This window comes from Protomyctophum bolini, assembly GCF_963924005.1.
Source record: "Protomyctophum bolini genome assembly, chromosome: 11".
NCBI lineage: Eukaryota > Metazoa > Chordata > Actinopteri > Myctophiformes > Myctophidae > Protomyctophum > Protomyctophum bolini.
Genome location: NC_137872.1, coordinates 34,696,742 through 34,840,920, shown reverse-complemented (window position 1 = coordinate 34,840,920; position 144,179 = coordinate 34,696,742). Strand labels below are relative to the sequence as shown.

Here is a 144,179-nt window from a genome sequence, read left to right as displayed (position 1 = left end):
TCGGTATATAACTGAAAAGGTGCTTTCTTTCTTCGCCGTTGTTGCTTTCACGAAATCTCATCTCTCTCTCTCTCTCGTTATCCCGGGTTCTAATTCTGGTTGCCGCAGCAACCCTGCAGCTCTCTCTCTCCCCTATCGGCGTTTCCAACCTCTCTGTCTCTCTATACTCGACTGCCTGTTATGTGTGTGGCTGAGTGGGTTAATGATTAGATTGATTGATTGAAATGTATGTATTAACAGTTTGCAGAGTTACAGTACATTTCAAGCACACAAACTCAATACAAAGACTGTTAACTGTGAGTGGACGTCACCCAATTAAGCGTTACACTTGTTTCCAAGAGGGTCCACCGTGTTCAATTCATCAAGACATTTAGAGACGTATACAAATAGACACTTCTATATAGTTAAAGAACAGAACAGGAATTCATCATAAAGGAAGCAAAAAGGGAAAAGAAACATATACAGTGAGGGGAAAAGGGGGAGGCGGTGGGGGGGGATTCAGATTTTACGGGTGCCAGCATTTTATTTACACTATCACTCTGCTCTGGTAGCGTTTTACGTTTGATCGTTTCACTGCTTTCTCTCTTCCTTTCTTTCTTTCTTTCTTTCCTTCTTCTCTGCCCACTTTCACTTTCTGTCTGTTTCTGTTCATGTGTGCCTGTGTCCTTCTCCCTCCCTCCATCATTCATTGGCTGTCGTCAACCACCATCTTCTTGGCATCAGTATACTGAAACAGAGGCAGTCTCTCCGGTGCTTTTGATTGGCCGGGCAGAGATTGGAATGTGCCTGATTCTAATGACTCCATTAGAGAGCGTTATTCGCATGGGTCTCTCCCAAACGCAGGGTGATGTGATTCATTTGTCGAATAATAGGAGAACGTGTGTGTGTGTGTGTGGGTGGGGGTGGGGTGGGGGATGGGGTAACTTTATACCGTTATATGGGCAAAGAAATTTATCTAGGTTAGGATAGGAATGGAAGTTTTATATTTACAGCTTAAAGGAGGGGCATGATTGAAAATTGGCAACAGACTAAGCATTGGTTGTGCTCCCAGATTCCAAGATGTGGACCTATAAAATGTCACCACACACTGTACTGTGTGCGTGCGAGTGTGCATGTGCGTGCGTGCGTGTGGTGGGGTGGGGGACAGCTTGTTGCAGTCCAGCAAGTTTTATCTGTCTGGCATTTCCTGGTTTCAGTACAGGCCACCTGTGCACTGCCACCCTTATACTAACGCTGGCAGCAGCTTTATTCTGAGGGCCTTATCTTAATAGTGTTGTGGCCTTATGGATTTAACACACTATATAAGGTTGGCTTTCTGTAGAGCGCTGTGCCCAGATAATGAACTGATCCCAGATCAGGCCTCTGGATGATAACCAGCTATAGAGACATTTGGAGTCGTCTGTGTTATTCAGCCTATTGCAGTATAAGCTGCATTAAGGTGGTGAGACTGGCCACTGTGTTTCCATTTACTAGTTCAGGGGTTCTCAACCCGTGGGTCGCGACCCCTAGGGGGGGGGTCGCCAAGGGTCCCCAAATTATTATTATTATTTTTTGCAACTGAATGGCTGGAAAATGGAAATGAAGAGTTTACATATAGTACACATAGTACATGAATATACTTTCCTTATTATTATATCTGGTATCAGTATTCATTTAGGACATATCTTCTCTAATATTAAGGTTATTTTTGCAGTCAGTTTGTATTGGGGGTGGGGAGGAGGGGCGGATATGTCACGAGACATGGCCAAAGCATTTCCAGGGGTCCCCCAGCCCCTGTAACTAGTCAGTACTTGGTAGCATCTCAAATTTGAGGGCCAATTAAGTAAAGGCCAGTTTCAAATGTCAACGTATGTATGAAAATTACGTGAATTTACGTGAACGGTCCGATTTCTTAACGGTTCCCTTTTAACAATTCCTAACAGGTCTGTTACTCAAGAGTGTAGAAATGGAACCAAAATGGACCCAACACAGGTCCATTTGGTTCCATTTGTACACTCTCAGAGTGATGGTGGTCCTTGAAATATTTTAGTTTGAGAACCACCGGTATTGTAATTGTATAGCAGACATAAAAAAGTCCACATTGTATAGTTCCAAATGTGATGTAACCGATTTCCGGTTTCAGCTCCATTTTGGATCAGGTTCCTCCCGATGATTCCGGATCCCAACGCTATAGGTGGGGACCTGGTGGTGGTATTATCTGGCTGGGGCTGAATGACAGTTTAGGTGAGTGTGGCGCCCGCTCTATTGCCTGATTTGAAGTGGCGTCAATTACCTGGAGCAGCAGAGCATGAGCGACTGGATGGAGAATAGACAGGCCCAACTGACAAGTATATGAAGAAGGGGTCAAGATCAGTGGAACCCTACTACGACAGGTCCTCACCGATATCAACCCCCAGCTAATTACCGTTGTGTCCGCATGGAGACACTTGTCACTGTGATAACAGCAAACTGGCCCTATATAACCGAGCGGTCAGCAGTGACCGTTTCTCGCTGATCGTGCTACAGTGATACAGTATAGGTTACACGCATTTAGTCGCACGAATAAGAAAACAAACGGACATAATCACACGCACGCATAATTATACAGTAAGACACAAATCAAACTGTCATACCATTTCATTATTTTACGTTATTTTGAGCATCCTGACAGAACAGAGCGAGATTGTTTATTATTCAACAGCGTCACAGACACTGACTTAACTGCTGCTCAGCTGCAAAGCTAGATCCTTAATGTGATTCTTGCAAGATGATCCATCTGCATGATAATGTAGAAAGAAGATAAAAAAAAACGGCCTGGCATTTCTCAACACGAGCTAGATTTCGATTTAAATCCCCAAACATGCATGCAACACTAGTGCCGCCGACGATAAAGGATGCATTGCCACAAAAAGGCACAGGTTTATTACCTTTGTAGATGTATGCGCTATATACTTTGGCAAGGTGTGCCGTTTCCCTTGTAGTTAAGCCACATACTGTATTATTCAAATACAAATTGATATGACACATTGACGTAATTATTATGTCAGAGGAATTTGTATCAGTTTCATGAGGCTGTGGATCTAGATATGTTTGCATGAGGCCTACGGGTGACAATGGATATCATTGATGTGATGATGTTGCAGCAACAGTGAAGCCTTTACTTTAATGTAGGGGTGGGCAACATGTGGCCCTCTCCCGTGGCTCCCAGTTGCTACGGCAAAGAGGTATGAAAAGGAATAAGAGGTTTTATTTTTCTTTCTTTTCTTTTTTTTACATTTTTTTTACATTTAATCATAATTTATTATTGAATTTGTAGTAGGCGTAAAGTTATTCATTCATTTTGATATTGCAAAATAATGTTGCCTAGTATACACCAGATAAAAATAAGGAAAATAGAAGAATAGAATAATGTATTCATGATAAGACATTTTGACATTTAGACGTTTGTTTTCACCACCAATGCTGCTGGCTTACTGGTATACAGTATACTTGACATGCTTTGAGAAATTAGCAAAGAATAAAATGTAATATTAAAAGACCAGACAAAATCACAAATAATGAAAGTTTGCTTAATTAAAGGCTCCAGACAGAATTGCAATAGGTTCTTGGGCCAGAAATGGCTCTTCTGATAATAAAGGTTGCCTACCCCTGCTTTAACGCATACCCCCGTCCCTCCACTAGTATATAGGCTAATAATCCTGTGTCAATCTTTCATTAGTTGGTTGACTCTCCACAAAAACACAAATACATGCAGTATCTCACATCCTCTAGTCTGACTGAACTGAGTGGGCTTTTTGTACTTTATCTGTTTTGTCCTGGACGGGTCCAATTTTGACAACCCGCGACCACCCTGCCCGTCAATAAATCAGGATCACTGACCGACCCGCTAACCCGCGATTATATCAAAATGCAAACCAGACCCGTCAAATAAATGGACCCGTTGTCCGCCATGTTCCCCTTTCTTATCACCACTGCCTTTAACCCATTTTGGGGCGGGAACCCCTTTTGGTGTTTCAAGCATTCTGTTATACTTTAGCTATTGAAAAATAGCAGATCTACAAGCTCATAGCGCACCACTGAACTTGTAGGTCTGCTATTTTTGTAAAATTGTAAAAATGCGGCACAAATCTTTGAATATGTATATATTATTTCAGAGCGAACGTCAGGCCTAAATGGGTTATTTCATCCGCATGTGATGTGGTGGTGGTGGACGGTGGTGCGTCGCACAGAAGACAGTTGACTGGCATACTGTGGCATAGTCTAGTCAGTACAGTAGGTTACAGCCGATATGTTCATTATCACAACATGAAGCATCAACCGTCTTGTTCCAAGGCTACATGTATACGTATGTCTGTATCAGAAATGACTTTAGAACTTTAGTCAAACCTGCAGAGTGCTGCATTACTATACCTGGATTACATTTTGCACTCGAATGTTGACATTATAATGTTTCAACAGCGCGAGCGTGACAAAAACAGGCTACAGCTCGTATAGTGATAAACACCACACTTGAAATGCTACGATAAGGATGCAAGAATTCGGCCGTGATATACAGTAACACTACTATATGCAACACGGAAGCAGCACAGCAGCGGAAAGAACGCTGTTATGAAGGATTCGTCAGTGATGTGACGTCATCGGCGATTCCTTGGGCGCCATGTGACAGAGTGACAGACCGCTGTAGAGAAGCACCTAGCCCTGGTCCAGTGCTTACAGCGAGTCTCTCTCTGACGCCCTGTGGAAGTGCCTTCCGCAGCCCTCTGGTGATATTCTCACTCCCGTGCGAGTGTTTACAATTCCCAGCAAATAAACAAAAACTACTCACCAGACACAAAGCCTGCAGCTAGAACTTGGTAAAAGTCTATTCTCGAAGCTGGGAAGCATCTCAGGTCCCCAGCTTCTCTCTAAAATGCACACCATGTACCCTGAATTTACCGGGCAGAGTCATTTTTTCTATCACGGCATTTCCGGGTTTTGCCTGCGCCGATCTGGTTGGATTCATTTTATTGAATGATTAAAATTGTGCATTTCAGAGAGAAGCTGGGGACCTGAGACGCTTCCCAGCTCCAAGAATAGACTTTTACCAAGGTCTATAGCAGGCTTTGTTTCGGTGAGAGTAGTTACGTCGTTTTTGTTTATTTGCTGGGATTTGAAAACCCTCGCACGGGAGTGAGAATATCACCAGAGGGCTGCAGGAAGGGACTTCCACAGGGCGTCAGAGAGAGACTCGCTGTAAGCACTGGACCAGGGCTATAAGAAGCACCCAGCTGCGCTCTATTGCTGCTGTTTATAACATCCTGCAGTGTTACCCGCCCACGTTTAGTTCAGTACCCGTACCCATGAACATATAAGAGTATATCTTTCACCCGTTTTCACCCGTCAAACTCGGGTACACGCGGAAACCCGGCCCGTCGCAGGACTCTGCTTGGAGTTAACATTACTCTAATTAGATCAACCAGGTGTGGTTATAATAGTCAATTTCAAATATATGTCTTCCCTGTGTGAAACAGTGTGAAATCTTTCACACTGTTAAGTATTGTATTATAGAGTTTGGTGTTATTTCACTATTGTAAATTATGACTCCCACCTCCCCTGCAACCTCTTGGTTGTCATTGTCATTCCCCCCCCCCCCCCCCCCCCCTGCAGCTATACTTGGTATTCTCCAAGGAGTACTTTACTCATTCTTTCATCAATGCCGTTTTGGAATGGCTGTGCTTCCTATTCAAAACACATAGGGGTAACTGCTGCTCATTCTGTGCCATCATCAGTATCCTCTGATCACTATATGGGGTTCAACTCACTACAAAAGACTAGAGCACGTGTTTGTATTGCAACATTTGTGAGGACAGCAAAATGTTTGAGGGCAATTTTACATTCCGTGGTCTTTGTTGTGCTTCTTACCCCCCTTTCTCCCTGATTTAGGGAGAAACACATTCCTCCAAACACACGTTTCACACAAATGTCGTGTGGTCAATGTCGGTGTCACTGCTGAGCTGTTGTATCCTATACCGACTCGCCTGCCTTCGTCCTATTTTCCCCCGCCCAACACTCGCTGCTGACAGGTGACACCCAGCCCGTATATATATGTTCAAAGATAAGGCCCTCGCCAGCCCGGCTTCCTCGACACTCGACAAAGCCAGACGCGCCACAGTGGATTCAAACCACAACCTCCTCCGATGTAGCCATAAAGTCTCAGTTACACTTAGTTGCGCATCAGTGTGTGTGCACTGGAAATTTTGCAGATCTACAAACTCACGTGTCACACAGCGACGCATTGTTAGACTGTAGATGATACGGTGCTATGTTCAGTGCACGTCTCGATAAATCAGACACACGCACACGCACACGCACGCACACACACACACAGACACTTTCCCAATATTGGTACAGACCAACCTCCCCTCCAGATCTCCCCCTATTTGGTACTCACCTAGATCAAAGTCCCTGAGACATCTGTGCTGCTGCCTGCTGGCACGGCCAGGCCAGCTGGACCATGTCCGTCAGGGATGTCTAAGCGCTGCTCTCTGTCTGTCTGTAGGTCGGACCGTCTCGTCAGTTTGTCCGCTCTCACTGTGTCTGGAGGACTTCCTAGTGGGCAGCAGCAAGACAAAGAAAAGCAGAGATAAGATCAGCATTATGTGAAGAAGAGACCGTACGCAGTGGGAATGGGGGGGGGGGGGGGGGGGGTGAACTGAACTTTATCATATTCTTACAACGAGATGACTCCGTGTCGAGTGGAATGTTCAAGTTGAACGCACATAACATTTACACTGTGTGTGCCTGACTTGAATGCACACACACACAGTGCCGTTACTAGTATAACGTATTCTTAAGGAATGTGTGTGTTTTTGTGTTAGTGAGCCTTAGTGCATGTGGCACGTCTCTGTAAGAGTGTGTGTTTTAGTAAAACTGCTGTGGGGTTTGCACGGCGAGACTGAACAAAGTGAAACAGAGGCCGGTGGCCCTATACTGATTTAATTCAACCAGCATTAAAATACTATTCCAAACACGAACTATGCCTGGGCTCCTCTCCAAATGGGGCCACAAAGCCAACAAATGTAAACAAAGCCTTGAGGGACTCACTATACAGTCTAATCTAACCAAATCACAAATGGACGCGCTTGGGGGCAATTCGATTCAAAGCAGACATGACGCGTCTCAAATACGCCTGTAAATGTGAATAAGACGGGTGTGGAACTGTGTGGATGCAGACCAGATGTGCTGTGCTGTGCTGATGAATAATTGATCATTTAACCCATTCTGACCGGGAACCCATTTTGGTGTTATAGCATCATGTTATGATTTAGCTATTGAAAAATAGCAGATCTTATATTTTTGAAAAATCAAAGAGCGACTGACATTTTTAGAATCTGATCTCAGGTCAGAATGGGTTTAATCAGACCAGTGTGTGTCCAGTGGAAACATCTTATGAATCTGATCTCAGGTCAGAATGGGTTAAGACAGGCCGGATGGGCAACTTTGATGGAGAGGGCCACTACATTTCCACTCTCACTCCAGAGTGCCGCATTGCATGTTACTGTCGTAGCAAAACAAAAAAGCCGATCTACAAGCTGAAAACGCTGCGACGCGTTCTGAGCTTGTAGATCATCTATTTTTGCTAATATTTGAATTGAAATCCTGAAAGTTTTTTTTTTTTTGCTATTTTTGAATTGGAATCCTGAAAAGTTACCTTTTTATTTAATTTCAAAATTATTTAGTTATAGTTATGTTAACTTTATGAACTACATACAAATACATTGGACATAAAAAAAAGACAACATTTGAATACTACTCATTAAGCTACTCATTTAGAGTAATTAAGTAATTAAAGGCGGGTCATGTTTGCATGTTTGGACAACAGCTGAAATCAATAATATATCAGTATTCCAAAATTAACCTGAGGGCCACATTAAGTGACGGTGTGGGCCAGGTGTTGCCCATGTATTATAAGATTAGAACCACAGTATACAGCTATCTGGTTATATAGGAGAGACCCATGATGGCACTCTGTGGTACAACCTTTCTCCTACGAATGGGCCACAAAGCAAACAAATGTAAACAAAGCCTTGAGGGACTACAGTCCAATTTAACCAAATCACAAATGGACCTTCTTCTCCAGTGTTGGGCAAGGTTTTATTTCATTTTTTAAGGGTTAAAGAACCTTTTCACCCAGACCACCCCTGAATGACATTATTACTGTTCTAGCACCCTTACATTTATGTCATATCATAGTACGTAAAGGTAAATCGTTCCCCATAAGATACAAGGTCAAGGTCAAGTTTATTTGCATGTCCCAAATTGGGCTATTCAGTTTACAGCAGTTAGAAAAGCTCTAAAAGGCACAGTAAACAAAAGACAAGGACAGACAAATACATACATGGTCACGAGTTCCAGAAAACAACCAAGCGATAGAGGACACTTTCTTAAGTACCTGCTCGTGATGAGGTGAACTGTACCCCCACAGTCTTGCAGTATGTCAGAATGAAAAACCTGACCGAATATCCATTTCTATTATAGAACAGATTGAAAATTTACTTTATACTTGACGTGTCATGCTAATAAAGTGAACATACACTGTAAGTACGCATCGTTTAAGTGGTTAAATTGAAGTGAAATTGATGAATTTAAAAAATATATTTTTTTTTTAAATACTGCCTGGTGTTATCATGTTCTCCGTGCACACGACTCACTCAACTGAATCATCACTCATCAACCCTCGTTAGATTGAGACTTTTTGTTTGTTTGTTTTTGGGTTTTTTTGCAGCTTTCGCCTTTTTTATTTTATTTCATAGAGGGACAGACAGTAGGCTGACAGGAAATGGGGGCGAGAGACGGGGGAGTGCCATGCCGTAAAGGCCGTCGGGGTCGGGAGTCGAACCCGCGGCACACTGCCAGACTCGGACTATACCGGCCAAGGTGCCTGGACCGCTGAGCCACGGGCCCAGGCTATAGATTGGACAACTCGGTTGCACCGGTCAATAGAAATCACAACGGTGATGTGCTTTTGTTTAGGTGCCTTCAGGAGATTAGCATTGCTTTTACTATAGATGTGGGGACAACGTTTTCTTCATTTGATTTGACCGGGATCGTTTATCTCGACAAAGTAGGCTATTTGGTTGCATTTCCTAAGGTGCATAGCTTATGCCGCGTCGCTGAGACCGATATTCATCACCGTGTGTGTTGGTGCTGGGTCTGTTCGGGAGTTTGTGTGATTATTTTCCCCCGTAGACAAGACCCCGAAATCGTATTCTACGTTAACCAATCATCACACGTTATCATTATTGTCACAGTTATTATTGCAAATGTGTAATAAATACAAGTATTTTGTTTGTTTTTATTTGCTATCAGTGCTCTTGTGCCAACACATTTCCCAATACAGAGGTAAATACTATACCCTAAAATTATATATGAATTAACCACCTATCAGCAGATCTATTCACAATGTGTTGCATTGTGAGCTTGTACAGCTTCTATTTTCTTCATGAATAAAGGAGGTGTATACTGTGATATTGTGACTTGCACATTGCTGTGGCTTGGGCACAACAATTTCAAAAAATATATACTATACTACTAACCTAAGTATACTAATGTGCATTATGAAATGTGGAAGATGAAAACCCCAAAATGAATGAATGAGCCGGAGACTAGTTTAGAAATTTTGTACAGCTATTCTCTTTGTATTCAAGACCATCCTCTATATCGCCTATGGACTTAAATCTGAGAGAGAGAAAGAGAAAAGGAAAGTGCCCAAATGAATGGAACAGAATAATCTTAAAGACCTGCTGCAGGTTTACGCATACACATAGCAAAGAAGAAATGTCAATCAGATGCAAAATACAGACGGTAGAGTGCTCATGAGGAATGCCAAAGAGCCAGCTGCTCTCTCAGGCGTGTGAGTGTGACAAAGCACAAAGGCTGATCGATAGCTCACCTCAAATGAATATGTGACCCCCCCCCCTTATTGACAGAACAAGCAGATGTGAACTCAAAACTTAGCAACAGAAAGAGACGAGTGAAATCGATATGGCCCACTTCAAATGCCTGTTTAATACCAACCTGCATTGATGCAATATATTTAAACAGGTAGACTGGGGATTGTAGAGGAGGGACGAAGGGCTAAAACATGAAAAGCAAAGTGTGTGTGTGTGTGTGTGTGTGTGTGTGTGTGTGTGTGTGTGTGTGTGTGTGTGTGTGTGAAAGCTAAATTGATAGTATCTGTTGTATTTCTTCTCTACGTAGACTGACCCCGGCTGCTTCTGTTCTCACTCTGCCTTCAAAACATTACACTTTAACACACAAAATAATCTTGTCTAATCTACGGTCTTTTGTTGGCTGCTCCCTCAAGATAGAACCCTTATACCCACACTCTTTCCATTCTCTTCTCCATCTCCATTCATCAATACACCTCACAGTTCTCCATATCCCTCCCTCTCTCTGGGTTAATAATGCTCCCCTCCTCCCCACCGTAGCTGCACTTGATGTTTCGTCCCGTGCTCCAAACAGCGGTCAGTGTCTAACCGTATGTCTAACCGATGACCTGGAATGGGTCACCCCCAGTGGGTTCGATGTCCGGTGTCACACCCACAGGCCACAGTTAGGCTAAAGTATGTTAAAATAAAGATGCCATTCTCTATCCTATATACCTCCTGCCCTCGCAGACTATCTCACTTCACAAACCGGTTACCAGTGGTTCTTATTTCACTCACAATGTCTCGCTTATGGGAGAGCGCCCAATGGCGTGATCACAGAAGCATATGTATTATGCACATTGTCTGGAAGTGTATAATACAGTATATGCTTCTGCGATAACGTCACGGGGCGCTCTCCCATAAGCGAGACATCTCGCTCGCAATACTCAAAGAACAACCTGGGTTATGTTCGTGTATCTATATAGTTTCATCCACCTATCCATCTAAATGGGAAATGGTGCATTCATATAGCGACTTTAACATTCAACCGTTTGCACATGCTCACACCGATGGCGGAGAGGCAACCGCATGCAATGAAGGCACTATAACCTTCTCACCCCGGGAGCAGCGAGGGGTTAAGTGTCTTGTTCACCATGGACACTTCAACACCCAGTCAGGATCAGCCCGGGGATCGAACCGGGAACCCCCTGTACGTGCCACTCTAAACACTCATCCCTCTGTTCATACTCAATTATAATTATCCAATATCCACCCCACTCTAACTTATTTGCCACACGCCTGAATTCATTTAGCTCTCCATCCATCACCCGTCCATCTACAGTGAGCTACACACGTTCTCCCATGCAGCAACGCTGTCAGAAGCCACAGATGTGGCTGAGCCTCCTGAGGTATTAGCGTCTACGGGAGGGGGGATCAACCTGCCAGGCGGCGATGTGGGAAGCTAAGATATAGAGAGAAAATGAAGCATATATAGTCAACATATAAATGGATAGAGTGGTTAAAATGAAGGAGGGGGAAAAAAATGAAAAAAGCAAAGTGCAGGTAAGGCAAGCAGAAGGGACTATAGAGAGCTAGGATGAAAGATAAGTCGTTGGTCGTTCGTACAATACACTGATGAAAAGAAGGGCGCGGGAGAGAGAGAGAGAGAGAGAGAGAGAGAGAGAGAGAGAGAGAGAGAGAGAGAGAGAGAGAGAGAGAGAGAGACGGAGAGCAGCAGCCAAACAATTTGGGAAATACAAAGACAGGAAAAGGAACACACACACACACACACACACACACACAGAGAGAACGGATGGAAGACAAATTAGGTAGAGGCGCAGAAAGAAGGAAGGAGGGATGGGGGATATGGGAAAAAGTGTCAGACTTGATTCACAAAATTGGAGGGAATCAAATGGAGACAAAAAAATGTCCATTTTCTTCCAGCACCATGGGACCTGTTGTGTGACCCTTTTAAACGAATATGTAGAATAGGAACAAAACACCGGGGATTTACATCAAGCACTAGCCTTCACTTAAACAAGAGTGACAAAGGAAAGAATGACACAAATGAAGAGCATAGCTGTCATCACGGCCAGCCAGCCAGCCAGTCAGCCCGAGAGCTGGGCCTGACGTAATGCACAGTGACAGACTACTAATTCCCTCCAGTGCCACACACACACGTGCACTAGACAGTATAGACAGTACTACTGATGGCCATTACAACTGCACACACACACAAAAGGCTGTGTCCTAATTTAATTAATAACTCCGTCACTACACATTACCGGCCAATTTGCATCCCGACGAGAATATAATCCCGCTTGACATTCAAACAAAGCTGCGTGTGTGTGCGTGTGCGCGCGTGTGTGTGTGTGTGTGTGTGACAGAAAACCTGAAAAGGACAAACTCCGCCAGGGTAGGTTGTCTGACCATGGGGCTGGGAAATTGTGCTTTTGCAGTTTTGCTTAAAGCCAAAAATCCCAAGACTGAAAATGTTTTTTTACAAATCTGCAAAACTGAAATCCATCTGAGAACTTTAAGCCAATTAAAGCTTGAATTACGATGATCACACATCACTTTGAAATGTTAAAAATGAGCAAGATTTGAGCGAGTTGTGAAATGAAAAGACGAGTGTTCTTTGCTCAAATGAAAATGGAACCGGGATATGGAACCATATCTCATGGAGGGATGGGTGGGCAGGGATATTGCAAACACACAGAAAACAAAATAACATATTGGTCTTCCATGGTCTGCTAGAGTGTGCACAAAAAGTTTGGCACCGCCTAGTCCAACATTTTGCAAGATTAGCCACAAACAAACAAACAAACAAACAAACGGGGACAAAAACAATGGCTCTCGCCCACGTAAACGATGGCTCTCGCCCGCCTTCAGCACTGGTCGCCGACGTGCCAATCCAAAACCGGTGGCAACTGTATATACTGTACGCAACACTGATCTAATAAAATACTACATAAAATGATCCCACCAAAGCGATCATCACCACACAAAAAACACATTGTTCGGGCCAACCGCCCTATATCGCAGCATTCCCACCTTTATTTCTCACAGTACAACTTCCAACTAACATAGTCCATACACCCTCCTACCCCCTGGCTCTCACCTGCAGTAGAAGCTCTCTCTCCCTCAGTGTTTTACTCTGAATCCACCACACCTGCCCCCCTCCCCCCCCTCTCCCCCTTCCATCTTCTTCTCTCTCCATCCAAAACAACAGCCAGTCCTTAAGGAGGGGCCATCAATCTTCTTCAATAACACCGAGAGCGCTGGAGAGTGCCAAGGCTACGGAAGATTACTATCTCCCCTTACTGCCACTCAGTGGACAACACATGAGGAAGTGTGTGTGTGTGTGTGTGTGTGTGTGTGTGTGTGCACGCCAGAACAAGAGTGCACTATGTGTGTGTGCTAGGCATGTGGAAAATAATCGATACGTATCGATACATCGATTATGACGTGCGCGATGCGAGTGAATCGGTTCATTCACTGTGTGTCGGTAAAATTGACGGGTGAAATCTCGATGGATCGTTCGCGGAGTGCTTGCACCGGTAAAATCCGTGGTTGCACTGTTTTTTCATGGTAAATTTCACCTTATCCTGTGTTTCCGAGGCGCATTGAACGTACCATCAGAAAAGGAAGGAAAAAAAAGGTCTCTCGCAGCCAGCTCCGCACAGTGTGCGGCTGTGCGCTGCGAGCACGCAGCTACTCTGTGCAGAGTATACACGTTGAGACAACAGACTATAAAGAGCACCCGCGACGAACAGAAGTGAACCCCACGCACAAAGGAAGCACAACCTTTAGCTTTATAAAATAGCTGTCCGTCGATCAGTTGACTTTTCACTGTAGCGCTGCGTGCTGCAAATGATCCACACCCCACAGCTGTTCTAGCTGATTCTCCGACGCGAATCTGCGTCGCGACTCGCGATCATCAATTTGTAATTAAAGAAAGCTTCTGCTTCTGCTTCTGCACACGTGTACAACAACAACAACGCCACAGCTGGGTCAGTGTACTGCTTGCGTTTAAAGTCGTTTACAACCGTTCCACAACTTTCCACTGTCCAGCTTTCCCCTGCTATTCTCTGGGATAGAAGCCTTATTTATATTCTGCAGCAAGACGGTGTCGCACGCCTAAAATTGCAGATCCACAAGCTCACAGCGGGGCGTGGATGAGACGCGTTGTGAGCTTGTACATCTGCTATGTATTTATAACGTTAATAATACATGCAGGCCAGGGTCTTCAATGTTTTTTAGGTCAAGCCAAGGACCACTTAGCTGAGAGTGAGAGATCAAGCAGGGACCCCCACTATACATAGGCAATTATATTATTAAACTGTGTTGCAGATTAAACTACTTGTTTGACAGCACTACGAGTGTGACCTGTCATTTTTGTTTTGTTTATTTGTTTATTTTCTATTTATATGTTGGTAACATTAATTGAGCTATTACATAGGATATTACATTTTAATCTCTTGAACCCTCTATACTCAAAACCTCAAATTGACCTTTGAGATATAATTATTATACTATAGCCTATGATTATTAGTAATCTAACAATTCCACAATAACCAGCAGAGAGCAGACCCTTTGTTTACTTACATAATTCTATAATTTGGGTTGTTTGAGATGCAGAGCTATAATACTAACCTACAGTAAAACAATAAATTGCTTTGAATTTAAATGTAATGCATTTTTACATGTTTTGGGAAATTAATAGAGCTTTAATATAAATCCTTTCTATTGTGATGAATCTCCATCAAATCGCATCGTATCGGTAGAGGGGTGAATCGCATCGTATCGCATTGATTTGAACTAAATGGTTATCGCATCGCATCGCATCGGGAAGAGGGAGAATCGTATCGCATCGTATCGCCAGGGGATTCCATGTATCTCTAATGTATCGTATCGCTGGCAGTGCATCGAGATGCGTATCGAATCGTGAGATGAGACGAGATTCACATGCCTAGTGTGTGCGCGTGCGTGCGTACAAGTATGCATGCATGCATGTGTGCATGTGTGGGGGGCATGCAAGGTGGGGTTAGAGAGGGGGTGGGAGAGGTTTAGTAGGACACTACTACTGTATTTAAAACACATTTAAAAACCTCCTCCAGTCGCCAGCAGAGCCTGATCAAGGATAATCACTGGCAACCTCCCGGCCAGCATACATTTCACATCCCAATTAATTCTAATCCAGACTGGTCCCTAAAAAACAAAAAAAAGTCCCATGATGCACTCCAAAGTCCTGAGCGAAGTTCAGAGGCAGTACGGAGGACTTCAATCCTGTGAACTGACACAGTTAACCATGATGAGGGAATGGCAGGTTGGACAGGTTGGGGGACAGAGGGAAAAAAAATGTGAAAGCCACAAAAAATATATAAATATATAAAAAAAAGAAGAGAATGGACTCACTTGAAACTCAGTGAGGCAATGAGAACTGCCGAGGACAGAGAGCCCGAGGGGGATGGAGAGAGCTGGTAAACAGATCGTCCGGGCTGACCCAATGAACCTCCGGGGTTATGGGATAGGTGAAGGTGAAGAAGGCCGTGTGCAGATTGTACACAAAGGCATGATATCGTGGCAGAGAGGGGGTTTGTTCTTTTAACAAGCCCTCATGCACCACTCGGTGTGTTGCAGCATTAATCCACATGCTCACAACGGGCCGATCCAAGGCCAGCCGTCTCTCTCCGAGTGAGAGATGAGAGAAGACGGAAGAAAAGAGGAGGTAGACAGGAATGACATGCGTATCATTAACTGCTAGGTGAAACGCCCCTCCTAGCGCTCTCCGTTGTGCATCTGTCCCCCCTTTTTTTATCCCCATATTATTATTATTGTTTTTAACGTGTACTGTATGTCACAATCTCGTGGCCGCTGTTTGTGTTTGTTTCCGACGTTCTGTTCGTGGTTCAATCGCTGTGTTTTGTTGTGCCTTTGTGCCTGCCGTCTCGTTTTCTCATCAAACTATAAATGCACCAAGTCTCTGTGTGTGTGTGTCTGTAACCATTCGCCCCACCGACTTCAAATTCGACACACGTGTAGGAAGTGCAGTGCCCGGTGTCGAGCCGGTCAGACACACGGTTGTCCAAAACCGTCCCAAAAGGCCTCTGCCCGGTCTCTGGACAGGGCCCCTGCCCAATGTCCATATATGGAGCTGGCCTGTTCTGACATCATTCCTGACGTCTCAATTTGTTAAGAATGTCCTGACTCCTGATTTGATCTGAAGATAATTAAAAACATATTTTAAGTGAAGAGGATCAGCTTCGTATTTTAATCCTGATCCTATACTTATTTGTATATTTTAACCCACCTGCCCTCATTTTCCTACATTACCAACCATAGTGGTCATCTCTGACCAAACTGTATTCAAATGTTTCAGTTGAGAGAACTCAAAACCACGGTATATTAAAAATAACCCTAACCCTAACCAACGTCATTTTCGGTATCATGCAATTCCAGGTGGCAGATTAGTCGCACCATTTGGCTGGTGTTGGCGGAGGCATACACACATCAAACACAAAGTAAAGTTAACTGCGCTTGCACTACTTTTATATAAAAGTCCACAATGCCACCTTAATTAGAATGACCCATTTAGATTGAATGAGACTGAATCAACCGTTCTTCTATTGTCACAACGTTTGAGGAAGACGACAAAAAGGAAATCAACCAGGTGCTCGTTGGAGATGCAAAAAAGAATAATGTAAAGTAGGTTCTGGTGCTTCAAAGATCAATGGGACTGGAATACTAAAGACAAGGCGGCGATCCGAGCACTCAAAAAGTAAAAAATGAGGAGGGTGGACACAAATGTTCGACTTATTTTATAAAAGTTAAAAGATGTTTCGACTCTGACAGAGTCTTCATCAGGGCAAGTATGAAGCAAAGCAAAGGAAACGCAGGTCCTTTATACCGAGGAAGACGGTTTAACTTGTAGCCGTCTGCCAAAGCTATATCCCTGTGCGGCAGACCCTCCTCTGGCGGCAGGCGGGGGAGCGAGGTAGTAGCACGGCTGACTATCGCACAGCGAAGAGGACTGGAGGTGTGAGACGCGCTCAGCCCAGCGCTAAAGACTTTGACACCAATATAATCACATATAATTGATTCAGCTGGTGGAGGAAGGTGAAACATTAAAGGATTAAAAAAAAGGAGAGGGCCATGGATGGGTGGCAGCTGGGCTTAATGTGAGCTGATGGGACTGACTCTGGCTGTCACAAGCAGTCTAATCACACAGGGGGAAGGCCTCTTTTAAGACACCCATCGTCAGATTGCTATCAGCTCACATGCACTGAGTCCACCTCAAAGGGGGCTTTGATCAGGGCTGAGCTTGAGGAACAAGATTGGCGCACCAGGTGGCAAGGAAGGAGCCCTCTTTGAGAATGGTGCAGGAGAAGACGGACAGAGGAGACTTAAGTGTCCTTCCCCGTCAGGAGGACAGCCCTGAGCTACCAGGTGATGGGTCAGCCGTATAGCACCATTCAGGGGTGGGCAATTATTTTTCCCAAGGGGCCAAATGAGAAACAGAAAATATTGTGGAGGGCTGGGCCAAACAGGCAAAAGAAAATTAAAAGCAATGCAGTTTTAGTCCACGCATAAGTACCATTCATGGGCCGGTCAGAGTCAGCCAAAGGGCAGCAATTGCCCCCCTGGGCCGTGTAATGGGAAAAGGTTGTAACGCTTTCCCAGTCCAGTGGACATGGTGGTGTATATTACTTAGGTCAGCCATTTTCTAATTTCTCAAAGCGAATAAATAACCTATTTCACTTTTCCTTCCAGAAGACTACTCCTACTTAAAAAATAATTTAAATGGCTCTACAGTATGAGCACCTCCTCTAGCCACCTTCACATCTTTGTAACTAATGGAGACACTTACGGTGAGTCAGTCTGTTGGCAGTGACTTGGCTTGTCAATCTGCTGAGTGAAATGATAAAGATGGAGATATGGAGGGGTTCCTCTAGGCTGTAGCCCCATTAGAACTACCATCCATTCCCCGTCGAGCATGAGAATGAGCATATAGCAAAGCACCTTCACAGATTGGGGTTCATGATATCCAAATCATTTTTTGACATTGAAAAGATTTAAGAGACAAAGCCCTGATGCTTTAAATTCCTCCTTGCTCAACTAAACTTGAGGGGCCTAAATGTCTGGCTGTGTAACTTTACCAACCGTAGACCGGGGAAGAACTGGCGCCGAGCTGCAGACAGGCCTGGCTTTTGTAGGCTCATCAGGTAATTGCAGACGACATCCAGGTGGGGCGAGTGTAACAGGTGCTGTGGAGTGCTAATGGAGTCCTCTGGTGGCGCTGAAGTGCCCAGAACACCCACAGCACATGGATGTAGAGCTGATGGAGAGAACACACACAGCACATGGATGTAGAGGTGATGGAGAGCGAACCGTAACACAAAGTCCAAACCAATGGCATGTTGTTGTTGTTGCTGCTGCTGTGTGTGTACACCATCGCTCTGCATATCTATGCTGTCGTGAAGAAACCACCAAACTCCAAAATTAAAATAAAAAAAGGAAATGGAAAAGAAGAAATGAATAAGAAAACCTTATATTTTTCTTAAAACCAAAGCAATACTGCCCCATCAAAGTTAGTAATGTGACTTTATATATTGTCAATTTACTTGCATGAAAGGCAGAGAGGTGGTGTAGTTGGCTGCTTTAGCAGACAGTTCGAGGACAGAACAGTCATTAAATGGTTACATTTATATGGCAAAATCGGTAACATTTTTGTGATTAGGGGCGAAGAGGTGCAGGCTCTGAGATTTGTATACGGTTTAGATTGGTCGTTTGGAATGCATTGTCCTCTAGTTGCACACTCTGACCCCTTTTCCCACTCTGAACCGGTTCAGTTCTTTTTGGTTCTAAGTCCATGAGCCAGAGTTCCAAGATTGGAACGTTAATTATGAATCGAGTGTTCATGTGGTCAACAAGCCATGGGAGTCTTACAGATAGATAGGGGAGGGAGTGCAAAAGACCATTCAGAGGAAAAGAGAGGGAGGAAAAGTAAATCAGCGGAGAAGGAGAAGGGGGGGAACAGGCTAAAGACAGACGAGTGAAGAGGAGGCAGACGGGGGATGACAAGTGAGAGAGAGAGAGAGAGAGAGAGAGAGAGAGAGAGAGAGAGAGAGAGAGAATGCAAATGAGAAGCTGCCAAGCAAAAGAGAGCAATGGGAAAACATTGACTATGGAACTTGAGGGAGGAAACTGAGGAGCAGAACAAAGCTGACAACTAAAGAAGTGGCGCGTGTGTGTGTGTGTGTGTGTGTGTGTGTGTGTGTGTGTGTGTGTGTGCGTGCGTGTGTGTGTGTGCGTGCGCGTGTGCGTGCTGGGACTTCGCATGGGGACACACAGGCACACATCACACAGCCTATAGGCCTGTCTTTTACTGCTACAATGGGCTGCACTGTTCCTTTACGCGTCCTCTGAACAGCAGCGCCAGAGGCTGCAGACATCACAGCGCAATCTGTTCGGAGAAGAAGGAAAAATACCCGGGCCACACCAAAAAAAATAAAGATAATAAGAGGTATAGCAAGAGAGACAGAAAGATAGAGAGAGAGAGAGAGAAGAGAGATTCCCTGGAGAGACAGTCCATTGTGCCTCTTTGTCACACAACCAAGACCGGGAGAAAAGAGGCGTTTGGTAAGTGAGGGGCCCGGCCAGGCGGTTCATCTCCCCAAGCAGCTAGATTTCTGGAGTCTCTCTCCTCAACCTCAGCTTGCAGCCACCAGAGACAGCAGGGGTTCACCCACATCCACCCTGAAGCAGGCTATAAGACATGCAGCGTCTCAGACTCAGCTCAAGACTCACAGTGGGCGTCATTAGGAGCTGCACAGACACGGCCAAATGCAATTTCAGACATAATGTAGTGTCGAGACACACAGAAAAACAACTCACTTAACCACACGCTATATAGATGCACCATCTGGAATCACTATACACAATCTCAATTACGTGCACAAACCGAGGCACGCACAAACACTAAATTGGACTTGCGCAAAAAAAAATTCACTTACTGCAACGCACACAAATCTGGATCATTAGCGGAGGAGTCTATACACACTCACAAGATAAATTCAGTAGAAATGTGGCCACCACGGTATGCACACACAGTCCCTGTACACACAAAACATCCTGCCCACAATCGCCACACGGCGATGTCAGCCTCATCCTCATGAATATGCATACGCCTCATTAACACTCAAGTGGGGAAAAACCACATATTGCTGCATGAGGCGACTACTCTGAGAGAGAGAGAGGAGACGGTCGGGGAGCTCCCGGGTGGAGAGGAGAGTTTTATTTATTTATTGAAAGTTGTATTCATTCTCAAAATGATTGTTGTGTTACTAAAACATATAGAAAACCCCTATAAAATACACACGACAAAAACATAACACAGATGAAGATATGCTATATGCTTAGTGATATTCGCGATGAAATTATTAAATTTGCTAGTATTGATTTTTGTTTAGTGTGAGTTGTGAAAGGGATAGACTGTCTATCTCAGGGTTAAACTGACACCGAGGGTTTTATTGTGTAGTAGCAGACAAAACCAAAGGAAGTCATAGAGCGAGCAAGGGGTGCAAAGTGTCGTTTTGTATCGCCAACACACTTTGTCGAATCTCAGGAGCGAGGGGTGAGGTTGTTCTGGGTTGTTCCAAAGAGCCAGAATCCTCCCCCTTGCCTTCGTTTACAGAGACAGACTACTGGGGCAGTGTGAAAGCAGCACGTAGGCCGGCACAGGGGAGAGCGCAGCCTGGGAATTTCAGCCTCCAAATCCTAGCAGCAACAATACGGCTTTCAAACGGCTGCAATTTCTCTGTAATGCCTGGTTAAAAGCTGTGTTGTGAGTGAGGGAATCCACCTCAGCACAAACTGCAGCCATCCAGACTGTCTGGCATCCAAATGTTTTACATGGGGCCTATATCAGAGCTTTATACGTTAGGCCGGTAATAGACGTTTTAGGTCGTTTTTTTCATGACAAAGACAGACTGAAAGATATAATTAATTCTCTCAGTCTCCGGTCACCGTATCAGATACATGATAAATAACTACTGATATCATCTTTAAGGAAAGTATATAATGTACTGTATATACTACATAGACCTATGTAAACTCTTAACACAAACAATCTTTGTCAAGAACGCAGTCTCATTTTTTGCCCGTTCTGTGGTTTTGAGTGGTGCAGGCAGCCACCAAGTGTCACTGTTGCGCAGCCTAACACACACACACACACAGGTCAGGGAGGAGGGCTTGTACAGTACAGTACAGTACAGTACAGTACAGTACAGTACAGTACAGTACAGTACAGTACAGTACAGTACAGTACAGTACAGTACAGTCCGGTCTGATTTGATTTTTTCTTTTACAGATTCAGAAAATAATCTGGCGACGTCCCCCTAAGGTTGAGAACCCCTGTACTAGAGGGTAGCCAGGGTCAAACAATATTGACCCAGTCCAAAACGGACCCGAGGACAATTGGACCCGATCCGAACAGACCTGAGACAATCAACTAACTTCCCGGTGATTGCTCCACTGCACCCCCCCATGGTGTTCAGCAGGCAGTGCTGCTCACTGCTGCACTGCACTCCAGATTGGCTTCTTTCAATCTGCCGTTACGTTAAAGGTGGCTCATTCAAAATGCGAGAACAGACTATATGGATTTTAGAACGTAATTACAGCCCTGGGCCGTGGCTCAGTGGTCCAGGCACCTTGGCTGGTAATCCAGTCTGGCAGTGTGTGCCGCGGGTTCAACTCCCGATCCCGACGGCCTTTACTGCATGTCTTCCCCCCCCCCCCATCTCTCTCCCCATTTCCTGTCAGCCTATACTGTCTGTCCCTCCATAAAAAATATAAAATAAAGGCGAAAGCCACAAAAAAAAAAAACGTAATTACATAAGAAACGCATATGTCTCATTCTAAACCCTGAGGTTAAAGAGTTTAACCTTAATGGGCCATCCATTTCAGACCCGTTGCAATTGTAATGGCAATTGTCCTACCACAAATAAACAAGAAAAGCACACACGCATTTGGAAAAAAAGATGGATACAAGGAATGCATGGTCCCGACTCCCAACATGTAAAATGTAACCACCTGGAACCGAATATCTCTAAGAAGTACAAGATCACCACAAAAAGCTTATTCAACTTTCCCAAAGCTTGCCTCTATAACCACAGACGCATGGACGCACGCACCCGGGACATAATTATGTCACCAAGCCTCTATTGTGATTTATTACTGGCCAGACTAATCAATCAAAGTTACGAAGGATTATAATGAAGGGCCCGTTTCTGTGCAAAACCCTTTGATTGCTTGTGTATTCTATTAAACCGATGATGCAATATTTCTTATTGAGGAATAATGCCATACCGCAGCCACGGACACAGAATGTAGCTAATTTATTCCCTTATATAGGCTGAAGCTCATCAAATCACTTTCAGTCCCAAATGTAGCGCTGTAACTGTTCATTCTGTAATCATCGGCCACATTTATGCACCTGCTTGTCGTTCATGGGCTAGAAATGGCCATTATTTTTCATCAGATGTCCGGTAAACCATAATCATGCCGGACCAGCAGTTAAGAATTCTAGTGTAGCTTCTGATATAGTACCACACGCACGCACGCATGCACGCACGCACGCAAATACAGTCCCAGTCAGACACGTAATTTTCTGAGCCTCCAGCCAACAGACACAGACACAGAGAGAGAGGATCATTTTCTCTTCATGTTGTAATGCTAGTGAATCTTAAGAAGGACTAGTAAGGAGAGGCGGGACAACGGAACTAGGGTTGAGGAATGGGAACCTTTAGGATTTGAACGATTCCGGTTCTGTAACGATCCACTCTAAAACGGTCCGATTCCTTAACGGTTCCCTTTAATGATTCCTATAGCGGGTTCCAAATGGACCCTTACTTACAGCAGGCGTTCTAAACGTTTTTTGGCCAGGGACCCTCGCGGAAATGCTTTGGCCATGTCTCTGGGCCCCCGCCCCGCACCCTCCCGACCCCCAATATAAATTGACTTGCTACAATAACCTTAATAATAGAGACAATAAATACACCATAAATAAATACTGAAACCAGATTAGGGAAGGTGTATGCATGCACTATGTATTATGTAAACTCTCCATTTCCATTTTCCAGCCATTCAGTTGCAAAATAATAATCTTTTTAATATATATTTTTTAATATATATATATAATTTGGGTACCACCCAAAATAATTTGGCGGCCCACGGTTTGAGAACACCTGCCTTACAGGACTGTAACTCTGAGAGTGTACAAATGGAACCAAATGGAACCGTAAACCATTTATAATCTCTGGTATAGTAATTGTATAGCAGACAACTACCAGCTCTGTTAGTGTGATTCCGGAAACGGTTCCAACTACGACGGAGGAACCAATTCCGGTTCTTCAATCTCAGAACCGGATCTGAAAAAGTTTCAGGTCTCAACCCTAGATGGAACCTCTCATTCTGTATAGTCCTCAGTGAGTCTGTGGAATATATGTCAAACAGCATACCTCTCTCTGGGACGAACGTCAGCAGCACCCTGAAGAACTTTGCCCCCTCCTCAGAGTCCAGGTTCTTTAACGGCTGGTCGAGCGGCTCAGACACCAACACCAAGCTGTAATTGGACAAAAGCAACGGTAAATCAATAAAGCTGTATACCTGAGCGGAGTTTCATATTCTACTCTCTTTGCCTGGTTTCGTGACCAAAACAAATTCAAAGAGAGAATGGTATGAGCTATCGATTTCACGACTCTCTCTCGGTGCACACACTGGTCAGTCGACATCGCACGCCTCTCGTTCTGAGGAGGCAAGGTCCCTTTAATTCAATGGTTATACTTACAGAAGAAGATTAATTTAAAAAAAATGTTACAACTCCGAGTCCCCCCCCCCTCTCTCTCATTAGCAGGCAACAGTGCAGCACTCTCTCTCTCTGTTTCTGGCACAACAGCGCCCCTACTGGTACAAGTCATACTTGTGCTCATTAACGTCACACGGACACATACTGTAGGTGAACAACACATTATCATAGATAGGCGGACACGGACATTGCTGTTCCTTGGAGTGGTTGCACCACTCAAAAATGTGGAGAGAACTGGTGAAGTGATTAACTTGCAACGTAGTGACGCCCAGGAGCAATTAGGGATTTTACGTGCTTTGCCCACGGGCACCTATGCAGTATGCAGTGCCCAGGAGGTGAACTGGCACATCTCCAGCTACCAGTCCACACACTCCATATATGCCCACACCTGCCCACACCACACAGTATACTGTGTGGTGTGGGCAGGACTTGACTTGAGCCAGGCACCCTATACGCTTCTCGAATCAAGTCCCTACAGACAGAGCAACTGCCACCCCCCAGGTACTATAGCCCTGTACCAACAACAGCCTCCTAAATCAGCCCAAACTATATACCGGTAAATGAAATGGACCTGTAACGCAACTCAAGAACAGCTCAGCAGTCAGTCAGCAGTGTTATTTGAGGTTGTGTGAAATCTAAGTGACCTCACTTAAAAACTTAAAGGCGCTGGCAGTTATAAAGGGTTATTTGGCTGAAAAGAACAAACCGCAGAGTTAAATGAACACAGGATTTTGCCGTCTCTAGACGCCGCAACTGTTGCCCTGAAATGTATTTATGGACTGAGATGGACAGGGTTTAAAACATGGGAGATTTTATGCCATATTTAAAAACTGAATGGCTTCGCATTCGCAGAGGAAGAAAATGGGACTTTGAATTGCAACCCACAGTTGCACCTGAAGTCCTGAACACAGTCTACATGCAGCAGAGAAATTAAGAACCAATAATAAAAAAGTATTCTCAAAACTTTGAGGCTTTCTTCAGCTGAATCTCTTCTCCTCCCTCCTTCAGTCCACTCACTCCAAAACAAATTAGTTAGATTGATCCATTTTTTAATGCTTTCTATTCCCTCTCACTATACCGAAAGCACAGTTTTTTATTCTTCACTAAATCAGGCTACAGCTGAGCATTAAGGCCCCATTATAGTTGACTTTGATTATCAATATTCGGAAACAGGTCACCACTGTCCAGACTTAAATGCCAGAAATGTTCTTCAACGCCTGTGACTGACTGTGACACTTCTAACTTGCTGTGTTGGTAATTCATTCACATTCAGGCCAGGTTTCCCCTGCAGGTCAGGAGTCGGGCTGCAAAGCCTGAGAGAGAACAGGGACATGACCGGTTGAACCACAGGTCCACAGCCTGCCCCACGCTTAGCATGCATGATTTAAATTAAGGATGCACCGAAAGGGAAGTTCTTGGCCCAAAACCGAATACCGAATAATACGAATATGATTAATATTATACATCTTTTCTCCTACCACTGTTGTCATGGCCGTACCTGATTTATGGCAAAAGTTAAACTTAAATAATAATCACACTACATAAAAGATTTATTCAGCTCTTTTGAATGCATTCATTGGTGATATATTTTCTGCCTATTCGGGGCCGAAACCGAATAGGCCGAAAATGAATTTTTTTTTAGCCATTTTCTGCCGAATATTTTCTGCGGACGAATATTCGGTGCATCACTAATTTAAATACATCTAAAAGGCAGATGGTGAGAGAGAGAACTGGCTTGTGTCTGACTCCAAGATGGAAGCAGTGGTGGTGGTGGAGGAGGAGGAGGAGGGGGGGGGGGAGTGGAGGAGAGCATAAAGGAAGTTGGGTATTAGAGTGAGGAATGGCCTGGCTTTCCTTTAAGATTACTTTTCCTCTTAAAACATCCACTTCATCTGTGTCACTCCCGCTCCCAACTTGTTATTGGAAAATAGCTCTGTGCGGGAGTGGTGGAAAGCCATTCGATACCGGCACTGTCTGCATCAGTCACACACTGACACACACACACGCACGCGCGCACACACACACACACACACACACACACACACACACAGAAAATACATCTCATCCTCCACATCACAAACAGCCAATAGCACTGGCAGGCATTTGCGACCCCAATCCATATTTCAATTTCCCTCCTCTCATGCAAACTAATTCAATACCTGTTGCCTTCCCTCACAACAAGCCATCAGTAAAGTGAGAAATTAGCTTCTGCTCAAGCTGTATATCTTTAAAGTCCCAATCCAAGATTTTTTTGTAGTAGGCCCCCCCCCCAATAATTGGCATCCCTACATCAGACTTAACCCATTCTGACCTGAGATCAGATTCTAAAACATGTCTTCTACATCCTGACAGTTTTCTGAAAAAGCTATGTTTCTACAGTATGTCAGTGGTTCTTCGATTTTTCAAAAATAGCAGACCTACAAGCTCGTAGCGCGCCACTCGGTGGCGCGCTACGAGCTTGTAGATCTGCTATTTTTCAATAGCTAAAGCATAACATAATGCTAACACCAAAACGGGTTAATGTCTGTTATTATACAATCCATGTGATACTCATCTTCTATACTTTTGCTCCAGCAGTTAAAATTAAAAGCTCATAATCATATTTAGCATATATATGCCAGTGCCTAGAAGATGCACACCTATACCCACTCTGCCACATACAAACAATTACAAGAGGAGAAAGATCCAGTTTGTATACAGTAAGACAGGCCACGAGAAATGATCAGCGCTACTACCATCAATTCCAAGTTTCCAACGTAGGAATACGAGGAGGGAGAGGTATAGGTAGGTAATAGCGACAAATTTAGGGGGCTTAAAACGACGACAGCTTTACGACGCCTGAGTGGCCTCTATGACTCCATTCCTGTCAGATTCTATTAGCTTGGCCTCTACCCTGTATTTTGATTGGCTGTTAGCCTATTCCCCAGCGGTAACGGAAGCACCTCCCGTAAATAAGCCAAATGGCTCTGTCCTACAGTGTATGAAGAGGGAGTCTGTTGGGTGGATTGCCGGCTGTGTGTGTGTATATAGCGAACATCTCATTGAGTGGTTGAGTGGTTTAACATGTCACCGCGAGCTGAATGAAACAAAGTCCACAGTACCCACAACACCAGAGGGAGTGCAACAAACCATGTACAACCCAGATTCGGCACAAACAAGGGACTAAATTAATTTCGCTCCTATGCCACCAAAATGTGGAACGCCCTACCAACAGTCATTAGGACATGTGAATCCCTTGACTCCTTCAAAACCGCTCTCAAAGGGCACCTACGGCTGCAATTCGAAACTGGCCCCTGTAAAATCTGATGAATTGAACAAGGTGGACCCTGTTGTAAACAAGTGTAATGCTTAATTGGGTCGTCCACTCACAGTTAACAGTCTTTGTATTGAGTTTGTGCTTGAAATGTACTGTAATTCTGCAAACTGTTAATAAATATTCCAATCAATCAATCAATGAACAGTCGACTAGAGGGCAAACCACGATGCATATTAGCATCTTAAAATGAACACTCCTAAGGAAAATACGGTAAGGCCAGCACTTAATCTGACAAGTAGTCTCACTCTGGTTCCATTTTTCCACCTACAGTATATAAAAAAAATAACACGAGCTGCATTGTCTGTATCTGCCAGCTGCCAGCTGGATATCTCAGGACTGGCCACCTGTCTAATGATAGTTTCCATCAATGTGCACAGCTCAGCATTCAGCAATATAACCTCATCTGTCTTGCCCCCCCCCCCCCCCTGCAAAATAATCTTGTTAACATGAACATAATGTGTAATTTTGGACTGAAGCCGCCCTGCAGTGCAACTTGTTCTAATTGGACAACAGGGGATGCAAGTAGGAAATATTTAATTTATACCCGGGTTTTCCATAAAGATGTATTGGTAAAAAAAAAAAAGGTGGTGCCATTCTTAAGGGCCTTTCAAGCGTTTTTGCACGGAGCAAGCAAGCGTATTTACGTGAGCGCGGTCCTGTGAATTTGTTGCGCGCGTGCTCGTTAAGAGTCGTTATGTGCACACACCCGCGACTCACCAGAACCTGGATTCTGTTTAGCTTTTTTTTTTACGCTTGCGTTGTTGCGCCCCTCTGGAGAAGACCTTGAGGAGACCTGTTGTCCTGTTGAACCAGGCAACACCGCCTGCGTTCCTCGCTTCCCGTTCAAAAGGCCCTTTATGCTAATAACAAGTGGGTTACCGTGTCTAAAGTTGCAAATAATTCTTAGTTTGAACACGCCAGCGAAAGGTGGTGGTGCGGTAAACTCCAGGGCGCTGTTGTTTACCTCGCCATGAGGGGCAAGTCAGAGAATGTCAAATAGGTTGTCAGTCAAGAGAAAGTATAAGAAACTGACTTCCACACGGGTTTAAAATACTTTTCGGTTAACTTTCTATAAACTTGCTGGAAGTCATTGAGTTGTTCTAGTCCTACAGTATGTGTCAGACTCCAGCCATCAGTCACCTGAAAGCTGAAACACGCTATTTAAAGAATGTGCCAATACTATTTCCACAAAGAGGACACAGGCACCCACACACTGTAGTGTACACACACACACACACACACACACACACACACACACACACACACACACACACACACACAGAGTATCCAGGATACATGCAGAAGCTACAATGGAATATTATACACAAAGGAAGTTCCAACTTGGTGCAGTAGCCTAGCCTGCTGTGTTCCAAATCAAACCACTTGTTATGGTCAAAATACTGTACACCGTGTACAGTGTGTACTAGTGCAGTTAGGCATGTGTCACTCCCAAGCACGTAGTTTACATTTATTAGAGGTGCGCTGCAGCCGATCGGTCGGCAACACCTCTCTAACGGTTTATACCATTTAAGTGGTATAAAAGTCAATCAGCTATTATGGTATAATATCGTTTGTGTCGCCGATCGTGAGAAAAACAATTGGTGATCTCATCTGGATCGGTCCCAAAAAAACTGATCAGAGCACCTCTAAAATGTATGAATAAGGTATGCCACAGAGGTAAAGATTTATTTTTGGGCCGGGACCACTGTTGTGGAGGTCCGGGCAATGCTAACCTGACAGCATGTCGCAGGTTTGAATCCCGTTCCTGGCGTCCTTTGCTGCGTGCCACTAACCATCTCTATCCCCATTTCCTGTTAGTCTACTGACAAAAGAAAATGATCGATTTTTTCTAATCCTTATATTGTGTATTACTTTTTAAATGCTTTTTATTCCTTTGAACGTCCTTGTATGCTGCAAAAAAACTTGCACTACATTGCCCTGGTGTGTAGCCTGTTTTGTATTTAGCTACAGTGTGTGCTGTATACCAAAAATAGAAAACAGGTAGAGGGTGTGTTTGAGGGGTCAGGAGAAAGATAGATGAATAATAAAGTGCACACGGAAGAAACTGCAAACCATAATGAAATCAGACGTTTGAATCTCAAAACTATAAATGAGCATCGCGCCTGTCACAGACATGCGCAGAACAAGTTCAGTCAGGAAACCTCAGTGCAGTCACTGCCGGCCGTTAATTGGGCCTCAGCATCACGCTCTCATCCACCATGATTCACTCAGCCAATCACACACTCACTCCATCCTCATACCGGCTACATAAACTGGAAGGTTTGCACGCTTCCTCCTGCTTGCTTGCTTGCTTGCCTGCTGCTGTATACAAACCTTGCTGCTCACCCTCCTCCACCCCAGCTACCACCTGTCGGATCTACCGTTTAGGTACGGGGGATTCGGAGTCCCTATGGTCGGGACTGATGCGCTTGATCATCCGAGTACCTAAAAAGCAGATCCAATTCATTGCCAAACCATAATAAACATATTGCTCATTTATATTCACTAAATATCTATTCCATTCTTGAGTTGTCCGACTCCTGACTGAAATGTAATCGGTGCCAGTGGACGACAATGTCAGTAGTAGTTAAGTAGTAAAGTACCTCTTGAACGCAATACAAGTTACAACCCTTTCTTTGCCTTTGTTAGTAATAACTAACAATGTTTATTGTTGTGATTTAAAACCAATAGCCACATTAATATCCACAAAAACAAATCAACCCTGTTTCATTTGTGTGTGTGTGTGTGTGTGTGTGTGTGTGTGTGTGTGTGTGTGTGTGTGTGTGTGTGTGTGCGCGTGTGCGTGTGTGTGTGTGTGTGTGTGTGTGGGGGGCAACTGTAGAGTTCCAATTTTTGCAACATGCAGCGTTGTCCACTCAACTGTCCTACTCTGGTGCATGGAAATGTTGCCTTGTTTATTAATAGTGGGTTAATTCATTATGTAGCATGTCCCTCTGCACTTACCACTTATACTCGAGATGAATGAATTTCGTGGTTACATTCAAAGCAACGTGTAGAAACAGCAACATGAAGCACAACGAGCTCACCAGCCCAGACTCAGAGCCCAACACAACAGCAGTGACCAGCTGGGGCTACCGTTAGCCTAGCTATAATATTATACAGACTACAGTTAGCTTTGGAAAGTGTTTATCGCGTTTAGTCTAATATGAAATACAAACACACACTACGAAATGAAAACATGCAACTCATGAGTAAACCATGCACTGACTTCCATTGCTTTAAAACTCACCTTTCTTTCGTTGTTCGCCGAAAGGCTAAGTATTTTTTGAAAGAAGCTGTCACTCCACATCCGTGTTACGACTGTGACGAAAGGAGATGCGCCCAATGAAAACATTGCCATGCTGTTACTGTTTTGTTTGTTTTTTTGGTTTGAGTGTTGTGCCATGTGCATTTAGCCTTGCGGCTTTCATGTGTGCATGTGGGCAGTTTGCCAATTAAATAATTGTGGTTTATTGGTTTTCCATAGTATTCCTACTTAAATCGTTTTCGAAGTGAATTAAGCAGTTCACACCTAATTGATTATAATGATTTATTTTTCTTTCCTTCTTTTTTCGTTCTTCTTTTTTTTTCTTCTTATTTTGTCCTGAAGTGTTTGTTCAATATAACTCCACTCAAGTCCAGTAACATTTTCAGGTCGGGATAATTGGAAACTCAGTAGGTAGCCTACTCTCTGCTGATTGCTGATTGGACTAAATTGGTGACACACGTGCCTCAAAATGTATTTTTCGGTTTATTAAAGAACTGCATTTATAGGACACTGTTCAGCTTTTACTGAACAGTGAACACACGCTACTAATGATTTCCATTACAAGATAGACAGAGCTTTAATTTTTTTTAAATGTTTTTACAAAAAAAATTGATTTAACCAAAACTATCACTTACACCTAGGGTCTGGGCCTGGGGACCCCCAGGGGTTCCAGGGGGTCCCCAGCTAAAATGAGTTAATATTGGGCCGTGGCTCAGCGGTCCAGGCACCTTGGCCGGTAGTCAGGGTCTGGCAGTGTGCCGCAGGTTCGACTCCAGATCCCGACGGCCTTTACTGCCACTGTCACTCCCCCATCTTTCTCCCCCATTTCCTGTCAGCCCATACTGTCTGTCCCTCTATAAAAAAGAAATAGAATAAAGGTGAAAGCCGCGGGGGAAAAAAGGAGAAGACTGGATCATCAACTATAGATCTGCATATATGGGGACGGCCAGCAACTCTTACATCTGATCTTAAACCTCAAACCCTTTATATCTCCATATATGGAGCTGACCTGTTCTGACATAATCATCTGACCTCATCAAACCCTATACACTCAAGACACGCTCCATTTATGGCCAGTACAGAATTCTTTCCATATGTTGATCTGACCCGCCCTATGCCAAAGCGCCAGTGCTCGCTCAGCAGTCGGGGCGAGCCCATGCAGTCTGGACCTCGTCCTTTAGGGCGAGGTCGCTTCTCGCCCTCAGGGCGTCGGAGTGACACACAGCAAAGGTCGTCTGGATTGTGAGTCGAACACGCGACAGGCTGTCAGGCGGCATTATAGCAGCCTAGGTGCCCTATAGCCGTCTGGGCATACCTGTGTCTGAAATGAAAATGTTTTTTGAACTGACCTACACCACCTTTAATTTAACGGGTGTTGAATAAAATAATGTAATGTGGGCCAGCTGGGCCTATACAAACTTTTGGTTTATTAGTGCAGGCAGTGTTGTTGCAACCTAGAATATACCCTATGTGGGCAGGGCTATTGGGTAACTTGGAAATTAATATTATAAGAAGGTTGAAATGTAATGATGGATTTTCTCTTTTGAAATGTTGAAGAAACAAGGGACCTACTTTGACTTTGCTGTGTGTGTGAAGTTCTTCCAATACCTTAAACAACAGATGAAAACAGATCTGGCAAATGTAAAAAGGGAAGCGCGAGACGGCACCTGGATTATTTTCTTTTGTTTGATCTCTTGATGAAAACAACAGCTACAGTCACTGCATTTATTATGTTGTCCGTTTGTTTGCACCTGGGAACTGCGGGAACCGTATTCCCACAGTGCAGGACTGTATAGATTTGTTTTGACATTTTGCTACAGAAAGAATTCGCAGTATAAGCCAAACTATTCTACTTCTTCTTACTTTTTAATGAACACCCATACATATTCATAATGTAGCATTTTCCCAGCCATATGGAATGCATTCAGTAGGCTACATGAAATTGTATTACTCTCTCAATCCCAATTTATGCCACAGGTCTGTCGTTGGGTTCAGCGGTGGCTCAGCTCTGGAGTTTAATGCAATTATACATAAATAAGCACGTGCTGGTTGAGAAGAAGTCAGGGCCCTTTGGGGCGATGCCGAGAGAGAAAATAGAGGAAGTTTTAATTAAAGCTGCAAAACTGCACTCCCACACGTGGAGTAATATAAGCAAACCAATACATGAGGGGAGACATTTGCGTGAGCATATAGTGTGCATGCGGGCAGGTGTGCAGTGTGTGTTAATGTTGTATAGCTCTCCTGCATACAGTAGATGCTGACATGTGCTTTGAAGTAGTGACCAGTCAGAAGAATGTCAATCACCAAATAATTCATTTGGTGAATGACATCATTTATGATCGATTTGGTTACATTATTTTTCTTTTATTATTGTGTATAACTTAAAATTGATGCTCTCATCCTGCGTGATTTTATATCCGTATTGTTTTCATTTTAGTTGTCTCGAATATCAAAATGTGATATTATAATAGTTTTGCCAAGCACTTCATGACATTGTTTTGAAAAGGGCTACTCTCTGTCCTCACACACCTTTTTTTTTTTTTTAAGATTCGTTTTTTGGCTTTTCTGCTTTTATTGATAGTATATAGAAGATAGACAGGAAAGAGGGAGAGAGAGACGGGGAGAGACATGCAGCAAAGGTCATCATGAACGGGACTCGAGCTGCACGACACGCTGTCAGGCCAGAGCCTATAGCCTATGTGGCATGCGCCTGGACCACTTGGCCAGTGGGCGCCCCACTCATTTTAAAGTGACTGACAACACATTGTTCTGGTGTTGTGTGTGTGTGTGTAGCCATTATTGTAGCCATACATTATTTTCTGTGAAATGTTTGAACTGACGGTCTCCTCGTAATTACCTAGTTGTGGGCAAACACACAAGCCAGTGCAAAGGTTGATGAGGGAGTATTGAATCTACACTTCAATTGGAGTATAAAGTGTAGATTACATTTCGCTGCTCTCACTCAATTACTCCAGCATATACCGGGTGGAGGAACATCAGGGGTGGCTGCTGTGTGTGTGGAGGGTTAGGGTAAAGATGGTGAAAATATAGTGGGGAAGAAATTCTTAAGAAATGTTGAATATGGGTGGGGAAGGAATTAAGGAGACAATGCTTATACCGTGGAGGGTGTTTAGTGCAGTAAGTTGCTGGATGCTAGACAGAAAAGATGGTGAGCCAATTATTAAATCAGGACAAGGTCAGGGATAGAAGAATGTGCTTCTGTACAATATTATGAAAGGCAAAGAAAATATAGACTGAAGGTGTCTCAGTTCTTTCAACTTGGAGGTCTCAGACTCCACATGAAAAGCTGGATTTAATGACCTTCCAAAAAGTATTCCACCAGCCAGCCACCAGCATAGTGCTTTGTACATTTCAAGTGCTTCTCATTTACGTTTTTGTGTTGTATAATAATAATACTACTACTTTAACTAAGTTAAAGAGGGTATACAGAGCAAAATCAGTTTAAAAAAGAGCCAGAAAATAAATCAGCAATGTGTCCTTGTCGTCCCCGAGTAAATTCTCAAATGGATTATTGAGCCAATGAGTTAAAATCAGTGGCCATTTAGCGTGGATTTGTCTGCTAGGCAGTGATAAACTGCAATTTGCCTTTCTTCAGCTTAGCTCATCGATTCTAAAAAGGAGACGCTTGAAGGACATTTTGGCGTAAACGGGGCAATGGCAGAGAACAGAAGGGAAATAATTTGATTGCTTGGCTGTACTTAAAAAGACAATGTGAGATAATTGTGAATATGAATAATTAATTGTTACAGACCCTTAAGACGGATTGTTGATGCTTAATTACTGATTCTGATGTTTGAACAAGGCACACACTATAGAGTCGAATATTTCAGAAGGGAAAACATGAGTGGCAACTCAGACACCAAAGAGAAAAAATGTGAACTTGAGGCAAATTTGAAAGCAATTATTTAGCAGTGTTTTAAGATACACAATGATGTTGGAAAATAATAGAACAGTGTTATAAGACGCATACAGTACCATAATGTTATGAATGTCCCATGTTCATTGAATTTGTAATTGTATAGATATATATAGAATCAAACCTAATAGCTGACAATAAAATGTAGACCTATATCTAGACCTATTTCTTTATCTATAAGTCTACCACTTATAGCCTACTCTCCAGATAATCTTTTTACAAACAACTCTCTCTCTCTCTCTCTCTCTCTCTCTGTCTCTCTGTCTGTCTGTCTGTCCGTCCGTCCCCCCCCCTTTCATTGCTACTGTCAACATAGGCTGTGTAGACTTCCCACAGGCCCTAAAGGAATCTCTCACACTGCACTCACATAATCACTTCAGACCCGGCTGTTTAGGCCGACATCTCCACAGGGAATCACCAGCCGCTCGCTGCAGGCCAAATCAGACTGCTGAGTGGAGAAAGACGAAGGGGAAAAAAATCAACCGCAAGAGAGAAACAAAGAACTACAAGTCAGATGGAGGACTGTATAGCTATAGTCTGGAGAAACATCATAGACTCGTCTGTTGTCGTACACAGTAATGGGATGATTTGGTGAACTCCTGTAGGAAAATTATAGCATGCATTATAGAGGCAGCGAGGCTCACAGAGAGCACACAGACACGGTACACTCAGCAGTATGTCTGTGTGTGGCCTTCCCTATATTCTAGTGGGAATTACAGCAGAAAAGCCCACAACATCATTTCTACAGATCGAAATCCAGAATTCATCCAGTTATATCAGAAGACCATGCAGGGCTGTAATGACATGTTTAATGACTCCTTACGCTGGCAAATGGACTTTTTTCCAGAGCTTCTGGAAAGGAACCCTTTTGTGTCCAATTAGATGCATCCTTTGGAAGACAGCCCCCCCCTATTCTAAATGGAGATCATTTCCAAAAGAAGGAGAACAATGAGGTGTTTATGCTGGGTACTGCTCCCTAATGTCAGGCTTGAACAAGCTTGAAATGCATATTCAATTCAGTCACATAGCCTACAACTACCATTCAGGGGGGGGGGACAATTTGAAACATAAGCAGAGACTGTAGTTGATAGCATAAAAACAATCATCATATAGATTCAGAATCTGTGTGTGTGCGTGCGTGCATTTTTTTACCTTACTTAAAATATTAAAATATTAACTGACTCACTGTACCATTTTGCATTTACAAATAAGGACCTCCTGCTATACCAGCCAGAACATTATTTCCGAAATCAAGGCTGCCCATAGATGAATGGGTTGAGAGAGGCCTTCTGGGAATCAGAAGGTCCCCCCCCCCCCCCCATTTTTCAAAAATAGCAGACCTACAAGCTCGTAGCGCGCCACTCGGTGGCGCGCTATGAGCTTGTAGATCTGCTATTTTTCAATGGCTAAAGTATGACATAATGCTTAACAAGGGGTTCCCGCCCCAAAATGGGTTAATAGCACCCACTGCTCTATAACGTGCAGTAAATGTAGAGGACGAATTCCATGTATGTGCAAATGTAAAGACAGGACCGCAAATACCAGAAAGTATAACTAAATAATATTTCATTTAGTATTACTTTAGTTCAATTGTATAATTTGCAAAAACAAACCTCTCAGTTGAGCATGGGTTAAATGTGTTTCTAATTTCTATCTATATCAGTGACAAGTAAAGTAATGTTTGATGTGTTGTCCCTAATTGATAGCTGTTAGTGTCAATAGCACTTACGTGTTAGCACTGCAGTGTAATTTGAATGTCAATCAAATTATGAATATCTTATGAATATCTTAATTACAACATAAATAGCAGGATACATAAGGCTACAGTTAGTTAGTTACTTAGCTAGATTAGTTATAGATAGATTTGAAGATTCCTTCGATGGAGCTGATAATTGCTATATATAAAACTGGAAACTATTCCTTTCCAAGGAGTATAGTGCTTTGTGTAATAGTGGTAGTGGAGTGGATTTACAGTTGTTAAAACATATCGAGTCTCAATAGAAATGTGCTTTGTTGTGCCTCTCACATCTTAACACCATAAAGTAAAACAAAACAGACACAACAACATGTAAAACAGCATGCATGTACCGGTATGCCAAATCCATCTGTGTTTCAATTCACTAATAATTCAATCACTTTAAATCTGTTCCTGTTTTTTGGCATTAAAGGTGGGAAAACTGTTCAAAAATGTGTGAAGATTTTGGTTATGCCTGCTATGGAGACTTCAAAGAAACACATTTAAAGTTTCAGTGACTACATAATGACATGACCTTAATTGAAGTGACAATTCATTACAAATTTGGAATTATAGGCCTAGGTGTCTATGTCAAGTAAGTTACATTAACCACACTTTTATTAGGTTTTTCGAGGTTAGGTTGTTCTCTATTCAATTTAGTCTACATTTGTGCTTCATTTGAGAGTGTGTTGTGAAAGTAATGCAAAAGTTCTATAGCACTACTTGACACAGTATAAAGTCACAAGTTATGTAGTGTATTACTTAATATACCAGTAATATAATGATAGCTGTAATGTACATTTGCTGGTTCGTTTTGAAACAAACCTGAGCAAGTGAGTCACGGTGCATTTACCCAACACAAAGCCTTATCTGTATTTGTGACACAGACAGGTCATAATGACCTCCCGCTGCCAGCCAGAACATTATTCTCTCCTCAATTCCTAAATCAGACTGCCTCTGGTCATTAGCGCCCCAATGTTTTAAAAAACACAGAAAAACAACTACTGCTGTGGCTATTAAAGATGGCATCGACTTTTTAATTAAGTCTCATTAGGGGCCTATCAATGTGAGGGAGGTAATGTGAGGCAGCGTAAACCCAATCCTACCCCATTTCTGTGTTCTGTGAAGCTTTAACAGATCCGTTCTCATTTCACAGCATTAGGGACTGGGTCTGAAGCTGAAACACTTCAGGTTGTGGCTGCCTGCATGGGTCCTATAATTCCTCATCGTGTTCCATAATCCAATCCCATCATTTGATATTGCCTTTCCTTTTGAACATCAACTATCAGTCATTCATTATAATTGGTTTAACAATATGCCACTATAGTGGTTCTATTATTTCTTTTTTAACGATGTGCGTCTGTATGGGAATGGGTTCCCAGCAGGGCCGTGCAGAGAGAGCACTGAGGGGGCAGGTGCTCAAACCCAAGAAAAGGGCACATGTGTGCACGCACGATTTCTGGGGGTGGTCTTTTTGTGAGGTCCCGTCCCTTTCACACCAGAAATGGTAGATTTATATAGTGCCTTTACATAGATTGTGCATTACATTCACCCATTCACACACACATTGACACACTGATGGCAGAGGAAACCATGCAAGGCACCAACCTGCACATCGGCAGCAATTAGGGGTTCAGAGTCTTCTCTGGCTGTTTCCCAGATTGGTGAATGAGTGCGTGCGTACGTGCATGAATGCATGTGTGTGTGTACACGTGTGCGTGTTTGTAGAATGAGAGATGTAATAGAGAGAAAGGAGATCAGGTAAGGTCAGAAATATATGACCTGGATAGTCTATATCTGCAGGCAGTATAGGCACTGACTCGCTTGCGGCTTGCCACAAAATGGACTTTGAATCCAGAGAGTGATATTGGAAAACGTTTATACACCTTCCATTACATTACATTACATTGGGCAGGTCGTATAATATAGCGGCCAGGCCAGAAGGACAACAGGACCATCCTCTTTTGCACCATCCATAAGTGAATGGGATGCGAGTGTGCATGGTGAATGTTTTTTAATAATATCCATGGAGCAGAGTGTGCTACTGTTTCACTCCTAAACACAGAACACAATTAACTAGTGCACGGCAGCAATCAGATGGGCTTTATCAAATTCCAGGCTGGCCTCGGACAATGTGAGGACTGAGGAGTATGTGTTACATAAAATCTGATTTCTCCAAGACCTTCACTTACATGTGAATGAAGGAACTTGACCGCCGGCCTACAATGGCCCTTTTATGGTCAGTGGTTGGAGGAAAGGGCTTGTGTGCGACCATTTTATTGATATGACTATAGGGTGTCATATAATAATCCAACAGCTGCATGCTCACAGGCAAGAATTGCTATCCCCCCCTTTTCCATCTCAAGACCTTCAAGGTAGGATTGTCCCCCAAATCATTACTGGTTGCACCTTCTATTGAATCACTGGCCATACGCCTGTATAATCCATACACCTATATATATTGTCCCCAATTGCTGTGAATGGAACGTATCATCATTATATTCAGACATTGTGTTACTTATTTTGACAGAAGCTGTCCAATTTATCAAACAAATACTAATTATATTCAATTCATTAATGCACCCATCACTTTCTCTAGTCTAGTCATTAACAAATGGACTTACAATTAACATTTCCCCTTTGATTCAAACAATAGTTACAGTTGAAGTCATTTTGGTAACACACTTGACAAAAATAATCTGATACAGTGTAGAAGTGTCGTTGCTGCCAAATTATCTGCAGATGAGTTTCAATCATTAAGATGAACATTTTACCCAGAGTTAATGTCTCCATGCTACCACGTCCTCCAGCAAACCAGTATTGCATAAGCTACAGACAGCTGTTCATATAGAGAGCGGTATAAGCCACACATCAAGGTCTCTACAATGCACCAGGTGCAGATAGGCTGGTGATTTGTCTCTTCAAAGTGTTAAACACTGCCTTAGAGCCTTATTGACCTGCCTCCCACATCAGTGTCATGGGCAGGCTCTAGAAGAATGTCTGGTGTGTCCTTACTCCCTTCAAGAACTTCTGTATTATAATCTTCCCCATAACTCAGTGTCATCTTAAGTTTAATGACACCTTTATGGAGAGCCGGTATTCTGGACCTGGATATTGAAACAAAATGTGGTCCAAGGTATATTGCTGGCCTCCAGAACAATTCATTATAATTTTTTACGCCCAGTGTAATTGTTGCCCAGGAAACTATGTTCAGTGAAAATGATGGCTGGCACTAATTGCACTGTCTTCTATGAAGGTCCAAGTCTGCCTTTTGTGCTCAGACATTTTGACTGGGGAAGAGGAAGGGGCTTCTTTTCACTGTGGCGTTGCCTCGATATCAAAGACCTTTGGCTGGCTCCGAGATATAATCTTCAACCAACTGAGAAATGCAACAGAAAGAAGGTAATAGGATTGGCCACTTAAATCAGCACACAAGAAACTCTATTATTGGTGAAGTAATGGAGACTGACGCTGTTTGTAAGCTTCAGCTGTTTGCTTAATTGCAGATCTATGAACAACATTGGCTTTCATTTACATATGTAAATTTGAAGCGGAGCTGGTCTTGGCAATGGTTGTATTTGCCTGCGATGGGAAAAGGGGCAATGCATAGAGAGAACGAGAGAGAGAAAGCAAACAGATGGCAGCTAAAATAGAAGCCAGACGCAAAGGATCGCTTAAGAAAGACACAGTGTGGGGAAATAAGACACGGAAGAGATACGGAAGTGAGATGAAGTGTCTAACTTGCGGAGGAGGTGTTGATTGATGGTAAGGAGGCCTATGTCAACCTGGACCTCACACACACACACACACACACACACACACACACACACACACACAGTCACTTTAGGATAGCTTCATCTGAACGTAAAGCAACAACCTCTACCTCACGCATAGTGCGTGCAGTTAGCGTTTCTCTCATTGTTTCTGAGGTGCAGCGTCGGCTCCTGCAGACGACGGTCTCTCCCACAGGTGTCTGACAGTTATACAAGTGTCCTCAGGGTGACTTACCCCGTGTTCAAGTTCAAGGGCGCTCAGAGTCACACTGACACGCTCAGATGTGCACAGATGCTGCTGCATGCGCATGACTCTGTGATCCGGTAGCATTAGTGGCACTGTGTGTTACTAATTCATTTAGACAGCAGGGGACAGTAGGAGTAGGTCCCCGGTGATTTACCTGCTTCCAGATGTACGCCATCATCAACTAATGGGGGAGTGGGGAGGGGGGGGGGGTGGGGGGTGCAGTGTGCATCCGTGCGTGTGTGCGTGCTTGAGTGCGCGAGTGGAAAGGGATGGGGTTCGACGTATAAGAGGCTGTTATAATTCAAGCAGTGCTCGTCGCACCGTTGAGGCGTGAATAAATAGTGGGAACCACCCCACGTCGAGGAGGGCTTTGCTGAAAACTATAATACCATTGCAATACCCCCTTCTCTCTCACACACACACACACACACACACACAAACTCTTCCGTTGTCTGTTACACACAGCCGGAATGAACTGTAATATCAATAAAAGTCTTGTCCCGCACGTCGATATATCATCCGTCCTGCTGACAGAGTCCTCCTCTCGACTTCCCCCTGCCGGTCTCCTCTTCAGACTGTCCTAATTCACTGGGTCTCCGGAGGAGGCATCAAAGTAGCCATTGTCCTCCTCTGTGCCTGTTCTCCATATAGCTCCACCCTCTCTTGTTCTGCCCACATACACACACACACGCCCACGCCCATGTGTTCTCTTCCTCTCTAATACACACACACACACACACACAAGAAACATACACACAATATTTGGAGCAATAACTATAACTATGGACGCTGGTGCTTGAAAAGCTGTCCAGTGATAAATCCCGGCCCTGTGCGTGCATGCATGCGTGAGTGAGTGCGTGCGTGCATTTACACCTGCTTTTATAGTTCCCCCCCCCCCCCCAGCTCTTTCACATGGATTAAGCTCTGTTCTGCATTGGGCCTCGATCTGTGTCCACCTGGGGGAAATCACCCAGGAGCCAGCAACATGAGGCAGAGATTAAAATAGGGTGCATTTTGCATCTCAAAACGCAGTTTATAGTTAAGGGACGCAATAGTAGAACAACGACCTCTGCATCCACGGGATGCACTACTGTACTACTGTACAGTAGTTTATACATGATTTATGTTAGTGTTTGTCAAATCCATGGACCCCCATAATACTATATGCATTTGCCCACAGACCACCATGTGAAAATATTTTGTGCCAGGGACCCCCCAATAGAGGATTTGCTTTGTCAATGTTTCAAAGAATATAGTCAAAATCTTTCACAGTTTTCACGATTTAATTTGCAGATCTACAAGCCTGTAGATCTGCTATTTTCAAATAGCCAATCAGGGTTAAAGAAAGTGATTAAACTACTTTTGAGGCTGTATTAATTAATTGTGCTGGGGACCCTGGAGCCCCGTCATGAAGGACACCTGGGGGTTTCTGTCCCCGTCACCACTGGTTATATGTCTAAAAATCACACCCGTGTGAAGTGAGGGGCGCTCTTATCATCACCCATTCATTGTCAATGGGAATTTAATTTAATGTTTGTGTAAGACGAAAATCTACACTATAGCTGAATATAGCCCATAAAAAATGGCATGGTGTGGAACACATTAAAAATATATATACATTCTGCCACTTTGGTTTTCAATAGGAAATGTTACGTTTCAGCACCAAGGACAGTTCCATTGGTAAAGGAGCTGGCTATACAGTATGATCAAAAGGAACTCAGATCACAGAATGAAAGGACGAACCTTCTATCTTTTTTATCAAGCATTGCAGTGGGTCACTGTTAGGCTACAGTGAGCATGTTAGGCTCCTACACAGAAGCCTGTCTGCCTTAGTGCACTCACACAAAAGCACATTCTCACCCTCAATCAATAATCCAATATGTTCAGTCAAGAGATAACAGATGATCAGAAGATAGCTGCAGCCTGGCCCCCAAGAGCCACCTCCATCACAGCTTGGATTGCACATTTCAAGTTGGGAGTCAAAGGTTAGGCCGCCAAAAAGCATCTCGCGGGAGTGTCAATCACCTCTCGTAATGGCAACGCTGGAGACAAATGAAGGCAATAACAAGCAATGGGATTAGACCCCTTATAAAAGGCACGGAAGAGGGAGATTTGGGACATTCGTCTCCCACACTATTGTGCAAATATGGCAGCACGCAGCGGTGTGCACTTGCAGTCTCATAGCCGGTGAGACTGGTTTCAATGGACTATATAGGCAAGGAACTAAACAGATTCAGTTAACAACATAGTCTAAACGCTGCTGCAAACTCATTATAATTATGTTAAATGCTGTACAGAAATCGTGTTAATAGCAGTACAGGCGTAGCTGAATACCCTTGAAAAACAATAATTGGCCTGCAGTTCTCAAATAAAAGGCGTATGGTACAATATAAAGGACGGACTATAGCCTCGGAAACCCAGGCGTTCAAGAACAGACAGGAAACAAGCTCTTCCATTTCATTGCTGTATTCATGCTTGTATTCGTGCACAGGTTTGTATTCATGTCAATAAAAGCTCTGCTCATAGATGGTGCTTCAGCAGTCAGTTTAACTGTCCATTGAAGTAGTTATTAAATGACCTTTTAGAGCTGGACCTTAGTCATGAACATCTATGCTGTTAATGAACACAGACACCTACAGTACACCACAACCGTGTAGAAGAGCACCAAAAACGGTTCTCTATATGATAGTAGGAGCTATATAGCATCATCTGTTTTTAGAGTGCAGCAGCTTAATATATTTGATAAACAAGCTTTTTCAAACACCCTGAGTCATCGAATAGAAGCCAACTGCATATCTATTAAGCCTAATCATGCTGAATGAATGTACATTGATGTGATGTCCACAGGGAGATGTGATTAAACCCAGCAGGCAGTGGGAGACAAACAATAATGTGACAACTGAGGTGATATGCAGACTGAAACAAATAAGAGACAATAAATGTTTTTGTACATGCGTGTGTGTCACCTTCCGTGACTGGAGATGTTTTCCAATGATGAGATTACAGTTCTCGTAACAAGCTTTTTTTTTTACACAGGCTGCACTGTTATGAATAGAAAATGAATTCTCGGTCTTAAATGAATGGTTAAGTGTGTGTTATTGGTTCATTTGTATGGATTGACAAGTTTCTAGGTTACATTTACCGTTATATGGAGCTACATTTGCATGTCCTATATTTTTGTGTCCAACTGTGGTTCCTATTACCGAAATTCACTCACACTAAATGTAGAGCATGCTTGTAAAATGTCCTCCTCAAGGAATGAAGGACAGCGGTTTCACTTAGTGATGCACCGAATATTCGGCCGCAGAAAATATTCCGCAGAAAATGGCAAAAAATGCATTTTCGGCATATTCGGTTTCGGCCCGAATAGGCAGAAAATATATCACCGAATAGTGTATGCAATTAATGCATTCAAAAGAGCTGAATAAATGTTTTATGGACCCATAATAGTGGCTTTAAGGTACGGCCATGACAGTGGTAGGAAAAATGATATATAATGTTAATCATATTCGGATATTCGGTATTCGGTTTTCGGCCAACTGTTTCCTATATTCAGTATTCGGTTTCGGCCAAGAATTTCCCTTTCGGTGCATCCTTAAAGATTGGGAATACGTATGGGCTAATTGAGTTGAGCAACACAATCACTTGTTTTCTTTTCAGAAAAGTCTAGAGCAGCAGCACCAGTATGAGTGTTGCCACAGAATGTCTACACTTCTGTTGATTACACATTCTGTTCAAAGACAATCATTGTGAATTTTTGCACCTTAGTCAAGTTAAGTCAAACCTATTTATAACACATTTTACACATTTCACATGCCAGGCGTCTACTCAGTGAATTAGACTGTGGTTACATTAACAATACTATACTTTAACCCATTCTGAACGGGAACCCATTTTGGTGTTGGCATCATGTTATGCTTTAGCTATTGAAAAATAGCAGATCTACAAGCTCATAGCGCGCCACCGAGTGGCGCGCTATGAGCTTGTAGGTCTGCTATTTTTTGAAAAATCGAAGAACGACTGACATTTTTAGAATCTGATCTCAGGTCAGAATGGGTTCATCAGACCAGTGTGTGTCCAGTGGAAACCTCGTATGAATCTGATCTCAGGTCAGAATGGGTTAAAGGCCTTGGCTGTCAATTCTCTTCTAGAGCAATGTAGAACAAATGTTAGAATGCTAGTATGAAAATATATTCCTAGTTTACAAACATAACAAGAATACACTAGTAAGGAGTGAAAGTTTCAATGCCACCCTGCCTTTCTAATAGAGAATAAACATGTTTCCCACCCTCCTTGGTTATGTACCCTTTCTTTTTTTATACTCTTTGGTTGCATCACCTTTGAAAGAAACATGAAATCTGACAGTTCTCTGATACATTAAAATCAAATAGCCTACTGTAGGCACTGTGGTATCGTAATGAGTCTGCGGTTTGCTATACCTGCATGGTGGACATTACTTGAGAGCCAGTATTGGCCTAATTGGCTATATACAACCTAATAAAACTGACTGGGTCGTCTGATTCAACACTTTATTCTCATCCTCGCATCAATTTGCGGCTCATTTAAACTGGTCCGCGAGAGTTGAGGCGGCAAGAGTTACTTATAAGTGTATCCTGATTGGCAGGAAGCAAAGATGGCGTCATTGTCTCTCAACACAACACTCAGACGTGTGAAAACCACTGAAACCACTGTCTATATACCACGTGTGATTCAAAAGCCCAGAGGCTTTAATTAATACAGGATAACAAACCTTTCTCACATCTTTCAAGAGTATACACTGTGATCCCCAGATAGTTTTGCAGTAGCTGAAGAATTCAAGAAGATATTATAGTGCACCCTAGAGTAGACAATGATTCATCTGGGCCATGCATAGACATTTTGGGGGACAGGGGGCTCAGCACACTTTTCTTTATCACACACTTTTCTTTTACATTCCATTATTAGGAATACTAAGATTCTAGATCAGCAGTCCTACTCTGACATGCTTGATACACTATATAGTCCCCTGAACGTGGGTTTTTGGGGGGGGGTTTCAAAACATCCTATTTTCATGTTCTGTATAATTTTGTTCCACTGCATTGATTTTATAACCGAGACATAAGGTACAACTTCTGCATACAGTTTGATTTTAGTAACATGTTTTTGAGCATCACCGGAGTTATTTGTTACATCCGACTGCGTATGAGTGAAAATGTATCCAAGATGTGTTTTGCCTTTCATTGGAGACATGGGTGAATTTGCTTCTTCTAGCAGAGTTGAATGTGACTTATTCTTTTTCCCAATCAAAGTTGATTGGAAAACAGCTTGTAAAAAGTTAAACTAATTACTAGGCCTAAAACAACCAATGCAAAACTTAAAAGCCCACATAGCAACAACATACCTGCTATTATATTTGCATATTTTGTAAGTTGTCCTGCATGGATTTTAGGTCTGAACAGGATACATATTGAGCCATTGACACTATTGAGCCATTTTACACAGCCTATTTCTGAGACCCATAAAATACATAATTTCTTACTAATTCTGATGTGTGTGCAAAGTTGCATAACATTTTTGATGCCATTTAGTCAGGAATAATACACAGATGATTAGAATAATATTAAATCATTCCTTTTTTCCATTTCAATAGTGCTTCGCAATGGTAAGGGCACGTTTTTATTCTGAGGGCATGAGACGGGTTAGGGTTAGGCCCTATAACCATGCAGGTGCCTAACACACGTTCACATCCTTGTAAGTAACTGAAGGAACCTGGATTGGCAATAAAGGAGGGGGTGAAGGAGGGAAAATGATAAGATGGAGTATGCTATGTGACTGTGTGGCTGAGTTGATGTGATGAATAGAAAGTTCCCTTGGCTGTGGACAGATGCTGGTCTCAGAGACAGCTGGTGGGGGTGGGGACACCTGTCTCTGTCTCTCTCCGTCTCCTTCTCCTCTGGTGTTGAGAAAGCAACAGATGGAGTCCGAAGGTTTTTCCTCCAGTCCCAATGCAGCTCCTCCAGTCTGTCCATCTCTGGCTGCCCAAAGTGAGGGCCACGAGCCAGGGGAACATGAGGACACTGCCCGCCCCCGGCCCTCCCCACCACCAGGGTCAAGTGCTTTACAGAGTGGGGTTTGCCCTGTCACCCTTTCTCTCTGACTAGCACTCTGCTGCCTCCCTATGGACAAAGGGAGTTCTACACTGTCACTGTCATCCCTGACTGAAGATGCTGCTATATAATAATTCCTGGGAGAGAGAGAGAGAGAGAGAGAGGGGGGGGGGGGGTTTCAAGTAAACTTACATTCTTCAGTTGGAGGCTACGTGGGCCTGTTATTTGTTAATGTTCCAGACTCGGTCCTTTGAAATTCAATAAGGAGTGAGAGCAGAGTGAGAGACAAACGGTGATGTATTGTTACACCATTATCCTCCCCCAGTGCTTTATATATATATATATATATATATATATATATATATATATGGCATGTATAATTATAAACCTAATCTGTCACGGAACCTGTGATCCACAGACTTCAATGACCTCCTCTGTCTCCATAACAAGCAAGCAAAACCTTGGGGGACCGAGCCTTCAGTGTTCCAGCCTCCGAACCTTTACAGTTTTTCATGATTGTTAACACACAAAAAAATTGCACAACCTTCACTTCATGTACCTAATCGCTCGACACAATTTGCACTACATCACACTCCCTTTTCTGCATTAGAACTCTGACTTTCCTTTTTTACACTCTGATATCAATTACACATCACCTTGTTGTCCAAACACTACACACAATGTTCAGTTGTTGCACACACTTCTCACATGAAATCTCAAAGCAACAACCTACAAGACACAATTAGTCAAATCTCTAAACATTCAGTTCTGGTGAGCAATTTGCATTCAGCACACTGCAGCATAAAAGGGACTTGAGGGCCTCTGTTTTGTTGGGTGAACAATGGAGAACCTTGAAGAAATCGACAACCAGAGAAGGAGAGGGGAGGACGAGGAGGAGGTAGAGGAGGAGAAAGAAGATGGAGAACAGTCATATCTAATGAGATTCGGGCAACATGTGGTTGACCATGTGCTCAATCATGGTTTGACCATGAGCCAGAGGGTCCAACCCAATCTCAGCCACAGTTGCTGGCATCATTAGAACATGTTTCTGTTCTATTCCTTCCACCTTATTCTCCTTTCCTGAATCCTATTGAGGAGTTCTTTTCAGCTTGGAGGTAGAAGGTATATGAACGGAACCCACAGAGCCGGCTTAGAGCAGGCTGTTTTACAATAACTCAAATAAAATAAAAAATAAATAAATAAAACATTCTTTCGGCTGCATATGTGTGTGCTGTTTTATGTTTGACTATGAAAACGTAGGCCTATACACAGAGTCATTTTTACAAAAGGAGAAATAGCTCATTCTCCAGAGTCATCGTCATTCATGTGTGTTCCATTTCTATGATTGTGTTTTACTTACGTTTTTCACTTCATTGTGCTGTAAATGCTTGGTAGTGTGTATAGCCAATGCTTAGTTGTGTGTACTCGAATGAATGGTATGTGCGTGTCATTTGAAAATATGGCTGTGTGTACCAAATGAAAACACGAGTTCCGTTTTGGGAACAGTTAAGTGATTTGATGGCAAAGAGTCATCATGGAAAAGGAGAGTCAGGGTTTAGCATTTTGTGTGTTAGGTTTTCAATTTTGTGTGTGCAGTTTTGAGAAAAACGTGTGTTAACAATCGTGAAAAACTGTACGTTTGGAACGCTCTTCCAGTGGAGATTCTCCAACACTGGACTCTTTTAAGGCTGCCTTGAAAAGATTATTAGATTAGATTAGATTTATTAATTATTATTATTATTATTACAGTATGTGTGACAGTGTGATGAGCCAGTCAAATGTGACACATAGAGGGGGAGTCATAGAGAAACATCAAAACCCTGCCGTAATGAAGCCCATCACAGAAAGGTCGCACGGTGACCTTTCTGTCAGCATCTCTATGGCAGATCAATGCAGGGGGTCACAGCAGAGGCACGGTGACCTCATCAGGGATTCTTTTAAAGGCATAATAATCCACCTGAGTCAGTTGCACCTCTGCGCCTCCCATTAACCTCCCGGCCATTTGTTGGTACACTGACACCCAGGGCTTTAATTACTAGCTGCAGACGAGAGATGTAACACAACTTGTAAACAACCCCAAAACAGCTAGTGTTTACTAAAAAATAGAGCTGAATCTTTCTGTAGAAATTATACAGTGAGCACCAAAGACTCTCAAGCTATATAGAGATCCCTCAAGTCATGATGATAACTTAAGACAACATGTCTTCCCTGTTGTCAGTGTCGATTCAGAAATGAAGTCTGTCCCGGTCTTCAACAGACTGACACAGATTCAGTGGTGTACTGTATGGTGTCTGTGTTCATTAACAGCATAGATGATTGTGACTAAGGTCCTATAGCTCTCTCTCTCTCTTGCAGCAGCAGCATTCAGCATAACTGGGTTGTTTCTTCTTTCTCACAGCAGCCTGTACGGCTCCCAACGGTGCCTTTAGAGCACATTAATGGTTCCTCCACTACACGGGAGGAACGTTGCAGTTAACTTGTAGCGAAAAGCCTCCTCTCAGCACTAAAGGAATAAGCCCAGCTCCCATAGCAGTTATTGATATTTAAATCCCAGACTTCTTGGTGGAGCTTGATATTTACAGTGTGTGTATATACAGTGGCTGTGCCCTCCTCCTTCAGACTCTCCAGGTCATGACAGAGACTGGATGTACAGTTCAGAGATGGCCTGGGGGGTCCGAGTGAAAGAGCTGACATCAGTGAGACACTTGTGTGACATCCTAAAGCACTTTGTTTGGTGTGGTGGTCTGCAGGGCTTAGGTGTGGGGGCTTAGATATTTTTGAATTGCCTTTTAAAGGACCATGCCATTCTAAATGTAAGTCTGTGTCTCCTCACACCATTGGCCATATCTCATCGACAGATTTATTGATATAGATAGATGGATAATTGCATACCGTAGATATGACCTTTAATATGTTCAAGAATTTAATATAAAAAAGTATCTGTAAAGGCAGACTCTCAATTCACTGAACATGAAAATAATCTAAGGGTCCCTTTTCAGTGAATAAGCCATTTAGTAAATGACCCGGAGGCTCTGTTGGTTGGTGACCAGTGGAAGTGGACTTATGGGAAAACAAGAGAGTGGACAGGCTGTCAAGATGCACAATGTTCTGCCAGCTTCACTGAAGCCTATATAGGACTGATTTTATGCTTCACAAAAGTCACAATGCATTTGCATCACAACAATAACACGATATACGACAAAGTATAGGATTTCGGTTTCGGACTGGTGTTGTTGGTGGTGGTCAACGCGAGAGAAGCACAGGGTGGAGAGGGGCTTTCTGGGGGGGGGAGGGAGGGGGGGATGGAAAACAGAGGGCACGGTTTGTGGCATAGTGGTAGCGTGGTTCTAATCAGCTACTGGCAAGCGACTGAGCGGGCGGCGTCCCTGCAGCGGCACCCCAGGTCGGAAGCCGGTTTGAAGTTTAATGATGCCAGCTGCCAGCTCTGCCAGTCTGCGAGCACTAACGAGCTGGCACCGCCGAAGGCTCGGGCCACGGCGGCAAAGCACCTGGAAATGTAGCACACGTTTCAGGGGGGCGGGGCACCACCAGGGCCTGTGGAGGGGGGGGGGGGGGGGCTGCTGTATAGACCCAGGACAGCATGGAGAGCCCGGATCTCTTTGAAGAGCGCCCCATATTTCCATATTTCATTACGCATTGCTGACTGACAAGGCCCAGCCAGATGTTCTATTTTCAGCTATTTAAATTTTGACCTGCTTTTTCTATCGTGGATGCAAAAGAAAAAAAGGGGGAAGATTTAATCAAAACACAAATGCCAAGGATGATGGAAACTTGGAAGCTTGCTTGTTTGTTTCCATCCCGTCTATTTGCCACCAGAATAAAAAGGTATACCGTGAAAATAGTATCACACACAGAACATTGCTTCCATTTAACTTAATCAAGAGATTGGGCTCCAAAGTTAGCATTGTGCTTGCAGGAACTATACAACTGTGAGTGTGTTCTTTTAAGTCTGAGTGTATACGAATGTAACCAAATAGGGATAGACCTTGTTGATCCTGCTGGTGAAATTCAGTCCCCAGAGGTGGCACAGTAGTTAAGGTATACATATACTGTAACTGTATAAAGAGTAGGCCTATACTGTTGATACAATAATAATATTATTATTGTTCATAATAATAATGAACAATAGTATAGAACAATAGTATACGGTAGTATAGGGCAGTAGGCCCTATCCCGCCCTATGCTTAAACAGTATACATACAATTCGGTTACATTTAATTGTAAACTCTCAGAGTTAACACTGAGGATTTTACTGTGTCCCAGCAATAACTGGCAAATGATTAATTGAATATGATTACCGTAATTCATACAATTCCTCTGGAATTGTATGCTAAATTGTCGAGTCCTTACTCAATCGCTCACTCAGAAACACTTTGACAGTCTTGACCTTTCAGTACGTCTACGGCAAATGGCACTTTGTCAGCATGACTAAATGAGTTTAAGTGATTGTGATTAAGATGGTACAAAAACAGCTATAGACTCCCAGCCTCAGTTTGCAATATCTCCGGTACCGGTTCATTTGTTTGCACAAGATAGAAATGAAGGAACAGAGCAGCTGTGTGGAAAGACAATAAAAAGTGGTGAACTGTATATATTCCGTGAAGTTTATATTTTCATTGGGTGTACAAGTCATGTTTTTAATATGCCTTTATCAAATGATATAGAGAGATGGTAGGGTAGTGCCCAAACCCTGTTAGCCATGCAGCCTATATGATGTGGTGCGCTTGCTAGGCCTGATGTGTACAACCTTTATTCAAATAGTTTCATTTGTATTGGAGTGTGAAGCTTGAACAATAGGTTAATTGCAGACCGCTACAGAGAAACATGTGGATATTAACCTACCAATAAGGACCCAGGCCAAATGCCATTGCGCAGTAGCCTACACCAACAAGTCTATGCGTGGCATGTGAAACTATATCGTGCTGTATTTTGCTTTCCATTTCATGGTCATACCTTGAAAGTGCAGTGCTCGGGGGCATGGTGGCACAGTTGGTAGTGCTGTCGCCTCACAGCTAGAAGGTCCTGGGTTCGATTCCCGCTCGGCACTGTGGGTGCTGGCGGCGTGTTTCCTCCTCCACGTCCTTCGGCACGCGCTACGTCCAACCAGGGAAACTCCCCCCTGTCAGGTGTAAAGGAGCAACTTGGACACTCAGGCATGAAGGAAGCATGAGTTCAAGTCCGTTGCTCTCCCCATGTCCCCCATATATGGGGACTAGGTTGGTGGAGGGTGTGTAGAGCCCAGGATCACATTAGATGATTGACACAGGGGTGAAAAATGGATTACAAAATCGTGGGATAAAAAAAAAGAAAAGTGCAGTGCGAGTCAGCAACTAAGTACAAAACATAAATAAAACTGGCCAAAACAACATTCCAATAAAACAAAACAAACTAACTATATACAATCAAGAGACAAGCAGGAACTGGTACAGGCTTTTCCCTGGCTGGCAGTTCTCCCCTGTTGTCTCTTACCTAGCCTCAAGTGAGACTGAACTGCCTCCACCTGCAGCAATCCTGCTCTTAAACAGGTGCCCTACCTGTTTAAGAGCAGGATTGCTGCAGGTGGAGGCTATAATTAAGTAAGTGGTCATTCGTTAACTCGCCACACAGCTAATGAGTAATTCTTCCACATTACTATATACATTAAAAGAATACAAGATATACAAACACTCAACTATTTCACAGGTCCAATTCATTTAGAGAACCTAACATAAACAAGACCAAACATAATACAGACAGGAACAAACACCCCTCCTCCTCTACAGTACTTGGCACCCTCCAATCTAGAGAGTATAGTGCCAGCACTGCAGAGGGGAGACAGGTGACAGACATACCAATGCAACTTCAGTGTCAGTAAATACAAATAAACATTTAAAACTCTTTCAACCATTGTGTTAATTACTAAAAATGTCATGTGTACAATATATATAAAACAGTTACCGCAGCTGTTTGTCAATTGATCAAGTTGACTTAACTGTGTGGTCTTTTTGCAAGGTCCTTGATATTGTCTAAGCAAGGGCAGGGGCTGCCCCGTGACAGATCCCATCTCTCACACGTTACAATTCTGGAAATTCCTGGAATAGTGGAATACAACAGGAAAAAAGGTTTCGGCACCACGGAGAGCGCTCTCCGCACTGACAATTGGTGCAGCGGTATAAAGCGGACATAGATAGATTGATGATCCACAAACAGCATTTTTGCAAGTTGGAACACTGAGGAGTCCTTAGCAATCTCTTCTTTAAAACAGACCCTGATTGACAGGAGTTGAGTGGGAAAGTCATTAGCTATAGGTCCCTAGTGGTCAGATAGACGTTTTGCCTTTTCATATATATATAGCTCATCGTCGCCTGCATGCTGGAGGGTCATGGGGTGCAGAGCCTCAAACATGAGAGAGGTCTCGCGCATACTAATTAATCTTTGGGACAGACCAGCTGGTTGATTATGTCCAGATTGGCATTGAAAATATGAACTCTGAAATAGCTTTCTGCATTGGATAGTCGCTCATCTTCACACAGCTCGTCAAAATTACGTTTCTTTCTTCTCGCTCTTGTATTTTCTAAGGTATTCTGAGCTCCCCATTTGTCTGCAAGCGTCTGTGCATGTTGTCTTTGCCTCAGCAAAAGCATTCCTGTACTCAGACAAGACCTTTATCATTATTCTCCAGCAACTTCGAGGCCTTCTGCATTTCCATGTCTTTGGTTTGGAGTAATTGTACAAGTCATGTTTTTAATATTTTATCAAATGATATAGACTATAGAGAGATAGTATAGGGTGGACAGTGCCTATAAGCCCTGTTAGCCATGCAGCCTAGATGATCTGTGGTGCGCTTGCAGGCCTATACACTCTCAATTAGGGATTTTCCCAGAGGTTAATTTCACTGATGTGTACAACCTTTATTCAAATAGTTTCATTTGTATTGGAGTGTGAAGCTTGAACAATAGGTTAATTGCGGACCGCTATACAGAGAAACTGTGGATATTAACCTACCAATAAGGACCCAGGCCAAAGTCTATGCGTGTCATGTGAAACTATATCGTGCTGTATTTTGTTTTCCATTTCATGGTCATGGTCATGTGAGGAGAGAGAGAGAGAGAGAGAGAGAGAGAGAGAGAGAGAGAGAGAGAGAGAGAGAGAGAGAGGGTGCAGAGAGAGAGAGAGAGAGAGAGAGAGAGAGCTGGTGTGAATGGAATCATCGAGCGTGCGCATATATGGCACAACTCTCTCATGTTTAGGTAATTGTCACGGAAGCCGTGGATATACACGGCTTGGGATATCCGTGGATATACACGGCTTGGGATTTCAAAAAATGTGTACCATTTTATCTTGAGTGTTAATTAGTTAGGACCAATTACAGTAAGCCTATCTAAAAATACAAATACACGAGTAAAGTAGGCTATACAGATAATCCAAATAATTTACAGAAATCAAAAAGTAACTCGGGTGGCACATTGATTGGTAAAGTGCATGCCCACCACCACCACTGTCCACTGCGGATTCTGGGGTTTTGAATCCACCACAGTGCATCTTTGTTGAGCGTCTAAACAAACACTGTGTGTGTGTGTGTGTGTGTGTGTGTGTGTGTGTGTGTGTGTGTGTGTGTGTGTGTTGGGGCAGGGAGCGTGATATTTGGGCGGTACCTGTCAGCAGGGAGGGAGTGTTGGGCAGGAGGAGGAGGAGTAGGGCGGGGGCCCTAGATGTCCTCCCGGTGAGGGCTCATTAGTGGCAGGTGAGTCAGTACTTGTGTAACGTATAGGTTGCAGCAGTTACAACACACAAATGTGAATAACGAGAGAAAAGGGGGAGAAAATGCAACTGTCCAGTGTCCACACTACAGTCACTACTGGAGAGAGTGGGCTGTAGAGGGCAACAGAATACACTGCAAACTGTGAACGAAAAAATAAAATGAAAATAAACACTAAGTCATGCCAGCTCTCACACAATCCTGACTCCTGAGCATTAATGTATCTCTTACTGTGTGGGGAAGCATGTGTGTGTGCGCGTGCGTGCGTGTAGAGTGACAGTGAGAAAAACAAGATGGATAATTAGGGGTGGATATTGTTATAGAGGTGAATGTGAATAGCACAAACATCCTGGTTGTGATTTTGAAGTGCAAAGCCTGATTCTATTTCTGGGTGTGCTGCTGTCACATCCTATACTGTATGTTAGACTGGCAAATTTTTGTATTATTACTAGAGAACATTACAAGTCTTATCGTTATTAGAGATAGTTATAGGAATTGTTTCCAGAGATGTGTGACCTGTAGTCTGACAGAGTTTGGTGTACTGTGAATGTCGTGTATCAGCAACCGTAATAAAGCAATTAAAACATAGAACTAAACTGGTTAAGATTAGATACTATCATATTTGTCCCATTGTTAGGGGCCAGGCAGGTATGCTGCTGGTAACTTGTGTATTTCTGATTCTTCTACCTTCTTTGAATGAGGAAATCTTCCTTTCCCTGCATGCATAAAAATAAACAAAACTTGGCATTTGATAGGTTTGGTATAAGCCCGACCAAATTGCCCTTAAAAAGGACCGTACTAACTTAAAGGTAGCTCCAGACAGCACAGACGGTCGGCTGTCGACCAGTTTGAAAGCGTCGGAAGGTCTTTGCCCGCTGGCATGCACCAACAAGTTCACCTTGTTGACCATGACCACGCCTACCGACCTACCTTCCAAATCCAAACGTATGGTACTCTAGTCTAGAAGAAGTTTAAACATCAGATGTATCAAGGGTGTGTATAAGGATTATGATGAGCAAAAGTATACAAATTTAAAATATCAGGATGTATGAAGTGACAAGAGAGGTTGTGCACCTCTGCTCTGCAGTGGCCGTACATACAGATTAACAGGGACAGTTGTGATGTGAGATGCAGGAGTAATTATAAAAGTGATATTTTATTTTATGTGTTCAGAGAAAAATGAAATGTCATTGAATTAACATGTTATGCTTTATTGCTATTAAAATGTATTTACATGAGATGTTATTTTTGGTTCAATGTCTTTTCCCTGCCAGTACAAATTATGAAAATAGAAAAGGGTGCTCCTCTGAGTGGGCTTGGCCAGGCTGGCTGGGTGGCCAGCCGGCAGAACAACTATCTGAACAATTCAAATATATTCAAATACTTCAGAAAATGGGTTCGCAGTATTCATCTGACTTAGTTAAAATTTGAGAAACATCTTCTCAGCACTGTACCATCTGCTCTAACACTATAGGCCTGACATCATATAACATGATTAGTAATTTACCACTCTACAATACTATGCCTGAAAAAAAGGGAATCTGATTTGGGGCGCCTTTATGATGACATCGATTGGCATTACATGCTTGAATGCTCTCAGACTTTCTTAATCTCCACTAAACACAGACAAATGCAGTTTAGATTTTTTTAATAGAACCTATTATACTCCACATAGATTACATAGAATATTCAATAATGATTCCCCCAACTGCCAGAGATGCAAACTTGCAAAGTTCTCAACTTACCGTGGAGCTGTCCATGCTTGGAGTTCTGGAAATATATAGTTGGAACAACTTCAGAAATAGTAGGGTGTGACATAGTACTCAATCCTAGGATCTGGATTTTGAGAGACATACAGGGACTTCATTTTGCTGGCTGGCACAGCTGGGGAAAAAAGAAATTCAAAAATGGAAATCTGAAAATCCTCCCTCTCAGAGACATTGGTTGAACGAGTTAACTTCATGTTGTACTCCTGAAAAGATTGTATACAATGTAAGGAGGAAAATATGGGGTTCCTGGATCATGTTTTTAGCTTTTTGTGTCATTAATCAAGAAATAAAGACTTGTATGACATGTTTGTCAAAAAAAAAAAAAAAAGGATGTTTGTTTGTTACTGTAGAGTGATAAATCAATGTTGCATATCAAGCTATTCATCAAATGACCCATGGAGTTTTGTTAGACATGATTTGGTCCAATATGGTCTGTCATTTTGCCCAGAATTCCCTTATTATATATATATGCTTTAGAGATTATAGTGAAACTCCGAAAACCCAAAATAGCCATTCCTGTACGTTATCTTAGTCAATCAATCATTTAAGTGGATGCCACCTGGGTTGCACCCTTAGGGGTGCTGGACTATGTGAAAACCACTGATCTGGCATGTGCAAAAGTACAATTGAGGAATGAAAACAATTAATTTTACAATAAAGAAAGGCTTGAATCGGTGCAAATTTGCAATTATCAAAAAGGGGATCTGGAAAATCAGATGCCAGAGGTTAAGGGTAAGCAATCATCAAAATGTACCATGGAATATTGCTGTTGTAGGCATATTGTGCTGAAAGTTAACTGCGTTATGTTGAGGAAATAAAGTGTAAAAGGTAATAGATGACAGTGGCACACTCAAGCCTTGAGAGGGTAGGTGAAGTTTTGGACTTGGGTTACATGGGTTTATATTCAAATGTGAAGGTCTCCTTGACATTTTGTGCATTGTGTTGGCTGCTCATCCTTGTCGCATATTTCCATGCTGGAGAGATGAACAGCATGACCCGTTGACATTTACAAACTCATCTGGCAGAGAGCGATGGCATTCTATAAGGAGAAACACCTCGTGCATTTCTGTATCTGTGCCTCGTCTGCTGTACTCGAGTTAACTCTGGGACAACAAATCATTGCTTTACTCACCAAATATAAATCAACCTTTTCGGAGAGTGCAATGTTGTCTTTTAGGTTCACCTTCCGGAGTCATTTGCAGTAGGTCTTATAGCACATCATAAGCCAGCACACTAATGCTGCAGTGCAGCACTGGGCAGATGGTTAGGTCATGTTAATGAACAAAACACATGCAGAGCTGCACGAGGGAAGCTTCCTGAACCAGTGAACCAACGTGTCTACCACCAGAGGGAGCCAGGTTTTGTGTTGGGAGCAGGATCAAATGTGGTATGCAACACACAGGCAGATAAGGCACTGGACAGTGGCCAAGAATAGTGTCATAAAAAGTGGCAGCTGGGTTAAGGCAGGACAAAGGTGGCATGCCCTTACAGTAACATGACCAGAGTATAATGCATTGACTGTAAACAACATGTGGAAGGGCAAGTGTCACAGCAGTGCTGACAGCAATTGTCTGAGTATCCTCGACAGCGAAAGGACGTCTGAGGAACCACGTGATGTCATTTGAAACAAAACAAAAAGAAAGGAGACTGATTATTTTTCCATTATGTAGGATACTCCTTAAACTTTATTAGACAACCACAAAGAGTGAGAAAAGAGACATTGGTTCAAAAAAGTCAATGGGATTAAAGGGAAAAACAAAATGGATAAAAACAGAATATTGTGCGGTTATTGCTTCTTTACATCCATTTAGTTTAGGGAACTACCGTAGTTCAAATTAGGGGAGTGTGATGTGCATATCACTTGTTCTTTTCTCAAGCCTTTTGGTCCAGTTCAGTTCCCTTCCAGCAGATAAGATCTTAGAAGTCCGGCCCATTCTTCGTCAGCTTGCTGTAGTCTTGGTTAACTGAATAAAACTGGGAGGGGGGGGGGGGGGGGGGGGTAGATCAGATAATGTCGTGAATAGATTTAGTGTACAGGGGACAAAAAGAAGGGGGTCCTTGTATAGACATACTGTAGGGTCTTTAGAAATAAATTAGGCAAGTTATTTCATTTCAACACACAAGAATCCTGTGCTGTGGAGATTTGACTAAAAGCGAATGTCTATAAAGAAAAACAAAATACCATCCATCAAATCACACACTTGACAATGCTAGTCACTGAAATGTTAAGATAAGTAACTTCATAAGCATAACCAATTTAAAGTTTGTTTTTGAACGTCAATCCAATAACAGAGGGGCCTGACAGGTTAAGCGCCTGCTCCTAACCTGAACTCGGTGACCAGCTAATTATCAGAAGTTAACCAGGTAAAACCATTCGATGCAGTCATTTAATTATCCACAAGCTAGGGAACATTCTTTCTGCCTCTTTCTGGAAAAACTTGATAAAAAGCGCATATTAAAACTTTAACAATATATCTGATGAAGTGTAGTGTCTGAATCTCACCTTGTACTGATCAGTGGGCTTGTACTTGTTCCATGGCTCTGCGGCTCCTCTCCTGTCCCAGCTGTATTATAAACAGCAAAAGTGAACAAATGTGCCATTGTTGAATCTATACACTGAAAATAGTGTACCCGCAAGTTTACAACACTGATGGTATCACAACAACTACCAATATTCAGCATTACTGGTATCAATATTGGCATGACGCATCTTCATTTCTGCCACATGTTGCGTTGACGGTAGTAGCGACAAAGCAAACAGGCTACAAGTCATTTCCAATGGAAGCCAGCGACATGAAGCTTACAAACTGAAGCCTGACACTTCGTGTCGTCACAAGTACATGGATGGAGCTGGCTTCAAAATGTTTTCAGTGCTCCAGTGACGCAATAAAGTGTCAGTCTGACATGTTATTGTTTCACTACTTCCACTCCCCTTCTCTGTTCCATAAAAGGAAGAAACATTGCATACTCTGCAATGAAGCAGGCCATACACGGTCATGTTTTAGTTCGTCGCTACAGCATCAACTACCCCACCACTCCAGATGAGAACAGTCCTTCCTTACCAGACTTCAGGGTTCCTGAGGCCCAGGCGAGCGAGGTAAGCCCCGCACATTAAACCCCCAAGACCAATGAAGCCAAAAAGGGGAATTAACTGTTGGCAAAGAAAAAAGAAAAATACATGGTTAAGGGCCTTCATTATTATGAGTGTAGCTGCTGCTGCTGTAATGAACATGTCATATACTAACATAACAAGCACAGTATTTCTAACCTATATAGAAAAAAGGTAGTGGGCTACACATTTACCACCAATAATGAAGAACCTAATGGTAAAGGTACCATAGAGGTAAAGAAACGTGACCCAAATACATTCTGTCCTCAAGTCACCCATTGCCCTTCAAGTTCACAGGAGGCAGCTGTCACATGAAGTCGCGGGCCCCAATGTCTTCTACAAGTCCACGCGTTTAATTATGCTACATCATTTGCAGTAATTATTTGCGATAGCGAATATCACAGCGATAATACTGTAGCTCTTAAAATGTCATACTGACGATCATACAACAATCGTTGTTCTGTACAGTACACCATTTTGCTAACTAGTATAGCTGCTGCAGCAATGGCCCATTCGGCTAATGCAGAGCCATGGGCTAATGATTTGCCCACAACAGCAATAGACGCTATCGCTATGACTGTGACCTGATTTGACTCCAGTCAGCATCAGTTGCCAGAAAACGAACACGATAAAAACAGTCAAACAACGACATATTACAGAAGGAGTAGCTGTTCATAAATATTCGTTTATCTATCGTTAGTGGAGTTCATATAACTAGAATTCGTCAACACTAGCAACTTCCACTAGCTATGCTAGTTAATGCTAACCTAGACAGCAACTCAACACACTGGAATGTCTTCAACAGTGAATGTAGTGGTATTCGTTTAACAAAATAAACAGTACTTACAGCTGGGTGGTTTTTCATTTGTTTGGCTACGGTGGCCAGCATTGTGACGTTTGCGCTTTGATTATCTCCCAAAAAAGAAAAGGATTTTAACCTCGGTCGAGTTAGACCTGTCCTTACTCTGAGTTCAGCTGACTGCAGTCTGGGACGATGATTATATAGGTAGCAATTCAATTCGCGTAGGAGGTTGCAGATCCGGTTTAGAGCGGATATGGTGTGTGTGCGTGTGCGGTGCGCGCGCGTGCGTGCGTCCAGTAGGCGGGCTCTATACCGGATCATCTGCAATAGGGATTTCCACAAACAATAATCGCCTAAGGTACTCTAAGGGCACTACTGCGGAAAGCCTTCTGACGAGGTTATATAACTCTATGGTTAAACCCTTAGAGTAAGGTTAAACCCTACCAGATCTACAAATAGATTGGCTATTTCTACACAACAATTGCACATGACCTGTCAGGTCACGCCCATGTTTAAACTTTAAACCCGGTGTGGGGTGTAATACTGTCTCTATTAAAGGGTTTGTTTGTTTGTTTGATTGATTTATTGATTGATTGATTGAAATATATAACAGTTTGCAGAATTACAGTACATTTCAAGCACAAACTCAATACAAAGACTGTAAACTGTGAGTGGACGACCCAATTAAGCATTACACTTGCTTACAAGCTGGGTCCACCATGTTCAATTGATCAAAACATTTAGAGACGTACAAATAGACACTTCTATATAGTAAAAGAACAGAACAGGAATTCATCATAAAGGAGGTAAAAAGGGAAAATAAACATATACAGTGAGGGGAAAAAGGGGGGAGGGGGGCGGTGGGGGGGATTCAGATTTTACGGGGGCCAGTTTCGAATTGCAGCCGTCCGTAGGTGCCCTTTGAGAGCGGTTTTGAAGGAGTCAAGGGATTCACATGTCTTAATGACTGTTGGTAGGGCGTTCCACATTTTGGTGGCATAGGAGTGAAAATAATTTAGTCCCTTGTTTGTGCCGAATCTGGGTTGTACTTATTGCACTCCCTCTGGTGTTGTGGGTGTGGTCTTGGTTAACATTAAGGAAGTATTTAGACAGGTACATGGGTATCTTGGTGGTGTATCGAATATTGTGGACTAGACCCATTGCAAGATGCTGTACTCTGTCGTCGACCCTAAGCCATTCCAGCATGTCAAAGTGGGCAGGGGTGAGGTGGGTTCGGGGGGTGCGGCCAAGTAGGAGCCTGACCAGTTTGTTTTGGGAGGTCTGGAGCCTTGTTTTAAGGGCCTTTGAGGTGCTGTGGTACCAAGAGGTGCATGCATAGTCAAAGAAACCTTGTACGAGGGCTCCTGTTATGGTCTTTAAGGTGTTTTTGTTGACCAGTGAGGAGATCCTGTAAAGGAACTCGTACATTAATTTATTAGTGGCAAGATACTTTTCAACCTGTTCATTTTTTCCATCACTTTCGAGATGGAGCTTAGAATAGAAATAGGGTGGTAGTTGCCTGGTTCTAATTTACTCCCTTTCTTGTGCAGGGGGGTTACTTTGGCCAGTTTAAAATCTTGGGGGACCTGCCCCTGTTTGATGGAGAGGTTTACTATGTGGGTGATGATTGGAGCTATGGAAATGGCTGAGTATCAGAGAAATTTGGAGGCCAGTGGCCTTGTGGGGTTGGAGGGCACTCAGTTTTGTAAGTACCTCCTCAGTTGTTACCATTGCCATTTTAAAATCATCTTTACAAACACCTAGGTTTTTGTAGAAGGCTTTGATGTGCTCTACACCAAAACGCCCAGAGTGGGAAGGCAGTTTGTTAACCAGCATTGTTGCAATGTTTGTAAAGAAGATGTTGAAGTAGTTGGCTACATCAAGCTTGTCAGTGATGAGGGTGTCATTCGATTTGATGTTTGAAAACCTGGTTTTTAGTTTCTGACCACAGCCTAGTTGGTTGTTTAGTAGCTTCCAGAGCTCCCGAGGATTGTTTTTGTTTTCCTCAGCTTTATCATTGATAGTTTCTTTTGGCTGATTTGGTCATGGCAGTTACACTGTTTCTTAGCTTGTTACGTTGGGTTTTTAGGATGCCCAGTTGAGTCTGGAGATCACTGTCGAAGCGCTTGGCTAGCTTGGACTTGCATTTAAGAAGTTCAGAGCATTTTTTGTCTCTGGCTTTCATTGCAGTCAGTATGTCCGAATTCATCCATGGCTCAGAGCGGGTTTTGACCCTGATGGCTCTCAAAGGAGACATAATCCATAATGAATGGGTGTAATCCATTCATTTATTTTTTACGGTCTATGGTTTAATCACTTCAAATTGTTTTATATAAAATATATACTATAATTGCCCAAGCCAGGTGGGCCTACTGGTGGTAGCTTTCAATTTAGAGTAGACTAACTGCCCATAATCCAAGAGGGATACAAATCGATACAAATCCATGAGCTTTCATACTTGGACTTGAACAAACAAGAGACAATAGTTATTAGTCTGGCAGCAGAGGTGGACAGGTGGGAAATGTAGGTATACTGTATATATAGTAGTCTTTTTTATTGGCCTAAAATATTGTAATGAATGTATGTCTACATACATTAATTAATCTACTTGCTGAACGGCTGTCAGTATTGAGCAATTTCTTTTATAGGGGTTTCTTGTGACCCTACCATTAACATCCTATATGGCAGGCAAAAATGTCAAACTTTCCTTTTGCTTCAAGTAGCATGTGGCATGTCAAACTATGATTGATTCATGATTCTGAATCCATTCCAGTGGATATTGGATGGAGCCCGCACACCACAGGTACAAGACAGACGTTCTTTACTGAGAATTCTGACGTTTCAGATCAACATATGGAATGAATTCTGTACTGGCCATACATGGAGCGTGTCTTGAGTGTACAGGGTTTGATGAGGTCCCAGATCAACATATCGAATGTCAGAACAGGTCAGCTCCATAATTATATGGAGATCTTAAGGGTGGCAGCGGTGGCAGTGTCTTGAGTGTATACAGGGTTTGATGAGGGCCCAGGTATAGGGCCGGGGCCTTCATTTTCGGGCTCATGTTGAGAACTCTTATAGTTTTCGCCGGCTGCCGGGCGCAGCTGCACTAATGTAGTGTAAGTGTATAGTGTAATGATGCAGGTATCAGTCAAAAGAAAAGGGAGACATCAAAGAGGAAGGACGGGTGGGGAAGGAGTAACATTATGGAATGTAACTAATGTTAGAACAGGTTGGCTCCATATATCTATTTTAAGGTCAGCAATTCTTGTAGGTTAGTTTTGAGTTTGGGTATAGAGCAAAAAAGCAGAAAAACGAGTGGCCCAGGAAATGAAACCCCAATGCATTCTCCCATCGGCACTTCTTATTTAATTTATTTAAAGACGGTTACGCCACGGACAAAGCCAACTCGGATCGTGACAAATCATGACAATGAACACAATGTTTTGGGCCGATCAAATAATTTATAAGACGAAAGACAAAACAAATAGTGTCGTCTCCTGACTTTCTTTTCTTCTTTCTAATGATTTGATCGGCCCAAAACATTGTGTTCATCGTCATGATAATCTGTCACGATCCGAGTTGGCTTTGTCCGCGGCGTAACCGTCTTTAAATAAATTAAATAAGAAGTGCCGATGGGAGAATGCATTGGGGTTTCATTTCCTGGGCCACTCGTTTTTCTGAAAGGGGGCGGGACTGCGGCGCTCTATAGGGAGAACATGATGGGGTCAACCCTATTCCCTATATTCCCAAGGTTCTATATGTTATGCGGGACTCCCATACTGAGTACTGAGAAACTACTCTCTCTGGCCTTGACAGCTCATCCAAACTAAAACAAAAAATCTGATTGCATTAAAGATGGAGTGCCACCATTTTTTTCCACCCTAAAACATGATCATCAGGTATTTTTACAATATAAGGGGGAAGAAACGTCATGATGAAGATCAAATAGATCGAAACATTGTCAGAATTCTCAATAAAGAACGTCTGTCTCGTAACTGTGGTGTGCGGGCTCCATCCAATATCTACTGAAGTTTCTTTAGCCCAGCACACAAACCCCTATAAAAATATTGCCCAATACTGACAGCCGGTCAGCAAGTGGATTCATGAATGTATGTATATATATACAATATTTTAGGCCAATAAGAAAATATATATACACACACTACCGGTAAGGTATATACCAAATTTCCCACTTTAAACAAAAGCAGCCTATATATTATATAGGTTGGCGTCATGAATTAATTTCTTTCACTTTCCCTTTTATGCCAAGTAACTTTCCACTTCTGGATAAAGAATCAACTGCAAGATTGAACAGAGAACAGTGAACATAATTAACCATTTATATTTGATGAGAATGACATTACATGATTTGTTTAAGACACAATTTATTGTAAACTCCATTCGGTAGCTTGTTTTATATCAAAGAATAACTAGCAAAATCTTTGTAACACAGACATGTATATTGAAATGTGTGGAAATGGGTCGTCTTCCATCTTTCTTTCCCAAATATGCTGTCATCTATTCAATATTCTTCCACAAAAGGCATGATATTTGTTGAACTAATTGGGCATGTTATGGCCTCCGTCTACAGTCCAGTTTGAAAAATAATGTATTTTCAACACATCCAAAGTATGCTATATACAATATAAGATAGAGTTGGAAAACTATTGGGCTTTGCCCTTCAACTTAAAAAAATAAAAAACATCTGAAACAAATCATAGGCAAATTTGCCTATACTGGATGTCATATGAAAATAAGATACTGGCTTTAGAGTGATGTCAGCCTTAATATTCCTCCTGTTTATTGTCGTCTTGTTTAGGACCTTCGCCACATGTTCCACTTGCTTTAGTGTTTCTTTGGGCCCTTCCCAAATTTGGCATCCAGTCCAAGACCTTAAATGAGAACAAAACATATAAATAAGGTCGTGCATTTTAACATTAAAGCCAATGTTCGTTAAATAAATACATCTCCGGTGCCTGTTGCATTTTGGTGCGAGTGTTTGGGGGGCAGACGCCTGCGACCAGAAACACGTTTAGTGTTAATTCTTACCAAGGAACACCAGGACTGTTCCGACCCACTGCATGGAACTTATGACATTTCCAAACAGAAGGACAGAGCCGAGGATGGTGAAAAACTTCCTCGTGGTGGTAACGATGGAACAGGTGAGAGGCCCAAAGTACACCACTGTCATGAAGATGAAGGTCTAGGGGGAGGAAGGGATGACATTTAAGATTATCAGAGGATGCTACCCAAAACAAACATTTAAGTAAGTTTCTCACAACAAAACTGTAATGGAAAATATGAATTTACAAAAAAAAGTATATTTCAATTACTTCATTCATCCATCCTGCTGTAATATTGCCGTTATAATATATGTAACATATATAGAAGTTAATGGTATTTGAAGTGAACATAGACAGCTTCAGGGGATGGTGATCATTCTGACTTCACTACCCTAAAAAGGCTTTGGCCATATTGTATGAACAACCCCCTGTTTACCACTGTCATCTTCGCTGTGTTAAATGCCTAATGCCTTGGACGGTTAAAAGTCACTGTGAGAGACACGTAGCGGCGATTGGAAGGACAAAGCAGAGGGCAAGAGGGCTCGGCACCAGCTCAGTAGCCTTGTAGTGTCCGCCCTGAGACTGGGAGACCGGGGTTCGATCCCCGGCCGGGTCATACCAAAGACTCTGAAAAAAATGGGACCCAATGCCCAATGGCACTCAGCATCAAGTGTTGGATTGGGGTACGTCCCTGCAACATACTAGTGTCATGTCAGGGGATGTACTTGTACATCAAGCTGTCTCATGCTACAGAAACAGGAGATAGGCTCCTGCTCTTAATTGGGCCCCATGGCTCGGCAAGGCTTACTTATTATTAAGAGGGCTTGGCAGCTTGGCAGCCTGCAACGATCATCTTCTAATAAACGCTGTCTTGTTCCTACGCGGTTAAATAAGTGGTTAAATAAAAATCGACGCACAAAACAAGTGGAAATCCTTGGTCGTGTTTGTGTCTATGTCGTGTCCAAAAAAAACAGTACAGTTGAGTGTATATGTGTAAATACATTATAATTTTGGCCAATACTTAGAAAGAAAGACGGATGGCTAACAGTGTACCAGTCATGTGATTTAGATCATCATCACCCCCCCAACACACACACACACACACACACACACACACACACACACACACACACATGTGCATGCATACACACCTGGCCCAAAGCACTGGTTAATCCAAACAGAACAATGTTGTAGATGATACTGGGAAAGCGTTCTGTAAAGCTCAGGAACTCCCACACCTCCCCGGTCGTCAATACCGCTGAAAACAATGTGTGTCAACGGAAATGTATGTCAATCTCATCAATCTGATACCACAAAATACAGAAATGTTACAGATGTTATGTTTCAATTTAACGCAACTGCGGCTGTCATTTTAAATTGCATTCAATTCAATCTGATTACAAAGTGTGGTCGCAGGCGCAACCTAGTGGTGGCAGCAGTTAAATGAAGCATCACTGGGGGGAAAAAAATGAATCAAAAGGTTTTTTTTTTAATGGGGTGAAAGAGGAGGAGAATTAGAGCAAGGGATGCATTTCCACGCACAGTGCACACAGTCACAGCAGGGTTACGGTCGTCTCTGAGCCAACAGCTGGGACGATTTCCTTCTCTCATTATCATATAATGTAAATAGGTGCCAGACTTTCAAGACCCCAACTGTGTTCTGTCTAGGTTTATAACTGGATTTAATTGTGTCTGGCCCTGTCTGGTTAGGGACGGGTACAAAGCATCACGATTGCAATCTATGAAAAGTCTGGAAGCCGCCAGTGAATCGCAAGTTCAGATTATTCCTTGTTATTTTACCCGAGATGATGGGCAGGCCAGATCACAGCCTCCTTGGTTGCATTAATAATGGTTTATTACTTACAGCTGATTGAAATTGTATTTCCTTGTGACTACCTAAATAGTCATGTATGCAGAAGAGCATGGCAGCAACGCACATACAAACAATGGTTTGGATGTGTAAAGGGTTTATTACCGCCAAAACTGAGGAAGAGCCGACCAAAAAATGACACATTTGCAGACTCAAAAGTTCTAGGACTGCAAGAGAATCTCACAGTTATGTTTGCACCCTTGTCTGTTCCCCATCATGGGAATGGACAATAATCTGACGGAAAAGCAAATACTTCCCATTGAGATCGATCGTGTCGTGTTAATGGCCCATCTCCAGCATTAAACAACCTGATTTATACATTGTTAGATAAGTTAGAGAGAGACGATAGAGGGTGCTATGAAGTAGTAGTAGTAGTAGTAAGCCATCCATGTTTGGCAGAGAAGGTAGTTGACTTACCGACCGCCAGCACCAAGGTGGACCATAAGTTAATGTTCAGCATCATGTGATAGGGACTCGTCTGGAAGTGAGCCCTCATGTGGTCCTGGGCCACACCAGTCAAACCGTCCATTGTAAGAGAGGCAAGCTATGACATGGGGAGGATACTTTCAGATCAGTATTCCTTTAATGTTGGACATGTCATGGACATACAACAATCATTCATTGTTAGTGAATGAAAATTCTTGGCCAAAACTGAATATAAGGAAACACTTGGCCAATTACCAAGATACTAGCCTAATCGATTTTCTTTGTCTTGTTTTTTTAAGGTGCATTCACATAATAGCAGGAAAAGTGCTGCGGTTTTCCGATCATGTTATGAACATGCCATGCTATGTAACTTGTGTTTTTGGACGGTGGTACCCTAGGGTCCCTTACAAGTTAATCCACTCTCCAATAGACGCAGCTGTACCACTGTCTGTTCACAGACACCCACGGGGTCACTTGAGTGTTGATGATGAGATGTTTCAAAGATGCATAGAGTAGCAGTAGGAGACGTGTGCGAAGCAGAGTAAATTGGCATTGCTGTTAAGTATTTTTAATCACTTTTTAAAGTTTTGGCTTCCTCACTTCCCATGTCCCGCCTCCCGCACCGCGACTGGCTAGCTGCATGTCCTAGTTACTGCCTCTGATTGGCCAACGGCGTACATGCTGGATGTTTGGGTCTATTTAATAACTCCCGTTATGGCCCGATCTTTGCTTTGGTTCATTTTAAAATAAGAAGGACATGTTTCCTCTTTAAAACTGTTTCTAAAATGTCTAAGCCCAGATACAGCAACATGCAGCTAGCCAGTCTATACTACCTTTATATGACCCACCCCCCAATGTGGCTCTCACTCCAAAATTAGTTTGACACCCCAGCAGATGTTTTTCTGTTTCTGTAAATAATTATTTGTGTTTACATTACTCCGAACACGGAAAATGATTATTTTTATTCGTTTCCATTTTCTGACAAATAATTTTGAAGGTTGAAGTTTCGGTGCATCCCTAGTTGTTGTGACAACTGGCAAACTAAAAATAAAGTAAATAAAGTAAGATACAATATATAATTATTAAACTTTCATTGGTCCAGGGACAGCCTAAACACACAGTATAGCCACGCCTCATTCTGGGGAGAGAGCTTCTCATAATCCCCACACAGTTTTTTTCCCCTTTTTCTGAGAATTCCGAATTTCAAATTGATGTGCTCACAATTCAATTTTTTTAACAACGCATTCTGGGCGGGAACCCCTTTTGGTGTTTTAAACATTGTTATAATTTAGCTATTGAAAAATAGGTCTGCTATTTTTGGGAAAAAAAGGTCTGCCATTTTTGAAAAATCATTAAAATGTGCCTCAAATCTTTCAGAAAATTGTCATGATTTAGGCCTGAATGGGTTAACTGCCTGGTTGATTAAGTGGTGATGTGAAGAGTGCACTCACCAGCAAAATCTCACCAAAGCCGAATATATGGTCATCTGTAGTCGTGCTCTTGTTGGGTTTGTAGAGGAACAGAGCCACGCCAGACACAATCAACAGCACACACAGGTACTTGGCCAGGGGGTACCTCTTCTTCAGTAAGGTCACGCCAAGGAGCATCACTGAAAGAGCAAGCGCACCAGAATATAACACACAGCTTTAAGCACACAGGAATATAACGCACAATTCTAATTTAAGCACACACACACACACACACACACACACACACACACACCTCTAAATGTGAGGTGTTGTTTTTCTCAGAGCACTCTGCTTCATTAACCCATTAAGAGACCGGTTCTACAAATGCCTTCTAAATCAGTAGTTCTCCAAACCATTTCGTGCCAAATTATATGTATTTGGCCGGGAACCCCCCGTGCCGTTAGGCTGGCCGCTCAGCAGCCTAGGTGCCCGGGCGGTTGAGCTAACCGTCTGGGCCGGAAACCACTGTTCTAAAAAAAACCCCACTGTTCTAAATCCCAAAAGTATTCTGAAAAACAGAAAAAGCTCAAATACAGATGATGATTTCCCAATTTTAACAAGTTAACGTGTATACTTTGTTGACCGGGGGGTCCATACTTGCCCCCCCCCCCCCCTCCTATTTTCCCAAAATATCTTTGTGGAAAAACAGCCAATCAACAAGTTCAGGTCTACTCTAGAGTAGACTAATTAAAATTGGGATCGGTGTCGTTCGGCCCCCGCCACGTATATACATATGTTTTGGTCATGCCCTTCTTTACGTAGGTATTGGACTAAGATCTTTGACACTATGTCGAGTAGTGTTGGGGTACCATTTGAACCAAATGTAATGACGGCTATTTTCGGAAACTCTCCCCCTGATCTATTCCTGTCAAAATACAAAGCTCACTTGGCTCTGTATCCAAATTTGAGGACACATGGGGCCCCTTCCTCGCACTAGTAAATGACTTGCAGTTTCAAGCTATTCCAGATTGAATGAGTTTACTCCTGGATTTGAGCATGCTAGATTCCCGACGCAGCTGGGTTGTTCACTGTTCAGTATATTTATTATTAGTGTGTGGATGCACTGCCACGTCCATTGTGTTTTGGAAGGGTGACCAATGACCATGCCATGTTGTGTCTTGTCTTGTCGTATGTTTGTCTTGTTTTTGTTTTAAAACTTGATTCAGGTTATGGGGTTTGTATCAGTGTCGCTTCCATGTTAGCATAGGACTATGCAACTTTTTATTAATCTTTTTTATTTTATTTGATGCTGCCACAATATTTTGTGTATGGTGCTCACAACATTTATACATGTACATGTTATCTCTTTGGTATGTTCCGTATGGGTGTGTCACATATACTAACAAAGGAAATAGAGCATGCACCTCCACTCTAGCCCAGGTGCTATGATCTTCTTCATTCCTGAAGAAGATCCTATAAGTGATCGAAACGTCGAATCTAATAAACCAGTGGAGCTGAGTTTCATACCAGTGTTGCAGACTCTATTTTTCATCTTGTGTCACATATACTGTCATTGTTTGATTTACTGTATACCCTGAATCTTGAATTAACAAAACAGTGGGAAAAAAATAATAATTGGGATCGGCATCGGAGCTAAAACGCTGTAATTAGTAACCGCAGCATTTCAAAAAAGGCAGACAGGCAGGTTTTGTTTTGAGTCATCGACAGACAATACACAACAACTACTGGTCTACTGAGACCAGTAGACCAGCTTTAAGCACACAGGAATATAACACACAGCTTTTTTTAGCAACATCAAAGGTTTGGGTACATTATCATACCATATCATATATTCAGCCCTGAGAGTGGAACATACAGCACATAGATAAGGCACTTCAAATGTGTGAGTTAATCTATGAGCAACAAGAGATGACCTTCAGTGGAACGCATTGATAACATAGCATGGTACTTTCCACACATGCTCACCATACGGAAATGTACTTTTTGCATTTTTTTCCTTGAGCTGTCTTTGCATGTGTGTGTGTGTGTGTGTGTGTGTGTTTGTTTATTTATTTATTTATAGTGACACAGGACACTGCTTTCTTCAAAAAGCTAAAGATTATGGTAAAAGTATGGTAGCAGAGCAACAAGTAATACACATGAATCCCCTCACACCTGCACTGCTCACTCAAGCACACATATAAATTGATATCAAGCTGAAGCATACCTGGTATGGGCTTGCACGACTTCCCCAACACCTACAGTTTCACAAGAAAGAGTCATTCACAGTCCAAGACAGCACACAATTTGATATTAAATTATACACAGTCAGGAGGGTTTATCTCAATGAACATACTGTATCCTCTGTCCAATCTAATTAAGACAGGCTCACCTGTGTTGGGTAGTTGACATACAGTAGGGCAGAGTTACTGGACACCATAGCGCCGAGATAGGACAGGGAACACAAGCCATAGAGCCAGCTCTTGGTGTGGTCCGGTCTGGAGCCCTCAAAGAATTGGATCACTGAGAATGGAGAAGAGGAATGGAGGAAAAAAGTCGCAGACTTTAAATGAAACCTTAAATTGTAAGTTTCAGTTAAGTTTCTCCAGAGTCCAATACAAATGTCAAAGGTCGTAGTGACAATTACACCTCAGTTTTCCCTCAGAGGCTATAATGTGGTGTCATGCTTCCTGGTCCCCTGTGGTTATTCTTTACACCATGTACTATTCAGTACTCACAGAGTCTCGCAAACACAGAATTGATGACGCACTGGATGAAGACCAGTGTTTGGGCAAATCGGAAGGTCTCCTTCTTGTCACCTTCGCCATATTGTCCCCGAGTGCTGAATGACAGAAAGAAACAGCAGTGATTATGACCACAGGTAGCAATGGTAAAGAAAATGAGTCACAGGAATCTAAATGTCATATAAGAACAATATGTTAAGTGCAATGTACAGTTTCAAGAGCAGCGCCTGGTTGAGACACTGGTTAGTCACCATATGTCACATGTAATATAATCTCAGTCCCTCTAGTGACCTCGGCAGTAACAGACCATGTGTTATGCTATTACATAATGTAGTGTAGCTATTGAAACATGAACAACACATTTGGTTTGACCAACACAGTAAAATCCTTAGTATTTATCAATTTGTATCCGATAGTGACAGGTTGCAACATGTAACCCAATGGACTCTCACGACTCGTGAGAGTCCATTGAGTTACATGTTGCACATTGTCACTATCAGATACAAATGTCAGATTTAGATTTTACAGTCCATTCATTTGGTTACATGTGTTCAGTTAAAGTACACTCTGATTTAGCAATGTACCACTATACCTGGCAACTTACATTGTCTCCTGCAATATGCCGTAGTAGAAATAACAAACGAAGACCCCCAGGAAACACACGGCGAATCGGACGCGTTCGTTTTGTAGCACCGATCCGGGCTTTATCCCGGCTCCCTTCCCCGCTGCCATGCTGTCTTCTATGACGGTCAGTCCGGGTATGGAAACCGATACTGCTCCTCCTCCGGTCCCTGCCAGGCCCCTCAGACCCACGTCCCGCTCCACAATAATGGTGCTGTGTTACCCCCAAGGCAACGGGGCTACAGCATAAACAACAACAACAACAACAACGACTCAACCCTGTAAAAACAGCCGTGCACCATAAACGTTCAGTCTGAGGAGGAGCCCTGCAGATTGCTGCTGCACTGACAAACTACGACATACTATCATGTCATCATTGTTTGTTGGTCCATTCCATGCATTTTATACCACGGTGCCACCTACACACCGGCACGCTAACAGGTTTTACTGCTCCTGGTCATGCGTTACTTTTTTAGATTAACACCGCCCTGCTAGGTATATTCATAAAAACGTCAAATACCATAAAGGATAAGTATCAGGTTTTCATCTGAGAGATTGCAGGAGTGTAGCGTCATAAGAACTGGTTTCGGAAATGGTGTCAACAACCAGGCCTGATCTTTGATTAGGACCCCAAGATACATTTTAAACAAATATATGTATAACGAAGACTACGCGTTACAGCGTGATCTCGTATTAAACTATTTTATGAACAAACAGTCAGAATCTCTACACATTACTTTTGATATTTACAAATTGGCGATATTCATTTGTAAGGCATTACCAGGTCAGCTATTTGAAATGTGAGTGGACCTTCCTTCGAAATGTCGCATTGTTTTTTTGTCGTCCTCGGATGTGGAGAAATTCCATTGGCCCAAATGCAGGTCTAAAACCACATTTTAGACCAATCGCGTAGAGGAGTTAGGAAAAAAGGCGGTGCTTAAACTTAAAAACCACAACTACACGTGTCACAGGATAGATGACAACAAAGAAAGCGCCAAGCGGCATTGACCGTTTAGGTTTTTATTTTCCTTAAAGTCAAAGACATTTAAACCACATTCACCTCATAGACGAAAAGAATTACACAAATACATCAGACCCAACCAACCACTACAAAATGCAAATAATGGCAACATATAAGCCGCATTTCATTTTTTAACATTGCATAGAAACCGGTCTGAAAGGTAGATTAGGTACTGGCCCTGGGAAAGGGGGGTGACTAAACTGGTCAGAAAAATAAAACAACTGGATCAAAGAATAAAGACTCACTGGTGTCGTATATATATACCAATCCCACTACTAGGATCATGGAATTAGCTTCAATTGTTATGTGGTATTTAGGTAGTTATGTTTGGAATGTCTGATAATCATGTCATAACATCATTACATCCTGAAATACTCAATTTTTGTCAAGTGAGAATATTTTTGTGTCTGGATTGAGAAATACTAGCTTTTATTTTTTTATCATCCCGTTTGTAAATAATAAATCATGGAAATGTAAACATGACAATGTAAATGAAAACATCATATAATAAGATTGTATTATCATGAAAGTATCTGCCTATCTTATACTAGAGTACAAAAATAGCATTGTCAGTGTCCCTTTTCCTTAAAATATCTTCTCAGAAATTAATACAATATACAAAAACACCACAACATACAGGGCCTATGAAAACTGAAAATATATCTTGCCAATATTTTATCTAAAAAAAAAATGCAATAACAAATCCACTGAGTATTTATGTCATTCATTCAATGATGATGTTTGTTTCTACGAAACTATGTTGGAAGGTTGTCCATCTAAACTTCAGTCTTGTGTTGCCAGACGATCAGAGATCTCCACCTACTGATTCTAAATGCAATGTATTTGGTGGAACAGCACATAACACACATCAATATTAAGGCCAGGGCCACCCTAAAGACATTGGATTGGTTCTGTAATGCATTTTTTATTTTATTTAGCTCCATCACAGCTTCCACACGGTTTTTAGCCAACAACAAAAGCAGCTGGTAGATTGTCCTGGGTCTCCATTGAGTGTTTAGACCGACTTGTGAGTTTAAGCTAAACTTAATGTCAAGGTGTTAATGGTAGACAGCACACTGTATGTACCAAGTGAATCTGTTCTCACTTCTATCGATCTATAAATGCACTCTGTCAGTACGCGTGTACTGCTGTAATCCACGTAACTCGGGAACCATTCGCCCCACCGACTTCAAATCTGACACACACGTAACACACCCCCACAGGAAGTGCAGTGCCCGGTGTCGACCCCTGGTTGTCCAGAACCGAGACAAAAGGCCTCTGCCCGGGCTCTGCACCTGATCAGAGCCATCTAATAGAAGCTTTGCGATATTGAGGGGGCAGAAAACTAGTACAGCCCATGAATGGGCTGTACTCGCGCGAGCCCATAGACTCCAATGCATTCCGTAAACTTCCGGTTGTCCCCATTCAATAGAAGTCTATGTAGGAGAGCAAGCCATTGGACTGGCCCCATGACGTGAACGGAGTTTGCGTAACTCTGTCTTACTCTATGGCTCTGCACCTGATCACCCCTATATCTCCATATCTGGAGCTGGCCTGTTCTGACATCATGATCTGCATAGACTCCATATTTGGGCACTTGCTTGCGCAAGTAATGACTGGGTAGGGCAACTTGTATCGTTCCAAGTAGGCCAGTGCCCAACTCCGCTCTAGTTAAAAACAAACCTTCACTAGCAGATATGGCTGTGCCTCTGCAGCATAATGAAAGGCAGAGTAAAAATGCTATTCAAATGTATCAAAGATCATTAATGTAAAATATTGAGTATCTGTATAAAAAAACAAACAAAAATCACTCATTTTGTGATTTCCATAATATAGAGCTAGCCTAGGTCATGAAGCATACATAGCAACAATTCAAGTGCTGATGGAACTAATATCAGCGTTGGCAAGTAAATAATCATTAAGATCGTATCAAAACGAACCTTTCTTAACAACATCAACCAGTGAAGTATAACAATAGAAGTCGTCATAGGTTCTGTTTCAATTGCTGTTTTTTTATCTGAATGAACATGACTTTACAGTCGTAATGGACAAGATGATAATGAGTATCCAGCATCCATGACAATGAGAATCCATCGACAATCCTGAGCAGGAAAATAATAATTCTTCTCCATCACCAAGGGCATTTCCAGGTGTTGTTTACAGTGCTGTTTAGTCCAGATGGTTCTCTACTACTCAGATGTCCTCCTACTGCATGCCCAGCTGTCTGGTAGGAGAAGCTTGACCTGGACAGCCTGTGACAGGAGAGACTGACAGGCCACGGAAGAGAAGGTCCATAGAAGGTAAAAGGGGCTTCAGCAAACTGACGGGGCAAAACGCTGAGCCCCCATGAGGGGTAAAGTTAACCTTGTTAGGGTCAGGGCAGGATGGCTGGATGGAAGACTCCGCCTGGCATGGAGACCTGCAGGTAGAGAGAGGTATTCGATGACTCTGATCATGTCATCAAATGTTCACCATATTTTATCGATATACAGCATTTACTTACATTGCCTCTTCACAGACACAAACTCGCTCGCAGCCCTCTGGTGGCTCTCTCTGGAAGCAGTAGCTCTTGTTGGGACGCGGGGAAGCAGCGGAGGAGGCTTGCAACAGAGAGGGAAGGAGAGCTACCGGAGGAGGTGATGGTGAAACCGAAGAGCACAGCGTCTCGCATTCCACCAGCTCTGCACAAAAAAGGGACAAACTAAACATGACTTTTGTGAAGAAGAAAAAAAAAACAACGTTTCTATCTTAACCCAACTTAAAGTCCCATTTAAGCATCGCACACACAATCAAACAAAACAAACAGTTGTGTCCTCTAACCTGGCCCGCCGAAGGGACAAGGAGACAAAGGCCGAGGTGCCGGGTTCATAGGACGCGGGGACGGCGATGGAGACAGAAGAGAGAGGTCCTCCAAGGCACATGGAGACTGAGATGGAGAGAGGAGGGAGGGATCCATGGGGGCCGGCGATGGGTCACTCTGGGATCCACTGCTACATCGTTGGGCAGGAACAGGGGCCCTGTGGCCATCTGGGACGTCCAAAATCTGAAAACATCCAGGATAAATAAATATGGGAGAGGTGCCAATAGAGGGTATATGCGCATGCATAAAATGATTGGCAAATCGGAGTGGAAAAGTGAGTTTAACATAGTTTAATGTCATTTAATGCAATCAGATGGGACTTTTCTGTTTGGATGTATGGTCTGTCAAGGCCAGAAAGTCAGGGGTTTTTTTGCCACTCAGTAGGTGTTCCCACATAACTTCCAGGTATGATGATGATGTCACACACATTTTGGCAGGGAACCCCTTTTGGTATTAGCATTATGTTATACTTTAGCTATTGAAAAATAGCAGATCTACAAGCTCATAGCTTGGCTTGTAGGTCTTCTATTTTTGAAAAATCGACTGACATAGAAACATAGTTTTTTCAGAAAACTGTCAGGATGTAGAAGAGAGTTTTAGAATCTGATCTCAGGTCAAAATGGTTAAGATTACAAAAGAAGGGACCGCCAAATGTGTTACACAGTAGTTTGCGTTCTGCAAGTTGTGAATGGCAAGAGTATCTCCGAGCTCTAACCTCATTCTCCTCAGGCTTCTCAGACACAAACGCCTCCTCCAGCTCGAGGTTCAGACCTTCGACGCTACGTCTGAGCCGCGAGGCCAGTCTGTTCAGGGGAATCAGGGGCAATGTCTGTGGGGGAAAAAAATAAACAGGACTAAAGCAATGGTAGTGGGAATTCCAGTGTGCTAAAATATGTATTCATTGTGCATTAAAAGGGACCATACCAGTGTTCTGGCATGTTTAATCCATTGACTACTGTCATGGTATACTTGACATTATTGCCAACCATTTTCCAGGATACAATAGTACAACGTCAACTTTGGTCGCTACGGTCATGTTTTAATGCATCTTAAAGAAAAACATTTGATTATTCTAGCCAAAAAAGAAAAAAAAAGTAGCTTTGAATGAATTATCAACAGAGAGCTGTAAATAAAAGATCAGTTGGGAATACACATGGTCTTGTCAGTGATTATGTTCTGGCTGCGCTTGTTCCATGTGGTATGTTAGTTTCAAATTGTCAAATTGTGATATCATGGCACATGCACAGTCAGTTGACACCAGTTCCTAAGAAAAGCACTGCTGTTTTTTATAGCCCTGTTGCTAGCTTCTGCCAGCTCTTTCTATGAACTCCGCTTGGCAACAGCAATTGTTAACGGCCCTGTTATAGCACCACCATGAGGCTAATTTGAAAAATGTGGGGCAGAGGTTCTTTGGCCTATTGGGAGTGTGGGTGCAACATTTCATGCCAATTGGTCCAAAGGTGCCGAAGATTAGCTGCTCACAGACACGGATGGAGCAAAAACATAGGGCGAGACAACAATGTTTGTAGAGAAAAATCCTTTTGTGCAACTACTGGGGCAGTTGTGTAGGAGCAGGTAACCAGTGCAACATGAAGAAAATGGAAGTCCTGCACACAGTCTTCACTTACAAGAGTAGTTTATTAGGCTAAAAATCAGGCTGACTGATGAAGGTTGTGCAGACCGAAACGTTGTAAACGCATAATAAACTGCTATTGTAAGTGAAGACACTGTAGCCTGGCTAATAAGCCTCATATCACACTGTCGCACAGGCTTATTAGCCAGGCTAAAGACAATGTGCGGGACTTCCATTTTCTTCATGGAGACAACAATGATACATAAAGGCTAAAATCAATTGCTTGAAAAACAAATCTTCCATTTCTGACCACAAATTTACATTTTGGTGCCTCCCCAGCCCAGCAAATGTTGAACCATGTTGAACGTCAAGAATTGGGATGGATTTTGATTGCAAGCAGTGTGCGTGGGTTCCAAACAATACAGTTGGTGATCTACAAGGGATTGTACCAGACTTTAGACCAGGTCAGGTGTTCTAAAGTGCAATCGCTTTCAGACTCTCACTTTTATTGAATTGCATTTGTTTCCTTTTCCCCAAAACATTCAAATTAAATGAAAAAAGTAATAGAAATCTGCCATCACATATGAGGGCAGTATGAGTCACTCACCCGATCCAAGGACGGGTGTTTTCGATTCATCTTAATCTATCAAGTTACAATGTGTTTGTGTCTGATAAAAATTAATATAAAATATTTAAATACTGAATAAAGCAACTTAAAAACTACCTGGGGTGTTCACAAAAGCCAGAGTAGACGATAAAATGACCCAAATTTGTTTTGAAAGTGAAATATCCCTTTAAGTGGTACTAATCGTAGTCGTATATAAACAATAAAAAACGTGCCCATTCGTTGCTATATAATAGAGAAGAAAAATTGCTTCTCAATAATTTGGCTACAAGTCGGTTATTGGTTTCTAAATATTGGTTTTGATATATTTTGGTTAATTGCCCATACCTAATTGTGGGTTGCATACCTGAGTGGTTCCTGCTGCCTGGTTTCCAGGTAGGGGGTGGGGGGGACGATCCAACCCCACTGGAGGGGGGGCATGTCTGGAGCGCTTCTGCAACTGGTGTCTCAGCTTGGCTACCTGAGGCCACAGTAGAGTGAAAAGTTGGTCAGGAGCAGTTTTTTTTAAAGGATAGTGGTAAAGAAGGTGTTGAAACAGGATGAGAAATCACCGGTGGGGGGCACAGTGATTGCACCGTGTGTACGATATATACATATAAAATCATAAAAGTACATGCCTCCTTCAAGTGTTCTGCATTTCCCCATGACGCTGAGCGTTTATGTCCACCAGCAGTCCTTCTTCCCCGGGTCTCCCCTGACCAAGAGCTCGGTGTCTTTAGAGAAACCAAAAAATGCAATTTTTACAGTGAGATTTTTTAATGAAAAGTATGAAACATTAATATGAAGTGACTAATCACAAAGTATGACATTTAACATTCGGTGACTTTGGTCCAGTAGGTATGAAACTGCTTCAGTACGTTTCATTTGTGATCATTCTGGCAATCGGCATAGGATTGACTTTCTTGAGGCCCCGTTGCGAAAAAACAATTTGTCAATGAAACCCAGTGAACTCTAAACAGCACTAAAGCTACTTTGAATGTAAGACAGACGTGGTGTTCTTCCACAGCTGTCTCTGCACACCTGCCTCCCAACAGCTGTGCAGAGGCAGGCAACGAGAAAAAACACAGACTGCCACTCAGCAACGCCATAAAAACACGTGCAACTATCAGCGTTCAACAAACTTGCGCACACACACACACACACACACACACACACACACACACACACACACACACACACACCGTTTTGTGCCAATCGCATCATTACCGTCCTAGTTTCTCTCAAAAGAGGGCTGAGAAGCCACACCTAACGGAGGAATGTTCATACCGACTTCTTGACATTGACTCTTGATCCTTTCACGGCAGCCGCTGGAATGAGCGCTGTTGGCTGTTGCGCGGAAGGGGTTGAATGGTGGCTCATCCTCCAGTGTGGCCCCGTTCTGACTGAGCGAGAGTCAGACCCTGCAGTGCAATCCAGTTCCTCTACACGTCTAGTCAACTGCTGCACACCCTTCGCACTACTATGCAAGGGATTCTGTTCCAGTCAATGTCAAGGCCTGTGTCACACATGAGCCAATCTCAGCGAGAATAAAGCACGGCAACGCTCACACACACCGTTGCATGGCTAGGCAATGTCCTCGGCGTCTTCTGTGGCCAATATCCAACCTGTCCCCTGGGTATCAGCCCTCAGAGCTCTCGTCTCATCTTTTTATAGGTTCATGTCGGCACCAGTCAGAAACGCCATCTTACTAAAAAGCTGACACGACTCACTACAAGAGGGAATTGTATATTTAAGTCTAAAACAAGGACGCCATCTTCTACCCTGTAGTGGGCTTCTAATCAGACAGCCTGGCTAAATAAGTGAGAGTGACGTTGGTGTGGAGTTACAACCAGCCCTGCCCAACCCCCTCCCTCTTCCACAAAACATGAACGTGGGGGGATCATGGGACATGAACCTATAAAAAGACAGACTCAATAAGGTGACAGTGTGGCAGAGCTAGTGTTTCAACGACTGGCTCTGCCTTATGTTTGAAACTATTAAAACAAGTTCACACATTCCGTTATGACGATATAAAGTATGAATATTCATAGACTCATTATACATAGCCAGGTTAAGTCATTTTAAATTCAGAAAAACTCAGAAAAGCTCTATTGCCAAGTAGATACAATATCTTGGCAGGACAATAAGAACAGTAATGATGAGAACGGCATAGAACAACGACAATTGACAATAAAGAATAACAATTAACATTGGACTACATGACATACTGTATCTGGAGATTCGTGACAAAGATCTCCCATAAACAGGACATTGCAAAACATATACATCAGTCTCGACTCTCGACCCAGCACTGACAATCGGCTAGACAACTGTGCATGCTTGATGCATGTTTGTGCCATGTGTGAAATCATAATCAGCCTTGCCGTCTTAGCATCGCGTTCATAGGGCTGTATGCTCTATGCCTCGATCCTAGACTTGCATGAAGTTTTCTGAATAACAGAATAAAGGTGGTGTTCCATCTGAGGAAGGGATATAATGGCAATAATCAGTTACATCAACAGACTTAATGAAGAGAAACTATGCCAGGAGGCTCAGTGCTGGGAGGGGCGACGGTGGTGTGTGTGTGTGTGTGTGTGTGTGTGTGTGTGTGTGTGTGTGTGTGTGTGTGTGTGTGCAAGGATCTGGAGCGTGCTGGGGGATGGGGTGTCTGTATAATGAGGTCAGGAGGAGTCTGTTCTCCACAATGGAGGCAAAGGGGTTTGTTCGGGTTAAACTGTGTCTCGAGAATGAAGATTTAGCTGAGAGCTGGGAAGGTTAGCCGGGGCCTTTTGTGCACTAGTTAGGGGTAGATACAGTTGGGGGGGGGGGGGGGGGGGGGGAGGCAGCAGAGCTTGGTTGAAAAGAACAAAACATCTAGTTCCAGTTCGCTGCCTTTTGCTCAAAGCGTCAAACTGGAACCAAGCTGAACACCTGCATAGACTATTTCAGATACTGTAGCTTAGAAATCTTTAAGACAAGCAATAAGTAGAACAATTGTTTTATACCGAATTACCAGATTTCATAGTGATTTTCTTTTCCTAGAGATCAGTTGAGGTCAGGTGTCAGTGATATTGCCATTTGAACAAAGCAGAAAATAGCATATAGGGACTGCGAAAGGTCAAGAAAGACATTTGTGGTGATTTAACTGACAAACTGAGCCCCACCTGTGTTGCCTTGTCATTGACACAATTAACGGCGGGGCTCTCCGACTCCTTGGGCCACTGTCCCAAAAGATATGGTCCGACAATTGCATCCAAGGACAGGGTCCGGCGGATCGTTGGTTTCGGGGGACGAGACTTGGTCCTGTCAGCTTCTGGAGAGATAAATAAACATATATATATATATAACTATACAGTCACCAAACAATTTGTATCTGCGTAAGGACCATGAACTCGCCCAGGCAAACTCATTCATGTAATAACGCGTTGGTTACGACGACAATCAAAATAAATCTGAATATAAATCATGTGAAGGACGCTCTTATCATCATACATCATCTCGTTCTGGCCAATCACAATTTGCGTCCTCACTTTTGTCTTTGATGTTTGCGTTTACACACTTTTGTCTTCAATGTTTGTGTTTACAGTCACAGACCCTGAAAGCTGGACATAGGAGGGGCTAGCGCCCCTCAAAAATAGTTGAAGTATCTGTGGACACCAGCTGAGAAGCCTAAGCAACAGCAGTGGTAGTTGTGTAAAAAATAGCCGTCCCCCTAGGCTACGCCTAAGGACCTGCAGTGGAAGTAGGTGTTTGTATGTTGGTGGCTCTTTGTAATCTCTGACAGGTGTGAGCCATGTTGAGCTTAAAGCAAATCTGTCTGCAGACTTGCTGCTGCAAAAGCCTGGCAACAGTTCCCAAAGGCCACTATATCTGCCCCCAACCCACCCCCACAGGCACAGACAGACCAACTTGTGAGCGCGCCACACACACACACACACACACACACACACACACACACACACACACACAGTGTCCCAACACCCCACTTCCGAGAGGGTAGCCAGGATGTATAAATAAACACCATAGCATATACACTTGAGTTTCATGGTTACAGTCATACACATGGGAATGACAGGGCAACCAGGACAAAACAAAGAGCCCTTTAAACCTGCTGCTTTGCTGGCATGGCACATGCAACAGAGATCACAGGAGGTCAGAGTGCAAAGTGGTGATTGAGTATATCCAAATGACACACAACTGCCTTTCTAGTGGCTTTAAGTAAGTACTTCTCCAGTGGGTCAAGTTGACAACTGAGCTTGCCACAACTTTGTTTTAAAACATTTCAACATGCACTGACTACACTAGATCATGTAAACAGACAAGCCCATGTGCGGGGGTGGGGGTTCTGGGGGGGCTAAGGAGTAATATCTAGGCCTTGGCCCTTGGGAAATAGATCATTCAGAGTTCCAGACTGCATGTTATCGAGAGTTTCAGACTGTTGTCGAGCAGACAACAGCAAATCAGACGTGACAGCAAACGAAAGTAATAAAATAAAACTTAAAAGCACATTCGTGAATTGAACAAACAAAGACGTTTTGATTGTGTATATATATTTACCTGTCTTGGCATCTTTGCAGAGCAGTGCTTTATTGTGGAGCTGGAAGGGGACAGTAGCTCGAAGAGGCTGTAAGCAGTTGTTGCCCCCCCGACCCGCTCCACTTCTGCCCGACATCCCCCAACTGTCTGTCTGCCGACCACTCTTTCTTTACAACTTCAGCAAAGAAGCAGGGACTGGAGTTTTGAATGAGTGCTTTATATTTCACCTCTTCTTGTACGGCGATTCAGTTTACAACAGGCTTTTAACTTCAAGAGTATTTTCGGGTGATTATCCAAAATGATGGGTTAGCGTTAGCTAGCCAGCTAAGAGCCTTCTTTTGTGATTACCATGATTTCCTCTCATCTTCTTCGGAAACCTAAAAGCTGAGCTGATTGGTTCTTGTTATCAATGGAGCGCATATCGTACAATATAGCCTACATAATAAGGCAAAGCGCGCACACACACAACAACAAAAAGTCCTGGGCTAACTATTCACTTCAGTGATGCAAAAGCATGTACACTGCTGCCCCTTGTGCAAAGTGACAACACAAGAGCTCAACCTCTCTGCAATAATACTATATAATTCCTAGGGGCGATGCGAAGGGCAAAATCTTTATCCGGTTGGCTACTACAGAGCTACTACTTGATACTTATTGGCCATAAGAACTATCTGTCTCTTAGGTAAGCCCCCAAAGCTTGGGAGTTCCCACCCACTTGTTGAAATTCTTTCCACCAGTTAGTGTGGTGCAGCTGGGCCGGGGCATGCATGCATGCTGCACCTCCTCTTCAAACCCCCTCAAGGAGGGGAGGTCTGATGCTGCTGCCTGGATCAAGTTCTGTTCGGCCTAGTATAAACTGGGGCTTTCACACGAGTATTCTCCTGGGTACAATATCAGCGTTATAACAGAAGACCTACTTTGTACAAGTAAAGGCTGGTTTATAGGCTAAGGCTACAGCAACCATAATAGTAAATTCACATGCAGTGTCATCATGTCATTAGAGGTGGACTCACTGGACTGACACCAAAACAATACAACAAGCTTTCTTTTGGGCTTCATCATAATATTGCTCGTTTTCGTCTAAACATGCAATAGCAACTCTGACTGTACAATTTAAAATACTATTCTGTGTCTGGATGTATCCTAGCATGTATAGTTAAGATAATTTATCAAAACTGTATTCAAATGTGTAGAGAGCCTGTGTTAATACAACTTTGGAACTTATAGAAAATGGTTTGTAGTTGTATCTAGTAAGTGTTCTGCATTCCGGTATTTGGCCGTGGTCACAGATTCGCATTTTAAATATTTCAAATGTTTTTAAAATGTTCAAATAGCCAATATATTTAAAGTGGTTAAACTGATTTTGATGCCATTGTAACACATTTTGCTGGTGACCCCTATAGAACACCCTCAAGGACCCCTGGACGTCCCCTGACCACACTTTGAGAACCACTGGTCTATATTTCTGGCAAATGATTGCACCTATTTTTTGTTAATGAACAGTTCTGCCAACTAAGCATTTAAGACATTTCAAGTGAACAACATACCACAAGATGGTGCCATAGCACAGGCATCTACCAGGTGGTTGTGGTTCTCTCCAGTCTAGTGCAAACTTTCCAGTTGTTTTGTTTATGCAAATACCTTTTTTCACTGATTCATTTCTATACCCTATCTGTAGCTTACACACAGAGTCAGAGATGGAACAGAAAAAGGCTGTTTATTGCAACAAAAAACATTGGTCATAAAACAAAAAAAAATACATTTGTACAAGTACACGTAAAACAAAATCCAGGAAAGTTCAATCAGATAGAGGGTATTGCGCATGCATGAAGTGAGTGGCAAATCCAGTGGCAAAGTGAGTTTAACGTTGTTTAACATGTGATGCAATCATTTTCTGTTGTATGGGCAGTCATGGCCAGAAAAGTAGTTTTTTGCCACTCAGTAGGCGTTCCCGCATAACCTCCGGGTATAATGATGATGTCACACGCATACCCTCTATAAGGTCTACTAACAGAGGTGCTAAGCATAACATTTGATAAGATCAATAAATTAATGCTGCACAGATTTACACATACAGTACTGTATGATTTCTCCCCCCCGCCCCCCCCCCCCTCAGTCAGTCACACAACAAAACAAAAACGCCTCTTATAAGTGCAGAGTGACTTGTTGTCACATGCCACCTTTTCACCGAAGCATAATTTGCCTTTAATGCTATTCTAATAACACTCACACTCACCATCAGTATCAATTTAACACAAGGACAGTCAGTCTTTCTTAATCTTAAACTCTCTCTTTCTCAATCCTATAATCTGTGAATATGACCATCAACTGTTATATTATCGAGCTGCTTCTGTATGCGTCCAAAGACGCGTAACTATGGCAATGGTCACATTTTTACAAGAAATATAATGAAACAGGCCGACAACGAGGGCACACTGACGCACAAACAAAGCAGCGGGATGAATGGAGACACTAAGAGAAGGACCAGGGTAGGAGAAGGCTTTAAATACAGTAGGTAAATGAAGACACTAAGAGAAGGACCAGGGTAGGAGAAGGCTTTAAATACAGTAGGTAAATGATGAATGGAGACACTAAGAGAAGGACCAGGGTAGGAGAAGGCTTTAAATACAGTAGGTAAATGATGAATGGAGACACTAAGAGAAGGACCAGGGTAGGAGAAGGCTTTAAATACAGTAGGTAAATGATGAATGGAGACACTAAGAGAAGGACCAGGGTAGGAGAAGGCTTTAAATACAGTAGGTAAATGAAGACACTAAGAGAAGGACCAGGGTAGGAGAAGGCTTTAAATACAGTAGGTAAATGATGAATGAAGACACTAAGAGAAGGACCAGGGTAGGAGAAGGCTTTAAATACAGTAGGTAAATGATGAATGAAGACACTAAGAGAAGGACCAGGGTAGGAGAAGGCTTTAAATACAGTAGGTAAATGGATGCTTTAGTTTAGAATGTTCTGAAGTAAAATGAAACAAATGCTCACACAGTGCTGGGCTCCATTTGAAGAAAAGTATTTATTGCACCCGGAAAGTGCTTCGTGACGTTTCATCAGTCACAGTCTGATGAAGGGCGTGTAGCCCCGAAATGTCACACACAGCACTTTCAGGTTGCAATTAATACGCTCCTTCAAATGGAGCCCAGCAGTGTGCAAGCATTTGTTCATTTTCCTCAGTTTTATTTTTCACTCTGCACCTGCCCAAGGCAAGCCAGTTTGGATGTACATGTATTTCTTCTTTTTCATCTGAAGTTCTGCCAAAGAAAAAACAAGCACTAAACCAAAGAATGTGCATCCTTTGAGCTTTGTCAAAAATATTACATCCATTTGAAGAAAAATCCAGAGGTGGTGACTGATTGGAGATTGCCTTTCTATTCTCATGGTACTCACTGGGATGTAGAGCATAGTTGAGTTTGATGACGGGAACTGATAATGATACAAAGCAGTGGCTATAGCTAGGTGGTTTAGTCACGGTCAGTGCAGCATCGCCAGGCAGACAGGCCAGTGGGGGGTTGTTGAGGCCGGCTCTTAAGCCTAATTTATGCTTCGTTGTACGACCATTCACTTGAAAATGATGGTGTCCGACAGAGTATAAATTACGCTTTAGCTCGGCTGTGGTCTCGACACAGCTGATAGCACTGTTGTTCTGTACCTCCTAGCTGGGAGAGATTGCAGGGCTGGGGTCGGTGCTGATATTGACCAAGCACTCGCTGGATTTGAGGCTAGCCAAGGACTTGGAGCTTGGCAAAGATGCCAGAGAGCCACACAGGCCCAGCATTGAAGGAGTACAGTCTTTTCCTGGAGGGAGAGAATGGAAAGAAATATAACTATGCAGATGTTATGTAGATTAAGAGTAGGCTATAATATTTACTGTAGCATGCAGTTTAGACAGTTGCTAGGTTTGATGTTTACCTGGTATCCTAGTTACTTTTAGCATTACATTTCTTTCATTTCACTCTATTTACTTATTTTCCTTGCTCGCTCTGGATAAGATCAACTGCTAAATGCCTAAACTGTAATTGTAAATTGTACAATAAAACCTTGTCTCGTTGAATGGAGTTTGAGTCCAGCATAACTTGAAACTCCCACACAAATACACTCCACACACAGGCCTCAAGCATGCCTTTGTATGTGTGCGTATGTACAGTACACGTGGTTGTGTGAATACCTCCGAATGATGTGTACAGTATGTGTTGGTGTTGTGTTGGGGAGTTTGTTTCAGTCCACGAAATACAGATGGCATCTGTGTGTTGTTTTGACACTGCATCACGGTCTGGACATATGTACATGCTGTAAATGCATGAATAAACTGTATCATAATTTATAAGTATTCTCAAAGATTTCATACCTGCTGAGGACCAGGCAGCGTTTCCGTTCTGTTTCCCATCTGTCTTCTGGGAGTCTGAGTTCAGGCTGATATCGGCAGACAGCTGTTCCAAACTGTGGAAACTCCTCCTGAATGTACATATGTTTGTTGAACAATGTCTGTACTCATTTTGTCACTATTCACATTACTTGCTTATAGTGCAACTTGTGCTGTCTGTTCAGCTTTGATCGAATTAAGGTTGTGTATTTTGGTGTCTACATATAGTTAAGCTGCGAACGACCTGAGAGAAAAGGAATGTTAAGATAGACATCCCCATGTTATAGAACCCATCTCCCTCTATGGTTGTGAGATCTGGCCATCTGGGGTCCCCTTACCAACCAAGAACCCGAAAAATGGGATAAACACCAAACTGAGACTCTGCACACAGAACTCTTGCAAATCCATCCTCCGCACCCAACGGAAAACAACAAACAATGCTTGCAGGGCAGAATTAGGGAGATACCCACTCATCATAAAAATAAAGAAAAGAGCACTTGCATTTCATGACCACCTAAAAGAAAGCAACCCAGACACGCTCCATAACATAGCCCTCAATTACGGAGAGAACCTACAGGGATGCCCCCTTAGGCCTCACTCACACTGTTGCAAACATGCATACAACATGGCTGTGTTGTGCCCCCTCCCCCGTATCAAACAAAAATGTTTTGTCAAACCATGTGACTTCCATTGGAAATGCATTTGGGCGGCCATTAAACACGGACAAGACACAAGACAAATATTGTATGCATGTTGCAACAGTGTGAGTGAGGCCATGGTCCAGGGACTATATACACAAACGCAAGCACAACCACCAGACGGAAACCCATTGGACTCAACCAGATTATAAGAAAACAAAAAGAAAGCTACCTGGCATACTGGAAAGAGAACCAAACCAAAGCAAAATGGAATGCTATCTATCACTAAAAAGATAATATACATTGGCTGAATACCTGAACACGGTAAAAGACCCAAAACTGTAACCGTTTTAGAAAAGCAATACGCCACTCGAGGCCCCAGCTTACCGGGTATTTTACAATGGCTGGGAGGGTAGAAGACCCTCCTACCCGGTAACCTGAGACCTCTCGTGGCTCATTGCTTTAATATAACGATGCAATGTGACATAGCTCTGTTAAATGCTGTACACCACTGACTGTATATACTTTCCCCATTTTCTACTGTTTTTATTGTATTGTATTTGTGACACTTGCTTTGGCAATGTAAACATTTGTTTTCTCATGTCAATAAAGCTCCTTTGAATTGAATTGAATTGAATTGTGTCCCTGTATGGAGCATAACAAGTCCATTTCATCATGCTCTGGTTGTGCAGTGATACTGACTCTAATTCTACATGTCATAGAACTATGTGAACAAATTATTTAAAATAAAACACATTACATTCACTATTCACTTAGTGTTGTGTAAAAGAAACAATCGCATCAAGGTTTACCTGCGGAATAACTTGACATCACTCTGGTTGTTTTTAATGGTCGACCACTGGTTGACCAGGGGGATGGAGAGGTCCTTAGCCAGATGAGCAGAATCGCAGGGGATGAGGGATGATCTGATGGAAGCCCACAGGAAAACACATTCATTTACTACATGACATCCATTCCAAAATAACATGCACAAGGGGAGAGCAACAGACTTGAACTCATGCTTCCTTCATGCCTGAGTGTCCAAGTTGCTCCTTTACACCTGACAGGGGGGAGTTTCCCTGGTGGTAGCGCGTGGAAGGAACACGTTATTCCAACCAGTTCCTTTCCCCTCCATCAGGCGCCCCGGCTGGCCAGGGGAGGCAGTTTAGTGACCAGGATTACTGCATGTTTTTTGTGAGGGGAGAACATGCAAAGTCCACACAGAAAGGCCCTTTCGCCAACCCCGCCTTCGGGTATGGGCACTGATGACGCGGAGGAGGAAACACGCCGCCAGCACCCACAGCGTCCCGAGCGGGAATCGAACTCAGGACCTTCTAGCTGTGAGGCGACAGCACTACCAACTGTGCCACCGTACCGTGCCCCCAATAACATGCATTTTAAATTCATCATTGAGCCCTAACCACACCAAAGGGTCGCCATGATGCAACTCATTGGGTCCAAACGGTTGCAAGGAGTTGCATGGTGACCCTTTGGTGTGGTTTGGGCCATTGAATTCCATGCGTTGAATCACTTTGTAGGACGACGTGTGTCAACGTGCAACAAGACATATCACACCGGACAACGCTAAAACCGTCTCGACCCTTTGGTGTGGTTAGGGCTTTACAGTGCTTGAGCGTGCACGCGCGTGTGTGTGTGTGTGTGTGTGTGTGTGTGTGTGTGTGTGTGTGTGCGAGCGTGCACATGTGTGAATTACAGTTGTGCTTGTAGCTCCAGGACAACAGCCTCAAGCTCCTTCTTCTCCTGGTGGCTCTGAGCTGTCAGCTCATCCACCATGGTTCTCAGGCGCTTGTTCTCTGACTCCACGTTCTTCAGCTGGGACTCCCGTAGACGCACCAGCTCCTCCAGGTAACCCTGCACCACAACACAAAAGGTAGACGGGGTCAGTCTGACGGACAAACGTCAATTTAATATAGAAACAATACAAAACACTGTGATTGTGGAGACGTTATGGTGGTACAAATGGTGTATCGTTTCTAAGATACAGAAGCAGAGTACTGTCATTTCTCCCAAATTTCCTTGAGAGTATTATTATGCCTTTCACAATGGTTACAAATGCGTGTAACTTATTAAAGTTCCTGTTCAGCACTGCAGAGACTAGGGGCTCCATTTTTGAATGCCAATCTACATTGACACGTTGTGAGCTTGTAGACTGGCCATTTTAACTATTCAAAAATGTTTTGCAAAATAGGAAAAAAAGGCAAAGAAGTTCAGGGATAAGGGGTTTAGCGGTGACGAAAATGGAGCCCTAGGGGTTTGAATCCTACTTGGCCGGGGGTACCAACTCCTACAGGTTGGTCAGGGGCAGGTGTTTGAGACTAACTAGATCAGACAGTGTGTTCCTGCGACAACCGATTGTACAATTAGCGCCACCCCTTCACTTTCCATCATCACGTATAAGACATTCTCAACTGCTCTGTAGTCGTCACCTTCTGGGCGTAGACAATCTTAAATCTCTGCTCCATCTTGCGACACTTGTTGCTCCAGCTTTCTTCGTCGGTGACCAGGGGGACGTAGGGATGCTCTGGGACGCTCTCTTCACTGTTACTGCTGTCCACGCTGCGTCTGTCCTCCTCGTCACTCAGGTAGTCATAGCTTCACACACCATGAACACACGAGAGAGTGTTACAACCATACATGTCATCACATGTATGGTATACACATAGACACACACAGCTAATGGTTGTCCTTATGGTCGTTTAAAATAATTCAGCTGGGTCCGTCTCACCTCTGGGTGAACTTCAGGTAAGGTGTAAAGTCGATCACAGCTGGAGATTTGCCATCCAGTACCTCCCCCTTCAGGCAAAAACTGCACAGAGAAAGATATTATTATGCCAATCTTTAATATAAGAGAAAAAAAACTTTGTAAGAACATTAGTGGAAAGTGTGTGTGTGTGTGGGGGGGGGGGGGGGGGGAGTGCATGTGTGTGTGGGCGCGTGCGCATGCCGCATGCGTGCGTGCGTTTGTGTATGTGTCATCACTCAAAATTGACATTTGGGGAATTGGGGATTTATGGTATCTACAGTGTGTATAAAACGTGCTATTACATTTCTTATAAAGCTGGGTTCAAAGGGTATAAGAACTGCTCTGAAGCACTAAATGGGTTTTCACCTGAAGTCAATAGCGCTGAGCCCAATGAGCATTCCTGTCAGAACTGTAGCCTCTTCTCTCAGCATTATGGCACCGTCATCATAGAACCTCCTGCCGCATGAATAGCTGTCAGTGTCACTAAGTACTAGTGTGACGTTTCAGTTCGACTGCACTCAATATAAGAAAGATACTTGGAAATGTTGATATATTTTCAATAAACATCATTTATTAAACGTTGCTGTGGTCAATCTGACCTGGTCGTTCGAGTGTCTCTCAGGGCTGTAGCCACATATTCTGACAGGCGCTTCTCCATTAGGGCGACTCGAATCCATGCCCGGCCCTATAGAGAGTGGGCAGAGAATGGGGCGCACAGATTGAGAAAGTAGTGAGTAGGAACAGAGGGATTTCTCTATCTCTCTATGCCCCACCCATCTCTCTGTCCCACTCGAACACACAAAGGCATGCACGCAGCCACACACACACACACACACACACACACACACACACACACACACACACACACACACACACACACACACACACACAGGATCCTTGCCTTGGCTCGTGATGTGCTGATGTTCTCAATGTTTTCTATGCTGGCGATGCAGTTGTTCTGCACCTTGCTGCATGCTAGCCGGATGTATTCCCAAAAACTGCGCTGGCCATCCGAGCTGAACCAGCTTCCTGAACCTGGTCCAAGGTTTAAACACAGTGATGACTCATACTGTACCTGCTCCTACCTACAGTAGTCCACACAGTTAACCCATTTTGGGGCGGAAACCCCTTTTGGTGTTTTAAGCATTATGTTGTACTTTAGCTGTCAAAAATCGCGAAAATGTGGCGCAAATGTTTATATATTCTTTCAGAGCGACATATTTTCAGATGGGGGTCGCCAGCCAATTTCATATATTTTTGGGGTCCTTGACATGAAATATTGAGCACCACTGATACAGACACATGAGGGATTTCAGAAAACTGTCAGAATTTAGAAGACTTTTTTTTTTACGTCAGGCCTAAATGGGTTAACATGCACATATAGAATATAGTACAGCTCAATGTAGAGACACTGTATAGTGTAGAGATTATGGATATGATTAGCTGTCTGTTGTCAGAAAATAATTAAATAAATCTATTGAACAACAGAACAAGATAAATGTGCTCAGTAGAGTGGAGACCTAAAACAAATGGAAGCGGGTGTGGCCTGGGGAGGTCAACAAGTGCGGTGAATATTTAACCAGTTCTCTGCTTGCTCTGTCTGCGACATATAATGTCCTGACAATGTTGTGGTGTTACATGAATCCATTAAAAGACGACTTCAGACATTTTCAACCTATCTTCATATCTACCAGTGACATCATCGATGGGGAACCCAAGCTAGTAGAAATTGCTGGCTTTTCTATTTCTGGAAAGTTAGAATCCTATAATGGACGCCATTGTTCTTGCCTTAATAAAAATAAAATTAAAATCACACCCGTGTGAATTGAGGGGCGCTCTTATCATCTTACAACATCGAGGAGGGAATTCGGTAATACGACTCAAACTTAATACATACAGGTATGTTTTACGTGTAGTGATGATGTAAAACAAACAGTGTCAAAACAAATAAAACATTAAATTCTCCTTATTGTTAATGGCATTTAATGTTTGTGTTAGGGACAAGATGACGTACATTTTCTCTTCGTTGTCAATGGCGTTTTCGAAACAAACTAACTAAAGACAAAAATGTTACCTGTGTATAGGCGGGGCCGGCGCCCCTCAAAAATAATACCATTTTATCATGCGCATCAGAGAGGACCAATTATATGAAGATAAGTTAAAAAATGGGTTACGTTGTCTGATAATAAATGATGCACCTTTTTATATAGGCCGTGCTGCATGTTACACTCCTTTAAGGAGTCCCATGAGTTCTTCATCCCATGAGTTCTTCTTTGCCAAATGAGAAAACTTTCTTCAACTGCTCATGAAACATGACATCTTTGGAAGTTACACAGCTTTTAATGAGAAGCCTCACCCTCCCCTGCCACATCACCTTTTGGCCAATAATTATGAAGAGTTCATACGGTACTGTTCTTCTTTTCCCTATGGCAAACCATTTCAAAAGGTGTCATGCCAATTAGTTTATCTATTTTGGAAATATCCTTCAAACAAGACAAATGTACAGACAAAAAGAAGAAGAGTAAAAATATAAGCCCAATCAATGCAACTCCGCTGGTAATAATATAATTACGTTTCACACAGCATTGCACAATTTTATAAAGTGATATCTTAAGATATCGCTTGTTCTTCAACTTTATCGCCATTCGTCACACATTCAAAAGCAGTTGGTTTTGATCAGCTATACCTAATCAATGGAATATAAAGTACTCACATTTCCACCTTTGGTATTGGCGCACATCAATAAACGAACGCGTACGTGTTTCGGCTAAGAGCCTTCATCAGAGCATCGTATGTTACCTGTTGTGTTACCTTTGAAGCGGTGGCTGAGGATGTGTTCTAATATGGCAGCAAAGTTGATAAACTCCTCAGACGAGTCATCTATAGGCTCTGCGGTGTACTTCTCTAGGAGAGTCTTCACAGAGAATCTGGACAAGTACAGAAAAAGACATCACTTTAGCAATTAGAATATTTTTGTACTATATAGTCATGTGAAGGAAATTGACTTTTGACGTGTTGAGACTGAGAGCGTCAATACAATGTGTGCAAATAAAGTGTAGTGCAAGCACCAACATCCAAGACAAATGTACTACTGTATTTGAAGGTCAGAACAATAGCGAGAAGTAAGGTTTTTGGGAGACGCGCCATCTGATGCTACTGAGGTCACCGCGATTGTGCGACTGGCACAATGTAACCCTTCAGTTCTTTGGCAGTGTTACCATGACAACCATACAATTAACACCCTGTCTCTTTCCAGTGGCAGATGACACGGTATCAGCGGCGCTGCAGCCTTTGTCCACCCCGGGCTTCCAGGTCACTTTGGGTCCCTCAAAGGAGGACCGACCATAATCAAGGAATGATGAAATACTCCCTCCCCCTCCTCTATACGATGGTCTGATCTATTTAGGGCAGTTTGTGCCACCGCTTTAGTTTGGCTTTTGACCTTACCCTGCTGTACTAGAGGCAGGAGGCTATGCGGTGTACTTGCTAAGAGGCACGACGGACCAGGGCTCACTGCCTCCGGTTCGATGGGCAACACTAGTATTACTGAGGGCAAGACTGCCCTGGCCGTAGGTAAAACCTCTATTGCCAGGGGAAAGACTCTCGTTTCCTTGGGCAACTCCTCCATCTTCAGGGGAGTGACCAAAACCTCCATGGGAGATTCCACCATTCAGAGAGAAAAGACGACGGTAGCTTTGGGACGAGCCAGCTTCACTCGAGGAAGCACCACCACCTCTTTCCGCAAAGCGTTGATGTCCAAGCGCAGAACCACCTAAGATCGATGGACAGAACTCCAGGGACCAGGTCTAAAACACCAAAATTGGAAAAGCAGTCGAAAACAGACACTAACGATGAGTGGAAAACCACATACTTGTCGAGTAAGACATCCTTCACTAAAGGCAGGGTTTTGATCCTGAAGACTAAGTACGCATTCTCCTGGGGTAAATCTTCGATCTCCTGGAGCAGGACCACTATAACCTTGGGCAACATTACTTTAGCGGTGGGCAAAACCTCTGTCACACGAGGCGAGAACACAAGCTCTATCACAACCGTGACCTTCACCCATGGAACCAGGTCCGTGTCGGTGGTCAAAACCACCCTCACAAGGGGAACAGAAACTCACAGCAACCTCTACTGGAATTTTCACACGTGAATACTGTGTACACACTCAAAACTGGGGGATGTCTATCGTGTCCGTTTTAGCAGGTCAGTGAATCGGGAGTTGCTTTTCAAATAAACCCAATGTTTAAATGAATTTGTCACTTTTGAAAAGGTGTATATCCAACAATGTGTGTAAGTGCAAAATGAGTGGCGAGCTTAATGGGCTTGCGTTCAAATGAGAAAGATTTTCCACAGCCCTTGCTGTGATCATTATTCAAATGATGCCAGTAATGAGATGAGGATTTGCTGGTAGGGAGGGGAAGTGTGACAGAGCTGTGTGTGTGTGTGATGTATGTGGAGACACAAGAGAGCATGCCATCAGCACACTGTTCTCCTACGATTCTCACCCCATATTGTTCATTCAGTTCTTCGGCGCTAAAGCATGTTTCATTTTGCATGTTGTTAATACCGGTCTATATTTCTGTCTGCATGCATTTCAAATAACTATGCGGTGTGTTCAACAGCAAAATCATTAGGAAAATATGTCTTTAGGAGGAAGACTGACTGGTGCATATAAAAGTAACAATGCTTAAACATTGCTTGGCTTGATTATTTTAGTTATTAAACAACTTTGACTTTTTAGATATATTAATGTGGTCAAAAGGTGGAAGAAAATATAGACTCAATTAAATATACATACAATTAAATATACAAATCTCAAACGAAAAACACTGAGCCACACCCATATTTCAAAGGAAAGCAAAGATATGAAAATAATACGGGTATAATATAAAAGCTCAGCTATATATGAGAAATATGAACACATACCACCTTCCATGTCTTAGCCGTGCATGTCATTTTAAGAATGCTATATGACATTTTTCACAGTAGCAATGTCTTACAACTAGGTGCCATAGGGAACAATGGTTCGGATGAAAGTGATGTCACCACAGATTGTCCCCTGTTGCAACAATGTCTCCTTCAGCTGTCCAATGTCGTCGTGGTGACGGGGACAATCGTTCCACTGTCCTGGTCCCCCCCCCAGATAGGCTGTGGCCACCTACGGCTGCCTCTGTCCATTCACAGGGACACATGTGGTGGTATGTGGCCTTCCAGAGCCCACGTTTTCCAGCTCAACGACAGTATTATGTGACACGGTGGGTAGCTCTCTCCGCGCTTAGCATTTCTGGTCTGTTCTGGAACGTAGAGCTGCTGTTACTATCACACCCCAAAGGGCTCGCGGAGCAGGGTGTGCTGCATGAGTGTGCGATGCCGATGCGCTGTGCCGAGTGAACCCCAGAAAAAACAACCGTCTCAGCCGCCGGGTCAGGAAGACGATCTTCTTCGCCACAATGGGCAACACCAGCATCACCGAGGGGAAGACAGCCATCTCCATGGGCAGCAGCACAATAAAGAGGGCAAAGGCGACATATGCCATGGGAGACTCCTTCATCACCAGGGGAAGGAAGACCACGTCCCTGGGCAGCCAGACCTTTGTCAGTGCCAAGACCAAGTTCAACCTCGGGGGTGCCTCGTTCAGCAGGGGCACGACGACCACTTCATTTCGGAAAGCCTTGAAGTTCTTTCCCAAACGCAAAACCCTCTAGACGTCCTCTATAGGCGTCGACGGGCGAGGGGACTGGCAGTTAACTCCACGACACAAAAAGACAAAACAGAACAACAACAACACCATCACAGGGAACATACAGACGCCATGGCAACCTCTGCAGAGGGTTTATCGAAAGTTACTTCAAAAACTGGATTACATTTGTTTCCGGAACCTTTAATTTTTTGATCATGCAGGATTTATCGAGGAAGCAGGTCAGTAGCATCATAATTCTATCAAGACATGTACTATACGAAACCCATGTAGGACAGTCCTCTTGGGTGGTGGTCATAAATAGGTACAGGATGCCACACTTGTCGTTTTGTCTAGATAGGATGCCTCCCAGTAGATAGACACTGCTCTCCACAGTGACCCATAGACTCTGCTTTAATAATAATAATATATACGATTTATATGGCGCTTTTCTGGGTACCCAAAGTCGCCATACATGCAGTAGGCTACACTCCATCAGTCAACATGACTTTTCTAGTAAAGTACAAATAGTTCAGGGGTGTGGCCGTGGCCACCTACGGCTGACTCTGTCCATTTAGCAGTTTGTTGTGCTGGACTTCAAGATTCTGTTACAGAAAAGTGTCAAAATGTAGTATGACATCAGAAGGGTGGTCTCACTCTGACATTACGACATAATTTGATATTAAGACATTATTATTTGTGCTGATGCAATTCATGTAACGAAAGCTGATGTTACATTGAAATGATTAGAAGTGGACCACGGTATTTTGGTGTGAAGGGGAGTTAACAAGTAGGAATCACTGGCATGCCTCAAAATGCAAATCGATAGACTGCCACAGCAACATGCACTTGGTACGATTTGACACTGAAAAACAACTGCAGGGCAGTATGACAAGCGTCTTTTGTGCCCCCTCTCACTCACTCTGGATCACAGCCAGGCCCACTCTCAACTCTCTTCAAACGCCCTCTTGTTCTTCTACTGTACTTACTTACACAGCTCTGTTTGATCAGCAACAACATCTATAGCCCTACAATAATTCACCTGCACGGTAAAAATCGGAAGTGTTCATTTGGTCTACCGTACTCTAAATGGACCATACTGTGTCAGCAGCTATGCCAAGCAGATCAAGCCTTTAATTAACTCATCAAGTGTTCGGTTTTATTACTTTTTCCACATTTCCCCATGAGCCCATCCTTGACTCCTTTCTTTCTTTCTCTCTCTCTCTCTCTCATTCCCTTTCTTCCTCTTCCTGCCTCTCTTTGCTTAGTCGTGGAACAGCTGACACAGGCGGACTTCTCCATGGCCACAGACTTGTGTCACCCCACCTGAGGGTTTGCTTGTTTTTTATCAACCTGGACTGTGGTGGAGAGGCCCAGTCCTGTACTGGATCAGCATTCTCCATCCAGACAGCACGAGTATAGACAAGGAGATTCCCATGTGTTGTAATGGAAATGTTTAATGGGATTAATGCTTATGATTTCTGGGCATATATCCAAACACACTGAAATATGATATAGTTGAAGGAGGGTGTGTCTCCTTTCCTCTCCCCCTGTGAATGAGAGTCCAGGCAAAGTGTTTTATGGTCAGAGTATGTGAGAATGGATCGGTGCGCAAGATAGGAAAAGGGGTTCTGAATGGGGAGAACTGAGTGCAGATATATGTTTGTATTTAAAAGGGGGAGTAACATGAAAGACAACAGTATGCCACTGTGAATTATTACAATATGGAAGGATTGGAGATGTTTCTTTAACAAGGAACAAATGACAAAAAAAGAAAAGACACCTAAGACAAAAATTACGCAAATCTTTGTGAAATTATGCTGTTCAAGACAAGTTCAAGACAAGCCCTGCTTTTGTGTAGTAAAATCTGAGAATGTTTTACTCATAGCACTTTGCACCTGAAATATTGTTGAGCCACACCTAATGGCAAATTTATATTTAGTTGTACGTATAGTATAAATTATAAATATAAATTAGGAATATGACGACTTCAACCTCAGGCAGAATGCAACACACCAACATTCCTTCCTTCCTTTTCCCATCTTCCCTTTTTTTGCAGGAAGAAATAGTGAGAAAATCTAGAACATCTCTAAAGTCTCATCAATTGTGTCTATGTTTCCTTAGGTTCCCTGTGTCGACAACAGCAATGTTCATCCAGTCTTGGACCTCGGCATGTGAGCCCTTAGCAAGAATAATGAAAAACAAAAAATTGAAAAACAGTAAATATTAGGCCTATACATTACATCATATGGCCTGAAAAAAAGAAACTTGTGACTGCTGATTTCCCTGGTTTACAGTAGGCTTTTTCAATACACCAGAGTAATTTTATGTAAATTCTTAAACAATTACAGCATCTTGGCTCTGAGAGCCAGTGTTAGACTAAATCTGATACCCAGAGCAACAATGCCACAATATGTCAGATCATCAAAGTCAAACTGTTATCACTTTCTTGGCAAAGATGCACATTTGAGTTCTAATTTCATTTTGTTTAAACCGAATGCATCAAGCCTAAATCATGACATAAACCTAAAGTAGAAAATGTTTCCCATGGTGTTAAAACTGTTCAGCAGGTTTCCCTTTATTATAAAAACAAATGTCTATTGCTGTATATGTATGTCTCATCATAAATGAAGTAAATAGGGCCTTGAAACCCTCTGACATGATATCAAAAGGAGCCTAGAAACAGTACACTATGCCAGAACTGGTAAAAAAAAAAAATATACGAATATACATAATGGTGAACTCTCAATGGGACTATAAAGCTAATTTATGTTTGTTAGGACCCTCCTCCCATGAGATATAACATTGAACGAACATTTTATTACAATACAAAAGATTCTTGTATTAAGCCTATATGGATCAAAGTTGCATAACCCCAAACAAACAAGCAAACAAACATTTTAAGTCCCAAAAAATGATATGAGATCATCAAATGAACTGTAAAAGGGATTTGAAAAATGTTAATCTCTGTGTGTGTTGATTGTATGTTAAATGTGTATGATGTAATAGTGAAGGAACAGATGTTAAACTTTATATATACGCACGTGTATTTCGAAGAAAAAAAAATGCTTGAACTGTTGTTCTAACTGAGCACTAATGTGAGCTTTTTAGCGAGGTTAAGGATCTGAAAGTATAGCTGCATCTCTGTCAGCAGAAACAAGGCTGTCTACGGTGTCGTTGCATTGCATTAGAAGCAACGTTGCCCTGCTGATCTCCACAAACATGATAGCTGGGACACAGCAATTTAGCATGACACAATGCACAGCCAGAAGTGACAGCAGCAAGTAGCCTACAGTATCTCTGCGGTAAAACCTGAGGTCACACTCAACCTTTAACTACTTGAATGCCATCGACTGTCACCAGAATATATGGTTGATATGAAGAAGAGAAATACAAAAGTAATTTTGATGTATAGTTCCCTGATGGCCATTTCTAGAAACAATGCCGTCATCGACAGATCTGCAGACCGGGGCTGACAGTGATACAGATATTTGATCAAATATTCAAAGCCTGGAAGAAGTGCCTTCCAAACTGTACCTAATCAATGTCAATGTCTTCCATTAGGAGATATGGGGGTGTGGTGGGACTATTGTGTAATGAGCATTACTTGTTGGAATTTATTTCAGTCTCTCTTGTCCTCTGTCCTTCGTCTTTAAATGTTTGGATTAAAATGGTCTTAGCCTGGTGGTCAGTCACTGGAATAAGGCCAAATACAAACAGTCGTCTTTGTGTGCTCTTGCTAATCTTTGTTGCCGTCTTAAGTCTGTTGTTGAACTTTCTTTCTTTTGAAGCATGCACTGTGTGATGCTATGTATGTTCAGTTACAATGTATGTGTGTCACTAAGAGATGAACCTTTGACAGAAAGGTATACTGTAATAAAACACTTGCTTGATTGTGTGTCTATTTCAGAGTCTGAATATTTGTAGTGTTTTGAGTTTGTTTTATTTTCCACAACAAATGCTGCACATTCACTTCAGACAATTATCAACCAATGAGAATAATCAATAGGCTAATTGACACATGATACACTTTAGGACAGAATTCAACCATGAACATGAACCATATACTACATATTAACTATAAGCTCAGTCTAAGCACGAGTCAACTATTCAATTGCAAATAATACAGAGAAGTAGATAAGTAGACAGATAAGTAGATAAGTAGACAGGTAAGGTTTGCCTAATTAAATAAAGGTATTTTCCTCAACAATAGTTAATTCCTGTGTAAGTCTCTGATGATAAAAATAGAGGCCCAGACTCTCAGGCCACCATGTGACATAATTTATTCTTAAAGCTAAATGACAGCAACGCCTACAGTACAGTGTCAACAAACATTCTGCTATGATCAATAATAGCTTCCTCCACATTCACATTCTAGCAGCACAGTCTGCTAAAGGAGCGTTATAGTCAAAGCCTCCGAATGTCCTTGTCCCAAACAGGCCCTGATCATTACAGTGTCACTTTGGTGATGGAAGAAGAAACTGGCCTATATTATACATTTATACTGCCATTATACCGCGGAGATATTATGATAGACGGCCGGTGTTATATAGGCCTACTCCTATAGGCTATAGTTCAGATTCAGAATGAACATGATTGATTTAAACAGAACGGAGCCATGTCATGTCATGTCATCATATCATGTCCGGGGTACGGTTACCTGAAGGTGAAAACGCACCTGCCTGCAGGCTGAGCCGCCTGCCTCCATCCCCTCTTAATAACGATGGTGATTTAGCTTTGAATAAAGCATTTCTTTTAAAATTAGGCCTATATCTTTTTTCCCCTTTTTTTAAACCGTAATCATACTATACTGTCCTGGTGTTTTCTTGGACGATCTCTGACACAGAAGACCATGAATGAAGCCGGCAAGGAAAGGTATTTGCTAAATGTCAATGTCGTGTCACCCGCAGAGATGGGCTGCATATTGTGATGATAGGCTACATACCTGCAAACCGTGATGAGATTTTTCCGCTCCACACCGACGCTCCGAGTTGATGCCTTTTTCGATGTCAAGCCCATAGCCATTGCTGTGTGGATGCAGCCAGACTCCATTCAGCAGCGGGCGGCTCGATCGGAGCCTTTCGGGTTCCCTGCCTGCACTGGACGGACGGACCCCTCCCTCCTCCTGGACCCTACGTCGGTCGTAATGCCTGCTGTCCTCTTCGAGGGTCGGAGCGGAGATGCTGGAGAGAGAGAGAGAGAGAGAGAGAGAGAGAGAGAGAGAGAGAGAGAGAGAGAGAGAGAGAGAGAGAAAAACTCCCTTCAGTCACTCAATGTGTCCACGGACACGACACAGACAGACCCAAATGATGACCGAAAAGATCATATATTCTATAAATAATATATATAAATATATAGGAAAGAAAATGTATTCTACAGAACAGTGCAATCTGATGTGAGTGATGATGTCACTACTAGTAAAGAAAGACGTGTTTCGAAAATAATATCACCCACCAGGCCACCACACGATACGCTAGAATAAATTGCAGTGATGGTTTGCTTATTGCCCACTAGAGTGCGCAACTTGTCCTTCAAAGATACTAAAGACATCCAGTATGTCTCCAGGCCACAGGGAGTCGCTAATGTAAGTTAGGTCGTTTCTTTTTCTTTTTTCTTTTACATTGTTTTGAAAATGGCGGACTCAGAAGAGCCTAAAGCTTCTTGCACATTTCTGTTTAAGAAATCTACTAAGAAATCTAATTTCTCCGCACGAAAGAGAAAAGCAAGCGACAGTGATAAAGGTAAGAGCTGGTCAAACGGAATCGAACATGTGCATTCTCTGTACCTACTGATAGTATAATGGCTACAACTACTGCTGCTAGCTTCACATCTCACCAACAGCAGTCCCTGAAATCAGCCCAGACGCAAATAAAAAATCACACCCGTGTGAAGTGAGGGGCGCTAATATATTAACGTCTAACTCATGTTGCTATGATTAGGTTAGCCGCAATTTGCAACTCTAGATTTTTTAATAATGGAATGAATCTAGAGTTGCAAAACTTGCAATACCCTCCATTGCCTCCCCACTCATCCAATTTGGTTTGCGATCTGCTTGTCTTAATTAAACGACGTTAAACTCACCAACATTGCAGCTGTAGTCCAAGCTCTTTCAATCTGCCCTTGTTTTTCATACAAATCCACTGTAGACAATGTTATGAGCTACTTCTGTCAAGACATCCTCTGCAGGTGATTCTTTTTGCAAGTGTTGCAGTTTGGAAGCACTCGTTTATTTTCACGGGTCGCGCTGCTGCCTCCTGCATTATGTGCAAATTCGAAACAGGTGATGCAGGACCGTTCAGTGACGTACGACGAGTGCTTCCAAACTCCAGCACTTTAAAAAAGAATCACCATCACAGAATTTCTTGACAGAAAGTAGCTCATAACATTGTCTACGGGCTCGGCAGATTGAAAGAGGATAATTCAAGCTTGGACTCCAGCTGCAATGTTGGTGAGTTTAATGTAGTTTAAGACAAGCAGATCGCAAACCAAATTGGATGAGTGGGGAGTCAATGGAGGGTATTGCAACTCTAGATTCATCCCATTATTAAAAAATCTAGAGTTGCAAATTGCGGCTATGTCAGATTAGGTGATGTAATACAAACAGACAAAACAAACATTTAATGTTTGTGTTAGCGACTAAACAAACCTTAAACTCTGTCCATTGTCAATGGCGTTTTTGAGGGGCGCTAGCCCCTCCTATACACAGGTTTAATGTTTGTCTTTAGTTCAATGTATGTTTTGTAACCGCATTGACAATGACGGGATAAATGTGTCATTTACATCATATTGTCTCTTTATTGTTAATGGCGTTGTTGCACCGTTGTTGCACCATTTGTTTTACATCACCATTACATCACATCATCCTAATCAACATTAGTGAGTTAGACTTTAATATATTAGTGCCCCTCACTTCACACAGGTAAACCTGTATAGGAGGGACTGGCGCCACAAAAATAGCAAACCTGGTGACTTGTGTGTGTGTGTGTGTGTGTGTGTGTGTGTGTGTGTGTGTGTGTGTGTGTGTGTGTGTGTGTGTGTGTGTGTGTGTGTGTGTGTGTGTGTGTGTGTGTGTGTGTGTGTGTGTGTGTGTGTGTGTGTGTGTGTGTGTGTGTGTGTGTGTGTGTGTGTGTTTCCCGTACATTTTCACGTGACGCTTGATGGGTTCATCTTTTCAGATGGCAGTGATGAAGACCAAAAAAATGTGGTCAGAAGGGAGAAGAAAGAAACTCGAGTGAACCCTATGATTCAGAGGGTAATGTGTTCATTTGACATTTTTGGTGCTTTATAAATAAAATGTACTTACTTACATAGTCTGACTGAACTCATGTTCACAATCGCTTCAGAACTAGCCGGCCTATTGTTTAATTCACTTGACCGCCAGTCTGACACCGTCCGTCTCCTTTTGCAGACAAAGAAAGTCGAGAAAGAGGCCGCGTCATCCAGTGACGGTGAAGGTGACAAAGAGGAGAAGAAGGTCACGGTTGCCTACAAGTCTACACGGTCAGCAGTGAGTTCAAATCCATCGTCGCTAGTGCTTAATTTGTAAATGATTAGGTACCGGAGCTCATGAACTTGACACAAATCAAGCCCTATGGGTCACATACTTTATTCATCAGTAGTCGACCTCCAAACCCCACTGATGACAACTTCTAGCCATTATGTCTGTCTCAATATGTTTGATTCAGTTGATTTTACATAACATATTATTTTCTGTTGTTATAGCTACATACCATCTCAGCAGAGTTGGCCCAATTGAAGCTTATTAAATGTTTTATTTTCCCTCCCATTCTCTGAAAAGAAACCGTCAGGGCCTGACGATATGGGCGCGACCGCTGTATATGAGCTGGACACAGAGAGAGACAAGGATGCACAGGCCATCTTTGAGAGGAGTCAGAAACTCATGGAGGTAAGGAGATTGATTTAAATAGGCTTTGTTAATGACTCGTCTCATTTTTGTGTGTGCAATTAAGGACAAAATAGTTCTGTCAAGTAAACTATTTGGCCATGTATTGGGGCAGTTGTATCGGCTTATTCGGCCAGAATAATCTAAACTAGTCATGTGGTTGCTTTGCCGTTTTCTGAAGAATCAACACTGGAAGTTTCAGAGACTATATTTGTACCTTCAGCTTATAGTTCTGAGATAGCAGATGCTCTTGGTGCACACATCTAACATTCTCTACTGTCAAGGTGACTTGGCTCCTATGTTTCCTGTTTGTTGTGGTGTTTTTCCACTGCATAGTCCTGGCTGGGCATGCCACATTTCTACCGTCATAGGGATATAGGGCCCTATCTTGTGCCACCCCTCACTCCTTATCCCTAAACTTATTTGCCATGTTTTAATAATAATAATGATGAATTGCATTTTATAGCGCTTTTCCAAGTGCTCAAAGCGCTTTACAATGGTTCATTCATTCATACATTGGGAGGTGAAGCAGCGAACAGTCGACAGCAGCGTCCTCACTTCCCACATCCACACACCAATGGTGGCAAGCTCACACAGTTGGAGGCAATGTAGGGTTCAGTGTCTTGCCCAAGGACACTTCGACGTGTGGACAGGAGGAGCCGGGATTCGGACCGCCGACCCAGGCATCATTGGACGACCTGCTCTACCTCCTGAGTCACAGAACTGTTTTAAAATGTTTTTTCAAAACAGTAAAAAATATACTTTTTCCTCAACAGGAGCTAGAAGGTAAAGAGGATGATAAAATCTATCGCGGAATCAACAACTATACCAAGTTCATCAAGCCAAAAGACACCACCATGGGCAACGCTTCCTCAGGCATGGTTAGGTGAGCACTCAAAATCCTATTTATTTTGTACATCCTGGACTAATTGTCCAACCCCCCTTTACTGTCATTAAGATTCATACAACAGAGATTGATTCTTCCACCCCGTTCTTTAGGAAGGGACCGATTCGGGCCCCTGAACACCTTAGGGCCACAGTCAGGTGGGACTACCAGCCAGACATCTGCAAAGATTACAAAGAAACTGGCTTCTGTGGCTTTGGAGGTGGGTTGTAGAGGCTTGAAAGACTTGGTCTCCTGTTAAAGTGAAAACTGTTCAGTCATTACTATGGAACATGCCCATGAGCTTCACTCCTGTTTAACAGACAGCTGCAAGTTCCTGCACGACCGCTCGGACTACAAGCATGGCTGGCAGATTGAGAGGGAGCTGGACGAGGGCCGATATGGCGCCAATGGTGAGTAATATGACGGGGAAACGTGCAATTCTGTCTGCGTAGGTTATTAGTTCGCTGTGGCCAACTTCTATTGTACAAGTATGACATCCCTGAACGCCACTTGTGTTCTCCTCTAGACGAAGAGAACTACGAGGTGAGCAGTGACGAGGAGGACATTCCTTTCAAGTGCTTCATCTGTAGGAATTCCTACACGAACCCCGTTATCACAAAGTAAGCCGCTTCCATTTCGGGATCACTGCTGTGTATGTGGAGAAACTTTTAACCACATGTGCATTTGATAACCCCACATTATTTCTCCCAGGTGTAGACATTACTTTTGTGAGGCTTGCGCACTACAGCATTACCGCAAGTCCCAACGTTGCTATGTGTGCAACACACAGACCAACGGCGTCTTCAACCCCGCTAAAGGTAGGAAGATCCTTGATATGATACATCTTATGGGGAGCCTCAGAGAAATCAATAGATTTGAACTATTTTAAAAACTTGAATTATCCTGAGTGTTCTGATTTCACTTCCTTTATTCCAGAACTGATGACAAAGATCCAGAAACAAAAGGCTATGACAGACCAGCCACCCTCCGATGAGGAAGACGATTAGCTTCATTGTGTACCCAACCCCCCTCCCCCTTTTCAATTTGGAATAAAATGTTGATATTCATAGTCAATGTGAGTGATTGTTTTGCCGTTTAAATCGAGACATGTAAGTGAACAATGTTTATTATCAAGTAAAATAGTCAATATTGACATTTGTAACACTTTTTTTCTGGTCTCTTCCATTAATATGTACATGCAATCAGATAAAAACTTCCCAACAAGCACCATTAACATTCACTTTTTTTTGTAACATTGCCCAAAGTTAGGTTCAGGAACTAGACAGTCCTTCGTTCTTGGAGATTGGAAATAAACATTAACTCCTGTGCAACAACACTGGCCCCCCATGGGACATATAGGAACACAAAACAGGCGGAACATAACAGGCAGAGAGAGGCCTTCTGTAAGGGATGCATACACATGCTGTACATTATGTCATCCCTTGGGACCAACGAGTGGAACCTTCCATCTTTTAGTTAGTTCTGGGAAAACCATGTGAACTTCTGATGTTGCATGAAGCAGATGGAGACACAAAGTAGCTGTGATCATACAAGAGGTAGAGTATCCCCCGCTGAATATTCTTTTTTAGAAGCTTTCCTCTGATCTTTCATGATAATCTAGAGATCCATAAACTGCTCTGTTCTAAGTCTAACGGCTCCAGTAAGGGGTAGAGTCCTGTTGCAGCTCCGGGTGGCTTGTGATGAGTGGAAAAACAACTGGTAGATAGGTGCGTGTTCGTGAGAAAGAGGTCATCAGTGCAACAGTCTGTGCATATCTAGTAGAGCGAAAGCTTTGCAAGAGACATCAAAGAGGCAAAATGGCTGCTGGCTTTTAAAGTCACTCAGAGAGGAGACGCTCCCTTTTTAGTTTTAAGATCTGAATTATTTACAAGGGGGAGAAGGGGCATTACAAAAGAAAAGCTCAGTATTTTGCTGTCAAAATCCCTTTTTTTATACATCTTTCCATGTCCGCTCCCAACTGTCAGAAGTCCCAGTCGTCTACATCCAAGTGGCTGAGGCCAGACTCCAGGCTGGCCAGGCCAGATTGTGAGTCCTGGGGCTGGGAGCAATCGGAGCTGGTGATGGGCGACACAGGCCGTAACAGCTCGGGAAGGGCCTCTGATGGCCGGCGCTTAATCTGGAGTTGATTAAAAAAAAAAAAAAAAAACAGTTGACAGTTTATGGAAATTATAATGTTTTAACTGATGATATTTTCAATTCACGTGTTCCGTCAGAACTGTATCTCTATCCTACTCACCTGTTTGAAGAAGGAGTGGCCTATGAGAGCTGCGGCAGACGGTCTGAAAGGGATAATTTCATATTTAATGAATGACTTTGGCCATCAGGAAGGTATTATTCTCCACCATATCAAACACACATACTAGGTATTTTTGGGCTCACCTCTTTTCGGGGTCTCTCTGTAGACACAGCTCCACGAAGGCGTGGAAGTGCGGAGAGAACGTCCGGCTGTAAGGGTGTCCCGACGAGGAGGACGACGGTTCTCCTCCGTTAGAGTGACGGCCGGCGGCCCCGCTGGCCCCGGGGCCTTCGCAGATCCCGGAGTCTGCGCCGGAGCGGGACGGCTTCATGGAGAGCTCCTCCGGGGGGATGGTGGTGGTGTCCAGCAGACACGGCACCGTCCCGTTCAGCTTCTCCAGCAGCATCTGTGGAGCAAGGCGGAGTTTAAGGACCCATTCTGACCTGAGATCAGATTCTAACGCACAGAAGATTGGTGGTTCTTTAATGCATTTTGACCTGAGATCAGATTCTAAAAAATGTCTTCTAAACCCTGACAGTTTTAAAAAATAGCAGACCTACAAGCTCATAGCGCGCCACCGAGTGGCGCGCTATGAGCTTGTAGATCTGCTATTTTTCAATAGCTAAAGCACAACGTAATGCTAACACCAAAAGGGGTTCCCGCCCAGAATGGGTTAAGGCCCAATTTACATTGGCAGCCAAATCCAGCCTGACTCAGATCTGAGCCACATCCAGATTGGAATGGGATTTGTTTAAATGAGTCACGTGACCTGTCTAGACTCATTTAAACCAATCAGATCTGATTAAGGCTAGATTTGTCTGCCTGCCAGTGTAAATGGGGGCCTAAGAGGGGCTGATAGCTACAGGCTAATATGGTATCTTCCTCGGATTCGGGTTCTTGGAAACGCCCCCCCCCCCCCCAGCCACTGAGTTAGTTTTACTGAGGTTAGGTTTAGGTATAGTTTTACTGAGGTTAATGTTAGGTTTATGTATAGTTTTACTGAGGTTAGGGTTAGGTTTAGGTATAGTTTTACTGAGGTTAGGTGTAGGCTGTCAATCACAGCGACTGGCCAGTCACAGTGCACCATTTGGCTGGGGGGCACCATATTAGCTAGCTACAGTATATGGGCAAAACTGGACTGGTTGAACGGCTGAGTCACGACTTATCAAGCCTCGGCCCACCTGTGTCGCTGGCATGTCTTTGAAGGGGACATGCCCGTTGGCCATCTCACAGGCTGTGATGCCAAGACTGTAGATGTCTGACCGGGAGTCGTAGCCCTGTAGATTCTGAGAAACACAAATCATCCCAATCATCATTACAGTAGTAATGATTCTAATTAAATCAGATTAGAATCGTAATGCAGTCTACAGTCAAATTCATCGTATCCTCTCATGATACTGTAACATTGAGATCATCTGCTCACTCATGTGTGCAGAGCACAGTACAGACACTCCAATGACTATATTGGAATATTTAACTGTTGGAGTAAACGGACTAAAGGAAGTGTTTTAAGCCATTGACAAATTGAGCTACTTTGTTGCAAACTTCATAAATTAACAAATGTGTACATTTCTTCAGCAATTTGCTGACTTACACCAGTATTAACCTATTAATTCACACATTATTACACCCTTGAGCATTTTAATGTAGTTAATGTTATTGGAAAAGGGCATTTTGAAAACTGTCATACGTTTCTATGTGATATTACTGTAGGTACCATGTAATGGTACGGTAAGGTGTTGCTGAATGCCTCACCTGCTGCAGCACCTCCGGGCTGAGCCACGGCAGAACTTTAACACTGTACTGGGGGAAGTCATGGACCACTCTGACCCGCTGGCCATGACGGATGAGACTGAAGATGCTCCGCAGACCTGACATGCACACCTGTGCGTCAGCCGAGATCAACACGTGGCTGGCCTTCACACTCCTAAAGAGAGGCAGGAAGTGACTGGTCTGAATATTATAACGTGTGTGTGTGTGTGTGTGTGTGTGTGTGTGTGTGTGTGTGTGTGTGTGTGTGTGTGTGTGTGTGCCAGCACAAAGAGAGAGAGAGAACTTACCGGTGTACATAGCCCATGTGGTGGATATATTCAAGAGCTTTGAGCATGCCGAGCAAAAGATAAGCGATGGCCAGCTCGTTCATCCCCTCGGTGAAATGACTGCTGATCAGATCTCTAGCTGACCCTGGAGAGTGATCAAAAGGTCAGGGTCTCAGCCAGGGCATTGTGATGACATTATTTCCTTCATGATTTCCTATAACATGTGGGATTCATAAGGCTATTTGTTTCTCACCGTAAGCCATGAATGGCGTAATGACCCATAGCTCATTCTCAGCTATGAAGATGCTCCTATAAGGTAATATACTGGGGTGATGGAACAACTTGGACACATGCAGTTCACCCTGTGTGGAAGAGACGGAGAGAACACCATTAAATAACAAATATATGCGTGTATTGCCGAATCTTAGGCATAAGAGTGGGCAAATAGAGGAATGTTGATAAGAGAGGGTGCATAAATGGACCCAAATGAGGCAAGAAAGGCTGAAAAGGCTTCTACATAATATCAATACATCATATCAACAGATGATAACTAAAAAGAATGTGCTGCCCAGGAACAATAAAGTCATTCCTGCCATGGTTGAACCCAGGAGACACTAGTATGCACAGACCTGCAGGTAGGCGACCATGTCATTGGTGCACGACTCCAGGTCAATCCTGCGAATGGCGACGTGTTCCCCTGTGGGTCTGTACCTGGCCATGTTCACCGTCATCAAGTCCTCCAGACCTCGACCTGACATGACATGTAACACACATCAATGGGGGAACAATCTACACACAACACATCTTCAACCCTTCCCTGACAAACAGCACAGTGCTGCTGCTGCTGGTGGTGGTAGCTAAATATTAGTTTACTGACCGATGACGGTGAGGAGCTCGTAGGCATTGTGGTCAGGCAGGAAGCTGCCCATGGTGTCCCTATGGGGGAGTGGGGTCAGGCTCTCCTGGCTCTCCTCATGGGCCTGAGGGGGAGGAGAATGAAGGTTAATGGAAGGCCAACGTCGCTATGATGTGCAGCACTGTGCCTCAAGTACCTATGAGAATGGCAACTAGAAGCGTCGTTACATTTTGTGACTCAACAAGTTGTACCGCGTACCCATCTCTGTCTGAATCAGTCCCCTCTCACACAAGTCCCTCAATTCACTGCTTTTAAAGTATTCTATTATTTATAAGAATTTGTCCACTAATTATTGTCATGGCACAACTGTTGTACATGACAGGAATATTCAGACAAGCCATTATGCTATGGCCTATACCTGCTGCATGGCCTTCTGTGTGTCAGGTAAAAGCATATAATGTAGTACATCATCAATTAACTGGGTATACATAACAGCTGGTTGTCCTTCATTACAGATGACATGAACAAATTGTTCATGTCATCTGTAATCCTGACTTTGTTTAAGGAACCCAACACCACAGTACACATGACATTTATAGAGTAAACAGTGAACACCCTTTGAATAAAAAAAAGTACAAAACATGGCTTGTCAATGGCACCACAGCGATAATAAAACATTAAAAACAAACCCATCAACAATTGATATCACAGGCACAAGATATCTCATAGGAACCAGGTATTTCTCACAAGTTGTGCTTCCTCAAAACGCATCATACAAATGTTACTTTCAAATGAAGGAGAAAAGAAAGGCAGTTGAGAATACGTTTTTTTCTTCTTGAGCACCATAATGGTTGCGCAGCAAAGTATATTTAAAGGCTTCTGATTTGAAGGCTTCTGGATTTCTAATAAAACAGCCATTTAAATGAGGGAAATGGATACAGTAAATAGCAACGACAGCATCATATTTTCTCATTGCAAAAAAGGTGGTGGTGCTGGTGGTGGTGGGGGTCAAAAAGCTGTCTAAGCATTTGGTGTTTCCATGGTGACCAGTGAAGAGGCACAATCCCAGAATTAGAGCGCATATAAAGAGCCACCATGATGTGTAGTATAGAATTTGTAGTATAGAATTTTTTTTGTGTGAACAGTGCACGAGACCAAAATGGATGTCCTCAGTTGCTGCTCCTTCAGCCAAAATTAAGCCTTTGTGATCCAACTTTCTGAGTCTTATTGGCATGAATGCAAACATGCAGTAGTATAGCAGTCACGTTCATATTATTTACCAGCCAAATTACAAATAATGACTTTATAAACATTCCCAGTCTATCCAGTCTAATTCTGCGGGGTACCATTACGATTGCCATGACTATCACACTGAGACGGGGTTGCCATGCATCGCTATTCACTACGACTGAACACTAACCAGTCCATCCACCCTACAGTCACAAACTGACATTTAACCAAAGTGTGATTTTAACAAACAGTGTAAAAAGTCAAACATTAACATTCAGTTACTCACACAACATTAAACAGTTGTAAGTTTCATCTAAATTAAGTCACAACTTTTAGTGAGGGACTAAACACTTTTATCCAGACCAAATGTTATTTGGAACATCACATACTGTACAAACGCCACACTAAAGCCTGAGTTTGGACCCATTTAGGCAGGAGGTATAAGAGGATTATTTAATCCCCTCAGTCTGAACCAAAATCCACTGTATGTGTGTTCAGTGAAAATGGATGATGTGCCTGGCCAGGTGGAAAATACCCTTATATATATATATATAAATATTTGGCTTTTTCTCATAACTGTGGGCGGGGTAAGCATATAATATGTCCAAATTACTTTTGACTAGTATAAATAGTTTTATTTTGTGTTGGCACAAAGATTACCATTACCATTCCCCCCCCCCATCTTCTCTAATAGTTGCCCTGGTGAGTGAAGTGGGATGGCCATTAAGCAGTGTCATGAACCAAATGCTCATGCGTGGAAAATGCACAGCCTCAGGGCTGGTGGAATCCTTTCCATACCGTTATATATTCTCACAATGTGGACACGCATGCATGCACGCACGCACACACACACATATATAGGTTCACGGGGGATGACAAAGTTGTGACAACTTTACCACACTTACTTTCCTGTGAGAGGGTCCCTGAGCTTGTTCTGGGACAGAAAAACCACATCAATGAAATGAAATAAAACACATACCGGTATACACACACACACACACACACACAGCACAAGAGAAGGATCCATGTATCCACTCGCAGTCTTACTCATTGATGGGCGTGATCATCACTTGATCACTAATTACTTTCATGTAAAACTGATCATTGGGTTGGATATAGAGATATCATTACAGCCAAAATTTGCCACGGCAGTACAAGCGTTTCTCAAAATAAACAGTCTCAATATGATTTGGTCGGTCAGTTTGTTTCCACAAACCTTAATAAAGCATTCACATATACTATTTTTTTTTTTTTAACAAAATGCTATAATGTAGGGATTTAGAAAATAAAATATATAAGCCTCTGCATGTATTTTTGTTCTTCCAGATATATGTAGTATTATGCAAGTAATATGGGAGCAGAGCACATCCAAAACTAAAATGATATGCTTGTACAAACATGCACCATAATGCAATGATATGCCAGCAGGAAAAATGACAATGAGGCAAAGCTTGCAAAACAAAGACTACACCAAAACACCACCCCATATATTTTCTATTTGACACCTACATTTATACATACACCTACATTCTATTTGATACCTACATTTTTATAATCTCTGTGCCAAAGAAAAATGGTTTGTTTAATCATTCAATTCATACGGTTTAGTAGAATAGGCTTCTTTAAAATTACACAAAACCTGACGATAAAATAACCAGTATTTACTGAATTCCATGATGTAGTTCATCATAGTTAGTCAGTCAGGATCAAATATAATATAAATAAGTATATATAGTCAAATAAGTTACACTTGACATTTACATTTTATACTTTCCCTAACCCAAGTAATCTTGAGTAACTTCAATCATGATGCTTTTGATTATCAGTGATAAAACTATGCAAAAAGCAGAAAAAAGGAAAACAACCTTGTGCATTTAGAAGAAATTAGGACAACAAACAACCTGAAGCATTGATTAACAGCGGAAAGCATACAGTACAAGACACATGACTGCTTGTAGTAGGGCTACTGCCCACCTATGTAACAGAAATGCACACAAGCTTTGAGGTTAAACCAGTCGCGGAACAGAAATCAACATATAATACCCACACTGCTTTGTGTGTTGATTTTAGGAAGCAAAGCAAAGCAATTTGTCTTTGAGAACAAAGTTACAATTTATATTAAATGTTAGTTTGTTTTTGGTGTGTGTGTTTGACATCTGGTGACGTATGTTTGACATCTGGTGACGTATGAACTTGAAGCTGTGGCTTAAGAATATTGTGTACTTTAGTAACTTGGCTTGTTTTGGGATCTCACCTCCAAATAACTCCAAATCCCGCAGGCTCTCCACACTCAATTTTTCTGATACCCAACGCTGACAGACACAGAAGTATAATTACAAACATGGAAAAAAGAGAAAATGCAAAAGAATTTAAGGAGCGGTTTTACATTTTCCATTAGTTCTCAAAATGATTCTCGCTTATTCTACTGGTTAACTAGTAGGCCTATCTAAACAATGTGATGCTGTGAATTCAAAGTTTCAGAAACAGAATATAGCCTAAAAATACATCATCATAAAACAAATTTATTTTTTATTAAAGAATGCATTCCCATTTCAGTGGTGACAACATATGTACGGCTTAGATTAAGTAGTGCTCATGATGTGCAGTATTACTGTATTATTCTTGTTCACTTACGAGAAAAGACATGAATCCAGTTGACAGCATAAACATTAAATTTCAAAAACCCAACCAGGGAATATCTGTGGAGAAAAGTACTGTTAGTGGGGACCCCTGTAAGGACCAGGGACCAAGATAAACTCCTCCTGATGTCAACAATATATATATATATATATATATATATATATATATATATATATTAGTATTTGAATTTTGAGCACACACAATATTGGTAGTAGTTAAGTTAAATAATTTTGCTCCTGTAACCAAGACCAATTTTCTCATTCTGAGAAACATAAACTGACGTATAATAATATATTATTTCTATCAAAAACTCACAAGATATTCAGTGACAGTCTCATTCAAGCATTACTGCCAATCCACTTAGGCTGTCTCTGACGCCGCTAATGATGTGAACCTCAAGTGTCTGTCTCGTAATAACTGTGTTATTAGAAATCAACCAACGAGTTATTCAAGGCTGCACCGAAAGCATTTCCACAGACGCTGGAGGAGAGAAAAAACTAACCATTAAAAACAACGACGTTTTAATGGATTGACGACAGACCTCTCTTTTCTGCCATGATGGAGGGAAGGGAACAAGCTAACGTTAGCCTGCTGCTGTGGTCATAAATCACATTAACAATCACAAACAGACCTGGTTCTGCCAATAGATTCCCCAGTAGTAAGTAACCTACCGGTGTGGGACGTGTTTTCAGCACCGACGGGATGAAATAACGCCTCGTAGCAGCGCGTCAGTCAGTCGATGTAACGCTTTATGAAGCCAATATGAGGGAGAGAAAAAACACACAACAGCACTTTTATCTTTCCCTTCCCTTCCAGCGCGGTGACAGCTCTCTGCTCTGATTGGCCGCGGCGCTCCTGTTTACATTACGTCCGTGCGGCGGTGTCGCGCGCCCAAGAAAAAAACGCAGATCTACAAGCTCAATTCAATTCAATTCAATTCAATTCAAATGAGCTTTATTGGCAGGGGAAAACATACGTTTACATTGCCAAAGCAACTTAGCAAGTGTCAAAATATAATAAAAACTGTTGAAAATGGTGAAAGTATATACAGTTGCACGGGGTACACGTACTACAGCTTTTAAATGTTATACGGGGCAGTGCTTTTTCCAGTCACTTTGGGAGTTGGGACAAATAGCAGGATTGTTTCTCAAGACTATAGTAAAAACAAACAAATAAAATGGATTTTAAACTATACTCAGGTCTAGCGGTCTACTCACGAGTCACGACGCTCCGCGTCCGCGCAGCTTCGTGAGCTTGTAGATCTGCGGGTTTTTTTGGCCGCGCGACACCGCCGTACGGACCGATCATGACGGACAATATGTGCGCGGCGTCGCATAGTAAATGACGTCAAACAAACAGGTCGGACGGATCTGGAAAAAATAAGAGGACCATAAATAATTTTGGATCCGAAAACAAACAGGTAAATATGTCGTCCATGTGGTCCTATGAAGCGTTATAAACGCACACAGCTTAAACTAAGAACGTTACGGTGCGGCCCGCGTTGTGGAGGTCAACCCAACTAAAGCATGTTTTATACACCGTCGAGCCTCGATCGTTCGTCGCACACCGTCGCGGCCTGAACAATTAAGACGCCTTGGTGTCCTGGTGGTGTGGTGGTCACTGAATACTAGTACCGTGGTCACTCACACACCATGGTTCTGCTCAAACTGCTGCATTTATTAGCATGTCCTCTAAATATGATATAATATGATGCTTGTAATAGTTGTTTGAAATGAGACCACGCAGCGTTGGACCCAACATTTGACCTTACATTCTGCATTTACGCAGCAGGGCTGCTGCCAAGTCTGCCAACCTTCCTTGATTCTGCAGGAGTTCCCTTGATTTCGCCTTGATTTGGTATCAAACTCTCCAAATTCACCACAACACAGGAAATTACATTACCCCCCCCCCCCCCATTTAGGGGGTGTGGTCAGCACATGCCATGCAATCATAACATATGGATATTATATTCACTTTTAAGTGATCACTGGTTATTATCAATATGGATGGTTTCAGTCATCAATCAATTTCGGTAGTCTGCTGTTAGTTTTAAATGGACACAGTTTAAAAACGTAGCCAATAGCCATCTTTTTTTTTTTTAAAGTTGCTAGTAAAGCAAGCCTGATATAAGTATCAAACTCCCTAAATTCACCAGAACACAGGGAATTACATGATTTACATCACATCTATACTCTACCAGTCTACCGCCTTGGGGGGGGGGGGGGGGGGATCTGGTTAAATGTTGGCAGGCCTGACCCCTATTCCTGACCCAGATGGCTTAGGAAATCCATAGTTAATTTAACTCGAGTGCACAAATGGAACACAATGGAACCGTGGTTCCATTTGTGGAATAAATAAACACTTTACCTGACCCGTTAGCGTTAACAAACATAAGTAACATGTCACCCTTGTGCTGCCTGTTCCATTGGGGCACTGGGATTATGAATCTGGCGTCACATTTTGATTGTTCAATACTTCCCATAATGATTGTTTTCCTTCCATTTTTCTACCACAGTGCAGTTATGAACTGGAATAAGGGTGGTCCGACGGGGGGGAAGCGAGGCTTTGGTTTTGGAGGATTCACTCTCGGAGGTAATCCTGGGAAAAAAGAGGAACCCCGCCTACCTCAAGCTGCGTCATTCGGAGCCACCGGGTCATCTGGGGCCTATGGGAAAAACCAGCAGCTCCCTTCGTTTTACAAAATAGGGACAAAAAGAGCCAATTTTGATGAAGAAAATGCGTGAGTGTGTGCACCCCTCCCATAAAGATTTGCTCCGTAGGAGTACCAGTGTGTAAAATATAAATTCAATAGGCTCGGCTTCTTCCTCAAAAAAAGGTCTCTCTCTCATGTCTTTCTTATGTTCATCGTCTAGGTATTTTGAGGATGACGAAGAGGAGTCCGGCAGCAATGTTGATCTGCCATATATTCCGGCAGAGAACTCGCCCACACGGCAGCAGTTACCGCCTGGCGGTGGCTCCGACAGCGAGGATGACCCACTGGATGCCTTCATGGCCGAGGTCGAGGTGAGCGGGGCCATCAAGGACAGAGGGTTGGGGATCCAGAACCACGAGGAACCAGAATCGCTTCCAAATGTGATGGAACCGATTCTGGCTGTCAGAGCTCGTATGTGGACTTTCACGTCTGCTGTATAATTGTACAATACTTGGTGGTTCTCAAACTTACATTTCATGGTCCAACTCTTAAAGTGTACAAATGGAACCAAATGAACCTGTAAGGATCCATTTGGAACCGCCTATAGGAGTTGTTAAAGGGAACCATTAAGAGGGAATCGTTAGGGAACCGGATTTGTTTAAATCCTAAACGATCCCAACCCTAATCAAGAAGCCTGATATAGGTGCTTGTATATTGGCTATTTTTGTCTGTCGTACGACTAAGGTGCTTTTTACACGAGGATGGTGTTCATAAAAAACGGCAAAATAAAGTATCGTTTGCTGCTGTCATTTAGACGAGAACCGTGTTCACAGGAGGTGAAAACGCAACGAAGTGAAACCACCTCCCAGAGTGGAAATCTTTTAGAACGCCGTTTCCTATGGTCTCCATATAAACAGGCAAAACGGTGGATACGCAAAAATTGTGACATCATGGCTTACGTCAGCTCTGGTCGGCTCACCCGTGTCCTACGTTTTTACATGGTGTCATAGGCATGCGTCAGTTGCTAGGGGAAACGAACAACAACAACCATGCTAGTGATGAGGACGCGACGTTTGTTTACTTTCTGTGTAGAAGAAGAACGGAAGTAGTTCTACGCATGCGTGACTTATGTCTATGGTTTATATATGCGCTGCGTCACACGGACCCCACAAGGACACGCGCCACCTAGCGACCTGGCATGTATATGCATGCACTTTGTAGCGTTTTCATTCAAGTGTGCGTTCTCATGTAAATGGTCCAAAAAAAATGAGAACGCAACGGGACTTTGACGTGTTATATGGAAATGGTCGCCGTCTAAAAGAGGCCTAAGTATAAATATGGCCACAAAGTTCAGAATCACTATCTGAAGCACTCATTCACCAAGTACTGCTAGACAATTTAATCCTACGGTCACTGTGGTTCTGGCGAGCTGCGTGTTAACAAATTATTGCAGACCTAAGAGAGTGTGCTTTAGATCTTCCTCCTGATTAAAACAAATGTATGTTCTGTCATTGTCCCAGAGCCAAGCAGCCAAAGACATGAGGAAACTAGAAGAAAAGGAAAAGGAGAAGAAATCTGCAAAGTAAGACTTGCATTTGTTTATTTGCTTACTGTATTTGTTTTAGTCCTTTCTAAGGTCCTTATGCAGGTGCCCAAATTTGTACCATGGTCATCTAATAATAAATCAATCAAGATAAATTAGCATTTTTTATTTATTTTTTATTGGCAAATAATTTATCCTCATAGTTTACAATGATCATTCTTTTTATATATTCAATTGGCTTAGATGGCATATGACAAACTCCTCGATTTGACTAAAGATTTTCATCAGATAAGTGACCTTAGTCATAGTAGGATGTGGGCTGCATTTGGTGTTTGAACGAGCCGCAGGGAAGTTTTTTTTCTCCGCTTGTCTTTTCAGGGGTATTCGTGATGACATTGAAGAGGAAGATGAACAAGTGAGTGAGCCATCCCAAGTTCTAAATTCACAACATCTCTGATCAGAGAAGTGTCGATTTCAACCATTCCCCCTCCCGGCTCCCACTCTCACACCCTCTTGTATGCAACATGCAGGTTGCGTATTTGGTTAATCATCTTCAATGTTTACTTATTTGAACATATATACGGTAATCTTTCACACTTGAAGTGACAACAGAATAAATTTTATATGTGATGAAAGTGTGTTGAAAGTTAACTTTGACTTCTAATTCTGAAGATGAACGTCCCATCAGGTATTGGTGAGTCACTCCACAAGTGCAGCATGTGTTATGCAGCGAGCTAGCCCAGTGTTTTACAATGTAATTCTGTTCTGTACTCTCTGCAGGAAGCATATTTTCGATACATGGCAGAGAATCCGACTGCCGGGCTGACCCTGGAGGAAGAGGATGAGATGATCGACTATGACAGTGATGGGAACCCAATTCCCCCAACCACCAAGAAAATCATCCTGCCTCTACCGCCCATTGACCATTCTGAGGTAACGTTTTAGTACAGATTTTTTCTTTCTTTCTGTATGTATTGTACTATGTGTGCCCCCTCCAAAGTAGACTATTCACAGCTCATGCCACTAGATAGATACATGACTTCACAACACAGAACCATGGCCACAAAGGCCTGAAATGTTTGGTAAAGTGAAAATGAACCACCTTTGGCCACAAAGGCCTGAAATGTTTGGTAAAGTGAAAATGAAGAGTGTGAAATCTGGATCATAGTTAAAAATCTATGCATTCAAGAAACAATGATTTGCTATCAATAGCTAAGCCATTATTAGACTGAAGTCTTTCATGCAATAGCTTTGTTAGTTTTATTAACATGCTTTTTCTTTTTGTAGATCGACTATCCACCATTTGAGAAGAATTTCTATATAGAGCATGAAGAGCTCACCATTTTAACACCACTTCAAGAATTGGAATTGAGACAGAAACTCAACTTGCGGGTAAGTCCAGGACACAGATATGCTGTTATTATTATATTTTCTGTTTATTGATAAGCACATTCATTTATACAGTTGTACAGAACTGGGAGGAGAGTGAACATAAACATTTACAGCATTATTGTACCTTTTCTTTCCTCCATACATTTACTCCCCACTCCGTGTTCCATAAAGTGTACGTACAGTATGTTCAATTTGCATAGAATGATAGTCTGTGTGATGACAATTGTATGAAAATACAAAGACAGAAAATAGAACCTGTTGATATAAACATGACACATAGTGATGATGGAACAATACTGTAATAGTGTTAATCACTGTAGTATACATGAGAGGTCCCTGATTACACCAGTTCCACGAATGTAAGATATTAAAGGTCTATATAAAATAGATATGCTGTTATACTAAAACATGTGTGCTGTTATAATCTTGGCAACTTAACACATCGTATCGTTCTCTTATATCTTCTGTTTACTGTCCCTAGGCATCTGGTGCAGCCCCCCCTAAACCTTGTACCAGCTTCGCCCACTTTGGGTTTGATGAGCAGCTAATGCAATCTATTCGCAAGTCTGAGTACACTCAGCCCACACCTATTCAGTGTCAGGTATAGTAAACCGTTTTGAATTAAATAATAGAAAGAAGAAAGAACACATTTTGTTCTTTGCTTTTAATTCCACCTATTTTTCTATTTTGTCCGGGGTGTAGGGAGTGCCCATAGCCCTTTCTGGACGTGACATGATTGGAATAGCTAAGACAGGTAGTGGGAAAACTGCAGCTTTTATCTGGCCCATGTTGGTTCATATCATGGACCAGAAGGAACTGGAGGCCGGAGAGGGGCCAATAGCGATCATAGTGTGCCCTACCAGGGAGCTCTGTCAGCAGGTAAGACGATGTGGAACTGGGCTCACATTTATTGGAAGACATTGAAAACACACGTAATACTTAAGACAACTACAAGATATCTAAGAATCTATCATTTACATGATGAAATCCAGAATGCAGTTTTTATCCTATCTTGGAGAAAGTTATCAAAAGAATATGACGAATAAAAAATCCTGCACAGATCCATGCCGAGTGTAAGCGGTTTGGCAAAGCCTACTCTTTGCGTTCCGTGGCGGTCTACGGAGGAGGCAGCATGTGGGAGCAAGCCAAGGCTCTTCAGGAGGGCGCAGAAATAGTGGTGTGCACCCCGGTAAGGAAGGAATTGGGTAACTGTTCGGCTCTGTGCATGATCAATCCATGTATTTCTTAGGAAGCAGGATGTTAATGTGCTACTGCAAAGTGTCATTTTAACAGTTTATGTCTTCCCACAGGGTCGACTGATTGACCATGTGAAAAAGAAGGCCACGTCTCTGGCGAGGGTCACGTACCTGGTGTTTGATGAAGCAGACCGCATGTTTGATATGGGTTTTGGTGGGTTTGCCTGACATGTTGTAAAATGTATTCTTTTTTCGGTTTGTTTGGTGTTGAGTTCTTATGATACTTTTCTGTATTTCAGAGTACCAAGTGAGGTCTGTTGCTAGCCATGTCCGTCCAGATAGACAGAGTAAGTAGATAAACCTTTAATGTGATGGATTGGGATTGTGTGTATTATGACAGGGTGACTATAAAAAAAGGAAATGTTTATTAGTATACCAGACAATGTATTCAAGAATCAGATTTAACGGGTAAATAAAGATTATATGATACTTTGTAATTAAGGACAGCACTCCATTGACAGATTATTGCCATACAGAAAGTTTGCATTGGCAATTGGGTCATAGCAGTTAAAGCTGCTATAAGCAATAATATGTCATTTTAATTACCTTTTTATTTTTTGGTATTCAAACAGCCAGCAATGGGTAGAACGCTCCCAAAGAAAATTAGTCTCCGACACATCTAGGGGCCACAATCCGCATTCAAAGATTTTCCTAGAAGCTTTGTCATTGGTCGATTTGCCTGTCTGCTTCCTGATTGATTAGTCACTGCGACCGGGTTTTTTTTCCGACCAATGACAAGGCTTCTAGGAACATCTTTGAATGCAGATTACGGCCCCTACATGTGTCACAGAGACTATATATTTTTCGGGAGCGTTCTACCCATTGCTGGCAGTCTGAATACCAAAAAAATGTAAAGGTCATTCATATTTTTACATTATTACTTATAGCAGCTTTAATCATACATATCAACCTAGCACAACAGGTCTTTCCCAGCAGAGGGAGCCATGATCACATAATGTAGGTATCAGGTCATTTATTAATAAATGAAATAAATTGATGGTAGCACAAACAATTGCACACATTCATTTCATAGGAAAAATAGTATACTATCAGGTCTATACGACTCACTCTGTAGAAGGATTGTCTTACCACCTCTCTGTAGTATATTGGTGGTAAGAAAGAGGATTGCTATCTTAGTATTTACCACTAGTGATTCAGCACCCAGTTTTTAGTAATACCGGTAATTGCAAGTCCAGTATGTACTATGTTGTATCTAATTTGCTGTTTGATATACAGTATGTGTTAACGTACAACATAAGTTGTCGTTTTCCTTTGGATCTAAACATGACTGCCATTACAGCCCTTCTGTTCAGTGCTACTTTCCGAAAGAAGATAGAAAGGCTGGCCAGAGACATCTTAATAGATCCCATTCGTGTGGTGCAGGGAGACATAGGAGAGGTATGTGCCCTCACTCATTTAACACCTATTAAAGCGTTAGCATGTTGCCTAATAGACTTAAGCAGCTCTCATACTCTGTAGTACAAAGGGCAAAGGAGCCTAAACACCCATCACCCTCTTCTTGCAGGCCAATGAAGATGTGACCCAGATGGTGGAGCTGTTTCACAGTGGAGCAGAGAAGTGGAGCTGGTTGACCCGACGTTTGGTTGAGTTCACGTCCTCTGGCTCCGTGCTTATCTTTGTCACTAAGAAAGCCAACTGCGATGAGCTAGCTACGAATCTGACCCAGGAAGGTCACAGCCTAGGTCTCTTGCATGGAGACATGGACCAGAGTGAGAGGAACAAAGTCATTGCTGACTTCAAAAAGAAGAACCTGCCCATTTTAGTGGCCACTGATGTTGCTGGTGAGTGCCAGACAGTGATAAGGGTGGCAAATCCTGGCAATAGACCATATTCACGGCATTTTGCATTGAAAAAGCAGGGTGACAACAGGTCGGCATTTCATTAACTTGATGGCAAGATGGCCACAGTGTGAATAGTAATACGCAATACGGTCTATTGTTTTGACTACCGAAGCAAATTAATAGTCATTTTATGATGCCTAATCTGCTGTTTTATTTGTTTATCCATAGCTCGTGGTTTGGATATCCCATCAATTCGCACTGTAGTGAATTATGACGTTGCCAGAGACATTGACACGCATACACACAGGATTGGTCGAACAGGTCGTGCTGGAGAAAAGGGGTTGGCTTACACCCTACTCACCAATAAAGATAATAATTTTGCTGGTGACCTCGTCCGTAATATGGAGGGGGCCAACCAGAATGTGTCAAAAGAGCTGATGGACTTGGCCATGCAGGTGAATTACATAAGCAAGGTTCTAAAATAACACGCATCTGTGTATTTCACATGGTAAATTCCGAATGTTAATTTTTTTTCCTACCCCCCTAGAATCCCTGGTTTAGAAAATCTCGTTTCAAAAGTGGTAAAGGAAAGAAGTTGAATATTGGAGGAGGTGGTTTGGGGTACAGAGAGAGACCCGGCCTGGGAGCTGAAAGCGTAAGTGTAAAAGAAATAAAAAATAAACTATTCACCTGGTAAATATATCGTCTATTTTTGTATTATGTTAATGGTAATGATGATAATGTCAAATGTTTGAGTGAGTATACATACTATTGGCACAGTATCGCAGATTTCATTTATCGCTGAATTGTCCATCATGCAACACGTACATGATCTGTGAGTAAGAGCTGCCTGAGAGTAATATTACGGGCGATAAACTCCCCTAACCGGCCTGCTGGCGTAGCGGTCCGGGCCTTTATTGTGTCACTCCTCGGAGACCACTACTACATATAAGCTCAAGGACTTGAGTAATTATAGTAATTATGACTACTGAATTTCACTTTTGGCATCAATAATGGTCTCTAATTAATACAAGCAATTTAGTATAACCTTTGTTATAAAATTCAGTTAAAGATGAGCATCACAGTGATAAAAACAGCTCCAACATAATACTTGTATACGGTACATAATAAAACTATAGCTTTCAAAGTTCACTACCCTTTCTCAGCTGGATTTAATTTCAGTTCTGTCTCAGAAGACACATATCCTAACAGAATTTTATCAAGCAAGCTGTCTGATCACTGCTGGCTTGATCACGTGTTGACATGAATCTACACAATAGCACACTCAAAAGAGCTTTCTTTGTACATTTATTATAGATGAACTACTAGAGTCACAGTGTGACTCGTAATATTACTAACTGTTGTATTCATTTCCAGGAACGCGGTAGTGGGTTGTCATCGAGCATGCTTGAAAGCTTTAGCAAACCAACCTCGGGAGCTATGGGAGACCGCATGTCAGCAATGAAACAAGCCTTTCAGGTATTCCCACTGCCTCTCATCATGTATGCCGTTGAGTCCTCAATGACTCCATGTGTTTTGGTTTTGTTTTCCCTCAACATGGCAGACTCCGAGATAAATGGTAATTTATCTCCGAGTCTTCATCTTTCCTCAGGCCCAGTACAAAAACCACTTTGTGGCTGCATCTGGCGTCCCTCCTAAGCTCACCGCCAAGTCCAATAGCTGCTCTGGATGGACGAGTGCTGGAAGCATGACCTCGGTGCCCACAGAATCTGCCTCACCCATGGCCCCTCCACCTGCTCTCAGTGGTGGGACCAAGTTGGCTGGCTTCGCCAGTGCTGGCTCCCTGAGCATGGTGCCCAGCAGTCCAGTCCAGCCCAGTTCACAAACTACGTACCCTCCTCCTGCCCCGTCGTCACCCAGGGACAGCTCCCGGGACAGGCATGGAGATGACAGAGGGCGCCACGGAGACGGTCACTCCCGCCACGGTGACAGGAGTGACCACCGGCACGGCAGCGGAGGAGAGCGGGATCGCCACGGCGACCGAGACCGCCACGGTGACAGGGAGCGTGATCGCCAAGGGGACAGGGATCGCCACGGCAGCAGCCGTAACGGAGAGGGAGGCAGAAGGGACAGAGACCGAGAGGATGGGAGGAGTGGTGACAGGAGTGGTGACCGAGATGATGGGAGGAGTGGTGACAGGAGTGGTGACCGAGATGATGGGAGGAGTGGTGACAGGAGTGGTGACCGAGATGATGGGAGGAGTGGTGACAGGAGTGGTGACCGAGATGATGGGAGGAGTGGTGACCGAGACGATGGAGACAAGGCTAGCGGGGAGGGGAAGGGAGACAAAGGGGGAGACGGCTTTGGGAAGGGGGACAAAGGGGGAGACAGCTTTGGGAAGGGGGATAAAGGGGGAGACAGCTTTGGGAAGGGAGACAAAGGGGGAGACGGCTTTGGGAAGGGAGACAAAGGGGGAGACAGCTTTGGGAAGGGGGATAAAGGGGGAGACAGCTTTGCTGTTCCAGATCCACCAAAGCGTAAAAAGAGCAGGTGGGACAACTAAAAAAGAAAATAAATGACACAAAATATCTGGACACAGCAGTAAAATCTGTAGACGGAGAGCCAGACAGCATATCGGAGAAGGCTGGCACAAGCGAGGGATTTTAATGATTTGGTGAACGTCAGATATAGTATGTTGATGTTCTTGAGTGAAGAGCGATAAGGGATGATACTGTGATACTGGTGAGGCAGTTGTGATAGGGCTCAAACCCCTCCTGGCATCAGACAGGCCCACATAATTCCGCCACTTTACATAATAATATCATGACTGTTTTAATCTGAATTCAGAGAATGTTCATCAATGTCAATCCACTTGAGCAATAGAGTTAATTCTTTTGTCAGAGAGCTCTCCAATTGTGTTGGTTGTCTTTTCTTCTCTTACACATCTCTACATGCTTTTTGTGCTCAAAGATTTGATGACGTATTTTCTTAATGGTGATTTGCTAAGTGTGTTGTTAAATCTACAGTGCTAACTCTTAGACAGTGCTTTTTTAAGGTGTTCCATGACGAATTGTGTTTGCGTTATGTAACATGTCATAACAGTTTTTTTGTCTATTAAGTTTTAGCAAAGTGCCTTTCCTTGGCATTTAGTGTTTTTTATTCTCTTGAAATTGATGTCATCAAGCTGCATTTTGTTTGTATGAAAAGGTTATGAGTGGGTGTCAAGTTTTGACTAAGACTCCCTTTTCATCTATTTTTGTATCTATTATCTATGGCTGTTTGTAAATCTGTGTCCCTCAGCGTATTTGCCCCAGCTAAACATCTGCGCACCTAAAAGCGAAACCTTAGCCCAGTTATATGCATTCATACAGAAAGACAAATGTTCTAAAAAAATAAATCTACTACACTGTCATCCTTGTGTGGTTATTTTCTATTGGGCTGTTTAATAATTTATGTTAGTTTGGGTGATTAATTGTTGTATTAGTCCATTTACATAAGGTAGATAGATTAGCCTATAGTATTGGGAGTCTAATTACCAAGTAGCTTAAGATTCTTGCATGAAATAGATTATTTAGGCGTAGAATTGATTTGTTAAGACCAGTCTGTCTGCTAAACCTAAGGTGCAATTGTATTTACTGGTGAAACCTTTATGACAGTCAGCCTATTTATCTCTATGGAGTTAGCTTCTGCCGGTAGAATTTGAGCTTGTATTCTAGCTGGATGCAGACTTCATGGGTGTTATTAATCAACTCTTAAAAAAACCTGAATAAAACCCCAAAAGAGGTTTCATTACCATTCACATGGCTTTGAATGGTAATGAAACTATCCATCTTCAACCGCTTATCCGTAGTCTGGTCGCGTGGGCAACAGCTCCACCAGAGTGTTCCACCCGTCAAAGAAAACTAATTTCGGCTGCTTGTATTCGCAACCTTATTCTTTCTGTCATGACTCATGACCCACACTTCATGACCATAGGTGAGAGTAAAATTGCTCGGTAGACAGAGCTTTGCCTTCTGGCTCAACTCTTTTCGTCACAACAGTGCGGTACAGCGACTGCAATACCGCCCCTGCCGCTCCGATTCTCCGGCTCCACCAGTTTCCTGCTGAGAACCATGGCCTTAGATTTGGAGACACTGATCCTCATCCCAGCCGCTGTACACTCTGATGCGAACCGCAGCTGGGTGGTTGGATTCTAGGTTTAAAATAATTGATATCAATATTTTTGTAAATATTAAGAAAAATGAATGGCCGATTTTTCAGTGGGTACAGAAAACAACGCCCACTGCTATGCTCTATTTTACCTATGCTGTGGTATGCCTATTAGCACACTACATATATCGGCATGGCCATATATGGGCAAACTGTATAGGCTATACAGTTTGCCTGATGACGTCATCAAGCCAGGGATCTGAGAGAGAGATGTCCATATATGGGCATAGAAGGGACATAGACAGAGATGTCATAATGGGTGCAGGATTAGTCAGCGTGAGGTCTCTATACTATAGTAACAGAAAGATAGCACAATAGTGGAAAAGGCAGAGTGTAAAAGAATATTTGTGTGGACATCTGGCTTTTGTAGCCATTGAGACGATTGAGTCATACAGCATGAACGTTGAGACCTAGGCTTACAGCGTAGGCTACAGTGTGTTTTTGGACTGTCTGCTGCTGGACTTTATGTCAAGTAAAATGTTAAACTCAGGGAGAGACGTGACCCCCCAGTGCCCCCACACACACTTTCTTTCCCTTTTCCCTTATCTATTATCCCCTTACCGTATCAACATGCCCATGCATGTTGAGTTTTCATAATCCATCTAATCATCAATTTGAAAATGCATTCAAAGCGGCGTGCCCAGCCGTATTATTAGGAGATGTGACTTAATTTATGCATGATGACAGTAGAGGGACTGGGGAGGGGACACACACGCGAGGATGGGGGGGTGGGCGCAGAAATATGAAGAACCAATAGCGTGCAATCTCCTGCTGTGATATGTGGGGGTAAAAAAAAGAAAAGCAAGTAAAAAAAAAAAAAAAAAACAGTGGGAAAGCGACTTGAAAAACGAGACGACGACGACGTCGACGAGTAGAGGGGTGGTGCTGCACCGAGGCTCACTGAGCACTGAGCAGGAGGTAACTCGCCGGGTCTGTGTGGCAAGAAGGCTCATCTATAACAAAGCCACACACACACTGACTGATCCACCACACAGACACACGTACGCACACGCGGAAGCCCAACGAGAAGAACGTCCACTTCTGCACATTGAGTGAGCGGAGGACAGAGTCAGAGCCCCACCACATTGTCGTCGTTGTGTGAGACCGAGAGACAGGAGCACAGATGGTAAGCCAGCGTTTCCTCATCCATTGGTGTGTGTGTGTGTGTGTGTGTGTCTCTCCGTGGCTGCAGCCTCTCCTCCTTCTAGCCTGATTTGCAGAAAATAGCCGATCTACAAGCACACAACGCGTCGCGAGGCGACGCGTTGTGTGCTTGTGGATCGACTATTTTAAGGTGCGGCGCGACACCGTCGTGCGGCCGAGACAGTTTTCCTGCGTGATGATGATGAGGTGAGCTTAATTTCATGTCCGTCCACTCGCTAATGTTAAAGCTAGCTCCCCACCAGCACCACCATGGGAGCCGCATATTGTCTTATCTGACCCATCAACGTGGTGGTGGGGTCTGTAAGGATGAGACTATAGCAGCATATTTGTTTATATTTTCGATTCTAATTACATTAAAGGGCGTCTAAACGAGGCGCCGCCGATGTGTTGTTCATAATGTTCTGCTTTTCGCTCTTCAGATTTCATTTTTTCAACCCCTTTTTTAACGTTGTAAATTCACGTTAGCTTGCTTGCTAATTATGATCACTCACGAAGGTAATCTCGTGAAACGTTGATTGCATAATATGATGCGCGCACACACCCCCTATTAATGGTCTGTTTTTCTGTGGAAGTTTGCGATTTGTCTTTGAATCTGTGAGTGACCTCTTCCTCGATAGATTTTATTCTCAGATTCTAGTGTGATTGATGATGATCGATGTCCCCTTGGCCGTGTGTTGTCTGTCTGTCTGGTGCGACTGGTGGCACGTACAGTTCTAATAGTGTAAAATTCTCATAATCGTGCATATAGACCTGATCTAGTCTAGTCACGGTGTTATGTAAAATGTCTGTAAAGCAGGTATACAACAGCCAGTGAATAAGAGGTGTCTGTCTGTGCATTCAGTGCTGCGCATGAACTCATTGACCACTGAGCACTGATGGATGAGATAGCTGCGATAATACTGAATGAATGAAGCGACTGGATTAAACCCTTGGTGGAATCCTGATGGTGCTTTTTACACTGTGGTTCTATGCACTGGCGGAAGGACGTACACTATAGTACACACGTTTAAAGTCACCGATTCTCCACCATGTGTATTTCGTCAACCAGTTTACTTTACAAACCTATATGTGGCTTTGTCAAACCACCTTTTTATCCATTCAAGATGCCACATCTACAGCAGCCTGTATAATTATAGCCTTGGCCTGTGTGGTGGTGAGGGGCAAGTAAGCATTATGGTCATTTCCATGGACTTAAACGGTCAAGGATCTGTCTGGCCTTCCTGTGTACAGTACAGACTGACCACCTAGTACTCTAGATTGATTTACATCAAAGGTCTGACAGACTATATAACAGCAATGGCTATCGCAATTTAAAGGCTTTAATCGGAATGAAAGGCAAGGCTTTGATGAGAACTATTAAGATATGTTTGTCCATTATCATACATTCTTCTGTTAATGGTAAGAAATAAGAATGGTCATATACACACCCAATTTGTTAATGTCTGAAAGTGCCATTTGTTTGAGGAGGGTTACTCTTCTAACCACTAACCAGTCGCGTACAACAATACTAAACTACTACTCTGATTAATACTCAGATTAACAGTTTCCACAACATGCACATTGAACGCCAACATTTGTTAGTGCATTGTTATTACTCACTTTGTTTCAATTAAGAGGCCAGTTACATTAATATTAACTAAGTACCACACTTTACTTTAAACCCAATCTCTGATGGCCTAAATGCAATTCCTGCCCAGTGCCCACAGTGACTCATTTCCAGTAAGATGATGAAGATAATCCAATAATTGTCATTTAATTGCTCCAAAGGGACCTGAGAGAGACTTGCATGGTATTACAGGATTTGTCCAGACTGTATTGTCCAAACGTCTCAGTTTACTCTTGGTGTTACAAAGATTGATCTGTTATGCTTCTGTAGGTTATTTTGTGAAGTCGCTTTATACATTAAAATTGCCATTGTACATATTTTAATCACTATCAAAATGTATAGCATGGGTGTTTCCTCTGATTGCCTCCTTGACTGTGGGACCGGGTGATCCGCTACAGTCAAAACTTGGTCTAGTATTTAAAAAAAATAAACACCAGATGAGTGGAAATTGGGTATTTTGCCACATCAGGCTGGCGGCTGCTAACGTCTTATTTCAGCATAGAGCAGATACTAGAATATGCTGATGACACTTTGACAGGACATGTCCTGTCCAAGTGTCCTAACAAGATGCCATGTGTGTGAGTGGCTGTTGATGGGTTAACCACTTGACTTAACCACAACAAATGCAACATTATTTCGCTGATCTACAAGCTTGTAGTGACATGAGTTTGTAAAAAAATTAAATCCGTGGTCTCTCAACCCAACAAGGGCTGGATGAGAATACTCATAACAGGAACCATCTGTTATGGGTAGTGTAAAATGTAGTGAGACGTAAACCAGATATTTGCATGTTGGATGTTGTGGACGTGATGGGGCCTGTAGTGTTGTCCTGAATTCCAATCCCCCAGCAGGCTTCAGTTGTGAAATGTTGCCTGTCCCTCCCTGTCTCAATCTATGTGATAACATCTGTCTTTTACGGCAGGTTCTAATCTTGACTTGAGTGACTTCCAAGTGTAGATGTCAGTAGCTTCTCCTTGGGTTATTGCATGTTCATGTCAATACATGTTTCAAATTCTGAACACATTCTATACCTTTCGCTCTTTGAAGTGAGAATACCGGTAATTACACTGGCATTAATTTCATTAGAAGGCTTCATTATGGTCTAGTAGTTAGTAAGAGAGATAACATACTAGACCAGTTACTATCCACAGATGCTTTGCATTCCCTGTCAGCTGAAATAGTAAGCAACATCCTTCCATGTTAATGAAGTACAGCCATCCTGTAAGAAATTGGGTAAATGCATCAGAGTGCATCTACAGTCCACTGCTTTTGTTGAATGATTAACTTTGACCACAAGTTTGGGTTGATTCGATAGCTAGAGCTTAGCTAGTACTCACATTAGTACTGTTTTTTAAGTTAAAATTATATTTTTGAAAAGGTTTTGAGATCGTTACATATCTAGGGTCTGGAAACGATAGTATATACTTTGTTGACAGGAGACCTACAGACCTACATGGTCCCCTCCTTTTTTTTCCCCACTCTAAACTTGCGCTGACATGCGTTTTGAGGATGTACACAGTCTATTTTCAGTTCACCAAATTTCCTATTTTTGATGAAACTTCGCCTATTGTTTCAACCAAGATATGGGGATAGTTTTTTCAACCAAGGTTCATGTTTTAGGTTGTTATTACTTGAAAATAACTTGTGCAGGCAATGTTATTCTGCTGCTCCGAGACTTCAGTTCTCATCACCTAAGTAACAACTAGGTGTTACTATGAAAAACATCTCTGGGATTTGTCTCCTTCACAGTTTTCATAAAGGCTGTTTGAGTAAAAGAGAGCACCTGATTTGCACTTTGACATTCACAAAACATGGAGCAGTTGAACCAACAGATAATATTTCACCAGTGTGAAAACACTGAAATATTAGAGCGTCTGTTATTCATTATCATTTGTACTAGTAGTAGTAGCAGTAGTGGTGAACAACCACGCACATGTACAAAAAAAACATGGTGCTCAAAATGTATTTTGTGCTCAAACACTGTGGCTTAAAGGAGAATTCCATACTAGAAGGCTTTCTTACCTTTTATTTGTAGTTGTTACGACCCCACCAAAGAGGTCCAGGTGTTATTTTGTGCAAAAGCGCATTATTGGCTATTTCCCCTACCATAAGCCCTCAATGAGTTGCATTGAATTGAATGGGGCTATGGGGTGTTGTGCTAATTCGCTTATTTCCATCGCTCAAAAATCAATATTTGTATATATCCTCTCTTCATAATGTAAATAATAGCCCTAGCGGCACACTTAGCAACACCCCATAGCCCCATTCAATAATGCACTTTTGCACAAAATAACACCTGGACCACTTTGGTGGCGACGTAACGATTACAAATAAAGGTAAGAAAGCCTTCTAGTATGGAGTATACATACTTGTGTCCACACTAATGAGCAGGAAGAATATCCTGGGGTTATTGAGCTTTTTCCAGCACAGGATAGATGAACGCATCATTTTAACACATCAGTTTCTTCCTACTGTAAGCACTTCCAACCTGGTGTCCATATTTTCAGCATGTCATGACAAAATCAATATTAGTGAAAATAGCAGAGTAGATTGAACACAGATTGTACAACTTAAAGAGGCGCCTGTCTTCAAATCATTCAGTAGGTTTTGTGACCTGCACTGTGTCAGTCAGCTAATTATCAAACTTGTGTGTGTGATTTACTCAAACCCTCATTGATCTCATTCTGACCTCAGACAAATCCAGAATCTCGGCTTTGCTTCAAAACCAAATTTACATCAGTACTGAACAACATGACATCCCTGAGAACCATCAGGGTCAAAACTCAAAACCCGCTCGGAGCCATGGATGAATTCGGACATGACTGACTGCAATGAAAACCAGAGACTACAAATCCTCTGAATTTCTAAAATGCAAGTCAAAGCTTGCCAAGTGCTTTAACGGTGATCTCCAAGCTCAACTGGACAACCTAAAAACCCAACAAAACAATAACATTGTAACTGCCATGCCATGACTATCTGCAAAAAGAAACTTTTTATATGATTTTTTTTTCAATTAAATTCAAACTTTATTCAAGACGCTCACAGGGGGGTCCATAGGGCAGAACACATAAAACATAAAAACACAAAAGTAAACAAACTATAAATAAAATAAACAAAAGTATAAACAAACAAACAGGGGGGACTTATCTCTGTACATACACATACATGATGATTTCCTGTTTAGTTTTTTTTAGTTTTTAGTGTATAGAATTGTATTTGTACGTCTCTAAATGTTCTGCTGAATTGAAAATTGTGGACCCTGTTGTAAACGAGTGTAATGCTATCATGGTACACAGTAAAAGTCTTTGTTTTGAACTTTCTTTTGAAATGTACCCATTCTGCATACTGTTAATAAATACCGTATTAAATACTTCAATCAATCAAAAACTCTTATGACACTCTTATGACACCACATCATATGACGAGGTATGAAATTGGTGGTTAAGTGGTTAAGATGAGAAAGGCCTTATAAAGCGTTGTTTCGCTGACACTTGTCTTGCAGCAGCAATCTCACACACTGCATTTCCTCACAGGAAGTAGCCTCCCCAGACTTGTGTAAGTTATCTCAGCAAACATGGCACCCAAAGCAAGAAGTGCATTTTGTCTTGTTACGTTGATTGTCTATCGCAGGAAGTTGGAAAAAGGAACTAGTTTGAGTCTTTGAGACATCTGTTAAATGCAATGCAATGCACTGCCCTTTAGTGTAGAAATCTCTTTAAAAGTGTTATTGTTATATTTTGATACTCAACCCAGATTACAGTGAAATTGCTACATGCACAGAATTAAATTAACACTGGTGATGTCATGCAAAACAAATATTTTATCTTTATAGCACTCCCCGTTTTGTATCGTGAATTTCATCCTAGGTACTTTTTCCCACATAACTTTACAAACTCTGTCTCTTCATGTTTAGAGCAATAGGTGGAAGAATACTGTCTAGGCAAGGCTATATATCTACCCTGTGGCAGCCGTTTTCATCACTGGAGCGGTGCCGAGGCCTGCAGGGCATGTCCAAAATGTGCAATCTAAGATGATATCTTCAGTAGGAAAGTATTTAACTTCAGGCCAATGCCGTGTATCAACTTGAAATAGATCATCATTTGGATTTATTATCTTTTGAAGCCGTAGGCCTATTAACAGTGTTTTGATGCGTCTGATGAATGAGGTATTTCTTATTTGTTCTGTTTATGTTCCATCCCTCAAGTGGATCAGACGCTGTTCTAAAAATAAGGATGAGTGGAATAAATGACCACTGACGTTTGTTAACATAAGACCTCCATGTTTGCCATTTAAGGCCAGTTGTGTTCAGAACTTTAGTCAGCACTGAAGGATCCCTGTTCTACAGTCTGCTAAAGCCTTGTGTATAATTTACTTGGTTGTACAGCAGTGTTGTGCACCAAAAATAGCTGATCTATAAGCTCACAATGCATGGTATAAGTCTAAATCAGGCATATCAAATTCACTACAGGAAAGAGAACATTTTCCACATTACATTATTACACATTACAGTATACTCCAGAACCACCACATTTGTCTATTTTTCCAATGTAATATTCCGAAGTGGTGGTGTAATGGCTCTAAAAAATGAGCCTGATTTCTGTCAGTTGATATCGCTTGCAAACACTGATATGGCATGAGAGAGAGGCCTGGTTTATGTCATGGATGGTGCATGCTGGAATTCCAGAGCTTTTTTTTTATTGTCTCAACGGAGGTGAAGCTTTGTATGAACACTTTGGGCACTAAAATCCACACATCATTATGCCAATATGCAGGCATGTATTGTAAACTGCACCCTAGTTCTCCCACGCTGTCGCAAATTTGAGCCTAATGCACACGGCCATGTCGCTCGCCAAAAATAACAGATGAGTGACTATGCGTCGTGCAAATCTGTTGCAATGCGACTGTACAGTGAAGTACGAAATATGCTCTTTTAACTTGGGATTGTAATGGTGTACCCTGCCTTCTTTCCAGCGTTAATTTAACTCGAGGAATGCACAAATCGGTTCTAATTTGGTTCCATTTTTACACTCTTACTGAGTTAAATGAACATTCCTGAATTTATAATGTAGACTTGGGATGGCAGGGGGTTTCACCGGGAAAGCTCTACACGTCTACAGGGGCCTTTGCTCTGGGAGTAAAGGCAATGGGATTTGGGAAAGTAATAAGATTATAGGAATCCTCAACGGAAGAGTATCAAACCCTGATCTGTGCAGCAGGCCAACCAAGCACTCCAAAACATTTACGGGGGGTTCTTTTGCATACAGGCAAAGTTACAGTCTGTACACCTCGATTCATGCTGCTGTTCTTGAGGTGTGTGTGTGTGTGTGTGTGTGTGTGTATGCGTGTGTGTGTGTGTCACAAGTTGTTGCTCCATTACTAAAGGGGACATGCATCATTTATTACATCTATTCTCTTGTATGGTAGTGATGCACCATGAACATTCTAAGGCTAATATCTCTGTGCAATCCAATAGTCGTTTTCTGATGGAGTATGCCTTCATTCTCATATTCTAGATTTACCTGAACATGGATTGCCAGTATTAATATCGACTACCCCATTGTGGATTCTGTGAGACGTGAGAGGATGTCGGACATGTCATCAAACAATTTCCTGCCACGTTCTAGCAGCTCTTCTGTGACAATGACGTCCTCTTCTCTCATGTACATATAAGGCAAAAGAAGATGGAAGGCGGCATGGTGCACACACTCTTCCAAAACATGATTACCCTAGTTGTTTACTAGAAGAGCATGGTACACAGTAAAAGTCCTCCGTGTTGTTCATTTAACTAAGAGTGTACACATGAAACCAAATTTACCCTTACAGTTCATTTGGTTTGATTTGTACACTGAGCAAGTAGAACATTGATCATTTGAAATGCTATGTCCTCACTCGGATCAACATTTCCTCTTGCAAACATTTGTATTTTGCTTCATTTGTTCTTGACATTTATTTTAATGTCCTTAAGCCTCGTAGTAGGGGAACCGTCCAACGTTTTGTTTATCTCTTATATCCATCATGTTACAAAATGTTTTCAGTAAACTAAAGTGTTACTTAATACAGGAGGTGGTGTTTTTGTTGTCTAGTGTACAGTATGCCTTGTGTACATGCATGCCTTGCCAGATAACCAACCAAGGGTGAGCCCTCATGCAAGCTACAGTAGCAGCACTGCAGTATACAGAGCTGATCAGGGTCCAGGCCTAACGAGGAGAAGGATGGTTTAGTTACCGTCTGATTACATCTTAATTAAGGAAGTTGCATGGTTTACTCTCTCAATGTGCCAGTAATTTCTAAATCATGATGTAAATTAAGATAAAAACCCTAGCTTAACTTCCTGGCCCTTCATTGACTGGCAAAAGACGATGAAGGGTTTTCAAAGTAATCAGCAGGACAATTGAAAAAGTGAATTTAAAAGATAACTGGAACCGCATAAAGATAATATTCATTGTCTTCACGACCTTAATGCTGTAGGTCTGTTTATTATAGAGTGGTGGTGACATTGCAGATGCATGCACTGTAGAACAGGTTGGATTTGCCCTCAGGGGAAGTTTTGGTATTATTAGTATATTAGTTGCAACATCATTGATTCACTTGTTGAATGAATGGACCTCTGATTTCATTTTCAAACAATTGTTACTGTTGAAGGGAGTGGGGTGCTCCCACGCTTGCCAATCGCTGTAGTGGTATGTATGTGGTGAAGTTTTCATCACAGTGCGCCGTTCACATTGCATTTCTCCAAACCTACAAGCAGGGACTTGTGCGCACAGTGCAAGTCAAGGCAGTTGCAAACAGAGCTCAGCTGTTGTCTCCCTGGAGGCTTTCTTCTCTGTCCTGTCCAACTTTGAGAGGGAGAGACCCCTCCCCCTCTCCAAGCTGACCTCCTTACATAACATGGTTTTAGTAAAAAGTCAAGTTAGTAAGGACTTTCCAAACAGAAGGAACCCTTCTCTCCATGCGCACCAGCGTTTTTCAAATTTTCAGTAGCTTTTGGCGTTGGCATGCTCGTCATTTTATAATCCACTCAAACTACCTGTTACTCTGGTTCAAATGCTGTGGTTATGCATGTTGCTGCTGGCGGGGAACAGGCAGATGTACACTACATGACTACAGTACAGCTCAAATCATTGAGACAGAATAGCTTCCCTTGGCCAGCCTTGACACCAGACCCAGGATGATTTGGTCTTGCTGGCCTCCTGGGCCCTGGGGATGTGTTTCTCTGCCCATTTTGAAACTTAAACTTTCGACCTGGCTGCAATTAGGTGACAACCTCCACATCTGTTGGTTAGCCTGCAGAATGTCCTGCAGGGAAAGATACAAAATGTGCTGAGTCTGCTGACCTGTATGAAAAGCCTGCAAGAAATTTGAAAAGTACACGTTTTGGTATATGATTATGGCTCATCTTCTTCAGAGGCTGAACCAGGGCTCGAAATAGCGACCATTTTGGTCGCAAATGCGCCTGAATTTTAATCTGTGCGATCTCAAAATATAACTGGGCGCACCAGTGCTACTGCATATAATTACTGTAGTGCGACCAAAACGATCGCGACCGAAAGTGTCGCGGGCCGGTTCCGTCCCGCGAGATGATTTAAACTTGTAGAGCATAAAGATCTGAGCATGTCAAAAAAAAAAGTAAGTTCCTAGTCCATTCCTGTCCAGAGTTATGATTGTTTAAAGAAATATCTCCTTGGCTTCTTCTACTTCCTCTAACCTCCCGTCAGTCCGTGGACTGATTGGGTGATCAACATCAGCTGGACCTGAGGTCCTCAGCTGTGAGAGACAACAAAAGGGCTCAATTGAATGTGTGGAGTCACACACACACACACACACACACACACACACACATTTATGATGACGTTATGAAAATAACTTCTCATAAATATATACATATATATATATATATATATATATATTTTTTTTACTTCAATCAAAAAGCAGGCCTACATAAAACAAAGGGTTTTGTAGCCATTTACACATTCAGAAATTATAGCAGAGACAGTATTTAGAATTTAATTATATTTTCAACTGGTTTATTGCCACAAAAATAGCAACTGGCTTGTAGGCCAGTGGTTCCCAAAGTGGGGTCCGGGGACCCCTAGGGGTCCTCGGTTAAATGATAGTTAGGAACCAAATGGACCCTTATGGGTCTGAAACTCTGAGAGTGTACTACATACTATGGGTAAACCAATTTCACTGTACATTTGTACACTCAGTTAAATTAACTTTGATTTTATGGGTCCCAGAGATAGAAATGGGGAACGGTAGCCTAATTCAGGTCAAACTGGGGGTCCTTGAAATGTAAATAACTGAAAATCACTGCTAGAGCCGTAAAAATCTTCTCATATGGGGGTCCCTGGCATATATTTTCAAATGGGGGTCCGTGGGCTAATGAGTGTCAATTTGAGGGTGCTTGACATGAAAAATGTTGGGAACCACTGTTGTAGGCTACAAGTGTAATAATAATGAATGTAAAAAATCGATTACATATTGGTGCTCGTAAAATTTTGGTGGGTGCTCCTAATTTTTTTCTGGTGCTCCTTCATTCTGAATTTGGGAGCACCAGTGCTACCAAGTAAAAAAGTTAATTTCGAGCCCTGGGCTGAACAGTAAAAGAATGTTGTGAAGCTGCAACAAAGCAGATTGTGCAGTGCTTTAGTTTTCCTCTTATGTAGATGTTAAGCTGTTCTATATAAATATCCGTCACTAAATCCAATTTGAAATATTTCTTTCTTCATTAACATGGAGACGAAAGAAAGGCTGCTGTGCAGACATGGGTGAAATGTTATTTGCGACTCCCATACCCGTGTCATGGCTAGGGCTGGGGAGGTATGGATTTTTTTGTTATCGCGATAATAAATCGCTGTTTACCGACCGGTATCGCAATATCACGTCATCTCCCCAAAAGGTTGTGAATAAAATCAAAAACATTAACCGCGGTATATCGGCTATTGTACCCAGCCCCATGTAATCTGTATAGCCGTATGTGAAGAGCAGTTCTATGAGTCAGTATTTGGACGCTGGTTGTTGTAGTGTTGAGGGCAGCCCACATGCAGAGCATCCCACAGCTCGGCTCACATACCCAGACAGAAGGCACATGATCCCCTCTCGGGGGTGCACATGGAGACAGATGGAGGCCTGGATGGAGAGAGTCGACATGAGAGCAAAGACTGATGAGGACATAATGGAAGGACTATTAGATCTAATCAGAGAGGACAGTGACAAAATTATTCATGTCACATTGTACATAATGATGACGTGTGACTTTAATTATCTTTTGCATTTGAACCATCAATTGTTACTGAAATATTTGCATAAAATGTCATTATGTTTTTCTCGCCTCTCAGGAAAACAGAAGCACCACCACTGAAGAGAAACCTGTCCAGCGATCGAAGGTAAATATGCCTGAATCTAAGGTAAATATGCCTGACGCAGTGCTCTCAAATTCATGTTCCTGTATCAACTTGTCTCTGTTACTCCTGCTGTCCTAGTGAACCCTAATGATCCCTTTCATTTGCATCATCTTTGATTTCAAAAGAGCACCTTGGAGCTATACATTTTCACTACTTTCAGAAATGGATCATATATCTATCCAGAGTTATGCAACTTTATTACCTAACTTTGTTTTAAGAAGGAAAGTTGTTGCTTGCAAGCGTCTCTGTAAGATCGTGTACTGACTTGTTGAGCCACCAGACAGCACCTGGGACCCCTGGGCGTAGTGTTGGTCCGACGTCCCAATAATCCAACAAACATAAATCCGACTACCCAATATTTCGACCATAGAGCCCCATATTAACTGTAATATAAAACCCCATATTACCGTAACTGTAAAAAACCCCGGGATCTGGGTTCTTGGTGGCACTGGGCACTGGCACAGTAGTAAAATTGTGCATTCATGTTTTCAGTCCTTCAGCTTTAAAACGCAAAAGGAAGTGTGCTCTTCATGTGAGAAGACGGTCTACCCAATGGAGAGACTGGTTGCCAACAGTCAGATATTCCATTCAAACTGCTTCTGTTGCAAGCACTGCAACACCAAACTCAGGTGAGTTTCTGCATTCTCTCTCTCCTTCTTCCCATCAATTATGTGTAACTTTCTTCACGTTGTGATTTTCCTGATTTCATCTGTTTTTAACTTTTTATTTGACCCTACAATTGCCCACCCTGTAGCCTTGGCACCTTCGCAGCTCTTCAGGGTGAATTCTACTGTAAAGCCCATTTCCAGCAGCTCTTCAAGAGCAAAGGCAACTATGACGAAGGCTTTGGACGCAAACAGCACAAGGAGCTTTGGACCCCCAAGGAGACGGAGACCATAACAAAGACCACATAATCATGTCTGCCTGTGTCCCCACCCGTAGTGTCCCTGCCTTTCTCCTCCTTTATTCTACTTTAAACCTCCAATTCGTCTCGAAGAACACATGCCTCATAAGGAGCGTGCACTTAAGTCTTTCACATACTTAATTTTTCCACGTCATCAACACAGGTACACGCATGCACAAACGCCTAGTAAATGACAGGCCAGACATTGAGTGGCTTTTTATTTTATTTTTTATTTTTGAACATTTTTATTTGACATTTTCCTCTTTGGAATTGGTTGTTGATTGTGACCAAATGCCTTCTCAACAATCCAGCGTTAACTTTTTGCTGGAGGTTTGGGATTCTAATCACACTAGCTTTTAGTTAGTTTGATGTTATGTTTGATTACTTTCTGAATTTGCATCTTTTCTTTCATAAGTAAACTGTATGCCAAGGCAAACATATCTGGCAGAGGCTATACACTCTTTGCAGTAGAGCATACACTCAGGTCAATGTTCTGAGGGGAGGGTTCCACTTGCAAACGTAGTTTTATTTTTGGTTTTATTTTATGCTAACATTTTACAAATCCAACTACAACGCAACTTTAAAAAAATTGTCCTCGGAATTTAGATTTTGCTGTCGGAATATGACAGTTTGTCACGTTTCAAATGTTTGAGAAACGAACAGGGTACAACGTACTGTAAACTGAGCGCACACATGGGCAGTATAGCTCACCATTCTTGTTTCCACTTGATTCCATGTTTTGTTTGTCTTAACGACAGGCATGACAGATTTTTTTCCTCTCTTGCATGTCTATTAAATAGTGGGATTGGGTCTTAGTAGCCTAAAAGGGTCTTTTCAGGCTTAAATTGATTTTGTGTTGTCGCAAAATCTTTGGTCGGAACTAGGCTTACGGATCATGTATACTCTTCACACGACCCTTTTCAACAAGTGCCACTCGACGAAAATGATGTGAAAAATACATGGTATGTATATCGAGCGACATGCCGTAAACTGATCGATGTTTATAAATGGTCGATTACGTATAAATCACCCCATTCCCTCATAACTGTCTCTGGTGTTGTGGATGACTTAGGTCATGTGTTTTTCCATTTCATTAATCAGTTATACCTGTTTTTATTTTTAAGTTCCGAGAAGCACCTCTTTCTCTGTGTTTGCTGGATTTGATTGATGTCACAGCCTAAGTTGACGCTCTCTGAGCTTTTATAGTTGAAATATTAATGGGTTTTTAAGATTGTCGTTCGTATACGATCTGTACATATTGCTGTAGTCTGTTTAGTGAACGTACCACACTATATTCTACTGTGCTTGCCTTGCACATATGACCATGCATGATCACCAGGCAAGATGTTAAACACAGGGAAGCATAGGTCTTGTCAATAAACCTCCCTTATCTCTATATTCTAAAATGCTAAACTAAATCCAACATTAATTGAATTTGTTGGCTATGTTGATGAATCTGTTGACTTCCACTTCTGTCTGTGTCTGACCTGTGAGGGTCAAAACTCAAAAGTGAGTATGTTCCTGTCTGGATAGGGCTCAACCCTTGTAGAAACCCCACTTAACATTATGGCATTCATATTCCATTAATGTTAGGCCTCTCTCTGCTGTATGTGAGTGTGCTAGTAAAGATTCAAAGAACCACTGTGGGGCCACTGTATGTGATCACATTTTACATAATTCTTATGAATGTCTCCAAGTCCCATCCAGAGAGCATGGACATGGTTCCCCTTATGCCTATGTTATGCTACATCGTACCGTACGACAGTGTTGCGCGCTGAAAATAGCAGAACTATGAGCTATGAGGAAAGCTCATGAGTATAGCATCCTCGATTTGTGAGCTTGTAGGTCAGCTATTTTCGCCATGCGACACTATCGTAGGACTAAGTAGTAGATCGGGCTTTAAAAGAAAATGCCTTCCTGTTCTCATCTCATGTCTTACTAGCTATATGCTTCTTAGCACCTGGACCTATAGGCCTATCTTAGTACTGAATTGAACAGAGCTTGGAGGAGGTTTGTAACAACGATCCCCAGTGGAGTTTCTGCAGTTTGCAGTCCACCCAAAGCCCTGTGCAGGCTGCCCCCTGCTGGGGAGATGGTAGTGTGACAGTCGATGTAAAAATGTGGGCTAGATTTTGCCCTGAGACCTGAACTCATTACAGCTTGTATTCAAAGCGAGTTGCCACAGTCTGCAGTGCCGAGGCTGCACTATCAGTCACTTTTTATTTATCTGCCCCTGATAAGGCAAGTAAGACTAGTCAGACAAAACGACTCAATCCTTCATTCTTCACAAAGAATGAGATTAAAGCCATTCAAATATCTCCATTTATTAAAAAAAAGACTACAAACCACTGATACTTGACTGACACCTGAATGACACATACTTTTTGTGACTTGAGGGTTTACTGTGAATCTGAGCATGCTGTGGATAATAGGAATAAAGAAATAAGCTTTTCCTTTTCTTTAAAGAAAAGAAAGAAAGGCAAACCTTAATGCTTTTCCAAATTAGAGTTTTGTTAAATGCACAGACCTCAAAAAATAATTTCTCTAGGCCTACTTGACAGCAAATTTCTCTGTTAATTTAACCCTGGGAAATGGACCTGTAAGGATCTATTTGTACACTCAAAGTTGAACTGACACTAAGGATTTGTCTGTGTTGAAAAGGGAAATTGATATTATTTTAAGAGTTCCAATATTAAACCTAAGGATACTTCATACGTACAACCAGCATTCATTTTTATGATCAGATTTCATAACATCCACACACATTAATTACATCACTCCAAGGGTCAGAGTGTATATTTTATATTTATTTTTCTTTTGAAAAAAAGGGTCCCTGCATGATTTGAAACCAATGATGTGATATTTAGAATAGACACTTCAACTACATCCATATTGTCTCTGTCATTCTCTGTAAAGCAGTGCGCCAAGGTACAACTGATGCACAATGTGAATTGCAGAGTGAAACAGAAAGGTACATTTTTCTACACTGACTGGTGCCAAGAGGCTCAGGTGAATGATAGCTCTGTGACTTATTTGTTTTGTGACTAATTTTTTGTTTTGTGCTAAATCTCAGTGTTTGACTTAAGTTTTGTCTTTTATGCAGGTGTCACTGTTTGTCATTGACAATTTTTAGCTGTATGCATTCTTAAAAAAAAAAAAAAAAAGTATTCTATATTGTAAACTTATAAACTTGATCTGTGGAATGAGGTGGCCTTATAGCAAAAAGAACGTTTGGGCTGTGTTTTCTTTCTTTTTCTTCTCTCTTCTCATATAGACCTTACACCCTCATTTCAGCTCAGTTGGTTTACAGCATTTTAAGATGTAACCTTATCTTTCAACACACAAACACACGCAATCGTGTTTGTGCATTTCCTTTCCATGGTTTTTAAATTTTCATTTTTTACATGCTTTTGGAAAAAATAAAAACATCTAAAACTGCATGCCTGTGTGTGTGTGGAGTGACTGGTCTGGTTGGTATTTCATTTTGTAGGCATATAAGATTAAATACTATGGGACCTATTTTCTTTACTATTTTGAAAAACATTAAAATTGTTCAACTCTACTCAAAAAGTAGTGAGCTTGTAGATCTTGAACTATTCAAAAATGTCTTTCAAAATGGTAAGAAAAAGGCAAAGAAGTTTGGTGATAAACTTCTTTGCGTGTGTTAAGTGAATACTGAATAAGCTGCACTGAAAATAGGGCCCAACTCTGGGTCATTAAACTAAAGTCACATAATTGCTTGCAGCCTTGCACCATCTTGATGCGCAGTGCTGATCTGAAGGCTCCAATCTGATATTTTCATCCAAACTTTATAGTAGTATAGGCTCTAGTTAGTACATATTTTCAGCCAAACCTTTTATTTTAGTAGATGATATAGTTTCACTATTCGATTATTAGATTAGTTGTAACTTGGATTTTAAAAGAAGAAAAAACATATCCATACAATCCGTAATTATATATTCCAATATGACTTAATATCGATACAAAAACGTGAGGGCAGTCCCATGGACTGAGGGATGAACCAAGAGGCAGTGGCCTGGGATGAAAACAGCAGCAGTGAGTGAGTTGGATTCAATGCATTTCATACGTACACTACACACAGAGCTCACGGTTTGAACGCCATATAAATACTGTGCGCGCTACGCGGAGACAGAGGTCGACAGAGGAACAAACAGACGCTACTTTAGTTAGCCTGCTACTGTAATCACAATATTAGCATTTTTCCAGATCTTTACTACTTTTTTAGTTTGACCATTGCCACAAACAACATGGCATTCTTTACCCGGAAAGCATAGCTAGCTTGGAATATACTTTTCATGTTTTGTAACTTGTCTTCTTGGACGCATAAAAGGGGATTCCGGTGGCGAGCTTTTTTCTCTCTCTCTATTTTCTGTCAGGAAGTTTGACGTATTAAAGTTTATTTTCACTTTGTTTTGGTGGGAAAGACCCTGGACTGTCGTGGACGTCTCATCGCGTTTAAACAAATGTGTGAATTTAATATTCACTGCAACAGCTAACGGCGTTTTTCACATTTTTTCGATGACTGGCTTCCTCGCGAATGCTGCAGGGTTCTCTCAAGTTTGATGCGTGCAGAGCAGCAAAGGTCTGTTTTTCAGTCGATGGAAGTGACCAAACTTTGTTTTACATTGTACCAGGATTCCCGCCACCGTGCATTTGGTGTATTGTGGGGATATTATTACGCTTTTATGTCAGCTACACTGTTTCGACCAACCAG

General features: G+C 42.5%; 7 protein-coding genes and 1 long non-coding RNA gene across 19 annotated transcripts; 4 read left to right on the top strand and 4 right to left on the bottom strand.

The window, feature by feature from the left end:
- Positions 1-63,884: 63,884 nt before the first annotated feature.
- Positions 63,885-72,237, bottom strand: slc35b1 (solute carrier family 35 member B1). The gene is made up of 9 exons (XM_080775782.1): positions 71,675-72,237; positions 71,065-71,168; positions 70,719-70,849; positions 70,554-70,584; positions 68,369-68,526; positions 66,909-67,035; positions 65,773-65,879; positions 64,608-64,761; positions 63,885-64,450 (listed from the first exon to the last, which is right to left on the bottom strand). Exons 1-9 carry the CDS (start codon positions 71,800-71,802, stop codon positions 64,404-64,406), a joined length of 987 nt encoding a protein of 328 aa, XP_080631908.1. The 5' UTR covers positions 71,803-72,237; the 3' UTR covers positions 63,885-64,403.
- A 462-nt stretch (positions 72,238-72,699) lies between these two features.
- On the bottom strand, positions 72,700-82,820 carry fam117aa (family with sequence similarity 117 member Aa). Of its 2 annotated transcripts, XM_080777029.1 has the most exons (8): positions 82,307-82,820; positions 80,914-81,062; positions 78,384-78,483; positions 78,117-78,226; positions 76,288-76,401; positions 75,533-75,755; positions 75,216-75,393; positions 72,700-75,131 (listed from the first exon to the last, which is right to left on the bottom strand). In XM_080777029.1, the coding sequence occupies exons 1-8, from the start codon at positions 82,419-82,421 to the stop codon at positions 74,918-74,920; spliced, it is 1,203 nt and encodes a 400-aa protein (XP_080633155.1). In that variant the 5' UTR covers positions 82,422-82,820; the 3' UTR covers positions 72,700-74,917. The 2 variants fall into 2 exon arrangements, with proteins under 2 accessions (XP_080633155.1, XP_080633156.1); XM_080777030.1 differs by lacking the exons at positions 80,914-81,062; positions 82,307-82,820 and adding an exon at positions 79,037-79,575.
- A 1,585-nt stretch (positions 82,821-84,405) lies between these two features.
- rundc3aa (RUN domain containing 3Aa) lies at positions 84,406-100,863 on the bottom strand. Of its 3 annotated transcripts, none has more exons than XM_080775721.1 (11): positions 100,685-100,863; positions 92,859-92,986; positions 90,961-91,094; positions 90,659-90,744; positions 90,426-90,515; positions 90,042-90,122; positions 89,743-89,908; positions 89,010-89,167; positions 88,108-88,221; positions 86,643-86,749; positions 84,406-86,092 (listed from the first exon to the last, which is right to left on the bottom strand). In XM_080775721.1, the coding sequence occupies exons 1-11, from the start codon at positions 100,789-100,791 to the stop codon at positions 85,950-85,952; spliced, it is 1,314 nt and encodes a 437-aa protein (XP_080631847.1). In that variant the 5' UTR covers positions 100,792-100,863; the 3' UTR covers positions 84,406-85,949. The 3 variants fall into 3 exon arrangements, with proteins under 3 accessions (XP_080631847.1, XP_080631849.1, XP_080631848.1); XM_080775723.1 differs by having other exon boundaries at positions 92,871-92,986; XM_080775722.1 differs by lacking the exon at positions 100,685-100,863 and adding an exon at positions 93,931-94,261 and having other exon boundaries at positions 92,871-92,986.
- LOC308323867 lies at positions 95,176-99,637 on the top strand. Its single transcript, XR_013964853.1, has 2 exons — positions 95,176-95,981; positions 97,864-99,637. It is a non-coding gene; the product is annotated as an uncharacterized lncRNA (long non-coding RNA).
- Positions 100,864-101,366: 503 nt separating the features above from the next.
- On the top strand, positions 101,367-105,602 carry rnf113a (ring finger protein 113A; the record flags this gene model as incomplete). 2 transcript variants are annotated; one of them, XM_080775643.1, is made up of 10 exons in its annotated part: positions 101,367-101,490; positions 102,922-102,991; positions 103,148-103,246; positions 103,538-103,645; positions 104,419-104,528; positions 104,642-104,748; positions 104,849-104,938; positions 105,055-105,148; positions 105,240-105,346; positions 105,465-105,602. In XM_080775643.1, the coding sequence occupies 10 exons, from the start codon at positions 101,372-101,374 to the stop codon at positions 105,533-105,535; spliced, it is 975 nt and encodes a 324-aa protein (XP_080631769.1). In that variant the 3' UTR covers positions 105,536-105,602. The 2 variants fall into 2 exon arrangements, with proteins under 2 accessions (XP_080631769.1, XP_080631770.1); XM_080775644.1 differs by having other exon boundaries at positions 101,372-101,480; positions 102,915-102,991.
- Positions 105,603-105,639: 37 nt separating this feature from the next.
- strada (STE20 related adaptor alpha) lies at positions 105,640-114,359 on the bottom strand. 7 transcript variants are annotated; one of them, XM_080775637.1, is made up of 14 exons: positions 114,222-114,353; positions 113,866-114,030; positions 113,545-113,609; positions 113,165-113,222; positions 111,816-111,844; positions 109,702-109,804; positions 109,454-109,575; positions 109,078-109,186; positions 108,846-108,969; positions 108,541-108,712; positions 107,967-108,071; positions 106,929-107,191; positions 106,786-106,828; positions 105,640-106,665 (listed from the first exon to the last, which is right to left on the bottom strand). In XM_080775637.1, the coding sequence occupies exons 3-14, from the start codon at positions 113,578-113,580 to the stop codon at positions 106,510-106,512; spliced, it is 1,320 nt and encodes a 439-aa protein (XP_080631763.1). In that variant the 5' UTR covers positions 113,581-113,609; positions 113,866-114,030; positions 114,222-114,353; the 3' UTR covers positions 105,640-106,509. The 7 variants fall into 7 exon arrangements, with proteins under 7 accessions (XP_080631763.1, XP_080631766.1, XP_080631762.1 ...); XM_080775640.1 differs by lacking the exon at positions 111,816-111,844; XM_080775636.1 differs by lacking the exon at positions 113,866-114,030.
- A 522-nt stretch (positions 114,360-114,881) lies between these two features.
- ddx42 (DEAD (Asp-Glu-Ala-Asp) box helicase 42) lies at positions 114,882-124,720 on the top strand (the record flags this gene model as incomplete). Its single annotated transcript, XM_080775160.1, has 18 exons — positions 114,882-114,970; positions 116,066-116,290; positions 116,424-116,574; positions 117,724-117,785; positions 118,125-118,161; positions 118,527-118,679; positions 119,034-119,138; positions 119,620-119,739; positions 119,841-120,017; positions 120,199-120,327; positions 120,449-120,548; positions 120,634-120,681; positions 121,695-121,792; positions 121,920-122,196; positions 122,425-122,651; positions 122,744-122,851; positions 123,574-123,675; positions 123,809-124,720. The coding sequence occupies exons 2-18, from the start codon at positions 116,073-116,075 to the stop codon at positions 124,718-124,720; spliced, it is 3,024 nt and encodes a 1,007-aa protein (XP_080631286.1). The 5' UTR covers positions 114,882-114,970; positions 116,066-116,072.
- Positions 124,721-127,216: 2,496 nt separating this feature from the next.
- limd2 (LIM domain containing 2) lies at positions 127,217-142,882 on the top strand. 2 transcript variants are annotated; one of them, XM_080775614.1, is made up of 4 exons: positions 127,217-127,492; positions 138,475-138,522; positions 139,033-139,169; positions 139,295-142,882. In XM_080775614.1, the coding sequence occupies exons 1-4, from the start codon at positions 127,490-127,492 to the stop codon at positions 139,452-139,454; spliced, it is 348 nt and encodes a 115-aa protein (XP_080631740.1). In that variant the 5' UTR covers positions 127,217-127,489; the 3' UTR covers positions 139,455-142,882. The 2 variants fall into 2 exon arrangements, with proteins under 2 accessions (XP_080631740.1, XP_080631739.1); XM_080775613.1 differs by having other exon boundaries at positions 138,475-138,543.
- Positions 142,883-144,179: the final 1,297 nt, after the last annotated feature.

Excerpts from the sequence above, each read along its gene's own strand:
- strada (XM_080775637.1), bottom strand. The coding sequence starts at position 113,580 with ATGTTTATGCTGTCAACTGGATTCATGTCTTTTCTC. Across the intron at positions 108,970-109,077 it reads TACGCCATTCATGGCTTACG|GGTCAGCTAGAGATCTGATC; the intron begins GTGAGAAACAAA and ends ATCACTCTCCAG. Across the intron at positions 107,192-107,966 it reads AAGACATGCCAGCGACACAG|ATGCTGCTGGAGAAGCTGAA; the intron begins GTGGGCCGAGGC and ends CTTGCTCCACAG.
- fam117aa (XM_080777029.1), bottom strand. The coding sequence starts at position 82,421 with ATGTCGGGCAGAAGTGGAGCGGGTCGGGGGGGCAACAACTGCTTACAG. Across the intron at positions 75,394-75,532 it reads TTGTCCCTTCGGCGGGCCAG|AGCTGGTGGAATGCGAGACG; the intron begins GTTAGAGGACAC and ends TTTTTTGTGCAG. Across the intron at positions 75,132-75,215 it reads TGTGTCTGTGAAGAGGCAAT|GTCTCCATGCCAGGCGGAGT; the intron begins GTAAGTAAATGC and ends CTCTACCTGCAG.
- slc35b1 (XM_080775782.1), bottom strand. The coding sequence starts at position 71,802 with ATGGCAGCGGGGAAGGGAGCCGGGATAAAGCCCGGATCGGTGCTACAA. Across the intron at positions 70,850-71,064 it reads TTCTGTGTTTGCGAGACTCT|TGATCCAATTCTTTGAGGGC; the intron begins GTGAGTACTGAA and ends CTCCATTCTCAG. Across the intron at positions 70,585-70,718 it reads ATGTCAACTACCCAACACAG|GTGTTGGGGAAGTCGTGCAA; the intron begins GTGAGCCTGTCT and ends GTGAAACTGTAG.
- rundc3aa (XM_080775721.1), bottom strand. The coding sequence starts at position 100,791 with ATGGAGTCTGGCTGCATCCACACAGCAATGGCTATGGGCTTGACATCG. Across the intron at positions 90,516-90,658 it reads AGAGACACTCGAACGACCAG|GAGGTTCTATGATGACGGTG; the intron begins GTCAGATTGACC and ends TTCATGCGGCAG. Across the intron at positions 86,750-88,107 it reads GATGTCAAGTTATTCCGCAG|GAGGAGTTTCCACAGTTTGG; the intron begins GTAAACCTTGAT and ends ATGTACATTCAG.
- limd2 (XM_080775613.1), top strand. Across the intron at positions 138,544-139,032 it reads TAAATATGCCTGAATCTAAG|TCCTTCAGCTTTAAAACGCA; the intron begins GTAAATATGCCT and ends TCATGTTTTCAG. Across the intron at positions 139,170-139,294 it reads CACTGCAACACCAAACTCAG|CCTTGGCACCTTCGCAGCTC; the intron begins GTGAGTTTCTGC and ends CCCACCCTGTAG.